This window comes from Notamacropus eugenii, chromosome 2 (genome assembly GCF_028372415.1).
Source record: "Notamacropus eugenii isolate mMacEug1 chromosome 2, mMacEug1.pri_v2, whole genome shotgun sequence".
In the NCBI taxonomy this organism is placed as follows: Eukaryota; Metazoa; Chordata; class Mammalia; order Diprotodontia; family Macropodidae; genus Notamacropus; species Notamacropus eugenii.
Window position 1 is genome coordinate 83,930,112 of NC_092873.1, and position 108,320 is coordinate 84,038,431.

The following is a 108,320-nucleotide window of genomic DNA, read 5'->3' on the forward strand; positions in this document are numbered from 1 at the left end:
GCTTCTATATCTATATGAGAAGGGCTACCATTATAGAATCTAAGTGTTACTATAGCCATGTTGCATATACTTTCTTACATTTGGGCTAAATAAACTTCCATTTGCCAACTATTTAATGACCTCCAAGCACCTTATTTCATCCCAACATCTGAACTAACAGAGTGTTGGCATTGGATCCTGACATTTGGCATAGTTGATAAATGGGATAAGATGAAATGGCCATATGGTCACATTGTGATTGAAGTAGGGGGAGGGCACTATGAATATGAGATGGGGTGAGCAGATGACCAGATATGGCATGGTGGAACCTGACGGCAAAGGTCTTTCTAATCAAGTAAAGGGAGTCCTTTTCAAAGGAACTAGGAATATTGTCCTATTCACATGGTCCTAGTCACTATTCACAGTCCACTCCCTCAGTGGGTGCTGGAAGGAGCTGCTAGAGGGGGTAAAGAAAGTTCCAAGTCCAGCATTCTGGGTGGTTATCCTGCAGAAGTCATACTGACGGGATAAAACTGACAGTAAACTGGCTCATCATGTTCAACAATGAGACAGAGCTCTTGATTTTAAGCACTGAAATGAAGGATAAGGGACAGCTGATGGAACTAGTAAAAGTGAAAATGAAAGGATTTGTCCTGATGGAGATGGAGAGTGACAGACAATAGTTATGACCCCATGATATGGTCTCTGACCCAGAGGTTTCACTGCATCCAGCTGAGACATTAGATTGGAGAATGAGAGAGTAAATAAGGAAGAAACTTGAGAACTCTCACCAGTGGGGAGTGGGGGGGGGGGAGGGGAGAGAAGCCTCAGACTTTCTTATTACTCCTTCAAAAAGAGTGATTTCCAACACTAAGGGAGGTAGGGAGGGGTGGTTCATTATGGAGGAAGTGAGATGACTGCAAAAGAAGTTTAAAAAGAGGCAGCTAAATGGTGAATGTTGAACTGGGAGTCGGGAAGACCTGAGTTTAATTTCTACCTTACTACCTGTGTGACTCTAAGCCTGACACAATTTCTATCAGCTGCAGTTTCCACATCTATAAAATGGGAATAAATGTAGCACCTAACTCACAGGGTTGTTATGAGGGTCAAATGACATAGTATGCGTTAAGTGCTTTGTAAATCTTAAAGCTAGTTATTATTATGGGCAGCTAGGCGGTGCAGTGGACAGAACACTGGACCTGGAATCAGGAAGACTCATCTTACAGAGTTCAAACCTGGCCTCAAAGACTTAGTAGCTGTGAGAAACTGGGCAAGTCACTTAAGCTCATCTGTTTCAGTTTCCTCATCTGCAAAATGAGCTGGAGAAGGAAATGGCAAACTACTCTAGTATCTTTGCCAAGATAACCCCAAAAGGGGTCATGAAGAGTCAGACACAACTTGGCTTAGGAGCAATCAGATCCCACCTTTTGGGGAACCAGAATGGCTTCAGATTTTAGTTATGAGTTTCTGGGAAGTTATGAGATGCTCTGGGAATTGAAAGAGTGACAGAAGTCACTACCTTATTAGGTGGGCAGAAAGTAATAACACCCTCTCCCAAAGGGAACCTTGGATATGCCTTTCAAAATATAAAGTTGATAGGAAAGCAACCAAAGACTAGCTCATGAGGATGCTAGTAATATTCTACAGGATAATGCAGAATCATAGCAACAAGGGCCCTTCAATGCCACCCAAGCCTGATGTTTTTTCCTTTTCCTTTTCTTTCCTTTTTTTGGGAAGGGGTTTAAAAAATACTGTTTATTATAGGGGAGAGCTCTCTGAGAGGGGGAGGAATTTGGGAGAAAATTATGATGATATTTTTTTAAAAAGAAATCAATAAAAACTTGCCTTTTAAGAAGCCAGGCTGAGTGGTGCTTTGACAGGCACCAAGGTTGACCAGAGTAAGTAACCATTAGGCTTCTGGAGGTTCCAGTTCCCCCAAGTGACCACTCATTATGTCTCTTTTAAAAAGTAATTGCTTAGCTATTATTGTGTCTAAGTCACTACTGAACAGATGAAGCAAGGTCATACAACTTTGTCCAGGTTGCCTATTATGAGTTGAGTGATACAAGGTGATCCCTCTAACAACATAGGTAGGGCACAGGAAGCTTCTACTGCTAAATGGAATTGGTACATTTAGAATCATGATTCCCTGGTCCCTCTTGTATTAATGTCCAATGAATATGCCAGAAATATATTATTTAAGGACCTTTAGTTCAGGCACAAGAAGCCTGCCTCGTCCACTAGCCCAATGGCTTCCCCAACTATAAAGACATGCTTTCTGAAGAATGCCGTTTTGCCTGGTTTATCCATGGTTCCATCCATTACAAGGGAGCTATACACAGCTGGACTTGAACAGTTGTTAATCTGGTAACAGTGGAGGGAAGTTCTGTTAAGTTCCTCCAGTAAACTGTGTTCCAGCCTGCATGACTGGCATATGAAAGAGCATTGAGGGATAGGAGAGAGAAAATCTTCATCTACATTCATTTGTGGGTGGTGGCCATGGAGCTGGCCAAATAATCTGGGGCCTGGAGAGCACAGAGCTGGATAACTGGAGACTGAGAGAAGGCAAAAAAGTGCAGTTTATTCTGTTTATTATTTCTTTTCAAAGGAGAATGATCTTGGATTGAAAAGGACAGGATGAAAACATTTATAATCCTTGTATTGTGCTTTAAATACTTGTCCCTGAGCATGTATGAGTCTTCTGTGTGTAAACGTCTCTTGTGGTCCAGGAAATAAACAACTATCCTATCCCTGATCTACTTTGTACATTTAGTATCTTTCCAGAAGAGCCCTTTTTATTCCCATTTGGAGACATCCTAGATGTGAAACAAACCTAAGTTTTATTTAACATGTTACCAGTCTGTCAATAAACAATGCTTAAGTCCCTACTATGTGCCAGGTACTCTGCTAAGCATTGAGTATAGAATTGTAGGCAAAAAATAGAACCTGTGTCTCAAGAAGCTCACAGTCTAATGAATATCAAGAGAATGAATTAGTGAAAGAACTCACCATCTATTAGGAGAACTAAATATATAGATACACATACTTTACTCCAATAACTTGAAAAGTGCAAAATAGTATGCGAACAAGTATAGAAATAATACTGTCAAACAAGTACAAAGTAATAAGTACAACGTGAGTACATAAGTGCTACAAAATATGAAAAATAATGATCAGAATGTGATGGGCCCAATCCCCAAAGGTTTCCTCCAACAGTGGAATCTCAAAGCATCCTTGAAGAAAATGAGGCACAGGTATTGATGAAGAGGAGGGCATACATTGTTAAATGATGGGGCATGGTGTTAGCTCGACTGGAGTGGAGGGGTCATATCAAGAAACAGTAAGAAATGAGCAGAAGGCCAATGGGAAAGGTCACTTGATAGAGGAATGTTGAGAGGCAGCAGGGAATTTGGGGAAAGGAGCTAGACTGGGAATTGAAAGATTCCAAAATTTATTCTAACATATTATTAATCCTGTGGCCTTAAGTAAATCCCTTCCATTCCCTGAATCTCAATTTCCTCCATCTGTAAAGTAGGAACAATAATACTCATATTACTTCTCTCAAAGGGTTATTGTGAAGAAAGCACTTTGCGTAGTATAAAGTATTATAGAAATGAACGAGAGTACCATTGGCTGAGGAGTTTGCTTGGAGCCTAATGGACAAAAGGGAGCTATTGTAGATTCTTGAGAGGCAATATGGTATAGCAGGAAGAGCTTTGCCATCTGTGGCTCCTTCAATGCAATGAGTCTCAGTGTCCTCATATGCAAAATAGGGATAATAGTATTGATATTACCTAACTCACCAGGAGGTTGTGAGGAAAACACATAAAGTACTATGGAAATGGGAACTGTTGTTATTAATATGTGAAATGATGGGGGATGGGAAGTTAGGGAGGAAATCTATCCTAGTTGTTATGATCTAGTCCATTGCGTTAATTAAAACTAGTTTGGCTTTTAGGAGATAAAACCAGGCAAATTCAAAAAAGAAGTGAGGTTTGTTGGTGCTGTTTCTTAGCATCCCTTCTGTGACCTTCCCCCCGTCCCCTCCCCCAGGCTCTTTCAGACTCTCTTAATTGTACACACTATAATTCTCCCTAGACAATCTCAAGTTGCCTGGACTTTTAAGTTAGGAAGGCAGTGGATGTGAAAAGTTAACTATCACCTTAGTATGAATTAGTTCCATCTGGTACACCTCTCTACAATCTTTGTATCTTAAAAGGGGATGACAGGAAGGGACTGTAAAAAATAAATTCCTAATGGTGAATTTCAGATTCTGCAGCCCTAAATGGAAGAGAGCCCTTCAAATCACACAATGTAGATGTAAACAGACCCTCCATAGCCACAGGGTGTGAAAGGACAAAGGAAAGGGAATGGGGAAAATAATGTAAGCGAAGGATAAGCAAGATGCTTCTGGGATCTCTAAAGTAATGAAAAACAGAAATCTCAAAGTTTTCTGCCATTTTTTATTTGTAAATCTTCTACTCCTCCCCTTTCTTTCCCCACTCCATTGCCAGGAGACAATTCCAAAAAGTGTGCATGTTAACAGATCTCCCCAGTAGGCATGCAGGTAAGTGTGTAATGATTAGCTGTCACACATACATACACAAAGCACTTTTAAGTTTAATCTACATTTTCTCCATCCTTTTTTAAGTCTAAACAATCAACGAAATAAATCGAGTCCTGATTGTTAGCAGTCTGTGCTTCTGATTCTTGAGATATAAATACCCACAGTGTAACTTTAACAATCACCTCCCCTGAGCCAGTATAAGCTAACTCCAGTACATACACCAATGCCTCCCAGAATACACTTCCTTCCCTTCCCTCATCATCTATCTCACCTAACAAGACAGAAAGAGAAACTTGGACTTTAGACTTTAGATGATGTAATTTACTGAGATAATATGAACATGATGACCTTTTTAGCTTTTGTAGGCTATAGAAAACCTTTGCCAAATCCAGTAGGGATTCCCAGACACATGCTTATCAGACTTTCAGAGCATCCTAAGCAGGCCAGAGGGAGGAAGGTAGGGGAGAAGAGAAATTTCATCTGGTGGAGGAGATGCCCAGGCCACTGACAAGAATCAGAGGGCCCAGTACCAGGCAGTGTCTGCTCCCTTCCTTTGATGGGGAGGAGGAGAAGGCACTCATCTCCCCTCCTTTCTGTAGCTCTTTTGTGTTGGCTCTAGGGTAATGTGGGACCAATCCCACAGGCACAGCTGCAGAGTGGGAAGGAGGGGGTGGGGGCAACTGAAGTTGATGCTGCCTTCTAAAAACATCCCTTCAGGGTCTTTCAGTGGGCAGAAGGGACATGTGTTTGAGACTCTGCAATTTTTCAGTTCCCTATATCATAGTTCCCTGTTTCCGGTGTCAGTGGAGATGTGGAATTTGCCAGGATCCTCTTTGCCTGCCTACCTCATTTCCTTCTTCTTCCTCCTCCAGCTTCCTTCTACCTACTCAGGTAAGAAATGTCTATTCTTTCTTCCTCTCCAAGGGAACTGTAGGCATAACAGGTCAATTTCTACATCATGTTTGCGAGCTAATATTTCATTCCACTAGTTGATCACCTAGTCAACTAGTTGCTTTTTTTTTTAAGCAAAGCCCTTTATTAGATATATAGAAAGATAAAAAAAGAATAAGATACAGGGTCCCTGATCCCCAAGTCTAATGGAAGAGGTCATCTGCCTTGGTAATCTCCAATACACACAGTTTTTACTTTGAGGAAGCTTATCATCTAACTGAGGACAAATATTTTAAATCTGTAAAAGGATTTATAAGTAATCAATCAGAAAGTAACACATAAAAATGTCAAGTAATATAATGAATCTGAATCTATAAGTGTTTATGAAGATAAAAGAGACCAAAAGGGGAATGAACTAGGATGTCTTCCTGCAGGAGAGAAACGTTGAAGTGTGTTTGGAAGGAGAGGGGGGACATAAGTTAATAGAGGAGGGCATCTAAGGCAGACAGGATTATGTGACTGAAGCTGTGGAGGTTGAAAATGGGGCATGAAAGAGGAGCAGATTGGATAAACTAGAGTAGAGAAGCTGAACTGTAGAATCAAGTTAAGAGCTGTTTGGTGGGAGGAAACAGTTGGTAAAGAACTCTTCAAGGCTGGGCTAAGGAGCTTGAATTGAATGAGGTAAATAAAAAAAGGGACCACTCTAGTTTCTGAAAGGGCTAAAGTTATTAAAAACCAAGAGAACACAAGGCATCTTCACCCTTAGAAATGAGAGAGAGAGAGAGAGAAAGAGAGAGAGAGAGAGAGAGAGAGAGAGAGGTAGACAGATAAAAAGTAGAAGCTTGAGGTTCCTTTCTATATCTTAGATTCTAACTGGTAATTTAGCACCTCCTTCTTCCCCTGATGCACCAGCTACATATGTTTTCATGCTGAGGTTTCCCTCTGATCCTTAATTTCATCCTCTTGATGCATTGAACAGGACAATTCACAGTGATAGGACAAGCTCACCCAATCCGGGCCTTGGTAGGGGATGAGATTGAATTGCCATGCCGCCTGTCACCAGCTAAGAATGCTACAGGAATGGAGGTAGGCTGGTATAGGCCTCCCTTTTCTCGAGTGGTTCACCTCTACCGAAATGGGAAGGATCAAGATGGAGAGCAGGCACCTGAATATCGGGGGCGAACAACACTGATGAAGGAAGCCATAGGAGAAGGGAAGGTGGCCCTAAAGATCCAGCATGTGAGATTCTCCGACGAGGGAGGATACACCTGCTTCTTCCGAGATCACTCATACCAAGAAGAGGCAGCAATGGAGCTGAAGGTGGAAGGTCAGGCATTAATTGAAATTAAAGGCTATATTTTTGGTAGCTAACACTTCCCTCTGAAATTTCATTCTTTTTCTAATAGTTGAACCAATGGAGAAAATGAGCTGTAAAGGCATAAAAAATACAAAACAGCAAGTAGCTGCAAATACAATCAGTTTCCAATTATTTGCATCAATAGAGAGTGAGCATAGTCACAAATCATTCAAACTTTCATTTTCTGTCTTTTTTGGAATGTGTTTTTGTTCTAACTTGTAAAATGAATGGTCAATATTCCGAGAATTCACAAAACTTCAATCTATATGCTTGTCAAATTCTGTCACAACAAATGCCATAAAAAATCAAATTCTTTTAGTGAAGTTTTATTTTATTGAGAACATTACTGGAAATCATGTTTCTAATCTGCAGGAGCTATAGCCAAAAAAAGCTAATAGTTTCTCTACAGAAATTAACAGATGAAAAGAAATACTGTGAATCTAGTAGGAGGAAAGAAAGGTGTCACACATATAACTTTCTCCTCCCCAGCGCCTGGACCATTTATTTTAATTTTTTAACCAAGTTTTTATTTCTTTAGTTTAGTTTATACACAGACAATTTATACATATCCAGGTCTAATACCAAAAAAAATCTAAAAACCATGCAGATGTATTCCCTTTTCAAACTGTTATCCAAGATTAAACTTAGAGGCACTTGATCCTTTAAAAAAAATAAAAGGACAGCAAGTACCAATATCTTAAATATATATATAAGCTGTTAGGTCTTCTACAAAGAAAGTGCCACTAACTTTGTATTAAGTAAAATCAAGTTCTCTCCACACAAGATAATTTTTTCCAGCTTTTTGTGAATATCAACAGAGATGATCTGGCACAGTTGACTTGGGGTCAGGATGATGAACCATAATTTATTGTAAGTTGGGATTGACTTGGAGTAAGAGAACTAGACGTTGAATCACAGTGCTATTATTTATTTACTAGCTGTGTGAGCTTAGGCAAGTGACTAAAACTCTCTGTATCTCAATTTCATCATCGGGACTAGGTGAGTTCTCTTCCAACTCTTAATCTCCAATCTAGATCTTTCCCAAATTGTGAAGTGCTACAAGGGAAAGGCAGTGTGGAACTATAGACAGAGTGCTCAATTCAGATGGAGGAAGTCGAAAGTTCATATCCAAACCCTTACAAGCTCTAAATCACAGATCACTTAACTCTCTATTTCCTCGTTCCCACAAAGTTTCTGCTCTGGCTAGTTATTTTTCTTAGAAAAGAGCTGGACTACCACTACCACAAACAACAAGTTAAAGTGAACACATAATTCTGAGCAAGTGCCAACAGCAGGGGCTGGTTTTATTTAGAAAACTCTTCTACCAAAAGACAAGATGGGCACAGAGAAGAGGTACTTAAAAATGTTAAGACATTTAAAATTCAAGCTCATGACTCTAAATTGCAATCTGTGTCTTTTTTCATTTAGAATAATATAAAAACTATTTATGGAATGTCAAGCTGATGCCAAAGCTTTCCTTAACGGATGTGCCATTAACTTCTGGTTATATAAAACAATAAATAACCAACATCTGATTTCTCCCCATTTAAAAAGAATTTACACTACGGGAAATATATTTTAAAAGGAGAGAGAATGAGATGGGATTCCATCCTTCTTAAAAATATACTATTTCTACAATTATCAAAATAATTGCATTTATAAAATTTTTATTAAAAATATTCCTCTGAATTGTGCAGAAAGGGAAGTAACAGGAATGAGTCAGTCATTCAACAGACATTTATTAAAGGCCTACTGTATGCCAAGCACTATTAGGCAGCAGGCATCCAAAAACAAAAGGGAAACTGTTCTTGCCCACAAGGAGCCTATCTTCTTTTGGGAGAGACAACATGTATGCATATATATATTTACATTAATACAAGCTAGTGAAGGGAGGGAAAGAGGGCACTAGCAGTTGCAACAGGGAAGGCTTCATGCAGAAAGCACTTGAGATGAGTCTCAAAGAAGTGAGTGATTCCACAAGGCAGAGGTAGGGAGAAAGTGTGTGTCACTCATGTGGGATGACCAGTTGTGAAAAGATGGGAGATAAAATATTCTGTGTGAGGAACACCAAGACCACCAGTTTCCCAGTTTGGGGAACCTGTGGCCTGGAGGCCACATGTGACCCTCTAGATCCTCAGAGTGTGGCCCTTTGACTGAATCCAAACTTCACCAAACAAAACCCCCTAATAAAAGAATGCACCCTTGAGGACTTAGGAGATCACATGTGGTTCCCCATCCCTGGTAGACCATAAAAAGCATGGGAAGAGGAGCAATACGTAATAAAGCTAGAAAGGTAGATTTGGATTAAGTTTTGAAAGGCTTTGAAAGCCAAACAGAAGAGTTTATATTTCATCTTAGAGGCTTGTCCTAGAGTTTATATTTCATTCTAGTTCAGGGGTTGGGAATCTGCGGCCTCAAGGCCATATGTGGCCTTCAGTCTTTTGACTGAGTCCAAGTTTTACAGAATAAATCCTTTTACTAAGGAGATTTGTTCTGTGAAGTTTAAATTCAGTCAAAAGGCTTCACTTGAGGACCTAGAGGTCACATGTGGCCTCGAGGCCACAGATTCCCCCTCTGTCCTGGTTTATTGAGTAAGGGGAATGACATGACCAGACCTACTTGTACTAAATAAAAGACTTGGTGTTAAGATTTCGTTTAGATTTGCCTTTCTTTTTCCCCTCTCATTGAATCAGGACCTGGATCCTTTTTATTTTTTACTTTTCTCCATTTTCAGCAGGCAAATTATTTTTGTTTTCCTGGTTAGTCACTTTGGTATGTTTTCTGCTCCCTTTTAGAATTTTTGTCTCCAAATTTATCCATCCCTGCTGCTTTTTTTTTATTTTTGGGGGGAGGGATAGGTTCACCTTTTGCAGGGTTGAATTTAGCTGACAACCTTGGAAACTCCTTTTAGGGTCCTTCTTGTCATCATCTCCATCTTGTCTCAGAGCAGTCTTGCACAAACTGTAACCCTCATTTAGCACTCTAAAGGATTTCCTCTACAAACAAAGGATGTTTTCGTCTACATTTTTCACCTCTCCCCACCCCTATTCCTTTGGTATGCCACAAGCAGTTCGAGGTCCGCAGGTAGTGCAGACCTGTCTTCGAGGGATCAGAATTCCCAACTCAGGTGGTGGCAATCAGTTGGTATTGATGTCTGCACCTGGGAGGGTGGATATAGTTAGATGAAAAGTACTTGAGGATGGCTGCAACACATGCTTTTATTCTGTGCCTTGTCATTCCCACAGCCTGAGTGAAAAGTGCCCCCTGGATTATTCAATGTGCTGTATTTTATTTCAAAGTAGGTAGCTACAAAGATAGCAAGCTGGATTTGGCATCAGGAAGACATGAGCTAAACTCCAGTCTCAGGCACTTATTACCTATGAGACCCTGGACTAGTTACCTAATCTCTCTCAGTCTTGGTTTTCTCATCCATAAAATGGTAGCCGCAATACTACTGCCCCATTTCGAGAGAGTTGTTGAGAGGGTGTAAGATGTAAAGTACTTTGTACACTTAAAAGCATTATATAATATTCCTTATTGGTTTAGTCAATGGCTTGAGAGTGTAGGTGGGTTATTCTATCCCAGCTGCTGGGTTATTAGGATGATTTGGAGGGGAGTGAGAGGAATTGAAAGGTAAATGCTGTTCTAGGACAGAACAGAAGAGTAGTGAGAACTTAACTACAATAACAGCCTCCTTCTCTTCTCCCCACATACAGTGAGAAGCATTACACAATCAAGTACTTTTGTGTAGAAAAAGTGACTGTTGTACACAGTGACCCAAGGGAAGCATTGGTTATACAGGCATGGAGTAGGCTCTTAATAAATGTTTATTGAATTCAACTGAAGTGATTGTTTGTGGCAAAGAATTCACTGTACCCAGACCAACAAAGCACTATTTTTATGTGCTCCTTTGGGGATATGGAAATAGAAACACAATAAAGAACCTTTTTAAATGTGTTCTGTACAGGTGGACTTGAAAAGACACCATACTGTTGTGAGACGAAATGTCAAGCTTTTCCAGCTGCTTACTCAATTTCTCTCCTCTCCTCTGTTCTCTCTGCCTACAGGAAGGTTGCTCATTATTTTGGTTTCAAAAGGCTCCCCCATTGGGCTGTAGACTGCATGCCAAATTAAAATACAGACCATTCTAGATGTTAACAAAGGGTACACTAAGTGAAAGAACTTCCAACTGATAATAAATGCCTTGCTAGAATCATCCATTTAATGCTGGAAGAGATCATAGAGAGTATTTATTCCAACCTGCTACTTTTACAGATGAGGAAACTGAGGACTAATGAGGTTCAATGACTTGCCCTTGGTCATAGAGGTAGTAAGAGGCAGAGTCAAGGTATTTGAGCCAACATCCTGTCTCCAAATCCAACCTTGTGGGTTTAGGCTGGTCGTCCATACTTGTCATACTTGTAACAGATGGCACATTCATGGTCTTCATTTTTTTTTTTTGACTTTTCAAATAAATCTGTGAGAAGCTTACAATAAACATTATATCCATTTTACTTCTGAGGAAGTTAGGTCACAGAAAGGTGAAGAGAATGATCCAGGTCACAGGATCATAGCCAATTGTAAGTGAAAATCTCAACATAAGAGTTGTATTCTTTACTTGGAAACAGAATAAAGAAAACAGGCTGTAGAGAGAGGAATTGTTTCTTTCTTCAGTATTTTAAAGAACCTGTGATCTCATGAAGCAGGTATTCCCTCCCTCAGTGAAATCTAATCTTAGCCAGGCCTTCTCATTCAGTGCTACTCTTAACTGTAAATCCTCCCCCTCCTTTAAATCCTGCAAAGGGAACTTACCCAAACATGTTGGATAAGTTCTCATATATTTTTTTTTGCATTTTATGAGTACAAATGGAATACTGTCTATACAATTGTTTTCTTCTACTATAGTCACTTGACCAGTGCCCCTCCTTTTCTGATGACACAGTTCCTCAGCAATATCTCTTATACCACTTCATGGGGGTAGTTTATCATTATAAATATGCTAAATGCTACTTGCAATGTCTCGCCATTGGTCTTTGAGTTTCTTACAATTTTTATTCTTTACAAACTGTGATGTTCCAATATTTTCCAAGATATATTATCACTGGGAGAACATTTGAGTTGAAAAGATGAGTCTTTGGACCAGGCATTAGTTTGGAATTATACAATTACATAAGTGCAATCCAATGAGATTTCTTTTTCCTCTTCAATTCTTTCTTCAACTCTGTCTATCCATTGTAACTGACAGAGAGATAGATGTGTGTCAACTATATGTCGAAATCTGAACATTGGACATTTTTCATTAATTTAGTTTTTCCTATATGGATTGTTGAGACAATCTCTTCTTTTAATGTGATTTCATTTTTAGTTCTGAATTCTCTCCCTCCTACTTCCCCCCTCCCACTCATTGAGAAGGGGGAAAAATCTGTTATAAATTTGTATAAAACAAAGCAAATTCCTGCATTAGCTATGTCAAAAAAAAAGAAAGGAAAGGAAAGGAGGAAGGAGAAAAATATGGTTCAATCTGTACTCTGAGTCCATCAGCTTGCTATATGGAGGGGGAGAGCATGTTTTATCATGAATCCTTTGGTATGGTGGTTAGTCATTATGTTGCTCAGAGTTCCTAAGTCTTTCAAAGTTGTTTATGCTTAAAACATTGCTGATATTATATAAATTGTCCTCCTAGTTCTACCCACTTCACTTTAAATCAGTTCATACAAATCTTCCTAGGTTTTTCTGAAACCACCCCCTTCCCTTCTTAATTTCTTACAACACAAGTATTCCACCATCTTCACATACCATAACTTGTTCTTAATCTTAAGTTCACATATCATAACTTGTTCAACTATTCCCCAATTGGTGAATAGGCCCTCAGTTAAAGTACCTGTTTTTCCACAACCCCTTTAGCATTTGTCATTAGTATAACCTCTTCTGAACGTCATGTGTGTTATTGAAGAGGCCCTGTAATGTTTTGAAGCATAATACAATAGCATAATATTATCCAGAAAGGAAGGAAATAAGCATTTGTTAAATGCTTCATATATGCAGGCACTGAACTAAGTATGTTTATTATCTCTTTTTATCCTCACAAGAGTTCTGGGACGAATGTTATTATCCCAGGAAACTGAGACAGAAGTCAAGTGACTTGCCCAGGGTCCCACAACTAGTAAGTATCTGAGATCAAGGCTGATGTCTTCCTAAGTCCAGGCCCTCTATTCACTGAGCCATACACAAACAGGAGCACCTGAAAGATCTCCTCATCTATAGAAAGAGAATCCACCTTTCATTTAGACCTTATACAAGACATTCTTTATGACAATGGTGAACATATTTGGGAAGCATCCATCTCCCCTTTTAAGCGTCTTTGATATTAACAATCAAAATGTTGTTGAATAGTTATCTCCACTGTGCATTTATCTCATGCGTGCGAAGTGATACAGTGGATAGAGTGCCAAGACTAGAGCCTGGAAGACTCATCTTCTTAAGTTCAAATGTGACCTCAGACACTTACCAGCTGAGTGCCTCTGAGTAAGTCACACAGTTGCCTCAGTTTCCCCATCTCTAAAATAACCTGGAGAAGGAAACAGAAAATCACTCCAGTAGGTGTCCTTCATTCTCCAAGAAGACCAAAATGATATCACTATGTTGAAGTCAAGGTACAGTGTGTCCAACTGTGGCTGATCAGACCAATATGAGCTCTAACACAGGTCAGGCACAAATGGTCCATATGAACATTTGGAGGGGAGATGTCTCCAAATCTGCATATTTCATGTTTCTTTCTGCTTTTCTCATAGACCACGGTGCCTTCTTTGATGTAGGCACACAATGCTAGGCAGTCCTGTTTCAGTGTCTCCCATGTCACACAATCAATTCCAAAGTTCTTCTGAGAGACCTTGAGAGTGTCCCTTGTATCATTTCTTCTAACCAACACGTGAAGGCCTGCCTCGTGTGAGTTATTATTTAGGCAAACATATATTCGGCATTCAAACAACATGGCCAACCCATCAGAGTTGTGCTCTCTGCAGGGGAGTTTGAATGCTTGACAGTTTAGCTCAAGAAAGGATGTCAGTGTCTGGTACCTTATCTTGCCAGAATCTTCCTAAGACATCTCAAATGGAAGTGATTCCATTTCCTGGCATGGCACTGGAATACTGTCCAGATTTCAGAGGCATATAACAATGAGGTCAGTACAAGAGCTCTGTAGACCTTCCATTTGGTAGGCAGTCTAATACATCTTCTCTCCCACACTTTTTGGAGCTTCCCCAACACTAAGCTAGCTCTGGCAGTGCATGTATCAAACTTCATTATTTTGTGTGTATCCCTAGAAATTATACTGCCAAGGTAAGTGAATTTATCCACAGCATTCAAAATTTCTCCATTTGCTGTAACCAGTGGTTCCATATATGGATGGTGTGGTTTTGGCTGGTGGAGAACCTGTTTTCTTGGCGTTAATTCTTAGGCCAAAATTAGCACGAATAGCAGAGAACTGATCCACACTTTTTGAATCTCAGTTTCAAAGGCTGCATTGAGTGCAAGATTATCTGAAAACAAAAAATCATGCTCCAGCTCTCCCTCCACTTTAGTCTTGACTTGTAGTCTTTTCAAGTTAATTTATCTGTGCAGTAGCTAAATTTGATGCTGTTTCTGTTCTCATTGAAGGCATCTGAGAGGTGTTGAAAGCCAAGAAAACCCCAAATGGGATCACAAAGAGTTGGACATGACTGAAACAATTCTCAGAGATCTTACATATTCAATTCTAAATACTTCCATAATCTTGGGTTCAACATAGGATATGCTGTATTGGATCATTAGCATACTTCACTTGACCAGCATTCTCATACTAGGTATGCTGGGAATTTCTAAGATCACCAGAACTCAATTTGTACCGTGGTAGTGAACCAGGAAAAGGAATGTGTATTTTAATAGAACAATATTTTGTAAAAGCAATGGAATCAGATGGTTACATGAGACTCAGTCACGGCCAATTCTTCATGACCTCATTTGGAGTTTTCTTGGCAAAGATACTAGAGCAGTTTGCATTTCCTTCTCCAGATCATTTTATAGATGAGGAAACTGAGGCAAACAGGATTAAGTGACTTGCCCAGGGTGTCTGAACTCAGGAAAATGAGTCTTCCTGACTCCAGACCTGATACTCTATCTGCTGTGCCACCTAGCTGGCCCTTCATGATGAGATAGCCACCCACATTCTGTAGAGTCACCTTTGCATTTGGTTTGTTGAAACCTACTCACTTTCTGCTTGGCCATTCACTCCAATTTGCCTTCACCTGAGCAGGGCTGCTTCCAGAGTCAACTGTTTACATTACTACATGGAAAGATAATATTTGTAACTATTGACACTTTTCTCAATATTAGGGTGGTTGACAGGATCTCATATATATATATACATATACATATATATAACATATATACACACACACATATATATGGGCAGCTAGGTGGTGCAGTGGATAGAGCACCAATGTAAGAGTCAGGAGGATCTGAGTTCAAATGTCACTTCAGACACTTGACACTCACTAGCTGTGTGACCTTGGCCAAGTCACTTAACCCCAACTCCCTCATCTTGGGTCATCTCCAGTCACCCTGATGAATATCTGGTCACTGGATTCAGATGGCTCTGGAGGAGAATTGAGGCTGGTGACCTGCACAGCCCTCCCTCACTCAAAACAAAGTCAAGTGCAAGTCATTTCATCATTTCTCTGATGGCATGGTCTTCCTTGGCAACAAAGAACAAACACACACATTACCACATGGTAACACTTAAATTTTCTCAGGGTCCTAGGAATAACCATATTGTAAGGAAGCAAACAGTTATTAGGTGCCTACTATTTGCCCAAGCATTGTGCCAAGCACTTTACAAATATCACTTCATTTCATCCTCATGACAACTCTGGGAGGTAAATGCTATTACTATCCTCATTTTACAAAGCTCTGTTTACCTTTTCTCATCTATGAAATATGAATAATAATTGTGCCTACCATTGTGTTGAGGATCAAATGAAATAATTTTATAAAACTCTTGTCAGAGCAACTGGCATATAGTAAGTACTATCTATATAAATGTTAGTTATCATTATTAAACAGAAGTATAGTAACTTGCCCAAGGTCACACAGCTAGTAAGTGAAGCTAGATTTGAAGTCAGGTCTTCTGACTCTAGATCTAGAGCTCTGTTCATAACTCTAGATTGTGAACCCTCACTGATAAGTTTTTTCTATTTATACAATCAGCCTCTCACAATAAAACACTTTTAAATCTCAAACATAACCATTTACTTAGCAAAAAGGCAAAAGAAATAATGATATCTTATATATCTATAAATTTATATATGTGTATATAAAGTACCTTGTAAACCTTAAAGTGAAATATAAATACTAATTATATTAATATATATAATTAAGCACAAATAATAAAATATATCACAATATGCATATAAAACTTGGCCATGTTGTCCCACCAATGTGCTCAGCATGCATGGGGAAGAGTGGGTACATACACATAAATCTGAGAAGTATACTATGGAGGAAACCCTTGTTCTTGAAATTCAGACTTTAATGTAATTAGTCTTTTCAGAATCATCTGTACAATGAAAAAAGATTTTTCTGCTAACTGCTTGTCTGCTGGTCCTTACCACTCTCCAGCGAGATAAATCCTCTACTATACTATTTTTTAACTACTGTACTGTTTTATTTATAAGTTCTTTCAGTTTACAACCACCCTTAAAAGGGCATTTAGAAAATGTTAACCTCTTAATGTGAGTAGCAATTCCCCTTAAGCCAGAGAACGAAGCTCATCAGATTGGCTACCTCTGGGTTCATTCACCTGGATGTTCTGTCTTCTGAACAGAACAGAATTCACAACAGCACACAGAATTCCCACTGACTGTTTAATCAAGGCAAGTAAATCTGCATAAAAAGTAGCTGAAGTCTGTTTTCCCTTCAGCTTTTCCTTCTCAAATCATAGATGGCAGCACAGTTCAATAAACTCCTATGGGAAGCTTCAGCTCTTGCCAACAACTGTTCCTGAAACTCTTGGTCAATGAAATCAATTTTCTCCCCCACCAATCAAAAATCAGTAGGAGCCTTCTGTCAGCTAACTGCTTCTAACTGCCAGAACTAAGAACAGGCAGCTTTTTAAGCCACCTGCTGTGGCTTCACTATTCTTCTCCAGTTTCTATGTCAGGTTACTCTCCTTTCAGTAGCTTAAACAAAATCCTCCTTAGTCTCAGAAATTCACTTTTCACTTAAGAGAACTCCTCAGACTTCTGTAAAATTGATAATCCTCTTATAATCATACTTCTGTCTCCAAATATATATGATTTCTCATATTTAAAATTTTACTTTCTGTAATAATTAAACCATCGGATGCAAACTGCAACTGAGGTACTATTGAGATATTATTGAGATTGAGATGAGATACTACATTCCCCTGCAGATAGATATAAGTCTTCAACATGGGTCCAACATATCCAACATACTTTGTGTCCTTGAACTTGTATTGATGTACTCACCTCTGTCCATTTTTAATAATTCTTTTTCTGCTTCTTTAAAGCATCATCATATGTTCACATACAGGTGACATATCATTCATTCTACATCATTCATATAGTGACTTGAGTTTTGTATTTATGCTGCAGTTTATTTTCTATTCAAAATTACTTAAATTCCATCTGAAAGTTGTTTATACGCATATCTTACAAGTTTTTACTAAAACAAAAAAAATTCCTACTTCTTTTAAACATCAAAATGTTTTTCTATAAGAGTGTCAATAGTTTACATCTTTTAATGGTTAACATAACTCTTCTTAATTTCCCTCATTGCCTTCATTCATTCATTTCCTTCTCTTCTACCTCTAAACAACTCTACATGAATGGCACATTATCTTAAAATGACAGTGTACCAGAAAAAGGATCATGTATTGTGATAGTAACACATTTCACCAGGAATCACAAAAATCCAGAGTTGGAAGAAATCTCAGTGGTCACATAGCCCAAACTATATATAAAAAAAAAAAAAGAGCCCCCTCTATAATTAACCTGACAAGTGGTCATCTAGTCTCTGCTTAACCTCAAGGAGAGGATACCCACTACCTCCTGAGGTAACATTTTTTAAACACCAGGTGGCAGAAGTGGTAGTCCAGGAATACTGAATATAATGTGGGATTTTCATGTATTTATTGGTTTGTCTGATTTTTTTTTTTCCTCTTATTCTTCTTTTTATTTGAAAGAAAGTTTTGGTTATAAGGGATGACTCTCTGAGAGGGGTGAAAGAGAACAAAAGATATTGTAATTTTTAAAGGAAGAAAATAGATGCAAATTATACAATAAAAATTATGATCAAAAACTTTTTAAAAATTGGGAAGAGCGACTCTTAAGGTCATTTTCAGCACTGGAATCCTAAAAAGAATTATTTGAAAGTAAGAGGTAGTTAGATAATGAGCTAAGATAAGTTTTAGGTTTAGCTTCTCTAAGAAAGATTCCCAACTGAGTGGACAGTTTAAAGAGAAACAGTAACACTGTTGACAGAACTCTAGACTTGGAGTCCTGAGACAAGAACTTGAATTCATCTCTTGTATTTACTCACTATGTAAACCTGAACCAGTAACTTCACCCAGTTTATGCATTTGTAAAATGAGATAGTTGGACCAGATTACTTCTAAAGGACCCTGTAGATTTAAACACTTCCCTCTCAAAGGCATGAAGATAAATTAAATGATATTTAAGATCTTCAGACTATAGTAGCAGTTTTAGGACTTTAGATTTATATTTCCAGGAAACTAACCTTCAGTAACTGTTCCCCATTTCAGATCCATTTTATTGGATTAACCCTGGAATGCTGGTTCTGATTGCTGTCCTGCCCATTCTCCTCGTGCAGATCACCCTTGGCCTTGGTTTTCTTTACATGCAGCACAGACTGAGAGGTATTGTGGTATATTACAGACCAAGAATGAGAACAATGTAGGGGTCAGTTAAACTGGGAACAATATGTATTTTATTTTGCAAAAAGAAAGTCATTAGAACCTGATTGGTCAAATATTTCCTGTGTGCCCCCTATGTACAAAACTCTATACTGAGCACTGTAAAGAAGGAAAAGAGATGGTTCCTGACATTGGCAAAATTGTGAAGTAAGAAAAGTTTGTTTTTTCATAATCCCAGCATCCCAATTCTGAAGTCTCTTTCCCCAGTTAATTGGTGCCTTCCTCCCCACCCACCCCGCAATCTACTTCCCTCACAGTCTACCTTCCACCTGTTAATAAACCTTACTCTTCTTGAAATCTCCTACTGTGTTCTGCTCAAATTTTTTTAATGTAATCAAATTGAAGTTCAAAGGCAGAGGTGAATATCTAAGGCTGGTGAATAACTAACTATGAGTTTTCCAAAAATTTATGCAGGATGTGCTTTTAAATCTGCATTATTAACATTTTTTCAACCACTTTCTTAAATCTAGACACTCAAAAAAACAATAAATCAAGCCCTAATTTATGGCTTTTGTTGATTTCAGAGGTGTAAGCGTTCACACTGAAAAGTTCCTAATTGACTTTCTCCATTTTCAGCTTGCTCTAGCACAAAAGTGTGGATTTTCAGGCTTTAGCCAAAGAGATGGAAAAGTGAAGCAGTATTTTTTTGCCCCTGAAATCATGCTTCCCAGTTGGTAATATGTTTCTACCTGATCCCTGCCTTTGGCTAGTTTGCAACCTCAAGTAGTAGCTGACCTTATACTCAGAAATACATGAAATAACTGAAGATTTACAGAGTCACATATCAATACAAACGTAAAATAATATTGCCTTCCTTCAACATCAAGTGTCTGGGGCTGGGGCCAAAGGGAAAGCCCAATCAAAATGGATTTGGAGTCAATTCCAGGTTTCAGAAGTCCAACGTGTGAAGGAAGAAAAGAACAGTGTAGGTAGAATGAAGGAGAATCCCAGGTAATAGAGAAGGATCTCAGCAAAAATGCAGAGATATTGGGGAGAAGTGGTCTTGGGCTCAGTCGTAGCAAAGCAGAAATCAACAAATATCTCTGTCTCTGTATTTTAGGCAAACTCGAAGCAGAGATTGGTAAGTTCTGTGTACCCCTATCCCATTGTACTACCCTAGGTGAATCTGGAGATCTATCAGTCTCATAAACTGCCTCTTTCAATCCGTGAAGGGGGGGGGAGGGGGGTGTTGAGGGGGGAAGGAGGAGAATATGGGGGAGGTGAGGACAGACCTTGATTGATGCTGGTGTAGATGCCTGGTGGATGCTGAGATGGTCTTACTCTTTGGTCTCTCTGACCCTCCTCCTGAGTTCACCAACACATTTTGGAGTAGTGAAAAGAGCACTTAGTTTAGAGTAAAAAGCCCTGAGCTCTTATTCAAGCTTTTCAACTTTGGAAAATCACTTAGCCTCTCTAAGCTTCAGTGAAATGAAAGAGTTGGATTATATTATTGCTAAAGTTCTTTTCAGTTCTAAGTTCTTTTGGCTTAGAAAATTCTTCATTTATTAAAGACTCCTTATGATCTTACAAGGGGCCTTCTCATCCAGTCCTCTCCCTTTAAAGAAAGCCTTATTTTCTCTAGACTCTAATTGTCTCCAAAGAAGGGGATACTCCCTGTCATTCTTGCCTTATTTACTTCCTCCCTCTCCAAACTGAATAATTTCAGGAACAATTGAAAGAAAATAGATAACAGATTCCCTAAAAAGACAGAGAAGCAGTCCAGGCTTAGTGTTTATCAAACCTAAACTAATATCTTTTATTCCCCTTTGTTTCAGAGAATCTTCACCGTACTTTTGGTAAGCGCTCTCTCTCTCTCTCTCTCTCTCTCTCTCTCTCTCTCTCTCTCTCTCTCTCTCTCTCTCTCTCTCTCTCTCTCTCTCCCTTCCCCCCGATCCCAGTGTCTCCAGTTAAAATTGTGTTTCATCAGCCATGCCTCATCTTTCTGTTTCAGTCATCAGGGAAATAGGGCCCCTGCCAGATGATAAATGCAAGGGGTTTCAGGGTAGGAAATGGGAATAAGAATATAGCTATTTCCCTACTCCATTTCATTCAGCAGGTATGTATGTCATTTTATATATACAGCACTGGCCACTGGGATGGGGATAGTTGGGATATAAAGAAGGAACATACATACATATTTCACACCAATGATGTAGTCTAAAATCTTCTAAATCAGAACAAACTGACTCCCTAAAATGTAGTAAAAACTGTTGAGTGAGATAACAGAGGGATCAGAATGGTATGGGCTAGTCAAGGAAGGCTTTTTGGAGAAGGAAAATCTTGAACCATATCAAGAGGTATAGAATTTTGATCATCAAAGAAACAATACAGGGGAAGGGAACATTAGATGAACAAACCCAAGGCAGGTATATATACAAGGCTTGAGAAAAGCTGGAGCAAAGGAACCACACTGAAGAAGACTCCCTAAGGGTAAGAGCAAGTCATCACATAATTTGCTCATTACTGGGCTTGGAATCAGGAGACTGGGGTCTGTATCCTATCCTGGTTCTTCCACTCAACTGACTGTGACCTTGGACAAATCATTCTGTCCCTCTGGATCTCAATTTCATCATCTCACAAATCAATCACTTACTCAATAAACATTTATTAAGCTCTTAATAAGTACCAAATCAGTGGTGTTAAACTCAAACAGAACCGACTTAGAAAACCACAAATTAACATTATGTATGTTGTATCATATTTTTATTTATTTTGTTAAACATTACACAATTACATTCAAATCTGCTTGGGGGAGTTTTGCAGGTCCCAATGCTATGACAACTAGGTGACACACTGGATAAGGTGTTGGGTCTGAAGTCAGGAAGACTCATTGTACTGAGTTCAAATCTGACCTCAGGCACTTACTAGCTGAGTGAACCTGGACAAGTCACTTAATCCTGTTTGCCTCAGTTTCCTCACCTATAAAATGAGCTGGAAGAAGGAAATGACAAACCACTCCCAGGATCTTGGGGTCATAAAGAATCAGACCTGACTGAACAACAATACCTAATTACATTTAAATCTGGCTTGGGGGAGTTTTGCAGGTCTCAATGCTGTTTATGAACAGGGAGCTGGATACCTCTCATTGGGACTAATTGTTGCTAAGGTTCCTTCTCATGCTAACATTCTACATTTCTGAGTTCAGAGTAGAGAAACATAACTGTGGACTGAGTAGACGAAAAAGAATTGAGGAGGTGGTACCTGAGCTAAACCTTGAAAGATGGGTAGCATTTTGATAAATTGGCCGGGGGTGGGGAAGGATTTACATTTGATATGATTATTACAATCATGCTTAGAAATATAACTGCTGAAGAAGGTCCTAGTACTGTCTCATTGAATTCCTTCATACAAAGTTTCAATAACCATTTGGGGGGGTGCTAAGGTGGGGTTACGGGGTTGCGGGATGGTTTCCAAGGCCTTTCCCTCATTGAGAGTCTGTCATTCTGATCCTGCGATTCTATATTCAGATCCCCATTTCCTGAGAGTGCCCTGCTGGAAGATAACACTTTTTGTGATAGTGCCCGTTCTGGGACCCCTCGTTGCCATGATCATCTGTTACAACTGGCTACATCGTAGACTGGCAGGTAGACTGTCAAAGTGGGGAACTCGGGGGCAATCAAACTAGAGACTCCTTAAAATGAGGTGCAGAGGAAAGCTGGGAGTTAGGGGCCAAGATTAAAGAATACTGGATTCCCACAAACACAACACACACATATATACATGATTCCCTAAGGCTTCTGGGAGGTAACTTATCAAAATAAGAAGGCAAACATTTCTAGATTCTTGAGTAAAAAGATAGTAAGGATTGATCTCTTACTATTCCAAAAAAGAGAGATCAAGGAGGCTTTGGGGGCAATCAGTCCAGGTTAGGGATCACCTGGTAAGGAAATTTGACAGTGACCTGTTTGTTTCTCTCTCTGTTTTAGGACAATTTCTTGAAGAGCTAAGTAAGTTCCATGTTTCCTCCCATCCATATGTCTCAATGAGTTTTAACTTCACATTTTCCCACCCACATCTCTCTTCCTTTTCATTCTCCTGCAGCATGGGGTTTTAGGTCCCCAGGAACTCCTAATATCCACAATAGGAATTTTCCTAGTCTTGTCATACAGTAATTGTTTATTTAGTAAGATCTAACATTTACATACGGCTTTAAAATTTACAAAGAACTTTACATATATTATCTCATTTGATTCTCACAGTAACCCTGTGAGGTAGGTGCTATTACTACCCCCATTTTCCAGATGAGGAAACTGAGACTGAGCGAAATTAAGTAACTTGACTGGAGTCACAGAACTAGTAAGCATCTGACGAAGGACATGAATTCAAGTCATCATCCTAACTCTATGTCCAGTGCTCAGTCTACTGACAATCAGCTGTCTTTCTAATTTTCTATTAATTTATGGTGAAAGTCTATCTGTACCCCTTTCCTTCACTTTAGGTGACTCCTCCTCTAGCCCAGAAGGAAAGTAAGGAGTCTTTCACCTGTGGAGGCATTTCTAGGGGAGAAGCCTTAGCCTCCCTTTCCCTTAACTCCTATATCTTAGAAAAGTATTACTTAGGTCTCTTTATGTAATAGTAGCAAATTTTATTCAGTTTAGGATCATATTATCAAAGATTTAGAGCTGGAGGGACCTTACAAACCATCTAATCTAGCTTCCTTATTTTATAGAAGAGAAAACTGAGGCTCATGGGGTTTAAATGACTTACCCAAAGTTACAAAGATAGTAAGCATACTTCTCATTAGAGATGAGAAACAGCTGGTTACTACCCTCTTCATGATAGTAACTAACTCCTTAGAAAATGATTGGTTGCTTCTTTTACCACCTCATTCATAACTAGTTGTGTGTCCTTGGACAAATCACATAACCTCAATGAACTTTTCTATAGATACTATAAAAACCTAAGGTATTACTAGTTAAGTTCTCTTCTGGATCTAAAATTCTAATTTTTCACTTCTACACAAACCACAAATTACTAAATTCTTACAATTGCCCTATTTTTCCTTACTCAGGTCAAGAGAGAAGGAGGGAGCTAGAAGGAAAATCAGGCAGAGAGTCCTAAAAGTAATCAACAGATTAGAAAAGAGATCCCATATTTAGGGAGATAGATATAACATGCAAAGTCTCTCTGGTTCTGTGATCAATGCCATTGATAAAGAGTAAATCAGTTAACAAGCATTCATTAAACTTTTAAAAATTATTACATTATTTATTTACTAATATTTATTTTTATGCTTACATGTATATTTATATAATTTGTTTATTTTATTATAGAATTTATTATATTTATAGCATTATTTATTACTATATGTGAGGTACTCTGTTAAGAATTAGGGAGCCAAAGAAAGGCAAATGCATGGTCTCTGCCCTCAAGGAACTCACATTCTAATGAGGAGACAATATGCAAACAACTTTATAAATACTATATGTATATATGCAGAATAGATGGAATATAACCTCAGAGAAAAGGGATAGGGGTCATAAAAGAAAAAGCAGTTGATATTTGAGATGAGTCTTGAAAGAACCCAGAGAAGTGAGGAGAGAGATATGGTGGACAGTGAAATGGTGGGAGACGGAGTGTCATGTTTGAGGGGCAAGAAGGCCACAGTTGTATTGTAGAGTATATGGAGGGGAATATAGTGAAAGAGTAAAGAGATAGGAAAAAGACAGTTTGTGAAGGGCTTTAAAAACCAAATGACTTTAAATGTGATCCTTGAGGCAAGAAACCACTGGAGTTTCTTGAGTAACTGAGGGGAGTGACAAGGAAATGACAAGGTGAGACTTGCACTTTAGAAAGATCACTTTGGCATCTGAGTGGGGGGTGAACTTCAATGGGGAAAGACTTAGGGCAGAGGGACCAACTGGAAGACTTGCAGCAGTCCAGGCATTGGGTAATGAGGGCATCACCAGGGCAGTGTCTACATAAGTGGAGAAGGGGACATCTACGAGAGGTGTCATAACAACAAATTTGATATACGGTGTAAGTGTAAATGAGGAATTGAGAATAATATAGGTTGTGAGGCTGGGTAATTGGGAAGACAGTGATCTCTATATATCTACATATCTCTATAATGATAGAGAAGTTGGGAAGAGGGGAGGATTTGAGGGGAAAGATGAGGAGTTCTATTTTATACTTGTAGAGTTTAAAATGCTCATGGGACATCCAGTTCAAGAAGTCTAAAAGAGATTTTCTTTTTCTCTCAGAATACCCCTTTTGAATGATGTTGGCCTCAACTTGAAGAAACGGTGAAGAAGAGATTGACAAGCTTGATTCTTTACTGGAAGGCAGGTCACTGGCTGATCTACAAGACAAGTGTGCTCTCCAGCACTCTTCTCCCTCAAGATTCCTCACCCACTTGCTGAGAAGAGAAGACATTCAAATTGACACTTACAGGGTCCTTTCTGGATTTCAGGTCCAAAACAGGAAGGACTCTCTCTTCTTTCTTTCTCTATTCTCCTAACTTTTCTACTTTTGATCGATCCTTCTCTACCTTACTTCTTTCCGTAGTTTCCTTTTTCTTTCCATTTCTACCACTCCCTTTATTTTCTTTGTCCTTCTTTCACTTATGGTCCCCTTTCTTTGTCTTCTTCTTGACCTTCCTCTCCAACTTGACTGCCATTTTGCAGTCCATCTTTAACCCTCAGAGACAGATAGATAGATAGATACTGTGATCCACTCTTTATTCCTCTAAAGGACACCAGCATCATGAGGGCAGAGATTTCATCTCTGCTTCAAGGACTGACCCAGGCATCTCCCCTAAGCAGAAACAATGAGACTTTGGGATCACATGCAAATTAAGGACCCAATGAAATGCAAATGAATATTCATTTCTTTCTGCAAAGATCTAGGGCCTGTACATAACAGGAGCAAAAGGAAAGAAGCCTCAGAGACCTAGAAGGTGAGGCAGCTGCTGGGCCTTGAAGAGTGAATGTGGGAGAATCTCCTATAGGAACTGGGAGCTCATATAGATAGGAAGTCATCTCAAGAATTCTAGACTTTAGATAAGTTTCTGTGACAGTAGCAGATTAAAGATAAATTAGAGTGCCTGGGGATTAGAAGTAGCAGAGTTCTGTTCCTCTTCTATACCTCCACTTTCCATATGTAGCCTATCCTCTATCTAGTCTTCTTTCTCCCTGCCTCCTCATCTTTCATCCTTTTCTCTCTGTCAATCTCTTATTTATTCAACCATTATTTATTGAATGACTACCATGTGTAAAAGAACTGCACTAGGTGCTGATTAATAATAATACTATCCCCTTTCACTCACCCCATTCCTTCTTCCTTTGCGTGCCTCTCTTTCTCTTCATCCCAACATTGTCCCTTATCACATCACAGAAGCCATAAAGGTCAGCCTACAGCCCATGGTCAAGAAAAAAAAAACAAGCACCAATATCTTAGATTGAAAAGGCCACTTACTTATAAATCTACGAATCCTACTGCTTGCCTTTCCTTAGTCCCTTCCCATTTGCTGCACTTTTTTCCACACATATACTCAGAAGTTATTCCATTTGTCCACAGACCTTGCCAAGGAAATTAATACTCTCTCAGTGTATATCAAAGGAGAAGAGAAAAAAAATTGAAGTCACTCATCCCAAGTCAACCATGGTAGGATCTGAGATGTTCTTTCCCACCTACCCCAAGACCCCTTGTCCTCATGACTCTTCTAATGGTTGATAAGGCCTTACTTTTTGCCAAAAGATCTAGATGGGGAGCAATATCTTCTTCTCTCAGTGGGTCCCTTGGTGTTAAATGAACTCTGAGAAGCTAAAGCTTTTCTCTACACTGGGAGCAGTAGTGGATTTGTCCCTTATTGTGAACCTTCCTGTGGCCACATGATATGAGCTCTATCTAACTCTCTGTCAGGGTATTTGAGTGGAAGAAAAAGATGATGGGGCTGGGAGCTGAAGGATGTCAGGTATGTGCCTCACCTAAGTGATAACCCTTTAGCTCTGATATGTCCTAGAAACCTTTACCACACTGAGAACAGTGGTAAGTTCTAGGGATGGACCTGACAGGATCATCTCAGTCTTATCACACAGTAGACATTAGTAGGATTTTTTTCAGAGATGTGTACACTCATGGCAGTTGAGATCTGAGGCATCCCAGAATGACATCTCACATTAAGCCACTCATCTGCATGTACCTACCAGTGGTTATCTAAGTGGCAATAGCTGCTGAAACACTCGCTGTAAATAACACAGGGTGGGGGGAGGCAGGCAAAATTCATTCATGAGAGCCTACTGAGTGGGAGAATAAGGATAAATGACAAAATGACATGTAATAACAACCTCAAAATAAATTCTCCACTCTAGCCAATCCAACCTGCTTACCACTCCTGTAATTCATTGTTCCCAATCCCATACCTTGAGTATACTATCTACTCTTAGGTTGCCACCCAATTCTATATTCTAAGCATAGCCCCAAACTCACCTTCAAAAAATCTCCCCAGATTTTTAATTATCCTATCTGTCCCTCAATCAATATATGTTGGTTTTTCCTTTGTCTTACAAAATCGGTTTGGACACTTTTCATCTTATACCTCTCAACTACCATGTGACTTTTCAGTTTTCATGTTTCCTCCTCCCCAGTAGGGATGTGTGATTTTTTGAGATTTAGGAATGTACATCTTCTATTTTCTTTGAATCTCATCAAATAGCCTATTTTTTGAATGCCACAAACAATGGATAACCAGTATTATTGAATCCTAGAGCTTTAAAACCATCAGGCAGGACTTCACCCAACCTATTCAAACCAAGTGTCCTATTAATCCCTTAGAAGGACAAGGATCCCACAGTATCCCTGGGCACTAAGTGCCAGGAATCTTTGCTTTTTATTGCCATGGTGTTCTTCCTTATGAGAATCTCCTTTGGAGTGGAGAGGCTTGGGAAAGGGGCCTGACCACTGGATGGACCTTGACTCCCAAGTGAAAAAAAAGGATTTGTGAGCTGGAGAAGAGAGCTGAGATAGCAAGAAGACTCAGAAGCTGGAGAGAGAAATGGAATCATGGGTTAGAAACACAGTGCTGGAGCAGGACAGGGCCACTTGTTGAGAGAAAAGCTATGAGAGACTATCAGAGGATTTTCACTAATCCTTTGCCATAACTGCAAAAGGAAAAGCTGCAGCACCAGGGAGTCACAGCTTGGGGTGATGCATACCAGCCAAAGGATGATGGCTGATCCAGTAACTTTCTATGTCCTACCAAGGCTACTTTGCCAAGCTAGTATAAAGTGCAAGTTCACTCATCTCTTGTCTATTACTTTTCATTTATATTAGATTTATCTACCATGCAAGTTCCTTCTGATCCATTACTTTTAATTTAGATTTCATTTACTTACTATAAAACTCTGTTGGCCAGCAGAAATGCTAAGCAGTGTATTTAAGACTTTATACAAATAGAACATAAAAGAGAACCTTTCTTACTCTAGGGAGATGTTGTTTGGTTTACACTGGAAACTTAGGAACTAATTTAGAACAAAGTGGCAGAACAATATTGACCTGCTATAAACCTGGCACACAAATTCAGAATTGCTGACTGCTGTCCTTGCCAGGTTATAATCTAAAGGTACATGAACCCCAAATTCAAATGATGCAGGCTTTCTAACAGGCCAATACTGTTGTCCAAAATTAGCTCCCAAGTACGCAGGTTCAGTCCAAACCAAACTTTCCACCTCCCTAGAATAAGGAATGCTATTTATCTTATCTGCTATTTTAAAGTCTTAAATAGAATACACATGGATTAGTATTTCCTCTAGCCATCAAGATTTTATAGTAAATCTAAACTGAAAATAACAGATAAGGAATACATCAGTCTGCACACATGGATTATGTTCATCCTTCATTGCCAAAGAAGACCATGCCATCAGAGAAATGACTTGCACTTGACTTTGTTTTGAGTGAGGGAGGGCTGTGCAGGTTATCAGCCTCACTTCTCCTCCAGAGCTATCTGAATCCAGTGACCATATATTCATCAGGATGATGAGATGACCCAGGATGCACAGGGAGACCTTGGGCCCTTTAGGCCAAGGTCTTTGCAGGAACAAAATGGAAGTGATTGGGATGATGACTGGACAAAGGCAAAACGTCCTTGATTGGTTCACCTTGACCAGATTGGATAATGAAAATAACAGAAAATGAAAAGTTCTACAATTACTTCAGGGGCAATTAGATGGTGAAGTAGATAAGATTCCAGGGCCTAGAGTCAGGAAGACATCTCTTGAGTTTAAATCTGGCCTCACTTACCTAGCTGTGTGACCCTGAGGAAGTCACTTCACCTGTTTGCCTCAGCTTCCTCATCTGTAGAATGAGCTGGAAAAGGAAATGGCAAACCACTACAGCATCTCTGCTAAGAAACCCAGCCAAGAAAATCCAAAAAGGGTCATAAAGAGTAAGGCACGACCGAAAAACAACTAAACAACAGCAACAATGACTTCAGTTAATAGAAATGTGGGACAGTTAGGTGGCACAGTGGATAGAGTGCCAGGTCTGGAGTCAGGAAGATTCATTTTCATGAGTTCAAATATGGCCTCAGACACTTACTAGCATGTGACCCTGGGCAAGTCATTTAGGCTTCATCTGCAAAATGAGCTGGTGTAGGAAATGGGAAACCACTCTAGTATGTTTGCCAAGAAAAGCCTGAATGGGATCATGAAGAGTCAGAAACGGCTGTAAGATGACTGAATAGCAATGAAAATATCTTGGGTTCACATTCAACCAATTAGAAAGGAAAATCCTTAAATGGAATAGTCAAAGAGGGATTGATTTTTGGAAAAATCAATCAATAGTCAAAAGGTGACTATCACCGTTTGATAAAGTATATGTGTCCTGAACTTTACCCTAAGCACAATAACTATATTTTACCTCACTGTGGAATTTGCTGTTGTTTTGAAAATACCACTGTAACTCTAAAAAGGCGAGAGATTTTTGAAGTCATGAGATAGCTCTGTCCATCTTTGGTTCTCTAACCTGAAATACTTAGATTAAATTCACATCGTTTTGGTAGACTTATGCCTAAAACTCAAGAGTACAGAATTTGTTTGCACAATTGTAAGCATGTAACAAATGATTTTTCACTTCTTCATTCCAATCAAACAATTAAGAGTAAGTTCAGCTTGGACTGCCAGAGAGAAAATTAACTTTAGAGTTGGGTAAAAAGATCTGGTACTAAAATAAGGCTAAATTGGGGCGGAGTGAGGGGGAGAGAAAGAAGCACTTAGACCAAGGGCAATCCTTCTCACAACTGGATTTTATGGATACTTTGTTTGTGAACAACTTCTTACATTGTCTGCAGCCCTGTAGCTATCTTGCATATAATTCTATCTTCAAAAGCTGACCTGAGAGCATGTTACTGTTATGACTTCCTCTAAACAGAATCCAGAAAGTAAGTGTGGAGAAAAAGCACTGTATGAATCCAGAGGCAAGAGGGTGTCAGTCAATTAATCAATACACACACACACACATAGACACACACACACACATACACACACACACACACACACACACACACACACACACACACACGGCAAGCTATATACAGGATAAATTGGAAATGATTAACAGAGTAAAGGCAAGGAATTAAGAGGAGTTGGGGAAGAATTCCTGTGGGTGAGATTTTGATTTTTGTCCTTCGTTCTCAAAGAGGACCAAAATGACATCACTATGTTAAAGTGAAGTTTCAGTGTGTCTGACTGTGGCTGATCAGACCTATACGAGCTTGGAATGCTCTACCACACACTGGGCAGATAGTCTGTGTGAACATTTGGGGTGGTTACTCCAAATGTGCATATCCTACGTTTCCTTTGTGCTGTTTCAATTGTTCCACCCAACTCTCACCTGTGGTTCCAAGAAGCTGTAGCATGTGCAGAGGCCACACCCCGGTAAACCGTTTCGGCAGATGGGCCAAACCAGGTTGAGGGTAACCAAGATGTCTCAAACCCATTGGTGAGTAAGGGAGGTGTCTACCCCAAGCATGTGAAGACTTCCCTTGGTGGAATGGGCAAATGAGAAAAATTTGTTCCAAGGGACATGAAGGTGAGATTTTAGTTGGGGTTTAAAGGAAGCCAGGGAGGTCAGTCATTTTGAGTACAGGGAGAATGTTTCAGGAATGGGGACTGCCACTGAAAATTCCCTGGAGCTGAGAGATGGGGCATCTTGTTCATGGAACAGCCAGGAAGCTACTATCACTGGGTCAGACTACATGGTGAGCAGTAAGGTGTAAGATTGGAAAGGTAGGAGGAAGCAGCTTATGAAGGACTTTGAATGTCAAATAGCATTTTGTATTTGGTCTTTGAGGAAACAGGGTGCCACTGGAGTTTATTGAGTAATCAAACCTGCGCTTTAGGAAAATCACTCTAATGGTTGAATGGAGGATGTGGGAGAAACTTGAGGCAGGCAGACCCACCAATAGGCTATTGCAATAATCCAGGTGTGAAGTGATGAGGGCTTGCACCAGGGTGGTGGCAGGATCAGAGGAGAGAAAGGGGCATATCTGAGAGATGTTGCAACAATCTTAGCAATAACTTGGATATGAATGGGGAAGAGGGGCAGAAGGGAGGGATAATGAGAAATCCAGGATGACTCCTAGGTTAAGACCAAAGAGAAATGGTGTTGCCCTCTATAGTAATAGGGAAGGTCATTGTTCAGCTGTGTACCACTCTTCATGACCCCATTTGGGGTTTTCTTGGCAGATACTGGAGTGGTTGGCTACCTCCCTCTGCAGTTCTTTTTACAGATGAGGAAACTGAGGCAAATAGGGTTAAGTGACTTGCCCTGAGTCACATAGCTAGTGTCTGAGGCCAAATTCAAACTCAGGTCTTCCTGACTCCAGGTTGTGTTCTATCCACTAAGCCAACTACCTGCCTCCAAGGAAGTCAGAGGTTAAGTAATTTGCCCAGGGTCACACAGCTAGTAAGTGTCTGAGGAAAAATTTGAGCTCAGGTCTTCTGAACTCCAGACTGGGTATTCTATCCACTGAGGCAACTTGTTGCCTCCAAGGAAGCCCAAAGTTAAATAACTTGCTCAGGGTTACACAGCTAGTAATTATCTGAGGTTGGATTTTCATTCAGGCTGTCCTGACTCCAGGCCCAGCCCTCTATCCACTATACCACCCAACTGCCCCAATACGGAAGACAAGAGAGTTGTAATAAGGAAGACAGAAAGGTTGGTGATAGATAGTAAGGGAGTTGGCAGCCAACTGGTTAGTGTTTCCTTACGTGAAAACATTGGTAGCATTCACTCTAAGATTTCTGTAAGATGGGAATTAAGTCCAAACCAAAGTCACATCAGTTTGGGACAGACTCAATGAGTTGGAAAACTTATTCTAAGTTGTAGCAAGACATGCAGATAAAGAAGTATTAGGTCAAAAGGTATTTATTACTTGTAGGAAAATGTTAACTATCAACCAGATACAGGGGATCCCATTCTAGTATGGCTTGAATAAGATCTAAGGCACCTTCCAAACCTAAAATCCTTAATTTGCTACTCCTTTGGTAAATCTCATTTGTCCATTACTCTCCATCAGTCCAAGTCCAACCTGAACTCAATTAAAATGTAATTGGAAAATATTTAACAAAATAAATAAAAACATTATATAATATAATGTTGATATGTGGTTTTCTAAGTCAATAGGCACCTGCAAGGATCCCTCTGTACCGGTTAGTGGACTATTTTTGAGACACAACCATTCTACATAGGAGGTAAATATTTGTGTCTTCTGATCATATCTACCCCACACAAATCTGTTACCAGAGCCCAGTCTACTCAATAACCATTTATTAAATGCCTACTATGTGCCAGGCACTATGCTAAGCACTGAGGACACAAAGGTAAAAAAGACAGTCTCTTCTCTAAAGGAGCTCACAATCTAATGGGAGAAGCACCAAATATTTGAAAACAAGCTATAAATGAAACAATCCAGAATGAATAACTTTTATCTCACAGACAACTGAAAACCACAGTCACACAAATCTCCATCTCGGCAGTTGAACTTCTCACTCTATCCTCTCTTTGCTTCTGAGGGATGAGGAGTGAAAAGGACATGGAAAGGAAACCAGGAGCCCCAGGTTGTTGTGCTGCCTCACCACTTTTGGGTTGATCTTGGGGGAGTACCCTAATGTTTCTGATATGTGTAGACATCTCAAAGCCTTTGCATGTCAGAGTCTTACACTGCATAGCATTCAGACTCAGAGTATCCTCCATACTATGATGAGGCACTGGAGGACACAAGCAGAAAGCTAAAGATCTCTAAACAGCTTTACTAAGAGGTGGAAGAAGTCACCTGATTAGTTTCAGCTGGCTGGATCTCATTCCCCTGAGCTACAAATTGCTGGCACTGCCAGTCTTGAATACAGAGTATACTGTGATCTCATCACAGGATTAATGTACACTTTATAATAGCCTCTTATGGTTTATGTCTCAGTAAGTGCCCCTGAAATGCTCCAGCCCTATGTCTCCTGCCTGCAATCTCACCTCTCAGGCCTCTGTATTTCCTTCCTGCTTGCTCCATTCTCAGGCCACTGACATTTTACTATCCTTTTTCCAAACGTGAGTAAGTGCAGTTGAGCTTGGGAGTCAAGGTTACTTTCTGTCCAGTAGTCAAGCTTCTCCCTCAAATCTCTCTATTCCAAAGACAGGCTGTCCTTATGCTGCTGAGTGAATCTATTTTTGTACTATACTTGATGAAGAGAAGGTATGAATGGCTTAACAATTCGTAAGTGTGATAGTAGGTGCAAGCAGGATATACCCCTAAGTAGCACAATAAATAGAGCACTAGGCCTGGAGTCAGGAAGACATGAGTTCAAATCTGGCCTCAGATACTTATTAACTATGGAACCCTGAGCAAGACTACTTTTTGCCTCAGTTTCTTCAGTCATAAAATGGTATTTCCCAAGGTGATGGTAAGGATTGAATAATTTATTTGTAAAACACTTAACATAATGCCTGGCACTATATAAATGCTAGTTATTTTGACTATTATTATCATTATATGCATTTGATGGGCTTTCCTGAGTGACCCTGGAGATGTTGCACAGGCAACAGCAGCTTATACATGCCTGCTTTCTACAGGTCTATGAAAAAACAGGTTGTGACTTTAATAATTAATTGAGGGAAATCCTTATTGACCTTAGTTCAATCAGAGTATGAAAAAAATATGCTCCAAATTTAAGAAAAGAAAATTATCAAAGACCATGAATCTCCATTCTACCTCTGAGATCTTCTCATTCAAAAACCTCTATACCACCACCACCACCACTAGTACTACGACTACAACTACTACTACTACTACTACTACTACTACTACTACTACTACTACTACTACTACTACTACTACTATTTACATGGGCAATCCACAATATAGTCATACACATTTAATCATTCAAAGAAAATGAACAAACCCTACTGAGGTCCACTGGCCTTCCCATTTTTCCCAGGTGATGAAAGGATTAGGGGAAGAAGTTCTGTCTCTTTATTGTTGTTGTTCAGTTGTTTTCAGTCATGTCCAACTCTTCATGACCCTATCTGGAGTTTTCTTGGCAAATATATTGGAGTGGTTTGCCATTTCCTTCTCCAGCACATTTTACAAATGAGGGAACTGAAGCAAATAGGGTTAAGTGACTTGCCCAGGGTCACACAGTTAGTAAGTGTCTGAGGCCAGATTTGAACTCAGGAAGATGACTCTCCATGGGCCTGTATCAACTAGGGGTATACAAGTGCTTTGGAAAGGGATTTTGTCCTCATAATAGTTGGAGAGAGTACAGCTTTAGAATTGGAGGACTTGAACTCCTCGCTCTGAGGCTTTTTTTTTAACTGCGTCACCTTACACTTCTGAAGCTCTGAGGCTTCAGTTTACTTATCTATAAAATGAGAATGTGGAGACCAGAGAATCTCTAAGATTCCTTCCAGTTCTAAATTCTAAGATCCAAATGATAAAAATGAGTCCTAAATGGAGAAATGAGAGAAAGTAGGGATAGCTAGACTAAAGAAAAACCTGAGTTGGTCATTGTCCTTTGTCCTTAAAAGGGACTAAAAATGACACCACTATGTTAGAGTCAAGTTACAGTGTGTCTGTGGCTGATAAGACTAGCACAAGCTTGGAAGGCTCTACCACAAATCAGTTACAAATAGTCCATGGGAACATTTGGGGTGGATTCTCTAAATTTGCGCATCTTAACATTTCTTTTGAGCTACTTCAATTCTGCTTTGTTCATAGAGCACACTACTTTATCTGATGAGGACATGCCATGTAGTCCTATTCCAGTGTCTCCCATGTCATACAATCAATTCCAGAGTTCTTCAGAGAGACCTTGAAAGTGTCCTTGTATTGCTTCTTCTGATTACCATGTGAATGCCTGACTTGTGTGAGTTCTTCATAAAATAGTCTTTTTGGCAAATGTACATTTGACATTCAAACAACATGGCCAGACCAGCAGAGTTGTGCTCTCCACGGTAGAGTTTGAATACTTGGCATCTTAGTTCGAAAAAGGACTTCAGTGTCTGGTATTCTGTCCTTCCAGGAGATCTTCAGAATTTTCCTAAGATTGTCCAGGTTTCACAGGCATGCAACGAGGCCAGCACAATAGTTCTGTTATGCAGTTTAATATCTTTCCCCTCCATCTTTCATTCAGAGCCTCCCAAACACTAAGCTGGCTCTGACAATGCATGCTTCAACCTCATTATCAAGGTGCACATCTCTAGAAAGTATGCTGCCAAGGTAAGTGAAATTAACCACAGCATTTAAAACTTCTCCATTTGCTGTAACTAGTGGTTCCACATATGGATGGTGTGGTGCTGGCTGATGGTGCATCTGTTTTCTTGGTGATAATTGTTAGGCCAAAATTAGGACAAGTAGCAGAGAATCGATATATTTTGGTGCTTCTCAGCTTCAGAGGCCACATTGAGTTGCACAAGCATCTGCAAACAAAAAATATGCACCAACAACCCCTCCACTTTGGTCTTGTCTTGTAGTCTTTCCAAGATTAGAGAAGAATTTACCATCAGCGCGGTAGCTGACTTTGATGCTGTGTTCATCCTCATTGAAGGCATTTGACAACATTGCCTGAAAATATTATTCTAAAAAGCATGGAAGCAAGCACACAGCTTTATTTCACTCTATTGGTAACTAAAAAAGTACAAGAGCATCATCCATTATCCAGAACCTGGGAACTTCTCCAGGTAACAAAATTTTGACATAATTTTCCATAAGCCCTCATGATTGACAGTATCAAAGGTCTTGGTTAGATCTACAAACATTGTATACAGACCTCTTTTCTGCTCGGCATTTCTCCTGCAGTTGTCAGGTAACAAATTCCATATCGACCATTCCTTTGCCCTTTCTGAAGTCACACTGGCTCTCAGATAGATGACCATCTTCCAGGTGAAGGATGAGCCTATTTCAGAGGACTCTGACAAAAATCATGCCAGCAAGGACTGAGAGCCCCTGTGATTGTCACAGTACAATCTATTTCCTTTACCTTTATAGAGATGGACAATGGAAGCGTCCTTGAACGCCTGATAACCTCCTCTTGCCATATAACCTGGAAAATTTCAGTCAGCTTTTGTTTAAGCAACAGAACACCCCACCACCACCACCACCTTGTAAATCTCAGCTGGAATAGGATCAGCACTAGGTTCTTTGCCACAGGAGAGAACCCCAGTGAAATTCAAAAGCTCTTCTTCAGTTGGAACTTCAGCTAGGGAGGGGTTTACTTCAACCTGAGGTAAACAATCAATGGCTTCAGCTTTGATTGATGATGTTCTCTGGAGACCTTTATGGAAGTGTTCAGCCCAATGTAGTTCCATCAGCACTAAGTAGTGAAAAGCACCATAGGTCTTTGTTCCATAAAGGGCCTTAAGGGCATCATAAAAGCACTTTGAATTGTTACTGTCAGCATAAAACTGAATTTCATCTGCCTTCTTATTGAGCCAAGAATCCTGCATCTCTCTAAGCTTCATTTGTCCTTTATTTTTGATGGAATTAAATGCTGCCTTCTTAGAGATGTCATTCTTTCCAGGTACTAAAATGAAAATGAGACCAAAGCAGGGACAGCTACAGAGACAGGTGATAGGGTTCAGACCCTACTACAGCCAGGGTTGCCACTGTCCCCGCCAGCCCTACCAAAGAACAGGGAGCAAGGGGCCTGAGATGTCTTACATCTGTTGTTAACTGTGGCAAGAGTTTCAGCTCGAGCTCCAACCTTATCAAATACTAGCAGACACACATTGGGGAAAAACCTAATTGGCTGTAGTGAGTGTGACGAGCATTTAAGGCAAAGCTCAATTTGGGTACAGCACCAGAAAACCCACATAGGTGAGCAACCCCACTGCTATATCATCTGTGGCAAACACTTTAGCCAGACCAGGTCTACCATTAGTGCATTCACATATATGAATAGCTCTATGCCTACCCTCAATATGCAAAGGATTTCACTCAGCAGATGTACCATACTAGGCACCAGTGAGCACACACAGGTGAAGAGTCCTACAAATGCCATGAGTGTGGCAAAATCTTTGGCAAATACTCTGTTCTGTTTGTATGGGTCATAAGACCCATACAAGTAAGAAACCCTCCTGCTGTGGCAAGGGCTTCTTCATTTAACACTCAATTCTGGTGAACCATCAGTGAGCACACACAAATGAACGATCCCATGCCTGTGGAACTTGTGGGGCAAGCTTTCCTCAGATTTCCAAAGGCCTCCCCTTTCTCCCTAACCCACATAGCATCTTTTCATCACGAAGCCCCAAGTAGGGGCTTCCTATTCCAAGCCTGGCAGCAGATTTAGAGTGGAAAGAATGGTATTATCTCAGAACATGTTTTATTTCATTGGATTCAATGCATTGCCATAGCTAGAGAATATGGAGTTTCTTGCATTTAGAAGTGCAGTTAAGATTTTTCTTGTCCCTGTATTGACAGAAAGGATTTGCTTTGGTAAAACCTTTACTGAAAGAGAAAATCCATTCAGAATTTTTAAAAAGTCTATTGGAATTTTATTAAACTTGATGCAACGAACAGAATAGATAGGGTCTAGGAAGTCAAAGAAATGCCCTCAAAATCTGCAAGAGGTTCTTGCTTTCTGTGGAGTTGCGTTTATTCATAAGGAAACTTTGTCTGCTTTTAAAGCTTTGGTCTAGCTTTACAGGAAAGGAAGACACTCCAGCCCCACCTCCCTCCCACTCCCTTCCTTTCCCTCAGTTATTTCCACCAGACAAAGAGAGCAGGGGTGGCAGGGCGCAGCCCCACCGCCAGCCTCCAAACAGACATCTTTGTGAGCTAATGGAAAGGAGGCACAGCGCTACGGCCAGCTCAGTGGAGAGACCCCCTACCCTCGGGACATCTCGATCTCAGACACGCAGTGATGAGGCAAAAGACAAAGATGTTACAAGCTCCGTTTATTATTAGCAAGTATAAGCTTTAAATCAGTGTAGCCATTAAGTTCCATACTAGTGGCAAGCTCCTGCTGTGATTACTTTCACCAATCCTCTTTCATTAACAAACGCTTGTCCCAATGACTGCCTCAGGATGTTTGTTCAAATACTAAGATGTTTACCTAAGACCCGAAAGCCTTGGAGCTATTATATGAGATCCCGGAGGGCCGAACCAACAACCTTTGCTCCATTAGCACGATAGAGTGGGCTTATCAGGCCATCATGAAATGGAACTGTTGTGGTCCTCAACAGCTCCCTACAGCACAGCCCCTGGTGGCACCTGAAGCCAATCCTAAGAAAAGAAAGAGCTAGGATTGCAGCAGGTCCAGGCCTTGGAGAGTCCAGGGATAATAAGGAGAGGGCCTAGGGAAATGGGAGTGGGCTTGGTGAGGGCAAAGAGAGGGGGAAGTCAAGGAAAGACAAGTGACTGAGTAAGTGAAGGGTACCATCACTAAACTGTAGAGAAAGAGCTGAGGCAAAGCGAGGGTGGGACACTGAATTCATCAGAAGCTTAATTTAGATGGCATGTGCTTTAAAGTTTGTTAAGTGTCCCATAGATTTTATTTCATTTTCTCCTACCACAACCTTGGGAAGTAGGTGCTATTATTATCCCCATTTTACAGATGTGGAAACTGAGGCAGGCAAAAGTTAAGTAACTTGACCAGGATCACACAACTAGTAAGTGTCTGAGGCAGCATTAGAATCCAGGCTTTCAAAGCTCCAGGTCCAGCACTCCATCCACTGCAACACCTAACTGCTTGACCCTGGAGAAGTCACTTCAATGCTGCACCTTTAAATTCAGAAAGCTGTGGTGAGATAAGTGCTGTGTTAACAAGCTATTAATATGAAGGCAGAGAAATATGGAGACAACTGAGTTCTAGAGGAGCTACATAGGAAGACTCTTAAGTGGGATGCTGGGAGTGCCCAGGGTCTAGGAGACCTGAGAAAGCTGAATCTGGAGTGAGGAGGATGTGAAATAAGCCTATTCAGCTCTGTGCTACACAAACTTGCTGCAACTACTTGCCACATTTTATAAACCTCCAATTCTGAAACCTCCCTAAGTCCATTTATGTAAATATGTCTGCTTTTGTCCCTTCTGTCCTCACTCTACTCTTTTCCCATACCCCTCGAGATAGTAATCACTTGTCAGTGATTACTTTAAAAAGACACCCAGAACTCTTGCTACCTAGAAGGCATATAATAAGTGTTTTGAACAGAATTGAATTGTCTCTTGTTTTAATATGCTTTACATAATTCTTTCCCTTTTGGCTCCAAGTACACAAAAATGGGTTGATATAGCAACGAGCAAGACAGCTTTGAAACTGACATGTTGGATTCACAAATTTTAAAACGCAAGCTGCACATAATAGATTCATGACTTCAAATATAATCTATTTTATTTTCTGTTTTTTGAAATTTATCTGATGTTTAGTAAACATGGGACCACCAAAAATTTAGATGGAAAACAACTGAGACAAAACATACAACAAAATGAAAAATGAGAAATATGTAGACTGCTTTGCTTTCTCTCCCTTCATAGAAATGCTTAGCATTTGCAAAAAGAAAAATATGTCAGAGGATGTGTATAATTTCTTCTTCAGAAGTAGAAATAAAGCAGTAATGGTTTATCCAGCGTAACCCACCTTTCTTTCTGACACAATAGGTTCCACGGGACCATTTATGAAAGAATGTAGTAGTTAACTTTCATGATATAAGGTCATGATGCTATTTTAGTTGAATATTAACTATACATCATCATGTATCCATTGCTAAACTTCTTATTCCTTTCTCAGCTTGACCCCAAGGGTCTCTCATTCCTTTTCTCCTCTTCATTGTCCCCTGCTTCCCCCTTATTCCCCACATACCAGATGCTGCCAGAATCATTTCTTCTCCAGATGCTACCAACTGATATTTGATGTTTCAGCCCATGGCTGCCACCTTATATAGCAACAGAATTTTAGACCTGTAAGTGAACTTAGAAATCATGTCATCTTCTCCAGAAGACCTTCCTAGAATTCTCCCTACCTGCCTGCCAACCTGCCAACCTTTCTTTCTCAGTTGTTCTTTGGTAATTTGGTAACTACAGATTTCTCTTAGCTCTCTTTCTGGGTGTCTGTCCACCACCTCTAATTACACTGGCCATATATCTCTGCCACATCCCACCCACCCTCCCTGCCTTTTGCCCCAGGACAGCTGATGTCTGGTGAGTTAGGAAAATGTAGATTCATTTTAATTAAACTCCTTAAAGGAAAGAACCATAATTTTTTATTATTTTTTTTAGTCAACAAAAATCTATTTTTTCTCCCATTCAATTTTTTACTCTTTTACAAAAGAAAAGTAGAGCCCTATAACTAATAGTATTAGTCAAGCAAAACAAAGTCTTGCATTGGCTATGTCCAAAAAAATGTTTCATTCTGCACCCAGTCTATCATCTGTCAAAATGTGGGTATAGCATGCTTTATCATTGGTTCCTTTGAAATCTTGGTTGGTCACTTGCATTGATCAGAGTTCTTGACTTTCAAATTTATTTATTAAAATGTTATTGTTATTGCATAAATTGTTCTCCTGAAGAAACCATATCTTATTTATTGTGATACCCTTTGTTGACTAACACAGAGCTTTCCCACACATGCTTACTATAAAGCAGGCACTCAGTAAGTATTCTGAAAGTGAATGAAACCTGAGCCAGGCTGAATTGGGATGTTATATATCTGCTGTTGTAGATAAAGGTAGTCTCCTTACAGTGTAAAGACCATCTGTAAAAAGTATTAAACTTTGGGACAAACTGCACTATCCAAATGAACTCACTCTTCAGCTCTGCTTTGGCATCAATGAATTGGCTACTGCAGTCTGAGAAGGTAACTTGTGTCTTGTGCTTAAAGAAGTAAAATGCTCCCCACTCCAGTCTTACATACACACACATACATACATTCATATTCTCTCTCTCTCTCTTTTTCCCTTCTCGCCCCCCAACCCCCACCCCAATCCCATGCATTTTCACTGCCTGGCTATCCCCATACCAGCCTCCTTTCAGTCTTGGCTAAAATCCCATTTTCTATAGAAAATCTTTCCTGACCCACCTTAATTCTACTGATTCTCTCTGTTGATTATTTCCAACTTATCCTGTATACAGCTTGTTTGTACATAGTTGCTTCCACATTGTCTCCACCATTACACCTCAAGCGTGAAGTTTCAACAACGTATCCAAAAATTATTCACTGTTACCAAGACTAGACTGACGTAAAACTACAACCACAACTTAAAGCCATGCTTATAGCAACAAACACAGAAAAAAGTATACATATTTACACTAAAATATAAAAAATATAGAATGAGTCTTTTCTTAATACGAACAAAGATAATCACGGATTTATAATAGTTAGAAGATATCTTTGAAGTCATTTAGTTGTCAACCTACTGATTTTACAGATAAGGAAATTAAAGTCAAGAGCATCTTTACGTAATAAAACAAAATTATTCAAGGCACAATGCATGCCTGGCATATATAAAAAGCCCTTTCTTGTTGATTTGATTTTCCTAACATTATTTACAATAGCAAAACAATAGAAGCTTTCTAAGAATCTGTTGGGGTGTAAGCTCAGTTCTCACGTGAACGGTTTCGGGCAGGTAAAAATGAGGGCTTCTTGATTTCGAGCTCTCATGAGGCCCCCCAGGGAACAGCTGGGAATTGAGGGGTGAGACTCTAGCTTTCTTGTTTCTCCACCTCTTCTCAGTTGAAACTTGCTGGAGAGAGCATCTCACCCTTGAGATTGGTCCATGGTCTGAGCACACCTTTTTGTTGATTAGCTAGGGGCTGAGAGCATGCATGGTATCCACGTGTGGACTATGGGGCTGGGAGAGCTTAAGTGGGGGCAGTAAAGCCTGAGGGGAGTCCCTCCCGGGGGTCCCTCCCCTCTTCTGCCCCAGTCCTCTTGGTGTGTGATCCTTGCTCCTTGAGGAGGAGGGGGGTTCCTTTCTCCTGGGGAAGAACTCGCCTGCATATGGACATGTAACCAAGATCCTGAATAAAGCCTAACCCCTGTTTGACTCTGGAAAGTCTCTTCTCTCCTTACGTTTACTGGCTGGCCACCGAAGACCTGGACTAAGGTAGGATGACTCGGGCAGCCCACAGCAATTAGGCCGGGACAAAAATCTGCCTATATTCATTAACATCTTTTCCTTATAGCTTGTAGACAGTGGAAGAACTGGTCAAAAAAAGAGTAAGGACAACAGCAGCTAACATATATAGCACTTTTAAGTTTTACAATGAGATTTACATAGATGATTTGCAATATAATAGAATATTGATGAAACAATTCACATATGGATCCAAATACAGAATTAAAGAGATCCTGCTGATCTACTAATGATTTTTCTTTAAGAGATATAAAGGTTAAGCTGATATTTTTTAAAATATTTTTTTTATTTCACAAAATTTCCCAATTACATGTGAAAAAAATTTCAACATTTATTTTTTAAAATTTTGAGTTCTAAATTCTCTCCCTCCCTTTTGTCCCTCGAGAAGGCAAGAAGTATGATATTCATTATCTATGTCAAGTCATGCAAGGAGCTCCTGAGGTCAAATGGTGGAGATGTTGTTGGTATGTAGCTTTCTTTCTCTATTTTATTTTTCCTTTGTTTCTGTATCAGTAGAACTTATTTGTTTACCCCAATGGAAAAACTTTGGGGTTTGGTAAGACGCCTTTCCTTTTTCTGTTTTTTGTAAAAAGTTTATGGAGCACAGGCATTTTTATTAAATCCTTCTGAATAAGGAATTTTTTCCCCTTTGGAAATTCATCATGGCTTCTAATTTATTTTCCTGATATTGGGTTGTTTATGAAAAGTTCTATTAGTTTCACTTATAAAAATGTAAGCTATTCTAAAAGTACTAAATAACCATCCCCCAGCTAAAAACTATCTTAAAAATCCCAAATAAGTACAAAAGCAGAAAATATGAAAACCAAAGGAGATAAAAGAAACTGAAAACAATAAGCCTAGTGTTTTTAATGACCAATAAAAATTAGTAAACTATCAGTAAATTAATTTATTTTAAGAGAGAAGAAAACCAAAATCACCAGTCACAGTCAATAAGCATTTATTAAACACACTAACTAGTACCCAGGAACTGTACAAGCACTGGGGATACAATGACATGCACAAGGCAGTCCCTGCCCTTAAGGGTCTCACAATAAAAATGAAAAAAAAGGGAAATCTAATGAAAAGGAAAATAAAGAAAATTGTTGATAATTTATGTAGGGGTATAATAAATCAGCAGAACCTGCTTCCAGCAAGTCCCTTTATAAATTATGTTATTCAGTATGATAATCCATACTAAATACTATATTTGGTAAATAATAACCACAGAACAGCTTTCATAATAACAATAAATATAGGTTCATCTGAGAAAGAGGTCATGACCTTTGTCACAAAAATAAGAGAATTTTAATAACGCTTCATTTTTTCTAAGTGACTCCTCAAAAGTGAAGGAATACTCAAAAATGTCCTATGAACTCGTTTTTTAATTTTTCTCACATCTTTTTTTTCTGATGATTCTGCCACAAGGACATCCAGTTTGATTGGACTTTCATCGTGAGGTTGGAGAAGTGGATAAGCAGTGCTCCATCCAAATCTTTTATGGCTCTTCTTCTTTATACGCTTTAGAAATGGAGGAGGATGACTTGGGATTCTTACAGAAAGTCTTTCCTTGTTTCTTTCTTCATTAAGTTCTCTACCTCGAATCATGCGTTCTAGATGTTCTTTTGTCTGCTGCTTCCGGTCCCACTCTCTTATCTGCTTTCTCATCGATGGGGTCATCCTGATGACATCCTTTTTACTTTCAGGTGAAAGGATTTGGGGAAAATGTGTTTTGCTTGGGATTTGGGGGAATGATTCCCATTTTGTATCCATACATCTGGCCTGTTCTGCTCTGTGTATGTGACACTCTATTTGCTTTAACTCTCTTTCTGATACTACGTAGTCCCATTCTTCAGACTCTAAGCTTCTCTGGCTTTTTGGTGTTGTCACTGGCTCCATTCTGGGCTTTTTAAATTCATTCTGTTCTTCCATCATTTCCATGATTCTCGTATAGTAGTAATTCTCTGCCTTAGCAAGTCGGTGGTCAAAAGACATAGCCTTTTCTTTAGAGAGGGTCTCATGTTCCTCTTTATGTCTTTGAGCTAACAGATTTCTTGCTGCTGGAGTATGCACACCACCTAAACTCTGTCAAAATGAAGGGATTTTTTTTTTTCCATTTTTCTACATTATTGTACACAAGTATGTAGACCAACTAAACTGTCAAAATGAAGGGATTTTTTTTTTTTTTACATTTTTCTACACTATTGTACACAAGGGAAGACAGTGAAGGCTCCCTCAGAGACAAGACACTGACTGGCTTTCTCTACCTTTGGTAAAAATAGCAATTAGGCTTGATTCACTTTCACTGCTAAGTGTATATACATACATACATACATACATATATATGTATATATATATTGAGGCCTCATTGCTAACAAAGTAAGAAATATATATACCATGATGATTATTTTTGAGAGTTTTCAACCCAAAAGTTTGACTTGAGTTCAAATTCAGTCTCAGACACTTAACTAGCAATAACTGTGTGATCTGGACAAGTCACTTTAGCTTGTCTTCAGAATTATTCTGTAGAATGAGGATAATAGTATCACCACCTCCCAGAGGGCTGTGGTCCATGAGAATCAAATGAGATCATATTTGTAAAGTGCTTTGCAAATCTTAAAGCATTATGTAAATATTAATATTTTGTTTTCCAACCTGAACTGGGAAATTTTGCTAGCACGGAAACTTGCTAAATGAAGATACCATAACTCTCTATTGCACAGTGCTATGCTAATTAACTTACCACAATTTTTTTTTCTAGTGGAGAGTGATGACCTATGGCAATGCGAGGGTCTTCGGTACTTTTTGCCCAGGATAATCTAAACAATGAAAAAGACATAAGTATTAAAACTTTGGAAACTGTTTTAAATAACTAAGATAATGAGTAAATTCTATCACAAAGTTGGACCAAGAAATCTAATGCTTATATAACTGTAAATAAGGGTATTTCTCAAGCAAGGACTTTTTTCTCCCTTCCCACTAATACTACATTAGATGTGGATAGATACATACACATATACACACATATATTAAATACATAGATTATTTATATATGTATATTTTATATTTATATATATGTAGATATGTATACACATATACATACACACAAAAGAGAGAAAAAGGGTAGTTTTTCCCAATGTAAAGAAGTTGCCCTTTCTGAGAAGAATAAGGAAAATTTTGCCCCCTGATTTGTTCAAAAATGGAACAATAACCCAAAATTGTGCTTACTTCTCTTGAGGACTTAGCTTTACCCATTCTGAGTCTGGGAGTGTAGAGCTGGACACAGGAGAGCCTGGCTTCTCTTCTGGTATTCCATTATCCCATATTTCTACACTAGATCCAGCACTCTTAGAACTTCTTTTCTTTTCTGGCACATTTCTTATCTCTGGACATTTCAGCTCTTTCTCCTTCTGTAGCCTCTTGGCTCTTGCCCTCTGGGCCTCAATCTGCAGATACAACATCTTTGTACTCTGGTTCTTCTTTGTCCCAGTCTGCTCCCTAAGCTTTAGTTACCAACCTTTCCCTTTCCTACCCTTGCTCTCAAATCATCATTCAAGAGAGTTACTCTCCAACACTCTAGTCCCTAATACTCTGAATAATCTTCTGACATCCTTTAGGATGAGAAGTTGCTGTTGACATGGGTTTATTTATAGTGCAGGTTGATGTCAACACAAGGGAAGGTCACAAACATTCTTCTATGTCATCACTGACCTAGTCTGAGGTTACATGAGATTGCATGCTTAATATTTAAATGATTTAGATATTGCAAAATTGATATCCCACTAGATATTTTCTCTAACACAGTCACAACCCCAGTTTGGGTCCTCAGATCACTTCTTACCTGTTCTGAAATATACAACCTTTTAATTGGTCTCTATGCCTCAAGTCTCTCCCACTCTAATCCATTCTTGACATAAAGTGACTTTCCTAAAGTGTAACTTTGACAAAGTCATCCATCCTGCCCCTTACCCCACTCAGTAAACACTCAATATTTTCCCATTATCTATAGCATCAAACATAAGCTCAATGTGGCATTTAAAGTCCTTCATAACCTGGACTCCTCCTAGCTTTCCAGTTGCAATAAAATCACTACTATTAGAGCTCTCCCCTTCCCTACTACATGGGTTAGGCTAGTTTTTCCTTGAAAGGAAGCAAAGTTGTTCTAAGAAGTTGATGGGGGCTGAGAGTATTCAAACTGTGCTTTCCTTGAAGTAGCCTCTGGTCATAATGGCATGGTTTACCTGTGAGCCACCTATATGGATATCAAGGTCCTTCAGATTTGGTGGGTGTCCTAAAACCTGTGACTGTAGAATCACCACATTCTGCCCTGGTGACCAGACAAATTTCCTGGTCTATGCAAACTAAAATGCTGGAGTATCCTTGTTGAATATCCTTTCTATGATATGGCTGTGCAAACATTTTGTTAACTGATATTCTAATGATCTATGAGTGCTTCATTTCATTCCAACATGAATTAGGTCTGCCCCAACACCAGTTTTCTTACACATTACTCTCCTCACACACTGTACAATCCAGTCTATTTGACAATCCTCACACATTTAAGTTCTCTCCCATCTGCTCACCTTTGTACTGACTGCCCTCCATGAACTCCTCACTTCCATACCTCTTGGAATCCCTGGTTTCAAGACTTAGTTCAAGTACCCCCTTCTGCAGTTCTTGGTCCCTTCACAACAGCTAGTACCTTTCCTCCAAAGGCTACCCTCTCTCTATTCTACATGTGCTTACTTAACATACATGTCTCCATTAGAATGTAAGCTCCTTGAAGTTACAGATCATTTTTTTGCATGTTCTTTGTATTCTCAGTGTTTAGCATAGGCCTGGCATGTTTTATAAGTTTATTTAATGCATACTTTTTTTTATATAAGCATTGTTGTTTAATCATGTTTGTCTTGTTGGACTCTTTGTGATCTCATTTGGGGTTTTCTTGGCAAAGATACAGCTCATTTTACAGGGAAAGCAAACAGGGTTAAGTGACCTGCTTGTGATAACACAGTTGGTAAACCGAGAGGCTGGATTTTCATTCGGGAAGATGAATCTTCCTGTTTCCAAACCTTGAGCTCTATCTATTGTACCTATAGATACATATAGATACATACCTATGTATTATAGCTGCTCCTATATAAGCATTAAGTATTATTACGCTTACATGGGCAGCATCACTCTTGGAGGTTCTTGTGGAGTTGTAACAATATCTGTGAAATTCCATGAAGAGTTTGACACTACTGAAAAAACGACTAAAAACAAAAATTCCACTTACAAAAGCAAACCTATTTTAGAAACGCTTACTGATGGATCAGCTAATTTGATAACTAAAATGGATTCCACTGTTGCACATGACCCAGTTGGAATCTCACAGATATTGTTAAAACTCATTGCTTCCTTAACTACAAAGACCTCCAAGAGTGACGCCGCTGCCCGTGTACACCTAAATCATCTATCCTTGCCAAATATCTCATGAATGGGAACACCATATCTTCTCATGGAAATCCTCCTTACTCCCTGGCTTCTTGTATTTTCTCTATAAAAATGAAGGTCTGGGGTCGAGAGGAAGAGATGAAATTATGCTCATGTCTGAGTTCTGATCTCCGACTACTCTTGCCAGATTGATTCATCTGAGATTAAATTCCCATCATTCAAAGGCTCCCCCCCCCCCCAACCCCGCCATGGCCTAGGAAGGGAGAAGAGGCAAAAAAAAAAAAAACTACAACGCACAGCGAGTCCGGCTCCAGCACCCATAGGGAAGCCTCCGGGTCCCCTTACTGTGTAGTGCAAACAGCAGCAGCAGTGGGACAAAGGCCTGGGGGAGGTTGTTCCTTAAAGTCACACTGCGGAACAGACCTCGGGACAGAGACTAGACCCGGAGGACAAGAGGAGAGAAGCGTCTGCTCGAGTCTAGAAGATAACCCTAGGTACAGAGGCCGCGCCCGTACGTCCGCCGTGGGCGGGGCTGCGGGGACGCGGAAATCTCGCGGCGCTCCAGGATGCTGGAGGCGGTCACGTGTTCTCACTGTGACGCTACAGCCTCTCCAGAGCCCGGCGCTCCCCTAGCCCAGCCCCGCGTGGCCCAGCCCCGCGTGGCCCAGCCCCGCGTGGCCCAGCCCCGCGTGGCCCAGCCCAGCGCAGGCCGGCGCGTCTGCCAGCGCGAGCTGACGTCCCGATCCGAGGCGCGGGCTTGCTCCTGGAGCCGGAATCCTGGTGAGAAGCTACCGTTGGGGCAGGATGCGGGTCGGGCACTGAGAGCAGTCACGGGCGGAGGGAGGCAGGGGATTCGCCGGACCCCAGGTCCTGCGAGGAGAAAAGAATGGCCCCCGCTTAGTCTCTTCCTCCCAGGTCATCTCCATGGACTCCAGCTTCCATTCGGACTCGGATTTCTGCCCCGAATGCGGCTCAATTCTGCCTCTTCCAGGAACTTTGGACACAGTAACTTGCCCCAGGTGTGATTTCTCCATAGACGTGCGGGGTAAGAGCCCCTCTGGAATAAGAGGCTTTGACGAGCATGGATTCTCGGTGCAGGGAGGTTGTGGGGGAAGGCCCTGAGCTTGAGAGACAGTCTGGTGTCCAGAGGCCAGCCCTGAAGGTGCCATTAACCAGGGGGTGGGACCCGTAGGGACGGAGAGAGGCCGGGGGAAACGGTGCAGGATCTCACCTTGTGCCTGAGCAACGAGCAGCCCTCCTCCTTCTCTTCCAGAGTTCGAGGGGAAGGTGGTGGCCACCTCGGTCGTGTTCCACAAGTTGGGAACACCCCTGATGGTGCCAGAGGAAGAGGGGCCCGAGTTCCAGGGACCAGTGGTGAGTTGAGTGAGAGTCATTCCGCTTCAGTTACATGGCTCCATGAGACGTTAGATCTCGAAGTCTTAACATATGTATGGATCAAGCCAGCAGATTCAACAAATAATTATTATCTTTTCTGTGTACTGCATCATATCATTAGATATAATAGGGGCCTGCAGTGTGTAATATTTTGAGGCAAAGTGGATTGGTAAAGGCTAAATCTAATTCATGCAAAATACAAGATAATCTGAGAAGGTGAAGATCAGTTTTAGCTGAAAGATAAGGGAAGGTTTCATAAAGGAGTTGTAAATCTTAGGCTACCAGAGATAGAAGGAGCCTTATAGATTATCCAGTCTGATTTCATTCAATGAAAATGAAATTGTGGCCCAGACAGATGGTGACTTGCCTAGAAACAAACAGCTCTTGGGTTGGGCAGTTTGGGATTTGATCTCAGATCCAAATTCAGCATCTTTCTGCTGTATTACATTGGGCCTTAAAGGAAGAGAAGAATTTCAACAGGTGAACACATTTTAGAAATGGTCAATAGGCTACAGTTAGGATCAGGAAACAGCTAGTTAATTAATCCCTTTTGTCTGGCTGTAGAGCACAAGCAGGGGAATACTATAAATAATAAGCTAAGTTAGACATAGATTGTGGTGGGAAAACCGTAAAATACCTGGCGCACAAGTTGATATTAAATTCTATAGGTACTAAGGAACCACTGAAAGTTTTTGAGCAGGGAGCTATGAGTCCCTCCTAATTTACTGATTTCTCAGATTGACAGGCGCTGTTCCAACTGTGGTCATGAAGGAATGGCATATCATACCCGGCAGATGCGCTCAGCTGATGAAGGACAGACTGTCTTCTATACCTGTACTAATTGCCGGTGAGCAAGGATTTCCTTCTTTCCTTCTCCTCCAACCTCCTCTCCCCGAGGTGTTAGGACATGAATCCTACATCTGGATCCACAGTGGGTCCAAGTGGATTGTGTTCTCAGCCTCAGATTCATAAAGACCTCAATTGAAATTTTGATTCTGATACTTACCAGCTTTGTCACCATGGATAAGTCATAAGTTTGCTCAGCTTTAAAATCATCTTAATACCTACTTCACAGGGTTCTCATGACACTTAAATGAGAACACTATGATTATTAATATATACATTCAACAGTGGTCAAGCTCATCCTTTTCCTCCCACTGTTTCCACATAGCCCAGATTAGTTGAAGAGTCTTTTCTGAGAAAACACGTCAGATGGGAAAGATATGTGACTTCTCTTGATTGATTGTCCAGTTCATTTCTAGGAAGTACTTTCTGTCTAATCTGACAATCTGTCTACTCTGACAATCTATTCTCTTTAGGTTCCAAGAGAAAGAAGACTCTTGATCACTACCTACCAATTGGACTCAACTCGTCCTATTTGAAAGGTAGGCCCCTGGTTAAATGCTGAATCCTTATCTGACACCCTAGACCTGTCTGCTCCTGTGGTACCATGCTCCCTTGTTTTTCATCTTCTTATAAGTGATTAAAGCTATGTACTTTTTGTAAAGCTGTAGTATGTTTTCAAATTTTTGTGGTTAAGATCCTAGGAAGAGAGTGGAGGAGAACAAGACAGTGCAGGATGATGGAGTCCCCAAGGCAATAATACTACTTAGTATTATTACTGTCTGCTATTGTGGGAGAAAGAGAAATGGATCTAGAGTCAGGAGTGGCCTGAGTTTGTATCCTGCCTCTGACACTCGTTAGTTGTGTGACTGACCATGAATAAATTACTTAACCTTTCTAATTCTTAGTTTCCTCATCAGTGAAATGGGGATAACATAAATATAAAATACATATATTATCTTACAGTTACTGTGAAGGGTCAAATGAGTTGTAATGCACTTGCAACATAAATATCTTCAAAGGGTAATTCATTCTTATCAATTTGGGTATTCCCTCCAGTGGTACAGATTGCAACTCATCCCTGTCCAGCCTGTGTTTTTTTATTTACTTTCATTAATGCTCTCATTGGGCCCTTTCTTGCATCCTCTTCCATTGTGTGGATCCTAGTAGAGCACAAAGGCTGGTTAGTTCACTGGTTGCCTGTCTATGTGGTGATGAGTTCACTTCAGTCTGATCATACTCTTTGATGTCATATTTTATACTTCTCCCACGTAATTCCTTATTTGTAATGTGTTTCAGCATTCTTCCTCCACAGAGTCCTTCTGCAGTGGCTCATGATATAGAAGTGACCTGGGTTCTGGAGGGCTACGGAGTGCAGCTTCAGTTGTACTTTGGGTGATCTTCAACTTCAGAGACTATACGATTCCATTACTCACAACCGTACTACATACTACATCACTGAAGAATACTGAAATTAAGAGGATGGGCCTTTGTTTCTGAGAAAACTTTGGGGGTCCATTAAAAGAACTACACAGTTTCCCAAAGGCAGTCCAGTTCTTCCTCTTTTCAATTTTAGATTTAGCTCATTACCCATTTTTAATGTCCCCAGAAATATAGTACAGATAACACACTCGATGGGTTGTCTATCCAAGGGTATGATCACAGCTTGGACAATTGGCATTCTTCACAAAGCCTTACTATGTTATTACTTCATCACTGTACATAGGTGACCCCTGGGTTCTTGAAAGCTATGAAGTGTAAGCTCTGGCAGGTTCTACTCTGCTGAAAAGGCTTCAGATACAATCCCAGAAACAGATGTCTGCTTTCCAAGGACTAGGTTAGTTCCAAGAACCCAGAGGCTCATTCCTAATAGACTTGCCATTTGGTGATGAGTCATATTTGGCCACTACAAACCACGAAACCGAAAAATATGAATTGCTGTCACTGTGACAGTGGCCCCTTTCTGCATTGTCAAAGTGGTTGAGTGACAAAAGAGGAACTCAAAATAGAGACCCTTGTCCAGTGACCAACAAGTAAAGATGTTACGAGAAGAATTATATCAGGCTTTATGTTCATTCTAAGTTAAACCAGAGAACAAAACTAGAAGTATGGTACACTTGCTCTCCTGGGGAAGGTCAATAAAGGAGTTAGCCAAATTAGTTTTATTCTGTGTTCAAAGGCAACATGAAACACATCTTTGGGACATTTGGTCATCTGGTGTTCATTTCCATTCACAAGCTTATTAAGTACCTACTACATGCCACACACTGGGCTAGATTCTGGTGATACAAAGGCCAAAAAAACAATCCAGTCAATCCTTGCCTTCTATAGGAATTTACATTTTATTGAAAAGGAAAGAATATGCAGATAAGTGAAAAAAAACTAATATGAAAGGTGGGAAGGATGAGCACCAACAAGGGATAAGTGTTACAACTTAAAGGTAGCCAGTAGACAGAAGAAAGATCACTCCAGGAATGTCCAGGAGGACAGTCAATTCCTGGAACCAAGAGATGGGGCATCTTGTTCATGAAACAGCAAGGAGGCCAGTGTCACCAGATTGAAGAATAAGGGGCATAAGATGTAAGAAAACTGGAAAGGTAAGAAGAAACTAGGTTATAAAGGGCTTTGAACACCAAGAAGAGGGTTGGGTTTTTTGGGGGTTTTTTTTAGAAATGGTTGGATCTACACTTTAGGTATGGCTTGAATAGGGGGAGAGAAGGCAGGCCGACCCACCAGCAAGCTATTGCAATAGCCCCAACTTGAGAGATGCTGCAATGAAGAAATCAAAATGCCTTGACAACAGCTTGGGTATGGGAGCTAAGACTGAGAAATCAAGGATGACTCCTAGGTTTTGAGCCTTAGAACCTGGGAGGATGGTGTTTCCCTATACAGTAATAAGGAAAGCAAGGTGGGATTAGAGTTTAGGGAGAAAGATAATGAGTTCTGTTTTGGACCTGCTGGATGTAAGATGTCTATTAGACATCCAGTTTGAGATGTCTGAAAAGCATTTGGAGGTTCCAGATTAGAAGTCAGCAGAAAGTTTGAGGCAGGATAGGTAATTTACATGAATGGAAACTCTAAAGAAGCTAGGGATTACAAGAGGTGAGGGTGAGAGGGAAGCTTCACTGTTAATAGTAATTCTATCAACAAAAATGGCAACGCAGTGGCGTAATGGATGCTGGCCTGGAGTCAGGAAGGCCTGAGTCCAAATCCAGCCTCAGACACTAGCAGTGTGATCCTTGGCAAGTTAGTTAACCCTCTTTGCCTCAGTTTCCTCATCTGCAAAATGAGCAGGAAAAGGAAATTGCAAACCATTCCAGTATCTTTGCCAAGAAAACTCCAAATGGGATCACAAAGAGTTGGACGTGACTGAACAATAACAACACAAAAATAGGAAAGACAGGTTTAGGAGGAAGGCGTTCTGCTTTAGACATGTTGAGGCTAAATTTGTGATACGGCACTAGATCTGTAAAAGATAAGAACTAAATATTTCCATTTTTGAGTCATCTGTATAGATGACTTAAACCCATGACTCATTACACTCATAGAAGTCAATAAGATCAAGGCAGATTGCCCAAAACAGAGCTCTATGTTACATCCACACATAAAAGTGTTTAAAATGATCAAACCATTGAAGGAGACTGAGAAGGAAGGGTCACACTGAAAGGGGACTATAAAAGCAATTTCATGAAAACCCAAGAAGAGTGTCAGAAAGTGAGGGTGGAGTGCAGTGTAGAGGGTGTCAAGAGTATCATGCTTAAACAAGGTTGACAGAAAGATGAAGACTGAAAAAAAAGTCACGGAAGTTAAAGATTAAGAGATCATTAGTAACCTTTCAAGCAAGCAGTTTAAATTGATTGGTGGATTCAGAAGCCAGACTGCAAAGGATTAAATGGAAAGTGGAGAAAATGTAGATAGCTTTTCTTTCTAGGAGTTTTGCAGTAAAAAGAGGAATACATATAAAGGGTGTCCCAAACTTAGTGCAGTTTTAAGATACTGCAATATTAAATTTTATGAGCTTAAAATTGCACTGTCTTTTTGGGATACCCTGTATATATAATTGATAGCCTGAGGGAACAACAAATCTGGGCATGTTTGTAGAGAACAGGGAAGGAGCAAGTACATAAAGATTAAAAATTAGAGGACAACTGATGGGGAAAGCTTAAAGAGAGGACAGCAAGAAATAAGATAGCTCAAGGGCACAGGTTGAAGGAAGTTAGCCTTTATGAGGACTACCTCTTCCTCTGGTACCAGTGTAAAGTAATATAGAAGGGGACAAGGGGGAACCAGAGTGGTGATGAGGAGATATGAGGTGAAGAGTTTGGAGGAAACAGTGACTCACAATGAATGACCTTAATTTTATCAGTAAAGCACAGTAAAGATATTTTGCTAGAGGGGAGGGGAGAAGAATGGGGTAAGCTTATAAGAAAAGAAAACTGGAAACAATCCATGTGGGGAATACAATGGGAGTAATCTATTAGGGAAGAGTAAAATATTTGCAATTCAGCTGTGACAAGTTGCTGTTTCATGATGTGTTATGGTGGAACTGTCTCAAAAAATTCAGTCAGACCACCTCTCATTCAAGTATAAGCATTTATTAAGATTGACGCCTCATGAAGCAGGCTAAGTTTGAAGAGGAACCAGCAGCTTCAGAGAAAGCAAGATAGATTTCTATAGGGTAAAGATGCAATTATGTAACAGAAATTATGAATATTTAAAAGGCAGGAGGGGTTTGTTAAGGGATTAGGTGTAAGGGATTAGGTAATAGGGGAGGGGTCCCACCCACAGTAGAACTGCACGTATGATTACTTACAATGTATTCAGAAAAACCCATTTGGGGAGTATGTATGTATAGTCTTTCTATGTCATAAATTCATCTAAAGGACAACTTTTGCTATTACTTCAAAGGTGCTTACTTATGGAAAATCCCTTCTACCGTTTTGAGGTCCACATCCTGCTTGAGCCTCCTGTGGTGCTGCTTTCTGATTGGCTCGGTATTGTGGTCCGGTCTGAGACCACAAGGATGGGGTTGTGGTTGAGTGCATGGAAATACCTGCTGTTTCTGTGGGAAATAAGAGAAATGGGTCTAGGGGCGGTGACTAGCTAAAGGCAGTGGCTTCGTAGAGGCAGTGGCTGGGATCCCATCACATGTACACACCTGCTGCTTCTGTGAGAAATATGAGTTCAAGGACACACCTGTTGTTGTAGTGAGCAGTGAGACATAAATGAATAAGTGAAGATATTGATTGGGGGTTCGGGGACGGGGGCAGTGGGCCTGCAGTTCAGTGGAGCCTATAAGGAAGTTAGAATATTGGGGCTGCAGGCAGCTTTATGAGGATTCCATCGGTGAGAACCCACTCCACTGCCATGAACAGATCTATGGTGCTGACATCCTTCGTTGGCATTCAGCAACCAGAAAGTAGGACCAAAGGTGGATGGCAGAGGTAGGTCAGAAAAGAACACTGGAAAGGAATGAGCAGGACATAACACAGTGTCACCATTTCAAAGGAAGGAACGTGCTGCCAGAGTAGGTGTAATGCCCACGACAAAAGCTTCCCACAAAAAACAGCAGCTTTTTCACCAGCCTTTGTGCCCAGCGACAAAGAAAACTCTGAGACGGACTGCACAACATTAAGGAATGTTAACCGCTGTAATCACTGGTAATTTTTCAGGACTTCAGGCATTTCCGTGAGTCTGGGGGTACACGAGCTACGTCCACTATCAAACTGCATGACCTAGGAGGGACCAACGTACTGGTCAAGCAGGAGCGTCTTAGAGAACTCGAGGCGCGCTCCGCATCTCTCGGTTTCTGGCTCACCAATTTCCCCGGGCCTCCATTCCTGCGGAGAATGAGGAAGGGATGTTGTTTTGATGGGAGGACCTAAGATTTCGCGTTTCCTCCAGCGCAGAGGGATCCTTTGTCTTCCCAGCGGCAGATCAAGTTGGACAGCAGCTGGTGCCTGTGCGGAGCCGCCTTCCTCCACGCCAACGCGGTCGCTTCACTGCTGCGCTTGCGCATCTGGCCCTGACTCTTGCTCGTTGCGCGGCCTCCTTCGCCCAGCGGGCGCCCCCAAGCGTTCGTAGACTCTCGGTCAAGTAGCCTTGGCTCCCTCGCCGATTACGGCGGAAGTCGTTCTGGAGCGCCTGCGCCTTTGGCCGTTTACGATTAGTGGGGAGACGAGCCGGGTGCGGAGGAACGTCATACCCGGAAGTCAAGAGACGGAAGTGGGGGTGGGCTCCTTGTCCTCGGGGGGCGGGGAAGTCGAGACCAAAGAGGAGCAACAACAACTCGACCCTGACTCCTACTTCCCCCGACGCCGGAGGCTTAGACTCACCCAGAGAGCCAGAGAAAGGAAGATTACGCCTCCCCCGACGTCCTTCTCCCACCCTCAGCCCCCGCCATGGCCGAGGCCACGGCTGGGCTGAGCGAGACCGTCACCGAGACATCGGTTACTGTGACAACCGAACCCGTGAGGAGGACAGGGGTGTGGAGAACCTAGCGTAGACAGGGAGAGGATGACGGAGGAGAGGGGGAGGGAAAGGATGCCCGAGGGAAAGAGTGGGGGAAGGGAGGGGAGGAAAAGGATGCTCGAGGGGACAGGAAGGGAGAGGATGGAGAAAGGCGGCCACGGGGGAGGGGTCAGTAGCGGTGGGGAGCCGATTTGGGAGGAATACGTCATGGATTTTCAGGGAACGGAAGAAGTCTTGGATGGGGGTGTCAGGATCAGGACCCAGTGTTTGGCTGGGTCTTAAAAGAGATTTGGAAGAGGGCATCAAGGCAGGGTTGGGTGATCAGATGAGAAAGAGGAACTGGAAGGAGAGGGACCTGAAGTCAGACAGCAGCTTGGGGACGAGATGGGGAGCTGTGAAGTGTTTAGGAGACTAATGGGAAAAAATGCTTGGAGTCTAGAGGTTGGGGAGGTTGGACTTAGAATGAGATTGGGGGGAATGCTAGGCAGGAGAATGAAGAGAGACAATAGGATGATCAGGACCTGGTTTAAGGGTAAGAACTTCCGACCCTCCCACCTCCCTCACCCATCTTCTGCTCTTGACTTAAGTGGAAACGTAAAAGGAGAAAGATGGAGAGAGAGGGGTTTGGAAGGAGATGAGCGTGATGGAGAGGTTAGCCATGGGAATCAAGCAGGATTCTGTAGGAAACTTCAGATGTCGTTGGAGACTGGAAAAATTACTTTTAATAATAATAATAGCGATTATAATATATAATTAGAATGAGGGGCAGGGAACATATGGAGGGCAATACTTGTTTTATTTACACCTTCAATGGTTGGGTAATTCTTCAAGGTGCAGAGATTACCCCCAAAGAATTATTTTCCCATTAAACTAAGAAACCCTGTAACCCTCTATATCCTAGCCCTCTAGAACGTATAGGACAATGTTTATGGTAATGAACTACATGAGCAGGGCAAGGGGAGACTGATTAGAAACCCCCAAAAGAGATAGTAATAAGACTCAAGAAGCAGTGGGAATTTCATGGGGAAATTCATCACTCCTCCTCAACCTCTTCCTCCTACTCCCCCCCCCCAGGAAAATCGTAGCCTAACTATTAAACTTCGGAAACGGAAGCCAGACAAGAAGGTGGAATGGTCAAGTGATACTGTGGACAATGAGCATTTAGGACGCCGTTCATCAAAATGTGAGTTGCCACTTCCCTACAGGATCTTTACAGTACTTTCAGCCTGCCCCCAAAGCACTCAGACCCTCCATATCCCAGACATCTCTCCCCGCAGTTTTTCATAGGTCCCAGAGGCTGTTGATGGTTGTTCACTGATGTTAGGGGCACAGTGAAGGCACATCTCCTTAGAGGAGATGGAGGAGAGAAGGCATTGGAGTGTGGTATGATTCCACTTTGAGAGGGTGGATAGTGAAAGAAACCCAGATGCTCAGGAGAGAGCCAGGAGAGAGGGGACTAGATGTCTGAATTTTAGGAGAGAAATGAGAACTTCAAAGAATTTTATACTGCAAGGGGAGAAGAGTGTGCTAGTACAAATGGGTCCCTCTACTCACTTCCTGAGAGTGAATTGTTTACTATCTCCCATGTTCTCCCACTCATTTGCAAAGGTCAATCAATTCTACCTATTCATGGAGATTTCATTTATTAACACAGGCTCTCACGGTAAATAATCCAACATCACAGAATGTGTTAAATATGGAGCCAATCATACAGTAAAGGGAAATATTCCACTTGGTCTAAGGGGAGAAGTGAAGTAAGGGAAGAGTTGAGTTAAAGAGCCAAATTCCTTCTTTCTCACTGCCTCCCTCCCTACTCATATTCTAGGTTGCTGTATCTACGAAAAGCCTCGGGCCTTTGGTGAGAGCTCCACAGAGAGCGATGATGAAGATGATGAAGGCTGTGGTCACACTCACTGTGTTCGGGGCCACCGAAAGGGACAGCGTCGTATCGCCACTGGGCCCCCAACCACTCTTTCCCACCTGCCTGACCCCTCCCAACCCCCACCTGGGCCCATGCAGCACTGAGCTTCACTCTCCTTCCCTTTTCCCTCCATTTATCTGGACCTGAATGTGTCTGTGTCACTACTTGGGGATTAAGCCCATGGTTTGACACTCCCCCTTCCCATCCCCTCACCTTTACTCTCCTCTACCTGCTGGAGGGAATGAGGAGGGGAGGGCAGGCAAATATCCTGGAGTCCTGACTTTGCTGCTATTCCAGAACCCAGGCTTCCAGGCTCCTTCTACCCTTGAGGGACTCAGGCATCTAGCTCCCTCAGCTCTCATTCCTCTTCTTCCATACCATCCCTGTTCTCAGGGACCCAGGCATCTTTTATCCTAGTCTCCAGCCCCGTTCTTATCCAGCCCTCTGTTCTCACTGCCAAATTCCCTTTCCTGGAATTCAAATCCTCCCAACCCTCAATCCCCTGTTCTCTAAATCTCTAGCACACTCAAGAGTGGGCTTCATTATAACCCCAGCTTTCACTGCCAGGCCTCTGTCCCATCCAAGACCCAGGTGTCCACTCCCCTTAGTGGCCAGTTGCCCTGCTGCCAAGCTGTATTCTAATCCTGGCTTAAAGCACCTACTCTGAAGTATTATGCAATCCTAATTCCTATTCATCAGCTAGGATGGGATTCAGGTTATGTCTTAAAATCTCATCAACCCCTTCCAAAGAGGCTGACAGCAGAGAGTTCCCACTCCCCATGCCCGTCTTAACTACTATTCCCCAAAATGTCCTCAGAAGGGGTTGAAGGGAAAAGGGCAGTCTCTCCCAGTGTCCGTGTCCTTTCTAGGGCTTTTGGCAAAGGAAGCTGAAATTCTGGTCGCCTGGGTTTGATTCCCTTAGCTTTCCGGTTTTCCCATTGCAGAGGTTGGATCCAGTATGATAATGGGGGGAACCTAGGAGGGGATGAAGATGGATCAAAATTGTTGGTATTCCTTCCACTTACCCCACTCCCAAATAAGCCCAGAAGAGTAACACCAACTAATAAGCCCCTCCACTCAATTCCTGGGAGTGAGCCATCCACTGTCTCCTGTGTTCTTCCTCCTATCTGCAAAAGTCAACCAATTCCACCTCTTCACTGAGATTTCATTTATTGCTACAGGCTCTTGAAATAAATAACCCAACATCACAGAATGTGTTAAATATGGGACCAATGAAAGGGAGTATTTATGAGAGGGTTACTTTGGGCTGTGCCCAGAACCCCTAAAGTGGGGAGAGGTAGTACCATGCACCCCATCCTGAATGGGAAGTGGGAAAAATGTAGGAGAGGGCTTGCATAGCATCAAGCCAGACCACAGAGAAAAGGGAGGCTGTGAGTAAAAGAGGACTTTTTTCCTCAAATGGATAAGATCCGAGAAATTTGGCCAGTAGAAAGACCTTATGGATTGCTGTGGGGTAGAAATTACCCATCAGGAAAAGAAAGCAAGTAATAACATACCTCAGGAAAAGGGTCCTGAAATCAGTGGGAAAGAACAGTACCTTTTGTACTTTCTTTCTAGGAAGGGGAATGGAAGAATGAAGTCTTGGGGACCTGCCAAGGCAGTTTCTCCACCTGGGTGGAGCTTGGAAGACAAACTGAGTAAAGGAACATACCTGCCTGTGGAAGTTGTAGTTTTGTAGTGGGCCAGGGAATGTAGGAAGGTAGTGGGTTTGTAGGTTTATTTAGGAAGTATGCAGAAATATAGCATATTTAGAGTTCTAGGACATGAAGCTTTGAGATTTGGGAGGAAATGGGTCTCAAATTTCCACATCCAGGTGTACAAACTAGATCTAAAATTGGCGGGGAGGGGGTTGGGAATTTCTTGGGAGTAGGAGATGGATCCCGGAGAGCTGGAGTCTTCCAAGTGGTTACCGAGGAGTGCGAAATCCCTTAGTAAAAGTGCGGGGTGGAGGGCTCAGCCATCAGCTGGTACTATGCGGAGTGGGGTCCGGGGGTCCCGTGTGCAGAGCAACGGAAAGACACACTCCCCAAGAGACCCGGATGCCTGGAAGGCGAAAAGCAGGTCAAGGGAACGGCCGTCATAAAAAGCTACTCGGCCTCTTTCCCAGTCCAAGTCGACGCGAATTCTCCGTGGCGGGGGCCTTCCGCCCCCCAGGGGGGTAGGCTCAGGGGCTGTCAGAGCCCATAACCTACCCCCACGGCCTTCCACTGCCCACACGGCCCCCGCGGGGCATAAACCCACGCGGCCCTTCCGCCGCACAGATTCTCCAGCAGCACCAACGGCATAGCGGCTCTCTCCGTCATCTTCTTCACCAGAGGACTCCCCCGAAGAGGTTCCGCCAGCTGTCTCCACCTCCCAGCAATGCCGTCCCGCTCTGAAACCTTGCGCCCCCAGCACTGCCGGGAGTTGGTCGAAGCGGGCTGGTCCATCCGGTGGTACAGGTGTCCCAGGTGGGGCTAGACAGACGCTTCGACCGTCCGGGGACACAAGGAGGCGACGGTGTGCAGTGCTAGGGTCCAGTGTCAAGTCCGCTGGGTGGTGGATTGGGAAACAAGGAAGTGGAGATGAATATGAAGAATCTTAACATTTAGAAGGTCCATTCGAGATCATACAAGTCAACCCTTATTTGACAGACGAAGAAAAGTGGGGAAGACAACCTAAAATCCCATGTTCACTTATTCCAAATCTAGTGCGATTTCCGCTACCCAGGGTGAAAGGGGCCTTAGAGAAAGTAAAAATGAAAGGTGGGAACTGAAAGGAGATAAAAGGTTTGAAGGGAAAACACGAACAGTTTAGTAGAGTTGAGGTTGGTGAATGCCAGAGGTAGGAGTGAGTACCCAGACTGGGAGACCGGAGGCCAGCCAGGGAGGAGCTGAGGAAGCTATTAGAAAGATATGAGAAATCAATGGACAGTTAAATTAGGCAGATACTAGAGGGGGTAAGAAGGAAAAGGATAGGGGCTGAGAATGGTGGTTGTGTTTAGAGTGTGATTTGGGACAAGGTGGACAGAACTGAGAGCAGAGAACAGAGGGTCGGGTTGGAAATGAGTGGGTGTGGGGAAGGCAGGAGGAGGCTCCCAGAAAAGGGTGGGGGAAATACCTTCAACTAAATCTGGGTGGGGCTGAGGGAGCCGGGCCAGCAGGACCGTGAAGGTGGAAACCAAAAGAAGGCAATTGATACTAGGAACCTAAGCTGGAGGAGCTAGGAGGGAAACACCGGGAGTCAGAGTTGGGGAGGAATCTGAGGTATCTTGAGAAACCAGCCCACTCACCCACTGAAACACAATGGGGCCGATAGACCTAACTCTGGAGTGGAGTGGGGAGGTGGCATTACCCATGAAAACAAGAATAAACAATCCTTCTGCTGTATATTCTGTGGTGATTGTAGTGAGAGAAAAGGAGAGCCAGAGGACAGACATAAGGAGGGACATCTTGGTCAATGGTGAAGGGAGAAAAGAAGTCTGTGATGGCTGGGATCAATGACCAAGAGAAGTGGAGAATCTTTTTTCTCTGGGTACCTCCAACAAGGTTAATATTATCTGACCAAAATAATACAGGTGTGGTCTCTCTTGGTGGAAGGGGGATACCTTCTAAGAAGATAAAATAGTAGTGTAGGATGGAGGAGAGGAAGTGGGATTTTAGAAATATGAGCTGACTGGGGGGGAGGGTGAAAAGGGAGAGGAATGTAGGTTGGGGAGAAGAGCAACTGAGATTTAGACATCAACAAGGACTTCCTGATTGAGGAACCTCCCTAGTCTTGGTTTAGGCTCCCTCTTCCCGTTTCCCAACTCACCTGTGAGTCTGTGGAGCATGTTTTTGACTACAGGATAATCTTCTGGGATGTCCTCATCTGACTCCTCTGATTTGGGCTTTGTGGCATCAAGTCTGGGAAAGATGTAGTTATTGTAAACATACACATAAAAATCCCATTAGCCCTCAATCTGAAGACCTCAATGTCCTGCTACTAGTAATTGGGAAGAAGATATAGCATGTGTGAATTCATTGCTTCATGATTGATTCTTATGGGGAAAGAATTAGGGGTGGAAGGAAAGACCAGAGTAAGTGAGCTAAGTAATTAATAATAGCTGCTGTTATTTCAAGATAAGATTTGAGAAGTACTTTTCATATATTATCTCATTTGATTTCAGAAACAGAGACTCTTGGTAGGGAAAGAGGAACATTCAGAGTTGAACTCACCTTCTCCATGTCTTCCTCACATCCTAGAGGTGAGGTAAAAGAGAAAACAGATGAACTCTAGGCTTTGATGCTGTGGATGACCCTACTCCAGCACCCAGTCCTTCAAGTCCTACCCCCATTTCCTCCTTTGGAGGAACTCTTTCTAAGGCAAGTGTTCTTAACCTATTTTTGTTTCAACCTATGGACCCCTTCCCAGAAATATTTTTAAATAGGTCAAAGGAAATACTAATTTTCAGCTAGAGGTTAGTTTTTAAAAAAGGATATATTTTTTAATCCACTTTAAAAAATCCTTAAAAACTATCCAGTCTGTGAACATAGGTAAAGAATTCCTGTTGTAGAGATTTCCCATTCCATCCCTCACAGGGATTCCTGTTCTCAATACTTCCCAGAATAGTGTGGCAGAAAGTTTGAATTCCATCTCTGCCACTACATGTGTGACCTTGGGCAAGTCATCTTTAATATTTCTAGAATGATGTTTTCCTCATTCATAAAATGAAAGAGTTGGTCTAGACGACTTTCAAGGTCCCTTCTAACTCTAAAGGTACATCCCTCAATATGTCTCCCTACCCACCCATCAAACCTGTTACATTCTCATTTCCTTTATCCTATTCTAGCCTGGTTAGTCCTCCTTTCTTCCTTGATCCTTTACCATATTATGCCCATATCCTCCAGAACTTATCCTCAATACACAATTCCCCAAACTTTGTTGTTAGAGAGGTATTATAAGTCTCTTTGCTTACAGAACTTTTTTTTTTCATGTTGCATTATTTCCCTACCTCCCCCCCCTCCATCCCTTTCCCAGGCTCTCTAATAAAAGCTGCTTCCCCTCTCACCATAAAACCCTAATAGTGTTTATTAGCCTCTCCAAACTTTGGGACTCCCCAACAACCTGAAAAGACATTTAGATCTGGGGTGTGGCCCCCAACAGAGACTAAGGAGACTGAGGCACAGAGTTTCTTGAGAAGTCTGAGAAACAGGGAGAAGGTGCCCCAAGGTTCCTCAGTTAGGGGTCTCTTGCTGTTGTTGAGGGTGTGGACCATTCTTAGCTGGAGCCAAGGTGGAATGGGGGTGAGGAGGCAATTAGCCTTGTTATGTTCATTGCCACAAGACTAATTAGGTCTCTGGGAGCTTCAAAGGGCGGAAGTGGCTAGGGCTGCAGGAGATTCTAAACACCTCTGTGTCCCAGGAAGGGAAGGAGACCAAGAACCAGGTTACCTGGGTCTTCAAGGGGAATGTGGGCCCTGGGACCAGGTAGGCTGGATTCTATGTGAAAACCAAAGATCCATATACCAGATTGCTACCCTCAGCCCTCACCTTCTCTCACCCCCTTCCCTCCCCCAACCTCGACCTAGGACTCTAGGAAGGCCAGATCAAACAATAATAACCAGGCTTCTAACTCCTACCCAGGTGTACAATCCCAAGCACTGACGGATGCCATCCCTATAGTCTTAAGGAAATCCTATAGTCCATCCAAGACTATCTAACTCCGACCTTTCCTCCATGCTCCCAAATCTCTTCTCAGGGCTCAGGTATTTATTTCAAGTGCCAGCATCTCTCATGTACCACCTCACCTTTCTTTACCTGCCTCTCAGGCCCCAAGTGCTGGACCCAGCACCTTCCTCACTTTCTGACCATTTTTTTTTTCCATTTAAGGTCTCCAGGGTTCAACCATCACTCATCCGGGGACCCCAGATGAAGTCTACTTTCCTTCCCCTTCCCCCAAATCCTCCTCTTCTCAAGTCCGACTCCACCCTTCCCTCTCATCTCCAACTTTCAGCACACCAGAGTGTGTTCTAAACGTCCTTCCAGCCTCTATCTTTCCCTACCCCATTCTTCCCCCTAGACTTTCCTCAGAAGCCAAATAATCAACCTCCCCCCACCCCTCCGGACCCCAGATCCAGGCATACATAAACTTCCCAGTATCCAATACCCTTCACTCAGAACCTTAGTCCCTATCCCGCCCATCTTTCCCGGGACAAGTCCTCACCTCTCCGTGCGGATCCTGACAGCCCATGGTAGGGATGCGTCCCCCACGGCGCCTCCCAGTCCGAGCCCCGGGCTCTGCCAGCTTCTCCCGCAGCCCGCGACTGATACGCACTTCCACTGCCAGGCGCACGTTCGACCGCAAGCTGCGGCGAGGGCACGGGAGATTGCAGCAGGGGCAAACCGTGGGAGGCGCCGTGCCAGTGTCACCCGGCCCTGGAGGGGCGCCCCAGCGGCGGGCCAGGCACGCGCGACAGAAGCTGTGCTCGCACGCCAGAAGGACGGGGTCCTGGAAGGGGCCCCCACACAGAGGGCAAGTCGACAGCTGCTCCAAACGCTCCACCAGCCCGGGACCCAACTCCGAAACCTCCATGGGGAGACGGGGCAAGGGTCCACCCGATGCTCTTTCGACCCCCACAGTGGCTTCCTTTACTCTTTCTCTTTCTACCCAAACCCGAGATACTAATCTGTCTATTTCTCCTCCTCTACCTCCTTAATTTCTGGACTTCTCTTTCCCTCTGTCCTGGATCTCTTTGTCTGTCTTCCTCTCTTCGACGGCCTCAGTTTCTGTCTCTCCGCGTCTCCCCCGCTCAGCACTCGCTTTATAGAGAGGGAGGAGGCCCCCGCGGGAGGTAAACAGCAGGCAGAGACCTTGCGCAACGGCCCATCTGGTTCTCCGGCTTCCCAAAGGGAAGGGGGAGGAGAGGGGAGGACACCTGGATCCCCAGGGCAAAAGAGAAAGACACTAGGGGGCACTATGGAGCTGAAGCAGAGCCAAGTAATCCTGGACCTCTTTGGTGCCCCCCACCCACCCAGTGGTCTCCATGTTTCTGCCTTCTTCCAATTGCTAGTATCTGCCCAATGAAGGGTGGGCAAAATGCCCAGGTGCACTCTTGGCATTTGCACCAGCATCTTCAAGGCATGAGTCATTCCAGGTGTCTGGCACTCCTTCAACTGGGGGCCGAACTGGGAGCGGGGGCGGGGGGGAGGGGGGGGAAGAAGAGGGGAGGGGAGGGGGGCCGGTAGGGGGGTGTGTGGAGCGGCTGTTCAGGAGGCTGGTTTCTGGAAGAGGCCGGAGGATTTGTGTGCATCTTTCTCTGACATGTCTCTGTTTCTGCTTGTGTCTATGCATATATGTAGCTCTAAGTCCCAACTCTGTATCTCCATTATCTCCACCTTCCCTAGCCTCAAAGACACTTTGGTCCATGAGCAGGAGAGAGGATGCCTTTTGTACCACCTCCATCTTTGCCATACTCGGGTTTTCTCTCACTTGTTCACTTTCTTTTATTTTACTATCAAAATATCCATTATGCTATGAATTGTCCTTCCATTCTATCCTCACTTTTCCAAACCCTGCCCATCATTCAAGACTGTTCATCCTCCATTAAGCCTTCTCTGATCTGTCCAATTAGAAGTGATTTCTCCCTCCTCTAAACTCTCTTGGCACTGTGCTTATATTGTCTAAGGACATTTACTATAATTATTTCTGTGCTGTGAACAAGACTTATATCCCTACAAATCTATAAGCTTCTTGAAGGCAAAGACCATGTTTTACTCATCTTTTAAGCACCCACAGCCCTAACACTGTCCCAAGTACACAGCACTCAATAAATGTTGAATGAATGACTTTTTTAAACCCAATTCATAGGCTCATAGGATTTAGAATAAAAGAGATCTTGGAGATCCAACCTCTATATTTTGCAGGTCATAGATTTATTTAGCTAGAAAGAACCTTAAAGATCATCTGGAACTGGGGTAGGGAACCTTCATTCTAGAGGCCACATATGGCCCTCTAGATCCTCAGGTGTGGCCCTTTGACAGAATCCAGACTTCACAGAACAAATCTTTTTGGCAGGCTCCCCACGCCTTATCTAGAACAATTCTCTTGATTTACAAATGAGGAAGCTGAGGCCCAGAGAGTTTGTGATTTGTTCAGCATCAAAAAGTAGCAACTGGCAGATTCAGGGTTAGGTTCTATGTGTTCTAAGGTTTCAAGATCCAATTCTATGGGATTTGAACCCAGGCCCTCTGTGTCCAAACCCAATAAATGTTCCACTCCTCTTCTCGTTACTCCATTTGCCTCTGTTCTTAGCATAGATCTAGCCTTTTCTTTTTTTGTTGTTCAGTTATTTTTCAGTTTTATCTGACTCTTTTTTGATTCCATTTGGGGTTTTCTAGGCAAAGATACTGGAGTGGTTTGCCATTTACAGATAAGGAAACTGAGACCCAGGGAGGTTAAGTGACTTGCCCAAGGTCACACAGCAACCAACAGAGATGGTATTTGAACTCACACCTTTACCTAACAGATCTCTTAGGATCTTCCACACCAGCTAAGTAGATTCCTAAGCCATATCAGAAACCTAGGATCATAGATTTAGAGTTGAAAGGAAACTTAAAAGTCATCTAGCACGTTCTCCTTTCAAAGATGAGGAAACTTAAGCCTAGAGAGGTTAAATCATGTGTCTACAATCACACAGATGGTGAAAGAGTCAGGATTTGAATGGAGGTTCTCCAGTTCCAAATTGAGTACTCATTCAACTGTCTTTCCAGGCTCCTTTTTGTTTTGACCTCCAGGGAAGTTTTCACCAAACACTCCCCATACACATTCTGTAAGTTAGTTCATGAACTCCCATGGATTAACTGAAATTTCACCAGTCCAGAGTCCCCCTCTGTCCAGATGCAACAGAATTCTAGGATGGGACCTCCCAGATCATCCATTTAGCTTTCCACCAAGTTCCTAATCTTTGGGAATCTCTCTAGCTGGCTGTCTCCATCATTGCCTTTGTGCATTTCTACTTGGTTTTTCACTACTTCTGGTTCTGTCTCCATTTATGTTTTGTTGTCACTATTCTTTCTTTTCATTTCTCTACCTTTATCTCCATGCCCTTGGGTGCTACTCCGCCTCTCTCCTTTTGTTTCTTTCTTGCTCTGCCAATCTATCATTCAAGTTTTCTCCCTTCCCCTATCTCTCTGCCCTCACACACACACACTCACTCTCTCTCCATTTCTTTTCTTCTCCTGTTAGGTCCCTCTTTCTGATTACCCTCTAGGGTTTATAAATAAATAAGCACCCAGTTGCATACAACTGTGATCAAGGACAAGCAACTATACACACACACACACACACACACACGCACACACACACTCATACAGTTACAGATAACACTGACAAAATATGTTTAGTTAAATTCACATACCTCATAGAACCGGACACTTATAGATATTCATGGATAAAGAATTACACAAATACAATGCACAGAGAGACACTGTCATTACTTTTATTGTCAACAAGGACAAGAATACAACAACAACAATAAACCTTCCTTGAGTTCCAGCACTTTTATGAGGCACCACTGCAGGCACAGCTCTGGGGAGGGGAGGGACCACACTCGTATTAGTAAAGATCCAAGCAGAGGTAGACACCCAAATACAAAGATATCATAATAAAAACACACATATTTATCAAGGTCTGTAAGCATATGCTGAGGGAACTATGTGTATCCTTGAAGCTATAGAAATATAAGTGTAAGTATAACCGAAGAAGTTTATTTTGGAAGGGATAAATGAACAGCCATTTTCTCTCATGTCTATTTCATCTTCTGTTTCTATGTCACTGTGTTCTTCTGTTTCTATTTACCCATGTCGTGGTCTTTCTTTCTCTTTCCCTTTTCTATAATTCTCCTTATTCCTCTCTCCTTTTTCCTCTTCATTTCTTCATTTTTCTAATTCACTAAAACATTCCCCTCATCCCCAAAGGCTTTTAGCACTGGGAGTCTGTGTCTGCCTAGGGGTCATGGTGAAGTCACATAATTAATCCCATTTGCTTGCATTTGCCATCTCTGATTGGTATTCTCTCTTGGTTGTTGTAGGGTAGAGGTAGTGGTTTTGTTCCCCCTTTGCTTCTAAAGGGTCATTGCTTCTAAAAAGAGACAAATTTTCCAACACTAGGTGGTGGATGGCAGTTAGGCAGCGGCTTAGGTAGGATTGTGTATAGAGGGGTGAATTTGGATTTAGGGAGACATGAAGTTTAAATCCTGCCTCAGACACTGACTAGCTGTGTGACCATGGGCCAGTTGCTCAATCTCTTAGCCTTGGTCTCATCTGCCAAACAGGTTGAATAATTGACCACTACCTCAAGGGTTATTGTGAGGTTCAAATGAAATAACAGATGTAAAGCACTTTGCAAATCTTAAAGCTCTATGTAAATAGAGGCTATTATAATTCATAGAAGAGTCCCATGTTCACCCAGACAGTTTCATATGTCCCACTGAGTAAAAGGGCTGAGTAGCTAGTATTGTCTCTCTATTTACTAGAGAGTTATCAGCTTTCTTTCCCTTAACTCAACTTTCTTTGGAGCATCCTGATGTATTGGGTATGGGCATTTATGGATCTATTCAATCAAAATTAGCTCTGTTTTATCTAATTCACCACACACTAGTGAACCCTCATTTATTTCTTTTTAATTTGTTGTATTTCAGTGGTTGCTAGTTACTGTCCTTGGCATAGTGGAATTGGACATGCATGGAGACCAATACTTATGCTCAAACTCCATGCAGAATTTACTCAGCAAAGAATAGATAAGCAGTGCATAATGATTACAGCACATTTCATAACAAGCTCATTTAAAACATCTACCAGATTAGGCTACAAACACTGCTTCCCCAAACCCCCTTTTACATAAGATACCACAATTTTCCTGGTCATCCAGACAAGGAGCCTCAGTGTCATCTGGGCTTCTCACTTTCATTTATCTCACAAATCCAATTTGTTGCCAGTTCTTGTCCTTTCTACCTCCACAGCATCTCCCCTGTAGATCCTATTTTCTCCTCTCACATAATCATCACTCCAACTGGCATGGACTGGTGAAGACCTAAACTGAGGTCTTCATCCCCTCATGTGTGGACTAACAAAAGAGCCTGCTAATCAGTCTCCTCTCTACTTCATGTCTCTCCCTGTTCCAATCCAGACACTTGGCTGCCCAAGTGATTTTCCTAAAATGAAGGTCTAACCATATCACTCAGTAGGCTCCAATGGTTCCCTATTACCTCCAAGATCAAATACAGGATGCTCTGTTTGACATTTAAAGACCTTCCTAACCTAACCCCTTCCTCCCTTTCCAGTCTTCTCAGAATTTACCTCCCTCGAGCTACACTGGCCTACTTTCTGTTTCTCACATTAGGCACTGCATGTCATGATGCTGTACGTTTGCAGTGGTTGTATCTTCTATACCTGAAATGCTCTCCCTTCTAAACTCGGGCTCCTGGCTTCCTTGGCTTCCTTTAAGACTCACTTCAAATTCTACCTTCTGCAAGAGGCCTTTCTCAGTCCACTCCCTCCATCACCAATGCTAAAGCCTTGCCTCTGAGATGACCTTCCATTTACACAATATATATCTTGCATGTACTTAGTTGTTTTCACATTGTTTTCTCCACTAAAATGTGGGCTTTGTTAGGGTGAGGACCATATTTTTGCCTTTCCTTGTTCTCCAATCCTTAGAACAATTCCTAGCACATAGTAAGAGGTAAATAAATGTTTGTTGACTGGCTGACTGACATAAAATCCAGGAATTCCAGGAAATGTATAATTTGATTTTGTTTAATGTTTTTGGGGCAGGCAAAGCAGTGTGCACCCTCATTGCTCAATACACTACAGGAAGAGATAGACACTTTCAAGGGACTCTGAACTTGATCCTCACATCACGTGGAGTGGACTAATAATCTAGGTCAATTTAGGCTCATTCTGAGGCATGGAACTCTCAGAAACTTTTGACCTTTTCCACCTCTTTGTGTAACAGGGTAAATAGACTAAACAATCACCCTAGCAAGATATCCTCAAATTCTTTTCCTCTCTGACCATGCATGTAGCACCTCTTTATTGTGAGTGAGTCCTGACTTATCACCACTTTTTCAACTCTCTACCCTTCTAGGGAGAGGGATTAGATCTATAAAGTCTTACAATTGGGTTTAAAAAATCAACTTGACAAGTCACTCCCCATTTGATAAGTGGTCAAAGGATATGAACAGGCAGTATTCAGAGGAAGAAATTAAAGCTATCTACAGTCATATGAAAAAATGCTCTAAATCACTATTGATTAGAGAAGTGCAAATCAAAACAACTCTGAGGTACACACCTATCAGACTGGCTAATATGACAAAACAGGTAAATGATAACTGTTGGAGAAGATGTGGGAAAATTGGAACACTAATTTATTGTTGGTGGAGTTGTCAGCCGATCCAACCATTCTGGAGAGCAATCTAGAACTATGCCCCAAAACTGTGCATACTCTTTGACCCAGCAATACCACTTCTAGTGCTGTACCCCAAAGAGATCATAAAAATGGGAAAAGGACCCACATATACAAAAATATTTATAACAGCTCTTTTGTGGGGGTCACTAGAAATTGAGGGGATACCTATCAATTGGGAAATGGCTGAACAAGTTGTGGTATATGAATGTAATGGAATAGTACTGTGCTATAAGAAATGATGAACAGGAAGACTTCAGAAAAACCTGGAAAGACTTACATAAACTGATGCTGAATGAAATGAGCAGAAGCAGGAGAACCTTATACAAAGTAACAGCCACAGTGTACAATGACTGACTTTGATAGACTTAGCCCTTCTTAGCAATGCAAGGACCTAAAACAATTCCAAATGGAATTTGGATGATGGAAAATGCCATCCAAATCCAGAGAAAGATTTATGGAGTCTGAATGCAGAGAGAAGCAGACTATTTTCTTTTTTTGTTTTGTTCTTTCCTTTCTCATGGTTCTTCCCATTCATTCTAATTCTTCTATACAACATGACTGATATGAAAATATGTTTAATATGAATGTATATGTAGAACCTATATCAGATTGCATGACATCTTGGGGAGGAGGAGGAGAGGAAGAGGGAGTAAATTTAAAACTTATGAAAGGGAATGTCAAAAACTAAAAATAAATAAGTTAACTTTAAAAAAATCAACTTGACAAATACAACATGAGAGAAGTATAGCTAGATAGTATAGAAATATATAGACCCAATAGTTCCTATGGGTGAAAAAAATCTGGGCCTGCTAGCAAAGAATGCATTTGGAATAAGTCAGTGGTGTGATATGACAGCCATACAAGCTAATTTGTTTTTGTGATCCACATACAGTGTCCAGGATTAGGGCAGCCACAGCCCACTGTACTCTAAGCTGGTTAGACCATGTCGTTAGACCATTGTTTTCCTTTCTGGGGACCATGCTTTAGGAAGGAGATTGACAAATTGGGAATTGTCCAGGTTTCCAGTGCTCAGCCAGCTCATGCCCTAGTGGTTTCATCCTCATGGAACCTTATCCAGATACAGATTGGACTTACTAGAAAGTCTATGAGATCTCTTCCAACTCCAGGATGCTGCGATTCTGGAATGTCAGGACCTAACATTTCTCAAAAAGAAAAAAATCACAGATATTTATTGGACAAGACACTGTGTGTGCCACCAACCCACCCAAAACCCCACCTCTCACTCCCCACAAAAAGAGTATAAACTGTGCACCCAGCCTTCAAGTTGCTACCAATCTAGGTGGAAGAACTCACAGATTTTTGCTGCCTACTGATTCGTATTAATCATGTCCCCACTTTTTCTTTACTGCTGTTGTTAATTCTTGCTTCATTGTGCCAGGGCAATGACATAAGGAGCAAAGCATTTTGGAAGAGGCTCTCTTTCTATGATGTCTCAATTCCAGATCTCATCCTCTCCCTTTCCATTATTAATGCCTAATTCTACACTATATCCTCCCATCCTCACTGCGTCCCTGGGAGAGCAGAAGGGTAGAATTGATCCTTTGGGATTGATCTTACTTTCCTTGACTGGTTCCTGCCTCCATCAACCATCTCTTCAATACCAGCTGCTTCCTTCTACCCTCCAATTCTTTTTTCTTTCCACTTTCAAATGAATTTGTATTTTATTGATACGAAAGGTATTAGCGGACATTTGAAAAACTATAATTGTACATGGGTCATGTGGATTATTTAGTTAAGTCTACACAAGGTAGGCTTGTTTATTTAATGAGATAGAACCTTAGGATAACTCTCTGGTCTCCTAGATGTTTGGGAAACCCCTACTCTAAGAAAATACCTAGTATATAAATTAGAGAGATCGTTTCTAATGACCCACAAATTTCTTTTTAGGAAAGGGAAGCTAAGAAGGAGATTTCTAAAAAAGGGTACTTTTTTTTTTAAGTGTAGAATAGTTGTCCACTTGAAAGGCACCTTTCATCCCACAATCCTCTGTGGATTTTGCTAGAAGACTAGCTAAAACTGCAGAAAGATTTCAATATGATGAAAAGAACTCAAGGCCGGGAGCTGGGAGACCTGGCTTCTCAACTCTGCCATTAACTATGTAATGTTGGGCAAGTTTCATCTCCTTTCTGAGCCCCAGTCTACTCTCCTGCAAATGAAGGCAGCTCAAAATGACAATGTCTAAGATCCCTTTCAAATCTAACACTCTGTGCTTCTATGAAATGAGAAAACTGAAGTGCAAAGAGCTGACCATGATGTAGTTGAGTAACCAAGCAGAGAGAAATCACCCTCCCCTTCTAAATCCTCTTCTCTTTCAAATCCTTCCTAAATACCGTTGCTTTTTTCCTCACCCTTCCCACCTTCCCACCTGATGCCACTCCCTTATCAATCTCTCAATCATTTCTGTGCCATCTTCCTTGCTCTTTCAAGCCAGTCAACAAGTTTTATTGAGCCTACAAAGAGGAATCAGTAGGCATTTATGAGCCTGATTATAGGACAATCATTGTCCTCCTTCTCGAGGAGCCTGATAAGAGTGACAAAGTATACACATCTGAAATTTATGATTACCAAATTGTGAAGGTTCACTGAGCGACTCAGAGAGAGAAAGAGTAAAGTTTTTTCAGAAGCCTCCCTGAAGAAAATGAATTGGACCTACGTAATGTCAAGGAAGAGAGAGATGAGGTATGATGGACAAGAAGAGAAAAACCCTGGTTTACAAATTTAGGGCTGCTAGGACAAAGGCAGGAAAAAAGAGTCCAGGGTATAAAATCTTCATAATGCAGTAGAAAAAAACACAGAATTTCAGGGTTCAAGGACCAGCCTTCAGATTCTACCTGTAATGTTTGCTATTTGAGTGACCTTGGGGAAATAGTTTAATCTCAGTGGGCCTCAGTTTCTTCATCTGTAAAACAAAAGAATTGAACCAAATAGCCTCTGAGGTCATCTCTAGCTCTTGATCTATGAACATATGAATATAAGGAAGTAGGCTAAATTCCTCTGATGATGGCTATTTTCTCTTTCCCTTCCTTCTTCCTTAATAATGGCAATGGATTTCTAAACCACATTGGGTTTTACAAAACATGTTCATAGAACAATCTCATTAGGTAATTAACAAGACTTGTGATTTCACATGTGAGGAAAATCAAGTAAATTAGTAAAGAGCTCTGCCTATGTTCACACAAATAGTAAGTGGTAGAACCAAGACCAGACTTGCCTTCTACCTCCAAATCAATCTCATGCTGTTGATTCTTGAAATTCTTGTCAGTACCTCTATTCCTTCTCCCAATCCTTTTCCTTTCAATCCCTCCTCAATGGATACAATTTCTTTAACATTCTCCTTTCCAATGACCCTCCTTCCTTCTAATTCCTCCATAAATTATCCCCATTGGAAAATTCCTCATCTTCTTTCAAACGTTCCCTACACTCTTAGCCTTTTCCTTACCCCTCTTGAATCTTCCTTATGCCGCTTAGGCCATGTTCTCTTTCCAGTCAATCAATCAACAAGAATTTGCTAATCAATTACCATATGCCAATTACTATGTGCACTCACCTGGATGTGAAGAAAAATATGTATACATATATATATGTTGTATATGTCATGTGTGTGCATATACCATGTGTGTATACACATATATGTAATATAATATATTGTGTGTATTACATGTATACATACATACATACATACATGATATATGCTAGGTACACCCAGAGTACATGGAAAATAGCCTTAGAGTAATCTAAATAGGCAGATAGATGGCACAGTGGATTGGGCCTGGAGTCAGGAAAACGTGAGAAATTCAGCCTCAAACATTTACCAGTTGTCTAACCCTGAACCAGTCACTTAACCTATAGCTACCTCAGTTTCCTTAGCTGTAAAATGAGGATTGTAATAGTACCTACCTCCCAGGGTGGTTGTGAGGATCAGATGAGATATTTGTAGTGTCTAGCATAGCGCTGGGCACATAGTAGATGCTCAATAAATCCTTTCTTCCTTCCTTCCTCCCTCCCTCCCTCCTTCCCTTCCTTCCTTCTTTTGGGGAACAAGAAAGTCTTCAGGAAGAAGGTGGTGTTGGAGACAAGTTTTGAAGGAAGCCAGGGATGCTTAGAGGCAAAGGTAAAGAAGGAAACCATTCCAGACATGGAGGCAGTAATGCTGTCAGTCTTTCATTAGTCACGCGTTCCACCTGGCCCTCCTCTACTCCCTATTGTCTTTGATAACCATTACCGTCTCCCTCATATGATTAATGAACCCTTTTGAGGTTCTTAATTGACTTGTCTGTGTCCATTTAATGAACATAACACATGCAATAGCTTAGTAACTCACGTAAAAAAATCCTTTAAATTCGATGTTAATTCAACTCAAATAAAAAATGGTTGATCTCAGAATACTTTGAGCTAGTTTCTGTAAGGAATACAGAGAAGTATGATACCATCTCTGCTTTTAAGTAGCTTACAACATTCAAGGTGAAAGGCAGAAAAAGATGAAAAGGGTAAGGTGATCTGACTTCCTGTTCAATTTCTACTTCCTGACCTTCCTGGCTACATTTTATCCCTCACAGAGTCATGTTCCCTTCTTATTTCTTATCTGCAGCAGTGTGCAGAGGAAAGAGCAGATCTGTGTTCAAATCTTGGATCTGTGGGATCTTGGACCAATCACTTAACTTGTCTGAGCTTTATTTCCCCATTGCTAAAGTGAAGAGGTTGGATTAAATCAGCTCTCCAATCCCTTCCAGCTCTGATTCTATGATCTTATGATTCTCACTCTTTCTACCTTCCACCAGCTCCTTTTTAATTTTTAATTTTTTCTTTTAATTTAAATTTAACTTCTTTCCTTTTTAATTTTCCTTTATGGGGACCCTATTTATCTCCTATATAGCTTTTGCCAAATCCCTCCCTGCATAGTGGAACTAAGGTGAAACAATGCATTGAGAAAGCCAGTCAACCTGCTCCCCTTGCTTTAACTTATTTGAAACTGAGTGATCACTGAGGGCAAGAAACTATGCTATCTTTGGAAAGAGTTTCTGTTTCTGTCTATCCTTTTGTTTCTGGTGTCTGTGTCTCTAAGTTCTTTGTCTTTGTCCCTTCTGACTGTCTCTTAAGCTAATAAAGACTTAAAAAAACACATTTTTTTGTTAATTTCACTGCTTAATTCTCTCCCTCCTTCTCCTCCCTCCTTTCCCCTCACCCACTGAGAAGTCAAAAGATACTATACCAATTATACATATGAAGTCATGCAAAACCTATTTCCACATTAGGCTAATATAGAGTTGAGGGGAAAAACTGAAACCAAATCAGCAATATAAAAAGATGTCAAATCACACCAAGAAAACAGAGAGCCAGAAAGTGATACAAAGCTAGAAATATATGGATGGTATATGCTCTGAGCAGTTTGGAGATAGCAGGCTTAAGTGTAGGAGTAAGTGAGATAATGTTAATATTTTGTAAGCTGAAAAGCACTATAAAAATGTCAGCTGTTATTAGAGGAAAGAGTTTTTTATTTGGTGTCATGGGATATAGGTTCAAAGCCTGACTTTTCTATTTATTCCTTGTGTGACCTTATGTAAGTCACTTTTCTGCTCTGGGCCTCAGTTTTGTTACTTGTAATATAGATCTCTGAGGTACCTACTTTCCAATTCTTAATCCTATGATTCTAGGAAGACACTGAAGCAAAGAGGTCCACGTCTGCTCTAGGTGGGAAAACAGAAGGTAGGGATAGAACTCATTGGCCCCTCTGACCAAATGTAAGTCTAATCTCTCATCCACACAACAGCCCTTTAGACATTTGAATCATGTCCTAACTTCATCTTACCTTTTTCCAAGTTAAATATCCCAGGCTTCTTCAAGAAGATTTCACTGGACACAGACTCTTTATCATCCTGGTTGCCCCCATTCTGGACAAGCTTCTCCATGTCTTTCCTAAACTGTGACACCCAGAACTGGATACAGTATTCCAGATGCGGTCTGAGAACAAAAAACAGTAGAAATGTTGCCTCTCCATCCCTGGACACCAGGCTTCTCTTAATACATCCCATGATTTCAATAGCTTTTTTGGTTGCCACACCACACTGTTATCTCATATTGAGCTTGCAGTCTGCTTAAAAAGAAGCAAGCACAGATCTTTTCTCAGAAAACTTCAGTTTAACCATAACTCTCCCATATCCCTATTGAATTTCATTTTCTTAAATTAAGACAGTACTCTAGGGCAAGGGTGGGGAACCTTCAGCCTTGAGGCCACATCCTTTTTTTAAGGGGATTTGTTCTGTGAAGTTTGGATTCAATCAAAGGGCCGCACTTGAGGACCTAGAGGGCAATTTGTGTCCCGGAGGTCACAGGTTCCTCACTCCTGCTCTAGGATGTCAAGGACTTGAGATATTCTTACTGATATCCAGGATATTCCGGGCTCCTCCCAGCTTTGGGGTAGTCATCTAAAATTTTGCTAAGCATTCGTATCTATGCCTTTGTTCAAGATGATGAAGAGATCTTTTATCAAGCTGGCATGAAACTATTAACTAATCATCGTACTTGGACCTTCAACCAAATCTTCATTCATTTAACTGTTCTTATAGTATCACCAAGTCCACATCATGCCATCTCTTCCACAAGAATAGCATAAGATATTTTATCCAATGCTTTGCTAATGTATAAATAAGCTATGTCCACAGTATGCCTTCTGATCTGTTCCTTTTGTAATCCTGTAAAAAGGGAAATAGAGATTAGTCTAACATACCTTGTTCTTAATGAGGCAAAGGTGGCTCATTGTTAATTCCCACTTCCTTTTCTAGATGTTCTTTTCACTAAACATCTATTTAATAAGCTGTTCTGTAGTTTTCCCAGGAATTTAAATCAAGCTCACTAGCCTATAATTTGGAAACTATTCTCTTCCCTTTTTCAGAAATCTGGGACAACATCTGTCCTTCTCTAGTCGTGCTGTACCTCTCCCATTCTCCAAAACTTTTCAAATGTCACTGACAACAGCTCAGAAATCAATCAATAAACATTTATTTGGAATCTTCTATGTGCCAGACACTGTGCTAAACTCTGGGGGATAAACAAAGAAACAAAAGACAGTCCCTGTCTTCAAGGGGTTTACAGTCTAAGAGGGGGAGACAACATGCAAATAAACATATACAAAGCAAGCTATGGACAGGATAAGTAAGAAGTAATTAACCAAAGGAAGGCACTGGACTCAAGAGAAGTTGAGGAAAGCTTCCTGTAGAAGGTAGGATTTTTAGGTGGGACTTAAAGGAAGCCAGAGAAGTCAGTAGTTGAAGCAAAGGAGGAAGAGCGCTCCAGGAATGGGTGACAGAAAATGCCCAGAGAGGAAATATGGGGTGTCTTGTTCATGGAACAGCCAGGAGGCCTGTGTTAGTGAACTGAAGAGTATATATGGGGGAATAAGGTGTAAGAATACTGGGAAATGATGGAAGGAGAGGTATCTAAGTGCTAGGTCACTTCCATTGGTTGTTTGTGAAAGGAGGATTGTAGTTCACCTGGGCCTGGTGACTTGAATTCACCAAGGTCACTGTGTGGTTGCTTTCCTACAATCTCTTTATATAAATTGGATATAAACTCCCAACTAACCTTTCTTTCTTGTTATTTACAATTCAAAGAGCATTCTCCTTGGCAAGGAAAACAGAAGCAAAATAATGTCTAGCATTTACTTACTGTCTCAAGATTTATAAAACACATTTTACATGTGATATCACATTTGATCCTTACAACAACCCTGTGAAGTAGATTCTATTATTATCCCTATCCTACAGATAATAAAAATTGAAACTGAGACTGGTTAAGTGAATTGTCCAAGATCACACAGCTAGCAAGGATCTAAGGTAGGATTCAAATTCAGGTCTTACTGACGCTAAGTCCAAAGTTCTGAGTACTAAGTCAGATCTGCCTGCAATGAGTTATCATAAACCCACCCACCTCAAGAAAAGACCCTATCCTTTCTTTGATCTTCCTCTTTTCACCAACTTAACTTAAAAAAATAAAAACCAACTAGGCACTTTTCAATGTCCTTAACTTAGCTCAATCTGATCTTTGCCTCTCATTATTTTATAAAACTGTGCCATGCTCGTATAGTCAAACTATTCTCCTGTGTTCATCTTTTGTATGTATCTTTTAAAAAGTCTAAATTGGTTGGTTAGTTCCATCCCCATACCAATGAAAATTGTTTCTTATTGTCTCAATTGCCTCTTAAGACAATTCCATTTTTTCTCTCCTTTGGAATTGTTTCCCTTTTTATACTCAGAATTTTATTTTTGAGAATTTCTTGTCCTTAACTGACTTTCTCTACAGAACTTTTGTCTATGGAGCCTACCTATCTTTCCTCCAAAACCTTTGGAATTTGTTCACTCCAAACCTTAGGACATGTCCCACTATGATTTTCCTGGTCTTTACTATCACAGACTCTAGGAAGAAATCATAACTTCCTCTAAGAATTCCTGGCAACCATTTCTTCCAGCTGTTGAGCAGCCAATCTAGAATTAAATTTCCCTTGTTGGTTTCTCCATCTTTTGAAGAACTGAACTATCATTAAGACAAATCAAGAAGTTTATTCGCTACTCTTTTGGTAGAGAAAGTTCCAGAAAATTTCCATAGGATTGAACATTATTACTATGAAATCCCTTTGCGCTAGACTTGTGTTCTGTTTCCTAAACTCCTCCTCTTTCTGTCCAGCTAGTCTGTAGCACACTATAATGACAAAAATCATTTTTATTTCTTCTGTCATTGATCTCCACAATGCTTTGTCCTTCCTAGTTCCTGAACTTCTTTCCATGAGAATGTCTTTTTTTAATATATACAATGCTATTCTGCTACTATGCTCCCTTTTATTTATCCTGTTTCTTTTAAATTAGGTACATCCATCCACAACCATATTCTAGTCATAAGTTTCATCCCACCAAATGTCGATGATGCATTCTTTGATGGCAGTATGGAATCAGATCATCATATTCATGGCATAAAAGAAAGAAATCTGAATTTGGATTCTAAAGATGTGGACTCAACTCCTAGCTCTACTACTTACATTTATGACGTTGGGTAAGTCATTAACTTCTTTGGGCCTCAGCACTTATAAAATGAAGAGATTCAACTAAGATTTCTAAGATCTCTTCCAAATATAATATGCTGTTATTCAAATTTCAATCCTTTAGTCATTTTGTTCTGTTTCTAAGCTCACCAAACCACCTTCTAATAGTGGACGGATTTCTCAGTGCAAAAAGAATGTCCTCTGGAAAGTAAGGACCAGATCTTTCATTTTTATTGATAAAGGGAATTCATAGATGAAGAAAATCCCTCCACCAATGAAGATAGGCAACTTCTTTGAAACTTAAGGATTTAGAGAGTTGCCTACAGGCACTAAGAGGTTAAATGATTTTCCCTGGGTCACACAAGGAAAGTCCTATAGTGTCTTTCAGAGGTTGCCTCTGTCTCTCTGTAATATGAATATTCTGTCCACTTAGCACTTACACTGCTCAGTGTAAGTACATAAATTGTCATTCTTGTTTGGCAGTGAATCTTGTACAGATGTCAAGAATTCATCCACATAGTCCGTATAAAACATGTCTAGTTGAATGATAAAATCAAGTTTCTGAACCTACAAAGCTGATGACTAAACCCGGTATTCTAATAATAGCTAGCTTTTTTATAGTGCTTTACAGTTTGCAAAGCACAATTTTAATAAAAATAACAATAATACTAATAATAGCTAACATTTATATAGCACTAACTATGTGCCAGGCCCTGTGCTAAGCATTTTACAATTATCTCATTTTATCCTCACAACAATCCTGGGAGGTGTTATTATTATCTCCATTTTACAGATAAGAAAACTGAGGCTGAGAGTAATTAAGTGACTTGCCCAGGGTCACAGCTAGTAGGTGTTTGAGGTCAAATTTGAGCTCACATTTTGCATCTCTTCGAGTCCAATGCACTATCCACTGTGCCACCTAGCTTCCCCATGTAGCCCAGGCTGAGTGGTTGCTTGGCCCTTTCTTTCACCCTTACCCTTTAAGTGTAAAAAATATGAGGAAGAATGAGAAAGTGAGACAAAGTGTGGGAGACAGAGAGTCTTGAGGGTCTCAGCAAACTGGGGTCAGAGAGCCAGCCTTCCTGTCATCATGCTCTCCTTTCTCATCTCCGCTTCCTAACTTTCCTGGCTTCCTTCAGGGTCCAGCTTAAAATTCCACCTTCTACAGGAAGCCTTTCATTCTAGTCCCTTCCTTTTGGTGATTATCGCCAGTTTGTCCCTTATATAGCTTATCTGTACCTAGTTATTTGCAAGTTGTCTTCCTTTGTTGACTGTAAACCCTTGAAAACAGACTGTCTTTTCCTTTCTTTGTGGCAGCGCTTAGCAGAGTTCCAGTACATAACAGACACTGACTGTCTATTGACTGACGGAGGGTTTAGGTGGAGAAAGACATAGACTAGAATGAAGATAAAAGCAATGGAAGAAACATGGAATGATGGAAAAAGAGAGAAGAGGCAGAGAGGGAAAGATAAAGACAAAAAGGTCAAGACAGATAGAGTCTTAGTGAGGGACAGAAAGTGAACCACAGATTAAGTGATGAGTGAAACACCCAGAGAGCATCTAAGTAAGGGCATTATGGTATCACATGATTGCAACTTTCTTAGGGATTGATCTGCCCCTCCTTCCCTTCCTTGCTTCCTTCCTTTCCTCTGGTGACTTGTCACTCAAATATCAATGGCATGCTGCTGGCATTCAGCTTGGCAATTAGTCTTGGCAGCCTCTCCCTCCAGCATCCTCTGAAACCATATAGTCCTTCCAGTTCCTCTTTGCCACACACACCTACCCTACCCTGCCCTTCATCTCTTGAGTGCAACAGAGACATCTGAGTAGTGCCATGGAGTTTGTGGTTCCTCTGAACCAAGACTCCCCACCCAGAGTGTGGCATCTCTTACCTTTTTATCTAACGATCTCTAAGCACCTTTGTGAGCGTCCTTGAAACTGAGACTGAGGGAGAGGCATCCACACTCCTCCCCTAATCTAGCTCCTCTCCTCAGGTCTAAGTCAAGAGGGGCATGTATAGGGAGGATCCATCAGAGTGTAGTTTAGGAAGTGATGGAGAATAAAGTAGCCACCAAAACTTTTGAGGAAAGTTGTGAGGAAGTAATGAATGTGAAGGAACTGCAACCCCCTTCTTCCTCCCCACCTTTCCAACCACGTACACAATGAACAACAAAATAAATAGCTAAATAAAACTATATATATGTATATATATAGTCCAACAATACAAATTCTCATATTTTAATATCATCACCTCTCTGGTAAGAAGTGAATCCTTCCTGAGGAAATATATATCTTCAATATTCTGGAGTCATGGTTTAATCATTGAATTTAATCAAACATAAAGACTTTCAAAACCAAATTCGATTTTTAAAAGAAATGTACAGAAGCAAGGGCAGGTGATAGGACTGATATGATTAGGATTAATAGCTTTAGTATGAGTATGACACAGTTCCATAAAAATAATGTCAGGATAGGCACACTAATAAATAGGCTGTTGGTGGAGCTGGGAAATGGTCCAACCATTCTGGAAAGCAACTTGGAAGTCGTCTAGGAAAGTGACTAGGACTCTCAGTGGAGGGACAGGGAAGATATAAAGCAGTCGCAGGTATTGAAAAAGGACTCAAAAGAAGGCAAAGGCTTGCACCAAATTTGTGAAGAAGAGGAGTGAGCTGATAGCAGAACTACAGAGTCATAAAGCTGTAATGGACCTTAGAGATCATCTAGTTCAACTCATCATTTTGCAGATGAAAAAATCAAGGCAAAGATTATAAGTGCATATAAAATGAATTTTATTAAAGTAAAATCTTAATTGGTTAGAAAGTTTTCTTAATTGGTTAGACCATATTGGTCTCTTTAGACAAATTCTCTTTTTTTCTCCTCAGTGTAATTGCTTCCTTTTGTGCTTTCAGAATTTCATTCTTGAAATTTTCCTATCCCTCCTTAGCTGACTTTTTCTATAGATTTTTAACTCGTTACATCCTATCCATCCTTCCTCTTAACTCTTTGAAATTTGTTCTCAAATCTGGGTGCATGTTAAAGTATGCCCAATTTCCCCCCCTCTATTACAAATTCTAGGAAGGAATGGTCATTTCCCTCCCAAGTTCCCATCATTTCCATCCCCTTCCTGTTAGTGAGAATCTGAATAGATTTCCCCCTTGTTGGTACCTCCACTTTTTGAAGGATAAAATTATCATGAGGCAGTTTAAGAGGTTAATAGCTGCTCTGCTTTTGGCTTTTAGCAATTTGTGGGGGTTTTCAAGGAGCTAAATTGAAGTGAGTGAAAAGAAAAGCAAAGAAACTGGATTCCAGGGACAAATTTTTAAGAGAGTTCAATGGAGCTGGGTGGGAATAGAGCGAAAGCATCTTGAATGGAGACAATAAAGTCTTTAGAAAGGAATGGAATTAGAATAAAATCGGGGAGGATAATGAAGAAGCAGTAGGGGTGAAGAAAGCACAGGGAGTGAGAGACAAATAAGTTTAAAGAAAAATTGAATGATGAAAAGAATAAGCAGAGACTGCTCAACATCTCTGAAAAACATTCCAGATACTTTAACTCTCCAAACATCCTGTTGACATTCTGAAATGAGTCACTGAATCCCAGAGACTGGAGGCAAGAGTGATGTCACAGCCTAAGTGGTAGGCACCCCAGGACAATGAGGCCCTTGGGGTTCAGGGAGCCCAACCTGTCTGACCCCACTCATCCCAGGAGTAGGGCTCTATTTAGTATCCCAAAACAAATAAAAATTGAAATATAATAGATGTCCCCCAGGGTGGATGGGAGTCACTGCTGAAACAACCATAAGAGAGGAAGAAGACAGATATAGATATAGTCTACCAGAAAAACAAACTCCTAAATTTCGCCCCCAAGGGACTCTGAGGTATATTAGGAGACTGTGGAAAAAATTATAGCCTGAGCTCAGCCCCAAAGGTAAACCTTGGCCTTTCGGACAGCCCCAACACAATCTCACCAATGTAGATGACCAGGATCCTAGGGATTCAGCAATCAGATGAGATGAACCAAGCAGAATTCAGGATTCAGCAAACATTATTAAGTGCCTGCTATGTGCAAGGCACTGTCCTAGTTTCTGGGGAGGAGAAAAAGATAAAAATTAAATTCTTCCCACCCTTAAGGAGCTTACGGTGTCATATGGGAATATGAGTACACGGCATGTACACAACTAAATAGAATACAAGGTGCAGTGTGGTAAGAATAAAAAAAGAGGTGAGATACAAGGGAAATGGGAACATTTGAGGAAGGAAAGCAATTTAGGAGGCAGGATAGAGAATAGTGACCTGCAACCTGCCTTCCAGCTTTTGATATTACTAGCTGTGTGACCGTAGACAAACTACTTACTCTCTGTGTCTCTGCAAAGTGAGGGCTAATATAACTTTACAGAATTATTCACAGGGGATTTGTGGGGAATATAATTTGTAAACATTAATGTTCTATCTAGATATGAGCTATTTCTATTGTCTTCCTTTTATAATCATTCCACCTCGTGGGTATTTAGCTGTCAAGGAAATCTTGGGGCATGGGCTTCGATATTTGGGACTTTCATGGAGGAGGAGGGTACAAAGCTGTATCAAGGGCTCCAATGGATTTCATATAAGGCCAGGACCAGAGGTCAGGGTACCAAAGAATCTCTTGGATCAGAACTTCTGAAATGGGGAGAGTTCTGACCTACCACTTGCATTTCAAGAGAGGTGTGTAGTGGAGTGCTCGTGGAGTGTACTAAATCCCCCTTGAAAATCGCTCTTATTTTCCCCTTCTAGAAAGCCCAGAAATTCTATTATTTCTCCTAGTTCCTCAACTTGGAGTTCTTCTTGAAAGCCACCTCTCTTCTCTTGCTAATCTGCACTTCCTACTCTCCCCTCCATCCTAGGGTCTCATTTCTCTTTTCTCTGACAATTCCATCCTCTGTCTCCAGCCCCTCTCTGCATGCTTTCTCCTCCTTCACTTCCCTTCTGATACTTGCTTGTCTCTTTCTTCTAATTCTTCTTTGCCATTGCTTCTCCCTTATCTTCCATTGTGGGGGAGGAGGAGGGAGAGGATTGGAGGAGGAAGCTGAGGAGTAACTATATTGTTTAAAAAAAAAAAACACTAGGAATAAAGAGACTTGCCAGTTCTGCCTTGGCTATGGCACTAGCTAGTTGTATGACTTTAGACAAGTCATTTACCCACTCTTTGGGTTTTGGTTTACTCTCTTACAGAATAAGGAGGCTGGATCAGATGATTTCCAAAAATCTCTTTTAGCTCTACCAATATATGGTTCTATGAATATTGAAAATTATTCTTGAGTTTACAAAGGGAAGGAGAGAGTAGGATCATCCTGCCCCTCCTAATCCTCTCCATTGTTGTAAAACCTTCTGACAATCTTAGTTTAATCTTTTGTTCTACAATACAGCCTTTTTGGTGGAAAAGAGTGAGGAATCATTTGAATTTTTAAAAGAATCACATATCTAGAACAAGAAGAGACCTTAGAAATCACTTAGTCCAACCCCTACATTTAAGCTATTAAGTGCCTACTATGTGCCAAGGACTATGCTAAGTAGGGGAGAGGGGAATACATGGACAAGTAAAGAACAGTCCATGCTCTGAAACAGCTCACAGTCTATGGGAAAAGCAACAAGCTAGTATGTTCAGACTAAATTGGAAGTAGTCTCCGAGAGAAAGCGGTAAGATTAAGGAGGACTAGGAAAGATTTCCTGCAGTACGTAGTACTTTAGTTGATACACAAAGGAAGCCAGGTAACTCAGGAGACAAAGATAAGAAAGGATAGTGTCCATAGAGGACAGCTAATGAAAATTCCATGAATTTGGTGCATAATATTAAAACACTAGGAAAGTAAGATGGAGTCAAAAGGCTTTCAAATCCAAACAAAAGATTTTATATTTGATTCTAGAGGTAAGAGGGAATCACTGGACTTGAAGGAATAAGGGGTGACATGGTCAGACTTGTTTTTTAGGAAAGATCAGTTTCATAGCTGAGTGGAGAATGAACTGGAGAAGAGAAAGACTTGAGATAGGGAGACTAACCAGAAAGACATTACAATACTCTAGGCATGAGGAAATGAGGGCCTGAACCCAAGTCACAGCAGTATCAGAGATTAGAAAGAGATGTCTGTTAAGAGTTTATTGAGAAAGTAGAAATGTCAGAATTTGAGTGACTGGGAGGATGGTGGTACTCTCTACAGTAATAAGGAAATTAGAAAGAAGGGAGGGTTTGGGGACAAAGATAATGAGTTCAGTTAACAGAATGCCCAAAGTCACATAGCCAGTATGTTTCAATTTTCCTGACTCAGAGGCTTTCTATCCAAATACCTCTAATAGAGGACTTAGTTGGGAAGTGTTTTTTTGTTTTTGTTTTTGCTTTGTCCCCTATCCCATCTTTGTGGATAAGACTGGGAAAGGAGATGGAGATACAAAATGGAACATGGAGGTAAGAAGGGAATCTCAGAAATCTGAAGTCTTCTTTGCCCCTTTCCCCAGCCAATCAATGAACATTTATTAAGCACCTACTATGTGCCAGACACTATGATGATGAGCTTATCTGTTCAGCCTGAAACCTTATGTAAGTTGGCGTCAAACTGTCGACTGGAGGAACCAGAAGGGGGAGCTGGGCCAGGGTGTGACTCTTGACTGCTGGAATCTCTGCTCCGGGGCGTTGGCACATTCCTGCCTTTCAACACCTCAGCCCTCTCTGTTGGTCCTGCCCTTCCATGGGAGTGACACGTGCTGGGCTGCCCATGAGTTGGCCTCTGAACTTCACCTTTTATCTGAAAATCTCTGAACACTAACAAGCTGTCATAAAAACTTTTGGAGCTTCCTCTCTTTCCCCTTCATACACTTCAGCCAGACTCACACATTTGCCCCAGGGCAGTGAGTAAAATGTTAAGAAGCCCAAAATCATTTCACAAATCAGGCATATGCTCCTTGGACCTAGCTTCTCTGTAATCATCTTGTCCATCCCCTAACCTCCATGCCCTCATCTGTTCTTTTTTTCCTGTGTTCTTCCTCTTACCCAGCCTTCCTCCCCAACTCTGACCTAAATCCTCACGATCATGGGGAGGGTTGAGGGGAGGGAGGGATAAGGGCAGTCCTTCTTAGAATCTGACTTTGGTTCATCATACTCAGTTTCAAAACAAGAGAGATTTTGAGGGTGATGTGGAAGAGGATGCCTTTCTGGGGCTTAGGATGAACTTGATTCTTGAATTGCAGGACCTAAAAAAGGGGTAAAATCTTCCTATGAATATATCCCCTCCATCCCTTAACATCCTTATGTCCATTTCCCTAGATGGTGCCAATCTTTCAAGACAGTCATTCTCATAAATCTCAAACTTCCATCCCACCAGCCACTGCATCTTCAAAATAGTTTTACACAAGGGAGCTTTAAGTGAGCTGAATCCTGAGATTCCAGAGCTAGAAAAATGGGAAAACATGTTCTGGAAAGGAATCTTTCTTTAGTCATAACAGGAATTCCTCTCACTACCTAGCTCTCTAAGGATTCCCAGAGTGATCGGAGAGGTAGGGACAATCAGAGATGAGCTGGACTTGTCTCTCTGAGGCTCAGGTTGAGCTAGGCTCCAGGTGTCAGGAGTTAGTAAAAAGAAAACCCAATGAAGAAAAATTTCATGTATGTTTTCATAGAAAGCTAATCTCTATCATTACTACAGCCCCTGGAAATCTCCCAGAGAAATGAGCACTCCTGAGGTTTGCTACACCTCAGAGGCTGTGTCTGAGCAAAGTAGGAGCAATGAAAAAAAAGCCTGGAAGTGGGGGAGGGAGGAAAGTTAGGCTCTGTCTAGTCTGAGCCTAGGAGGCCTAGAGGGCAGAACAAAGATACTGCTGTAGTCTAACCTCAATTCAGTCCTTGGACTGGACTCCACCATGCCCCCTACACAGGGTAATTACCCAATTAGATAGTATGCTTTAAAGAACAGAGAATGCCTTTCTTTTCGTATTTTCATCCTCAGAGTTTAGCAGAGTGCCTGGCACAAAAAAGGCACTTAATAGGCATTCATTGACTTACTTAGCTAATTGTCATTTCAGTCCTCCTTCCTCTCTACTCTATATTCAAAACTGGAATTAGAAGGCTAGATTCTCGTTTGTCCACTCCCAAAACCAAACTATGCATAACTTATAGTGAAGAATATTGGGAGACATCTGTAAGAAGGAATTTTAGGACCTGGACAATTCTCTAATGTGGAGACAGATATAAAGGCAAAGAAGGGAGGAGAATAGGGGACAGGGAGAACTCTCTAGTCTTATTCCTCCCTTTCCTAAATTCTGGGATTCTGACTTTTTTGTTCCTTTGGGATGAGTTGGGGAAGGACGCTAAAAGGAGCAGAAGTTTTGTGGGAGCAACATAGTGGAGCCAAATACTGAATTTAGACTCAAGGACCTGGATTTGAATTCCATCTGTTTCCTGTGTGATCTTGGGCAAGTTACTAAACCTCTGAGTCTCAATTTCCTTAAATGTAAAGTGAAGGAGTGGGACTAGGTGATTTCTAAGGTTACTTCTGGCTTGGAAACTATGATCCCAGAGTCCAGTGCATTGCACACAGTAGGTTCATTAATAGCCAATTAATTGAATTGGCATAGACTCAGTCATGACTTAAAAGAACCATGAGAGGGCAGTAGAGAATAAGTAATAGGGGAAACTGAGCATCCTGTGTACCTGTGTAACTCCAAAAAAGAGCAAGGTAATCTAGCCAGAGTTATAACTAGAGGCATCTGAGGATTATCCTGGATACCAACATCTGGGAATGGTGATGTTTCCTCCCAGCTTTGGTCTGGAGACCATACTCCCAGTAACATGTCCCTCTTTGTCTTCTGTCATCCCATATCCCCAAAGAAGTTGTGGGTCGAGTAGTCCAGAAAGCCACAGAAGAGTTTTTGGAAGAGGGAGGTAGAAGAGGAGTAGATCCACCTCCTTATTCTGTAGCCACTGCTGTAGCTCAACCCTTAAAGGGCAAAACAATGAGACTGGTGGAGGAGGAGGGAGAGGAGCCTAGAACATTTCCACTTGGAAGGAACTCTGAGGAATAAGGACAGGGCTTCTTGGCGGACATGGAAGGATTTCCCTTGACCAGGTGCGGACTGAAGATCCTAAGCAACCCAGGGAAAAGTGAAAGGTGATTATATGGTGCCCTTTACATAACTGACACACAGAGAGAGAACTCTTCAGGTACAATTTCACAGCTAACACCAATGAGCAGAAGGGAAGCATTTTCATGAAGTTCATTTCAAGGTGGGTCCAGGACCTTTGAGGGACAGCAATATATCTATTGAAGTCTCAGTGAAGAAGGTAAAGGTTGGAATAAAAATAATGATTATAGCAATAGTTATAATAACAATAATTTAACATTTGTATAGCACTACTGGCCAAGGGCTTTACATTAATTTCATTTGATCTACGCACCCGTGTTGTCTCCATATGCTCACCACACACTCTTCGGCCTGTCTTGTAGTATGGCTTCCACCACTATCATACTAACAAATAAACTACATCCAAGGACAATAATGATCTCTTAATTGCCAAATTAAAATGTTTTCCCCTAATTGACCTCTATGTAGTAACCTCCTGTTGATGTCCATTTCTTTCCCAAGCACTTTTTTCTTAACTTCGGCAACAGTGGTCTCCAGTATTTTTGTTCTTGCTCCCTGGGTCTAGGCATTCTCCAAAGCAGTGAGCTTGATATTTTCTCTTTCACTCTCTTCCATGGCAATTTGATCCATTGTCATTGCTTTAATGATCTCTTCTTTATAGAAGATCCACAGTGTGGGACAAAATACTCTGAGCTAGGAATCTGAGAACCTGTCAGTATAGCAGTGGTAGTCTTAGACTTCATTTTTTTTAGCCTGTTAATTCATATGTAAAATTGAACTTACTACTTTCATCACCCACCTTACAAAGTTGTTGGCTCTGGATTATCCGTTGTATGTGTTTACATCCTTTACTATGCCTCTACAACTTTCTATTAGCATGACATGTTGTTAATGACTATAAGTCAGTACATAGATCAAACTGTTCCTTCCCACTCAGGATCAACTCCATTTTCCCTGTTCCCCGAAGGGTAAAAGAAATCTTCCTTACAGGCTGACAAACTTCTGAAGAATCTGGATCTCTGCATCATGACTATCTGGATCTCTGACTCCAGGTTCTCCATAGAAAGAGAATAGAGAAGATTCCTAAGAATTAAAGCCCAACATCAATCTCAAGTATTTGATTTCATTTCTGTGGAAGAAGTGACCTATGAGATTTGTTTTCCCTAGAGTTCTATAGGCTTTCTGAAGAGCACTTGAATTCACTGCTTTCCCTACCTCAACAGGCTGGTATGTATGGTGGGGGAAGGGGAAAGGGGGAAAGAAGCAAGGATGACAACTTACTCTCCTCCTCTGAAAGTGCTCGAGAAGAGAGGCTTCCTTCTCCCTCACTCCAGTCTCAAAATCTCACAGCCCTGACGTTAAATGAAGATCTCCTGGAATCTCATCTAGAGGGGTCAGTCTGGTACAATGGGCAATGTGCTAGATTCACAGTGATGAGAAGACCTGGGTTTAAATCCCAGTTTCCTCTAAGATCCCTTTTAGCCCTTTCTTAGAATAATAGGATCATAAATCCTAAGAACTGAGAAGAACTCTGAGGTATTTCAACCCAATTCAATTCAACAAACATTTGTTTTAAATACCTACTGTGTGCAAGGCACTGTGGTAGATACTTGCTTTTTTTTTAAAAAGCACTTCTTCAAACATGGGGATATATATATATATATATATATATATATATATATATATATATATATATATATATATATATATACACCATATGCATAGATACGTATTTTCATCAAAGTATTTAAGATAATTGTGAGTATGTAATATATCCTTCCAATAGACTATAAGCTCTTTCAGAAACCCTTAACCCCTTTGAGATTCAGGAAAAGTTTCACCTTGTTATTGGCTCCTTTTCTGGGATTAGGTTCTAGGCTTTCAAGAAGCTATTCCCTTTTACATAAATTCCTATGTTTGGCATTTAAAACCCTTCAAAGCCTGACTCCAACCTAGCTTTCTAGCTTTGTTATATATTACTACCCTTCTTATACTCTTTGATCAATTGAGACTAGCCCGCTAACTGCTATTTGCACATAGTACACTTCAGTATTTTCCAAGGCATCACTCCTTTACTGGCTTTACTGTCCTCCCTTCTCAACTCAATGCTTTGATGAACTAGTTCAACTCTACCCTTGAATCCCTTGCTCCATTGTCCTAACTTTGATCAAACCCTATTCTGGACTACTCCCACCATTTACCTACTTAGCTCTTACTCATGTACTTCTGAGTGGAACTAGAAGTCATTGACTGGGTTCATATCAAATTTATGATCGCTTGTGTTAACTGGGCCTTCACTGAAGTAAGGAAAGCTTTCTACTCCTCCCTAATCAATTCTCTATCCCACTCACCACAGCAACTATTTCACACCATCTTATCTCTCCTCAATCTGCCCATGGTATCCCTCCTCCTACCCTCTCTCAACTGAAGGCCTCACTTTATCCTTTATTGAGTAAAATTGAAATTATTTGCCAAGAGCTCCCTCTTCTCCTTTTTTCTTCCTCTTCCATCCTCTGTCACTGTTCTTACTATCTCCTCTCCTATTCCATTTGATAAAGAGATGGGCTTCTCTTTGTCAAATTCAGCCTTCTACATTCTTCTTCAGTAAATTGACTCCTCTATTATCCCCACTAATAATTCCCCCCTAATATTCAATCTCTATACCTAATGACTTCCTTCTTTGATGCCTACAAACATGTTTATCTTACCCTCCCTTGATCCTACCAGTACATAGATATACTAAACATCCTTTATCACTACTCCCTTTCTTAGCTAAACTCCTTGAAAAAGCCACATATAATCAGTACCTCTACCTCCTGTCTTCTCATTCTTCTAAACTGTAATTTGGCTTCCCACCTCATGGTTCAACTAAAATCACTCTCTGTAAAGTTGCCACAACTGCTCAGTCTGAAAGCCTTTTCTCACTTCTTATACTTCTTAACTTTTCATACTATTTAATCTTTGGCATCATGCTTTTCTTCTTGATACTCCCTCCTCTTTAGATTTCCATGATAGTGCTCTCTCCTGATTCTCCTCTTACTTGTCTGACAGTCCCTTCTCAGTCTCCTTTGCTCTATTTTCATCCATATCCTACCTACTAACTGTGAGTGTCCCTCCAAGTTCTATTCTGGGCTCTCTTCTCTTTTATATATATATATATATATATATATATATATATATATATATATATATATATATATATATATATATATATATATATATATATGTATATATACACACATATATATGTGTGTGTGTGTGTATACATGTATATATATATGTGTGTGTGTGTGTGTGTGTGTGTGTGTATAAAATTTTACTTGGTGGGCTTATCAATTCCTATGAGTTGAATTATCACCTGTATGCTGACAATTCCCAGCTCTAGTTTCTCTCCTGGGCCCCATTCCCCCATCGCTATCTGCCTATTAGAAATTTTCAGTTAGATGTCTTATAGGCATCTGAAATTCAACATGTCCAAATCAAAACTCATTATCTTTCTCTCCAAACCTCTCTCTTTTCTTAACATCCCTATTACTGTCAAAGGTTCCACCATCATCCCAGTCACCCAGGTTCACAACCTCCTTGTCATCTTCAACTCCTCTCTTTCACTCAGCCCATATATCCAGTCTGGTGCTAAATATTGTCATTTCTACATCCACAACATTTTTTAATTTGTCCCCTTTTCTCCACTTGCACAATCAGCACTCTTCTAAGCCCCTCATTGCCTCTCCTTTGGACTACTACAATAACCTAATTAGTCTCCCTGCCTCATCTCTCCCCACTTGAATCCATCCTACACAGAACTTCCAAAATGAATTTCCTAAAAGATCGACCTGACCATGTCATCTCCCTCACAGTCACTCAGTAAATTCCAGTAGCTCCCTATTACCTCCAATATAAAATATAAAGTTCATTGGTACTTGAAGCTCATCACGAACTTAACAAAAAAAAAAATATTTTTCCATACATATAGCAAGATGTAAAAAAATAGGATTCTATATGGAATCATGAATTTCTATTTCAGATTGCTTGCCTTAAGATAAAGAATAAATTCTACACATAACTCTCAAAACTGTCTAACTTCTATCTAAATTTCCTTCTGCTTTCTTCTGCAAAATTTTTAAAATGTTAAAATGGCCCTCATTTTTTGTAATCACTGTTGCTAATTCCTCTCCCTAGTTCTGTTCTCTTGGGCTATGGAAAACAATAAGAACAAGTGTAATAACCCTTTTTCCTTTAAATACTTGAAGATAGCAACCAATATTTCTTAAATCTCTTCTCTGCTCACCCCACCCCACCCACTTCCCAGGTTAACCAGCTTTAGCTCTTTCAATGGATCCTCTATAGGCATGGTTTCAAGCCCCCTCACTGTACAGGTCATCCTCTTCCAAATAAGTTCCAATTTGTTTGTGTCTCTTGAATATTTTGATAACCAGAAGTGGTTTTCCAAACAATATTCTAGATATGACCAGGAGAGAGGACAGTAAGACAGTCAATCAATAAACATTAACTAAGTGCCTACTATGTGCCAGGAATTGGGCTAATAAACACTGTGGATATAAAGAAAAGTAAAAGACAGTCCCTGCCCTCAAGGAGATCAGTCTAATAGTGGAGAAAATATGCAAGCAATTATATCCAAATAAGCCATTTTCAGGATACCAATCAACAGGGAGTAGGCAGATCAGAAAGAGAGATCAGGAATAGCTTCCTTTAGGAGGTAGAATTTTATGTGGTACTTAAGGGAAACCAAGGAAGCTGAGAGAGAGAGAAGAGAGAGAGAGAGAGAGAGAGAGAGAGAGAGAGAGAGAGAGAGAGAGAGAGAGAGAGAGAGAGAGAACTTTCAGTGCTTGAGGGACAGTCAATGAAAACGTCCAGAGTGAGATGATGGCATGTCTTATTTGACAAACAGCAAAGAGACCAGTGACACTGGATCACAAGGTATGTCATAGGAGTATAAGATATAAGAAGAATGGGAAGGTGGGTTAAAGGGGAACCAGGTTATGAAGGTCTTTGAATTCCAAACAGGAGAGGATTTTATATTTAATCCTGGAGGTGGGAGGGAGCCACAAGAGTTGACTGAGTAGGGGGAAAGTGATACGGTCAGACTCACACTTTAGGAAGATCACTTTGACAGCTAAGCGGAGGATAGACTGAAACAGGGAGAGACTTGAGGCAGGGAAACTCACCACCAACCTACTACAATATTCTAAACATGAAGCTATGAGGGCCTGCACAAGGGTAGTAATGGTGTCAGAGTAGAAAAGGGAGCATATTCAAGAGATGTTACAAAGGTAAAATCCACAGAGAGTAAGAGCCAAGGATGACACCTAGGTTGTACTCTTGGGGGGTTAAAAGGATAGTGGTACCCTCTGACACTGATAGAGAAGTTGAGAAATATGGAAAGATGAGTTCAGTTTTGGACATGTTGAGTTTGAGGTACCCACAGGTCAGCCATTTCAAAATATCTAACAGATAATTGCACATAAGAGACTGGAGGTCAGCAGAAAGGTTAAATAGATTTGAGATTCATCAGCATTCTTGGGAACTGATGAAATCATCAAGTGAAATTGTATAGGGGGAGAAGGGAGAGACCTACATTTAGCAGACATGGTCTAGAATTCAGAAGTTCCAAAATTTATTTGGCCTACCACCCCCTTTTTTAAAAGAAATTACTCAGCACCCCCTGGAAATCTACTTTTTTAACCCTTTATTTAGCAATATTTTTTAAGTTTGTGTCATTTTAAAAAATATAAATTTTTTAAATTTATTCTAAATTTGTGGTTTTTCCGTCTGCATTAAAATTTTTATAACACAACATTACAAATCATATAGTATCATATTGTAAACAAATCATTACATGCATTTATTCCTGCCGATGCATGCTAGATTTCCCAACAATGAAGGACACACTGGTCTGCCAACACATGCTTATTAAGACCTGTTGGTGAACTTGACCACTAATTGTTTACAACTTGCATTTTGTGTATTTATTTGGAAAATAATGTAATCACTAGGACTTTAACTGTTATACAACAGATGAAACATATATAAAACAAAATTTTCTAATCTTCTCTTTTTTCCTTATGCTTCCACTGCCCCCTTATTTTTATTCAGTGCCTCCCAATTGCATTCAAAGCTACTACCACCCAACTGCATTGGTCCAGTGCCCCCTAGGGGTTGATATCACCCACTTTAGAAATCTATGGAAGATGCAGCAAAGGAGACTGAAAAGGAATGGTCAATTAGGTGGTAGGAGAACCAGGAGACATCAGTGTCAGGAAAACCTAGAAAGAAGTATCAAGCAGGAAAAAGTGAAGAACACTGACAAAGGTTGCAGAGGGGTCAAAAAGAAAGAGGATTAAGAAAAGGCCATTAGATTTGGCAATTAAGAGATCATTAGTAACTTTGAAGAAAGCTGTTTCAGCCAAATGATGAGGTCAAAAGCTGATTGGAGAGTTAAGAGAGGGAGAGAAAACAAAGTAGAGGTGTCTATTATAGTTGTCCTTCTCAAGCAGTGTAGGCAGAAAAGACAAGAGAGATACAAGATGATAGAGGGGATGGGTAGATCAGGTGGGGATTGTTTTGAGGATAGGTGAGATAATAAGCATATTTGTAGGCAGTAGGGATGCAGTCAGTAGAAAGAGATTGAAAATAAATAAAGGCATGGGACAGAGCCAAGATGGCAGATTAGATACAGTTACTTAGCTGAATTCTCTCAACATCCCTCTCCAAACAACTTTAAAATAACACCTTAAATCAAATTAGAGCCAGCAAAAGGTCAGGATGATACATTTTTCCAGCCTGAGAAAACTTAGGAAGTCAGCAGGAGACATCCTTGGATGGAGATGGAGGTCCATTCAAAAAACAGAGGAGGGGTGTGGAGCAGCAGCAACTTCCAGTGCTCTCAGACTGGAGACAATAACAGGATCAGACAAATGGTGAGAAAGAGATTACAGAAGAACCTTTGCTGGCACTGGCTACAGCTGGCACTAATTGGCAACTCAAATGGCCCATACACAGCTCTGAGTCATAGTTACAAAATAGAGAGGAGTGTCAGCGTTTGATCAAAAGGAAGCAGAGGCCCTGGTCTCAGTTTCAAGGCAAATAGGAGATCTAGCACTTGTGAGTGCAGGAGACCAGGGTCAGGTACTTCCTGGGTAAAGACAAGAGAGCAGATCAGGAGAGCAGTGCCTATACGTCTCTGGGGATAGCACCACCTTGGAAGCATCAAAAACTTGCAGACCCCCTTGAGCTAGCTCTGAAACCAGTAGCATGAAAAAGCCTGAAGCTTGGGACAATAGCTTCCTACTCCCAGATGAACAGAGCCCAGTTTTAGCATAAAGCTCAAAGAAAGGGCAACCAAACTGTGCATACACTTTGATTCAGCAATACCACTCTGTATTCCAAAGAGATCGTAAAAAAGGGAAAAGGATCCACACGTATAAAAATGTTTACAGTAGCTCTTTTTGTGGTGGCAAAGAATTGGAAATTGAGGGGATGCCCCATCAGTTGGGGAATAACTGAACAAGTTGTGGTATATAAATGTAATGGAATGCTATTGTATAATAAGAAATGATGAACAAGCAGATTTCAGAAAAACCTGGAAAAACTTACATGAACTTATGCAAAATGAAGGGAGTAGAACCAGGAAAATACTGTACACAGTATCAGCAACATCATATGATGATCAGTTATCAATGACTCAGCTCTGCTCAGAAACACAACGATCCAATACAAGTACAAAGTTACAAAGGAAATTGCCATTCATATGCAGATGAAGAACTGATGGTTTCAGGATGCAGATAGAAGCATTTTTTTCACTTACTTTATTCTTTCTCATGGTTTTATTTCTTCTTCCACAATGGTGATAAATATGAAAGTTATGTCTGTCCTTCATTTTTGAAGAGGACCATGACATCAGAGAAATGATGACATGACTTGCACTTGACTTTGTTTTAAGTGAGGGAAAGCTGTGCAAGGTTACCAGCCTCACTTTCTCCTCCAGACCCATCTGAATCCAGTGACCAGATATTCATCAGGATGACTACAGACAACCCAGGATGCAATGGGAGACCTTGCCTTTTACACTAAGGCCTTTTCAGGTACTCACTTAAAGTGAGGTAATGCCCATTCAGTAAATAGGCCTCTTTAAAAAGTAGTAAGGTGGATGGCCCCTTTAATAGAAAAGAAAAAATATGGAAGTATGTTTTACATGATAGCACATCAAACTGGCTACCATTTTCAGAAGAGGAGAGGGAAGGAGAAAAATTTGGAGCTCAAAATCTTGTAAAAATGAATGTTAAAATTTTTTCTGATATATACTTGGGGGAAAAACAAAATACTATTCAAATTTTTAAAAGAAAAAAAAGAAATGATGAGCAGGCAGATTTCAGAAAAACTGCAAAAGACTTGTATGAGTTGATGCAAAATGAAATGAGCAGAGCCAGAAAAACATTGTACACAATATCAGTAACATTATATGATGATCAACTAGGAATGACATGCAACATAAAGAAGCAAGATAAGTACGAATGACTCATAATGGAAAACGCTGTCCACATCCAAATAAAGAACTGATGGACTCTGAATGCAGATCAAAGCATACTTTTTTCATGTACTTTTTTCATGTTTTTTTCTTTTGATTTGTTTCTTCTTTCACAATTGTAACTAATAGGAAAATATATTTTACATAATTGTGCATATGTGTGTGTGTGTGTGTGTGTGTGTGTATGTATGTATCAAGTTGCCTACCATTTTAGGAAGAGGGGAGGAGTAGGCAGGAGAGAGAAAAATCTGGAACTCAAAATCTTGTAAAAATGAATGCTAAAAATTGTCTTGACATAAAATTTGGAAAAAATAAATACTATTAGAAAAAAAAAAAGAAAAGGCGCTATCTACCTCAAGAGAGAACTGATAAATTCTGAGTGCTAACTGAAGTATAATTTTCTTACTTTACTTTTTTTTTGCTTTTTTGAAATATGGCTAATATGAAAATATGTTTTTGCATGATTTCACATGTATGGTTAATATCATATTGTCTGTTTTCTCAGTGGAGGGGGGAATGGTAGGAAGAAAGAAATTTGGAATACAAATTTTAAAATGAGAAGAATGTTAAAAATAAATAATAAATCTTAAAAAAACATAAAGTTGAAAGTCAAGAAATAGGCTGGAAAAATGAGTAAACAATAACAACAAAAAATTTGACCATAAAAAACTACCATGGTGGCAGGGAAGATGAAGGCATAAATCCAGAAGAAAATAATACAAAAACAGCTACAAACAAAGCCTCAAAGAAAATTGCTAATTGGAATCAAACCCAAGAAGAATCCATGGAAGAGTTAAAGAAAGAGATAAGAGTGGCAAAGGGAAGTTTGGGAAAAGAAATGAGAGTGGTACAAGAAAATTACAAAAAGAGAAATCTTAGTAAAAAGAGGCACAAAATTACTGAAGGAAATAATACCTTAAAAAACAAAATTGGCCAAATGGAAAAAAGAGGTACAAAAATTCACTAAAGAAAAGAACACTTTAAAAAGTAGAGTTGGTCAAATGGCAAAAGTGGTATAAAAGCTCAATGAAGAAAAATAATTCCTTAAAAATTACAATTGGGTAAGTGGAAGCTAATGACTGCAAGATATCAAGAAATAATAAAAATAGGTAAGTTGAAAAAAACTATAGAAATGATAAATAAAGCTAGTTATTTGAGAAGAGTTATGAAATTGACAAAACTTTAGCCAACTGTATCACCAAGGCAATATTCACAACACTGGTGGTGACTATGAATGTGCCAGTATAGTTCTCAATGGCAAAGTATAACATACTCTCCATATAGAAGACAGAAGGAAAATATTTACTCAGACACCAGGAAGCCGAATCCCCAAACCAGAAAGTAAAATCAGTCATAGTAGTCAAGAAGTCAATGCACATTATTACTGCAGGGGGCAAAGCCATTCCCAAGCCTCCCTCCCCCACACCCACCCAGGGCCTTCCAACAAACAAACAATCACTTATGAGCCTAGCTGTGCCTGCTTGCCTGTGTCTTTCCCAGCTCTGACTAGCCTGACCAACTTCCTCCCAGCTCCTCTCCACCCTTCCTTTCCTGCCCATTCAGCAAGCTCCTCCCACCTCGTGTGACTTAGGCTTCCATTTGATTGAAGCAGGCACACGGGCCTATTAAGGAATGGGAAAGATTTTCCCACTTAAATCACCATTACATTTGGCCCCGAGATCTTTCATATTCATTATATAGGTTGGTGGGGCCATTGGTATGGACAAAATTGTAACAGGGATAACAGAAAATAAACATATAAAACAATATCTTGGGTTACTGGTGTCATCAGAACTTGACAACAATATGACAAGGATCATGCAAAATAAGTACATAAAACAGTATCTTAGGGCTTGAGCACAAGCACCCCATCATTCTCCCCTCAAATGAATGGGACCCAAAATCTTGGAGTAATGGGTAAAGGTCTCTTCTTCCACAGCTATTTCCTACTGAGATTGGACACAGAGCTGTCCCTGCCCCAAGAGGTCCCATTGGAGAGGTCAGTTCTTTAGCTGGCATCTGGAGCTTGGTCAATGTCAGGTCTAGGAGTGACACATCACAGTCATGGAAAAGGGGTGACATCCAAATTAAGAAATCAGGCATCTGCAGGTGGAGGTTACCAAGCCTGCAGAAAACAAATCTAGCAAACAAGATCAACAGAAAAAGAAGCCAAAAAGAAACAAGGAGACAATAATTAGAACAGGGTAGATATAGGGTCCGCTACATTTCTGGAGTCCATAAACTCACAGTCACACATAGCCTCATTCATAGTAGAATATATGAGTTAAGGGTACAATTTCATAATCATCTCCTCAATAAACAACAGTTATGGTATTATCTTTCCTGTGTGCTATAATTTCTGCAGCCTTTGGAATATTGTTTGGCTTCCGTTTTACCCATACTTTAGCTCCCAATTTTATTCTATCAGTAGAACTCAGTCCTCTAGTTCCTCTGCTAGTTATTTCAGAATGAGGGTCAGTTTCCACAAGGGGTATTGTTTCACAAGGAATAATAATCACTTGAACTATTCTATCATTTCTACAAAACTTTTTGGGTTCTTCAGCTAAATTTTGGAATGTCACAATAACTTCTAATAATTGATAATTAGAAGCTATCCCTCCAGCCAATACATATAATCCTCAAGGTGCTAATCTAGATATAGGTAATAGTTGTCCAAAATGATTTTGGGGGATTCTCATACATATTTCAGTAGATTTTTTAAAAATTTCTTTTCTATCTAGTGTAAAGCCCTCTAAACAATGTAAATCATATTCTACTGAACCAGGTGTCCTGGGATACAGTGCTGAAACATCTGACCTCACAGTCCAATACTCAATATTTGGGATCTTATGTGTTTGTTGTTTTCTAATTTGCAGATTTGGGATCATCATGCTGGTTAGAGGTGTACTTCCTCCTAATGGTCTGTTACTCAAATTAGACAAAGCAGTGAACAAATTATCTTTCCATTGTTGATAAGAATTGTTAGAGTTTAACTTCCTTAACTGTTCTTTCAATAATCCATTTATTCTTTCAATTAACCCAGATGCTTGTGGAAAATATGCAATATGATACATCCATTCTATGTTGTTTAATACACAATATCTTTTCATTTGATTACCATTGTCATTTTGGATCTGCATTGGGGTTCCATAATATAGACTTATGATATCTAGAGTTTTACAGATGTTTTTCTGGGTCACATTCTTATAGAGACAAGCCACTAGTACATTTGAATAGTGTCAACATAAGTACCTATAAATCTGCATCCTTTGCCTTGGGGTAGGGATCCAATATAATCTATGTGCCAGATTTGGGCTGGAACTTTTCCCCTTGCGATCTCTCCAGTTACTACCCTAGGAACAATTCGTTCCTTTTCCAGCTGACATAGGTAACATTCCTCTGCTACTTGTTTTAGCAATGAATGAGAGATACTAATTCCTTGGTCTTGTGCCCACTGATGTGTGGGCTGGACCCCTAAATAGCTGGCCATTTGATGGACACATTTGCTAGTCCCAGATTATCAGTTGATGTCAGAGTAGGGATAAGATGTTGAGTAGCAATCTTTGCTAATCAATCAGTATGTGCATTGCACTCATGTTCTGGTATGGTGAGGGCCATGTGAGCATCTACATGAAAAACACAAATTAGTAACCAAAGACATGTCCCATATATCTTCCCATAATTCTTTGCCCCAGACTTGTTTGCCATGAATTTCCCAATTTTGATTTTTCCACATGGACATCCATGTAAGTAATACATTAGCTACCACTCATGAATCAATGAATATATAACACTGTCTGCCTTGCTCTGTTTTGATAACTTGATGTACTGCCATAAGTTCAGCATATTTACTACTTCCATCTCTCCCAGTACTTTTCAAAGTCCACCTAGTATATGGGTTATAGACTACCACTTTCCAATGTCTTTTGTGGCTCAAATATTTTGCTGTCCCTTCAGTAAATCATGAATGTCTCTTTTGTTCTTCAGTTAATCCATCATATCCCTTATTCCATTTTACCAAGGACTATACCAACTGTTGCTTTGGTTCAGGAGGTGTATCACTTTCCTCGGTATCTATGTTTGCTATAGATTCATGTAAAGCAGAAACTCCACTTTTACTTGCTCTAGATCTATTTTGAATATACCATTTCCATGAAATTATGCTATCCTATTGAGCATATCCAATTCTGTGAGAAGCTAGGATAATCATTATCCAGGTCATAACTGGAATTCTAGACCTTAGTATTACCTCATGGCCCAAAGTCAGTTGTTCAGTCTCTACCAAAACCCAATAGGCAACTAACAACTCCTTTCAAAAGCAGTATATTGAATTCCAGATGAAGGAAGTTTCCTAGACCAAAATCCTAAGGGTACATTTCAGCTTTATTGTTTTTGCCATAAACTACAGTTTGTATGTTCATCCTGTACAGTCACTTGTAATTTCACCAGGCTACTTTGCATAGGCCATAAATCTAGGGCCAATTGTATAGCAGTCTTTGCTTCTTCAAAAGCATTACTCTCTTCAAGTCCCCTACCAAATTCATATGTTTTCCTAGTAGTTTTATGTAGGGGTTTCAAAATTTATCCTCGATACAGCATGTGGTCACTAACATCCAAATAATCTTATAAACTTTTGGATCTCTTTCTTATTGGTAGGGATAAGAAAATCCTGAATCTTTTGTCAGGCTTGCAGGAGAATCTCTCACAGCCCCTTATTGCATTGTACACCCCAAAATTTTATAGTTTCAGCTGGCCCTTGAATGTTTGCAGGGTTAATTTCCCACCCTTTGCATTTCATATGCTCAATTAAAAGCAGCAAACTCTTTTCCACTTCTTTTACATTTTTTTCCTGTGTCATAATATCATCTATGTAGTGGGTAAGCTGTACACCAGGTAGCTCTAATTCATTTAAATGTTCAGCCACAATCCTATGACAAATAGTGGGGCTATGCAAATGTTGTGGCAAGCATGTAAAAGTACATTGTCGGCCCTGCCAAGTGAAAGCAAATTGGTCCCATTGTTTCAAATCTATTAGAACAGTAAAGAGAGCATTGGCTAAATCAATAAAAGCTTAACAAGTCCCATCATATTTCTGGATCCTTTCTATTAAGGTAATGGTATCTAGAACAACAGCAAACAAGGGAGGAGTCACCTTACATAATCTACTGTCATCCTCCATGTCTCATCTGACTTTCGTACTGGCTGAACAGGACTATTCCATCAAGTGGTTACAGGGACTAATACTCCTGCCTCAGCATATTCTTCTATAGTATTGCTAATTTTGTCTTGCCCATCTGGCACATGATACTGCTTTAAAGTAATTACTTTAGAAGGTTAAGGTAAAGTGATTGGATCCATTTTTATTTTACCCACTAAAACTGTATTAATTCCTATCTTCCTTACTGAAAATTGGTATCTCCCCTCAGGTAAATTTAAAATCATACCTCTCAATATCTGTAATCCAACAATGTATTCAAGAATGGGTACATTTAGCATGATATATATATATATATTTTTTAGATAATTGTCCAATTTTCATCATTAGCTTGACTTATCCAGCTGATATTTCAGCCCCTCCCAGTCCTGTGATGATGATAGGAGTTCCATGTTTAAACTTGTCAGGCTTTCCATATATAAGGGAGGTGTTCCAGTGTCTATTAATGCCCTTGTTATAGTATTTCATCCATTTTTCCAACATATGGTCAAATTGATACAGAGTCTATAATCCTGTCTGTGTATTTCTTTACTCTGAGCTGGGGCTCAGTCAATTTCCTATTCTCCCTGAAGGTATGGCGAATTTGGATACAAGGTTTCAGGAGTTTCGATAGAGGCAGTTCTTACTTGTCTATTCCATTTAGTTTCAAGTCCCTTTTCTCTGTACATTCTGTATAGTTCATTAGTTGGAATATCATCTATGCTTCCAAAATCAACTCCCACTCTCAATAGAGCAGTAAACAATTCTTTTCTTGTCAATCTATTCTGACTTTGAATCCACTGGCTATTTACTCTTCTCTCTTGAGGAAATTTATCTTTTCCCTAGTTCCCTAAGTTACTTAACTGTGAAATCTTGTTCAACACCTCTGAAAGAGGGTGCCCTATTTCCCCAATTATTAGAGTCAAAACTAGGTGCTTGTAAGCAGGAGGAGCCATCTTCACTATTATATTCCTATGGACAACTGCAAAGGGTGTATCATTGTATGCATGTGCATTTCTAATCATCATGGCACTCTTTATTATCTCCTTCTTTAACTTTCTTAGACAGTCTGTAAGTGAATACCGGGGTCTATTTCCACTAGGCCACACAGAATCAGTAGGATACTGGTTACTGCAGTCTTCTGCAACCATAGCTAAGAGATTAGTCATATTGCTACCTCCTTGCATATTGTAATCTCTAAAGGCTGGCTATACAAAAGGATTCTTTCTGATACCTATAAATTCAAGCAATCCACACCATCTATCAATACTCCTCCCACCCCTTCATCACTGATTTTCACCATCCAAGATATTAATGATTTTCCCATCCTTTGGGTGAACCAACTCAAAATATCTGTGACCTCCTACTGAGTAAAATCCTCCTTAAACACTATGTTCCCTACTTGGTTCTCGTTTCTAACTTACTATGGGGCAAGCTTCAGGCCTTAGAAGTCTCCTCTTGTAACATTGTTTTATTTTCCAAATCTGACTCAATGACATTTTTTTGCCCACACACTGACCTGACAGTTGACGTCATGGCAACTAGGCTGGGTCTGTACAAAGGTCATATGCACACTTCTTTTACCAGCCTTGCACTTCTTCTTAGTTAAATGAACAGCTTTTCCTTCTATCTGAGATCCCCCAGCCTACTCTTTTAAAGGACAGCCTAAACACTGAGAATTCCCATGCAAACTAACTCTTTTTCCATCTGAATTTTTTCCTCCAGAAGCTTATCTTTGCTTTTACACATAATATGGTAACCTGTTAATAAAATCCAGCCTCTCCTACTTACCCCTGCCAGCTCCTTCCCTGGTCTTATTGGTATTCCTTGCAAAAACCTTTCCAAATCTCTTGATTCCTCCTCCTGTAACCTGGCTTCCCAGTTTTCACAGGGTACAATGCTTTCAGCCCATTCCCTTGCTAGGGAGGAATATGGTAAATCCTCCCATCCTGGGATATTCATTTCTTCCTCTCAATGCTTTCTGCCTCCAAACAGACATTTTATACCCTGAAATCCTGTTCGTAACACCAAATATATCACCAAGGCAATATTCACAGCACTGGTGGTGACTATGAATATGACAGTGTAGTTCTCAATTGCAAAGTATAACAGACTCTCCATATAGAAGGCAGAAGAAAAACACTTAGACACCAGAAAGCCAAATCCCAAAATCATAAAGCAAAATCAGTCATAGTAATCAAGAAGTCAATACACATTATCACTCCAGGGGGCAAAGCCATTCTCAAGCCTCCCCACCCCAGGGACCTTCTCACAAACAAACACTCAAGAGCCTAAGCTCTGTCTGCCTGCTTGTGTCCTTCCCAGCTCTGACTAGCCTGACCAACTTCCAGCTCTCCTCCACCCTTCTTCTTCCACCTGTTCAGCAAGCTCCTCCTACTATATGTGACTTAGGCTTCCATGTGATTTAAGCAGGTCACATGGGCCTATTAAGGAATGGGAAAGATTTTCTCATTCAAATTACCATTATACCAACTTGATTAAAAAGGAGGGCAGAAATGAAAATCAACTGAATGAGGTGAAATCACAACAAAAACAGAAGAAAATTTTTAAATGGTAAGAACCTACTATAAACAAATATAGGCTTACAAAACTGAGAATGCAAAAAGAGAGAAATACTTTCAAAAATATGAAAAGTACCCAAACTAACATAATATAAAATAGAAGAGAAACTGAAACAAGCATTTATTCATATCTACTATGTGCCAGGCCCTGTTTTAAGTGCTTTACAAATATTGTCTTATTGGATCCTCATAACAATCCTGGGAAAAGGTGCTATTATTATCTCCATTTTACAGGTGAAAAAACGGAGGTAAACAATGGTTAAGTGATTTGTTCAAGGGTCATGCAAGAATACACAAAAGAACTATACAAGAAAGATCTTAACATCACCAATACCCATGATGGATGACAGATTTTAAATGCATAGTCAGTTTATTAATCTTCATTTTTTGTTTTATTAATGTATGTTTTAGGAATATAATTTTCCCTTGAGGACTACTTTAACTTCCTCTGAGAAATTTTGGCAAGTTGTTTCATCATTATCATTTTCCTTCACATAATTAAATGATTCTATGATTCATTCTTTGACCCACTCTTTATATAAGATTTCATTGTTAAGTCTCCATTTGGGTTTATGTCTTTTGTTTGTATTCACTGAATTGATTATTATTTTGTTGTATCAGTTATGAGGTTAGCTCAGTGCTTGGCACAGAGCAGGTACTATATAAATGTTAACTATTTATGTAAATTGTTAGCTATATTATTTGTATTGCATGTTTGCTCTTATGTTAGCTCTTTTTTCATTTGTTTCCAATATCTCTGAACAAGTATTAACATAGTCAATTTTTTGTAAAAGTTCTATGTGGTGCTGACAAACACATATATTCTTTAGCAGTCCCTTTTAGAAGATGCTTTAAGTATTTTAGCTCTAGTTTTTCCATCAATTTGTTCAATTCTAAATTTTACCTTTTGTTTATATTTCTGTTAGGTTTGAGCAAAACTACATTAAAATCTCCTTTTGCTATTTTATTACTCTCTATGTCATCTTAAGATTCACTTAATGTTTCCTTTATGAATTTAGAAGCAAAGATGTTTAGAACATACAAATTTAATGTTGATAATGATTTTTTGCTTATAATATAGTTTCCTTTCTTTATCTTTGTTCATACTGCAAATTTTGATTTCCGCTTTGTCCAATGACATGTTATAACTACTGCTTTTTTAGCATTTAACTGATGCCTAATAAATTTTGTTCTAGCCTCTCATTTTTATTCTGCATATATCTTTGTTTTTAGGTGTGTTTCTTTTATGCCAGAGACTGTGTAGTGGGTTGGTTTTTTTTACTATCCAAACTATCACTCTTTCATTCACATTTAAAGTTATAAAAGCTAGGTTTATATCTTCCTCCTATTATTTCTAATATTTGGAGGAGGCTTTCTAATTGGGATTTTTCCTCATTGTTCTTCCTTTGTAAAGACAGTACTATGTCTCTTCAGTTATTTTTGTTTACTCTACCTTAAGTCAACTTTTATTCCCATTGGCTCTCCACCTCTCAAACTCCCCACCCCATTCCTCCTTGATTTATCTTAACTCATTTCCTTTTTCTCTCTTCTTTTTATCTAGCTATCTAATTACACTCCTCTTTTTTTCTCTTCAGATTTATTTCCCTCATTCTCTTCATTGTCTCTTCTCTTTCTGTATATTCTCATTTAATTCCTTGTGCAATTAAACCTTCTGAAGTACTTACTTTGAGTGCTGTCTTCTAAACAGTTTCTAGATTATTGCCTTGTAGATTTTGCCTTTTTCTTTTGTATGTCACTGTTAGAAACAGCAATTCTTATAGGAGACAGAGGAATAGAAGTATTTTGCCATGGTAGAAATTTTCCTGCATCCCTGATTGGGCTGTTCATTACTACTGCCCCTTGCCCTCCCCATTATCATTTTTTCCCATTCGTCATGAAATCTCTTTAGGTCTATTCCCTCCCACTCTACTGGGTGTCAGTTGCCCCCCAGGGGCTCTGATTCCCCTTCTTGTGAAACAGGATGCTATCCAAGGAGGCACACTCTCTCTTAGAGGTCTCTCTGAGCACCAAATTCCTGAAGATTATATCCATTACAACGTTCCCATCTCCCATTACAGAGTACCTTTCTCTCCTCTTGGGAATGTTTTTCAGTGTGGGGGTACATCCCACCAATGAACTGACATTTCCCCTTTTCTTTTACCCTGTTTCAATCCCCACCTTTTCCCACCTCGCTCATTTTCCTGAAAGCCCACTTCTTCCTGTAAGATTATCATAGTTATTTCCCCTTCATCATTAACCATTGACTTGATTATGGTACATTGCATATTCTCCTCTGTCTTCTTCCTCCATCTTCTTTTTATGTGCCCTACCTCCAAAAAAAGAAGAAAAAAAAAATTCTGATTCACCTGTATTTTGGTTATCTGAGGTGTTTGCAAAACAAATAATCTGTTCAGGTCTGGTTTTCTTTGAAGGAAAACTTCAAATATCTCTTTTTATTTAAGACCCATCTCTCTTCATTGATGATTAGGTTCAGGTTTGCAGGGTCAGTAACTTTGGATTATATCTTGAGCTCCTTTGCTTTTCAGAATGCATTATTCTGTTCCCTCCTTTGATTTCTGGTGGGTGCAGAATAGTCTTGTGGTATCAGAATTTCCTTTCCTTTCTTTATATTTGAAGATCTTTCCCCTGGTTACTTACAAAATTTGATGTTTGTCATTGGGGTTGTTAAATTTAACTACTATGTACCTTGGAGTTTGCAGCAGAGTCTTTTTTGAGGGGGGAAATGATCTGTGGATTCTTTCCCACCTTGTTCTCTTAAGAGGTTAGGGGATGTCTCTTTTTTTTCCACTGACTCAACTTTCCACCAGCTGTGTTACCCCTATTTTCGAGGAATCTAGTAACTAACCCCACTTCCATTTAATCATTTAACATGGAACTATATTTTTCAAAGGGATACTTACTTTAATGATACAATAAGAACAAACATATATAGCATTTTTCTCAATACCTTAGTGAATAATTTCCCCTTATACTTC

The 108,320-nt window shown here is 40.5% G+C and overlaps 5 protein-coding genes across 10 annotated transcripts; 3 read left to right on the forward strand and 2 right to left on the reverse strand.

Moving 5' to 3' along the window:
* Nucleotides 1-4,916: 4,916 nt before the first annotated feature.
* Nucleotides 4,917-26,217, forward strand: MOG (myelin oligodendrocyte glycoprotein). Of its 2 annotated transcripts, XM_072641526.1 has the most exons (9): nucleotides 4,917-5,003; nucleotides 5,316-5,437; nucleotides 6,417-6,764; nucleotides 18,613-18,726; nucleotides 19,844-19,864; nucleotides 20,559-20,579; nucleotides 22,251-22,367; nucleotides 22,710-22,730; nucleotides 24,987-26,217. In XM_072641526.1, exons 2-9 carry the CDS (start codon nucleotides 5,356-5,358, stop codon nucleotides 24,998-25,000), a joined length of 738 nt encoding a protein of 245 aa, XP_072497627.1. In that variant the 5' UTR covers nucleotides 4,917-5,003; nucleotides 5,316-5,355; the 3' UTR covers nucleotides 25,001-26,217. The 2 variants fall into 2 exon arrangements, with proteins under 2 accessions (XP_072497627.1, XP_072497626.1); XM_072641525.1 differs by lacking the exon at nucleotides 4,917-5,003 and having other exon boundaries at nucleotides 5,082-5,437.
* Nucleotides 25,054-45,953, reverse strand: LOC140525827 (putative uncharacterized protein ZNRD1-AS1). Of its 2 annotated transcripts, XM_072641524.1 has the most exons (4): nucleotides 45,562-45,877; nucleotides 45,077-45,152; nucleotides 26,051-26,135; nucleotides 25,054-25,141 (listed from the first exon to the last, which is right to left on the reverse strand). In XM_072641524.1, exons 1-4 carry the CDS (start codon nucleotides 45,792-45,794, stop codon nucleotides 25,131-25,133), a joined length of 405 nt encoding a protein of 134 aa, XP_072497625.1. In that variant the 5' UTR covers nucleotides 45,795-45,877; the 3' UTR covers nucleotides 25,054-25,130. The 2 variants fall into 2 exon arrangements, with proteins under 2 accessions (XP_072497625.1, XP_072497624.1); XM_072641523.1 differs by lacking the exons at nucleotides 25,054-25,141; nucleotides 26,051-26,135 and adding an exon at nucleotides 43,278-44,418 and having other exon boundaries at nucleotides 45,562-45,953.
* Nucleotides 45,954-48,299: 2,346 nt separating this feature from the next.
* POLR1H (RNA polymerase I subunit H) lies at nucleotides 48,300-51,551 on the forward strand. Of its 2 annotated transcripts, none has more exons than XM_072641529.1 (6): nucleotides 48,300-48,549; nucleotides 48,685-48,814; nucleotides 49,043-49,143; nucleotides 49,902-50,011; nucleotides 50,484-50,549; nucleotides 51,307-51,551. In XM_072641529.1, exons 2-5 carry the CDS (start codon nucleotides 48,694-48,696, stop codon nucleotides 50,506-50,508), a joined length of 357 nt encoding a protein of 118 aa, XP_072497630.1. In that variant the 5' UTR covers nucleotides 48,300-48,549; nucleotides 48,685-48,693; the 3' UTR covers nucleotides 50,509-50,549; nucleotides 51,307-51,551. The 2 variants fall into 2 exon arrangements, with proteins under 2 accessions (XP_072497630.1, XP_072497631.1); XM_072641530.1 differs by having other exon boundaries at nucleotides 48,312-48,549; nucleotides 51,323-51,551.
* Nucleotides 51,552-54,596: 3,045 nt separating this feature from the next.
* PPP1R11 (protein phosphatase 1 regulatory inhibitor subunit 11) lies at nucleotides 54,597-59,607 on the forward strand. 2 transcript variants are annotated; one of them, XM_072641527.1, is made up of 3 exons: nucleotides 54,597-56,492; nucleotides 57,553-57,661; nucleotides 58,304-59,607. In XM_072641527.1, the coding sequence occupies exons 1-3, from the start codon at nucleotides 56,409-56,411 to the stop codon at nucleotides 58,501-58,503; spliced, it is 393 nt and encodes a 130-aa protein (XP_072497628.1). In that variant the 5' UTR covers nucleotides 54,597-56,408; the 3' UTR covers nucleotides 58,504-59,607. The 2 variants fall into 2 exon arrangements, with proteins under 2 accessions (XP_072497628.1, XP_072497629.1); XM_072641528.1 differs by having other exon boundaries at nucleotides 54,597-56,477.
* RNF39 (ring finger protein 39) lies at nucleotides 59,553-65,175 on the reverse strand. Of its 2 annotated transcripts, XM_072641520.1 has the most exons (5): nucleotides 64,604-65,089; nucleotides 63,832-63,879; nucleotides 62,617-62,639; nucleotides 62,213-62,304; nucleotides 59,553-60,951 (listed from the first exon to the last, which is right to left on the reverse strand). In XM_072641520.1, the coding sequence occupies exons 1-5, from the start codon at nucleotides 64,970-64,972 to the stop codon at nucleotides 60,374-60,376; spliced, it is 1,110 nt and encodes a 369-aa protein (XP_072497621.1). In that variant the 5' UTR covers nucleotides 64,973-65,089; the 3' UTR covers nucleotides 59,553-60,373. The 2 variants fall into 2 exon arrangements, with proteins under 2 accessions (XP_072497621.1, XP_072497622.1); XM_072641521.1 differs by lacking the exon at nucleotides 63,832-63,879 and having other exon boundaries at nucleotides 64,604-65,175.
* Between the last annotated feature and the right edge of the window lie 43,145 nt (nucleotides 65,176-108,320).

Bases quoted from the DNA above. Each gene is read 5' to 3' on its own strand.
- PPP1R11 (XM_072641527.1), top strand. From the start codon at position 56,409: ATGGCCGAGGCCACGGCTGGGCTGAGCGAGACCGTCACCGAGACATCG. The intron at 56,493-57,552 runs GTGTGGAGAACC...CCCCCCCCCCAG, and splicing joins AACCCGTGAGGAGGACAGGG to GAAAATCGTAGCCTAACTAT. The intron at 57,662-58,303 runs GTGAGTTGCCAC...CTCATATTCTAG, and splicing joins AGGACGCCGTTCATCAAAAT to GTTGCTGTATCTACGAAAAG.
- MOG (XM_072641525.1), top strand. From the start codon at position 5,170: ATGTGGGACCAATCCCACAGGCACAGCTGCAGAGTGGGAAGGAGGGGG. The intron at 6,765-18,612 runs GTCAGGCATTAA...TCCCCATTTCAG, and splicing joins AATGGAGCTGAAGGTGGAAG to ATCCATTTTATTGGATTAAC. The intron at 18,727-19,843 runs GTATTGTGGTAT...TCTGTATTTTAG, and splicing joins CATGCAGCACAGACTGAGAG to GCAAACTCGAAGCAGAGATT.
- LOC140525827 (XM_072641523.1), bottom strand. From the start codon at position 45,794: ATGTTGTATCTGCAGATTGAGGCCCAGAGGGCAAGAGCCAAGAGGCTA. The intron at 45,153-45,561 runs GTAAGCACAATT...TTCATTGTTTAG, and splicing joins AAGCTAAGTCCTCAAGAGAA to ATTATCCTGGGCAAAAAGTA. The intron at 44,419-45,076 runs GTAAGTTAATTA...TCATTTTGACAG, and splicing joins CACTAGAAAAAAAAATTGTG to AGTTTAGGTGGTGTGCATAC.
- RNF39 (XM_072641520.1), bottom strand. From the start codon at position 64,972: ATGGAGGTTTCGGAGTTGGGTCCCGGGCTGGTGGAGCGTTTGGAGCAG. The intron at 62,640-63,831 runs GTAACCTGGTTC...CCTCACCTCTAG, and splicing joins CATTCCCCTTGAAGACCCAG to GATGTGAGGAAGACATGGAG. The intron at 60,952-62,212 runs GTGAGTTGGGAA...TCCACCACCCAG, and splicing joins CATGCTCCACAGACTCACAG to CGGACTTGACACTGGACCCT.
- POLR1H (XM_072641529.1), top strand. From the start codon at position 48,694: ATGGACTCCAGCTTCCATTCGGACTCGGATTTCTGCCCCGAATGCGGC. The intron at 48,815-49,042 runs GTAAGAGCCCCT...CTTCTCTTCCAG, and splicing joins TTTCTCCATAGACGTGCGGG to AGTTCGAGGGGAAGGTGGTG. The intron at 50,012-50,483 runs GTGAGCAAGGAT...TATTCTCTTTAG, and splicing joins TATACCTGTACTAATTGCCG to GTTCCAAGAGAAAGAAGACT.